The 142348-nt window shown below is 45.1% G+C and overlaps 1 protein-coding gene across 1 annotated transcript; it reads right to left on the bottom strand.

Annotated features, from left to right (window-relative positions):
- Window positions 1-55395: 55395 nt before the first annotated feature.
- Window positions 55396-139659, bottom strand: MTFP1 (mitochondrial fission process 1). Its single transcript, XM_069214638.1, has 4 exons — window positions 139458-139659; window positions 123174-123301; window positions 99304-99536; window positions 55396-56324 (listed from the first exon to the last, which is right to left on the bottom strand). Exons 1-4 carry the CDS (start codon window positions 139537-139539, stop codon window positions 56207-56209), a joined length of 561 nt encoding a protein of 186 aa, XP_069070739.1. The 5' UTR covers window positions 139540-139659; the 3' UTR covers window positions 55396-56206.
- Window positions 139660-142348: the final 2689 nt, after the last annotated feature.

Here is a 142348-nt window from a genome sequence, read left to right as displayed (position 1 = left end):
TATCAACACTTAAGGTGATACTATATATACTTTTAAAAGCTCTAAAAAGGTAGCATTGATGTCCTCCTCAGAGGTAAACCGTGCCCCTGTTCTAGGACACTCGAAAAAAGCTGAAAAATAGCAATAAAGGACAATAATACTTTTTTTGTAAATTGTTGAATGTGAAACAGTATTTCTTTTTTGTGTGATTCACATGAAACTCCACGAGAAATTGTTAATAACGATGTAAATCTTTGGTCAGTTGGATTTCTGATCCCTTAAGTTTAGTTGTGTAGCTCCATATTGATCTATAAATCTATTTTATGTTCTTGCTAACTACAGTTATATGATATCCGGTGCATGCACATACATATGGTTCTCTGAACTACTGGACTCCAAAATATGTGATCAAGAGTACCCAATGTGGTTCCGTGAGGGCCAGGTTCATGTTGCGTTGTCGGGACAACAGCACAGACTGAATCTGCATACATAAACATGATTTTTTTTTTATATGCTCAGTGGTTATCCTTAATCTTTGGCATGGATCTGATTTCTCTGGACATTCATTGGATACCACTGGTTTAGACCGAGATCTATAGGCCACGTAAATGCTCTGTAGTTTTCACTCCAGTCACAATCTTCCATCCATTCATCCGTCTACTATATATATATATATATATATTACCACTACGCTGATGCAAGTAATTGGCAGTAAAAGTGAACATGTGACTTTAAGGCCACAGTATAAAATGCGAGTCAACTTCACCACGTGGTCATCTTTGAAATGCAGAGCAATGTATCTATGATTAAGGCTGTGCTGTCAGCCGAAACGTGTCAGAATAATCTTCGTTTTGCCCATGATTTAATATGCATTAAATTGCCTCGTTGCGCTGTAGTACTGGCTGGGTGCTTTATTTCTTCCTTGTGGAGAATGTTTGAAAGATTATTTAATTAAGGTTCTCCGCCTTCATAGCGCCTAACCGCCCTATTTTTGATCTGGCTCTCAGCGGAGAAAACTTGGATGAGATAGATATATATAGATATATATATATATATATATATATATATATTTATTTACCCAGTGTACATCTGTTCGTGGCATGAGACGCTGCAGATTCACATGCTGTGCACATCCCGCCATCTAGTGTTGGGCTCGGAGTGTTACAAGTTGTTTTTCTTCGAAGAAGTCTTTTTCGAGTCACGAGATCGAGGGACTCCTCCCCTTTCAACTCCTTTGCGCATGGGCGTCGACTCCATCTTAGATTGTTTTCCCGCAGAGGGTGAGGTAGGAGTTGTGTATATAGTAATAGTGCCCATGCAATGGAGTAAATATGTATGTACATAATGTGGTTAAAAGTAATATATTTACAAATTTACAAATGTTCAAGATCAACTTAGAATGGCTACAGGCTCCCAGGGAGGTGGGAGGGCGCATTTGAATCTGCAGCGTCTCATGCCACGAACAGATGTACACTGGGTAAGTGACATTTTCCATTCGATGGTATGTGTAGCTGCAGATACACATGCTGTGCATAGACTAGTAAGCAGTTATCTCCCCAAAAGCAGTGGCTCAGCCTGTAGGAGTTGAAGTTGTTTGAAATAAAGTTCATAGTACTGCTTGTCCTACTGTGGCTTGCTGTGTTGTTAACACATCCACGCAGTAATGCTTGGTAAACGTATGAGGCGTAGACCATGTGGCTGCCTTACATATTTCTGTCATTGGTATGATTACTAGAAAGTCCATGGTAGCACCCTTCTTTCTAGTTGAGTGTGCCTTTGGTGTTATAGGCAGTTCTCTTTTTGCTTTTATATAACAGGTTTGAATACATTTAACTATCCATCTGGCAATGCCTTGTTTGGATATTGGATTCCCTGTATGAGGTTTTTGGAAAGCAATAAACAATTGTTTTGTTTTGCAAATTTGTTTTGTTCTATCAATGTAGTACATTAGGGCCCTTTTGATGTCTAATGTATGTAATGCTCTCTCAGCTACAGAGTCTGGTTCTGGAATGAACACTGGGAGTTCCACTGTTTGATTTAAGTGGAACGGTGATATGACTTTTGGTAAGAATTTAGGATTTGTTCGCAAAACTACTTTATGCTTGTGTATCTGAATAAAGGGTTCTTGTATGGTAAAGGCTTGTATTTCACTTACTCTTCTTAGAGATATGATGGCAATTAGAAATGCTGCTTTCCATGTTAAGTATTGTATCTCACATGAGTGCATGGGTTCAAAAGGTGGACCCATGAGTCGTGTTAAGACAATGTTGAGGTTCCACGAAGGAACTGGTGGTGTTCTTGGTGGGATAATTCTTTTCAGACCCTCCATAAATGCTTTTATGACTGGGATCCTGAATAATGAAGTTGAGTGCGTAATTTGCAGATAAGCCGAAATTGCAGTGAGATGTATTTTAATGGATGAAAACGCTAACTTTGATTTTTGTAAGGGTAGTAGGTAGCTTACGATGTCTCTAGCAGATGCGTGTAATGGTTGAATTTGATTATTATGGCAATAATAAACAAATCTTTTCCACTTATTTGCATAGCAATGTCTTGTGGTTGGTTTTCTAGCTTGTTTTATGACCTCCATACATTCCTGTGTAAGGTCTAGATGTCTGAATTCTAAGACTTCAGGAGCCAAATTGCTAGCTTCAGTGATGCTGGATTTGGGTGTCTGATTTGTTTTTTGTGTTGAGTTAACAGATCTGGTCTGTTTGGCAACTCGATATGAGGCACTACTGAGAGGTCTAGTAGTGTTGTGTACCAAGGTTGTCGTGCCCAAGTTGGTGCTATTAGTATGAGTTTGAGTTTGTTTTGACTCAATTTGTTTACTAGATATGGAAGGAGTGGGAGAGGGGGAAATGCGTATGCAAATATCCCTGACCAACGTATCCATAACACATTGCCCTGAGACTGAGCCTGTGGGTACCTGGATGCGAAGTATTGGCGTTTTGCGTTTTCTTTTGTTGCAAATAGGTCTATTTGCGGTGTTCCCCATCTTTGGAAGTAAGTGTTTAGTATTTGGGGGTAAATTTCCCATTCGCGGATCTGTTGGTGATTCAGAGAGAGATTGTCTGCTAACTGGTTCTGAATTCCTGGTATGAACTGCGCTATTCGGCGAATGTGGTTGTGAATCGCCCAATGCCATAGTTTCTGTGCCAAGAGGCACAACTGCGTCGAGTGTGTCCCTCCTTGTTTGTTCAGATAATACATTGTTGTCATGTTGTCTGTTTTGACAAGAATGTGTTTGTGGGTTATTATAGGTTGAAATGCTTTCAGCGCTAGAAATACTGCTAGTAGTTCTAAGTGATTTATGTGAAGCGGTCTCTGCTGATTGTCCCATTGTCCTTGGGTGCTGTGTTGGTTGAGGTGTGCTCCCCACCCTATCATGGAAGCATCCCTTGTGATTAGGTATTGAGGCACTGGGTCTTGAAAAGGCTGCCCTATGTTTAAATTTATATTGTTCCACCATTGAAGCGAGGTGTATGTTTGGCGGTCTATCAACACTAGATCTTGAAGTTGACCCTGTGCTTGTGACCATTGTGATGCTAGGCACTGTTGTAAGGGCCGCATGTGTAATCTTGCGTTTGGGACAATGGCTATGCATGATGACATCATGCCTTGTAGTTTCATCACTAATTTTACCTGTATCTTTTGTTTTGGGTGCATGGCTTGTATTACGTTTTGAAATGCCTGTACCCTTTGTGGACTTGGAGTGGCAATCCCTTTTGTTGTGTTGATTGTTGCTCCTAAGTATTGTTGTATTTGACACGGCTGTAGGTGTGACTTGTTGTAGTTGAGTGAGAAACCCAGTTTGTAAAGGGTTTCTATGACATACTTTGTGTGTTGTGAACTTCTTGCGTCTTGGTTTTGATTAACCAATCGTCTAGGTACGGGAACACATGTATTTGCTGCCTTCTGATATGAGCAGCCACTACTGCCAGGCATTTTGTAAAAACTCTTGGCGCAGTTGTTATCCCCAATGGCAACGCTTTGAACTGGTAATGTACCCCTTGGAATACAAACCTTAAGTACTTTCTGTGTGAAGGATGTATGGGAATATGCATCCTTTAGGTCTAGTGTTGTCATGTAGTCTTGTTGTTTGAGCAATGGGATCACGTCTTGCAGTGTCACCATGTGAAAGTGGTCTGATTTGATGTAGATGTTTAATGTTCTGAGATCTAATATAGGTCTTAGAGTTTTGTCTTTTTTGGGTATGAGAAAGCACAGGGAGTAAACTCCTATTCCTCTCTGATGAATTGGTACTATCTCTATTGCATCTTTTTGCACCAACGCTTGGACCTCCAGTTGTAAAAGATCCATGTGTGGTTTGGACATGTTGTGTGTTTTCGGTGGGACATTTGGAGGGAATTGTAGAAATTCTATGCAGTAACCATGCTGGATAATGGCTAGGACCCATGTGTCTGTTGGTATGTCTTCCCATTGTTTGTAGAACTTGGTTAGTCTCCCCCCGCCCCACTGGTGTTATGTGTTGGGGATTTGTGACGTTGAAGTCACTGTTTATTTTGTGGAGTTTTGGGACTCTGGAACTTCCCTCTACTCTTTGGGGAATTGTCCCCCTCTATATTGTCCCCGAAAACTTCCCCGCTGATATTGGCTCTGATAAGTGGGCCTTGTCTGTGAGGTTGAGGGTTCTGTGCTCTGTCCCCGAAACCCCCCTCTAAACTGTGTTTTCCGAAAAGAGCCTCTGTTCTGTGGGGTGTAGAGTGCGCCCATGGCTTTGGCCGTATATGTGTCCTTTTTAGGTTTTTCGATAGCAGTGTCCACCTCCGGCCCAAACAACTGCTGTCCGTTAAATGGCATATTTAGCACAGCTTGTTGTATTTCCGGCTTGAATCCTGATGTACGCAGCCATGCGTGTCTCCGTATGGTCACTGCTGTATTTACAGTCCTAGCAGCTGTGTCTGCTGCATCCATTGCTGACCGTATCTGATTGTTCGAGATACTCTGTCCTTCCTCCACCACTTGTTGTGCTCTCTTTTGGAACTCTTTGGGCAGGTGTTCAATGAAATGTTGCATTTCGTCCCAATGAGTCCTATCATATCTAGCCAGCAAGGCCTGTGAGTTGGCAATGCGCCATGAGTTGGCTGCTTGTGCCGCAACCCTTGTCCCTGCAGCGTCGAACTTGCGACTTTGTCTGGAGGTGGTGCGTCTCCTGAGGTGTGAGTTCGCCCTCTTGCGAGCTGCCACTACTACCACTGAGTCTGGTGTTAATTGCTGCGTGATGTACACAGGGTCTGTTGGTGGCGGTTTGTACTTCTTCTCCACCCTTGGAGTAATGGCCCTGCCCTTCACAGGCTCCTGAAACACTTTTTTGGAGTGTTTCAGCATTCCCGGTAGCATAGGGAGACTCTGGTACTGGCTATGTGTAGACGACAGTGTGTTAAAATAAAAGTCATACTCTATAGGTTCAGCATGCAGGGTGACATTATAAAACGCCGCTGCTCTTGACACCACCTGTGTGTAGGCAGTACTGTCCTCAGGTGGTGATGGTCTCGCTGGATAACAATCGGGACTGTTATCTGATACAGGCGCATCATAAAGATCCCATGCGTCGGGATCATCCTGACTCATCCCTGTATGAGTTGGGGACTGCATCATTGGTGGAGTGGCTACCGGTGATGGTTGTGGTGAGCGTTGTGGAGATGGTGGCGGGGTTACTTGTCTTGCCACCTTTGCCTGTGGCTGCTTGTCTTTCTCTTGGAAGGCAAGTTTTCTTTTCATTCTGATTGGAGGGAGAGTACTGATCTTCCCTGTGTCTTTTTGAATGTGGAGCCTTCTTTGAGTGTAATCTGGCTCCATTGTCTCTAGTTCTTGTCCGAATCTGTGTCCTTGCATTTGTGAGGACAGGCCCTGTTCCTCGGTGTAGGAACTTGTTTTCGGTTCCAAGGCCGGATGTTTCGGTATGGAAACCTTTTTGGCTTGTTTTTTCGGTTCCGACAACACTTTTTTGCTCTTCGGCTTACTGATCTCTCGGTGCCGACTCATTTCGGTGGCGCCCTCTCGGTGCCGAGATTGCTCTGACCCGGTGTCTCGGGGTCGAGTCTGCTCTGTGCCGGTATCTCGACCGGAGTCAGTGGACTTTGACACATGCATGCCCTTTTTCGGTGCCGATGGTCGGTCACCTATTTTTCGGGTTAAGCCATGGCCTGCTGGCGGTGGTGTCCCCTGGGCTTTAGTGGTTTTTCTGTGAGTTTTGTGTATTGACATCTTACTCACGTTTTTTGGCGTCTGTTCGGGATCGACCTCTTCCGAGTCTGAATCCTCGCTGGAGAAGGTTTCTTCTTCTTCTTCCAAGTGTTTTTGTCCTGTCTGCGCCGACGCCATTTGTAGTCTTCTTGCTCTTCGGTCTCAACGTCTTCCTCGACCGAAACGTTCGGGCCTCACAGGTATCCTCTTTGTGTTCTGGAGACAAACACAAATTACAGACCAGATGCTGATCTGTATAAGGATACTTGTTGTGACATTCGGGGCAGAAGCGGAATGTGGTCCGTTCCATTAGCCTTGAAGACGCACGTGGTCGGGCCGACCAGGCCCCGCCGGGGAATTGAAAACCCCGAAGGGCCACCGGAGCTCTTCAAAATTCGGTGTCGATCTGTTGTAACTAACCCGATACCGAGCGCAAACAATACCATTGAATTTTCCGAGATTCTAACTAACTTTCCGAACCGAAATGCGGAGCGAAAAGGAACACGTCCAAACCCGATGGCGGAAAGAAAACAATCTAAGATGAAGTCGACGCCCATGCGCAATGGAGTCAATAGGGGAGGAGTCCCTCGATCTCGTGACTTGAAAAAGACTTCTTCGAAGAAAAACAACTTGTAACACTCCAAGCACAACACTAGATGGCGGGATGTGCACAGCATGTGTATCTGCAGCTACACATGCCATCGAACATATATATATATATATATATATATATATAATACACACACACACTGAAAAAAACAAAGCTAACACGGTAGTTGTACTTGGGAAATAAATTTAAAAAAAGGTAGAAATTATAAAACCAAGGCTACGGAGACTTTATAGTTCGTCTCACATTTTAAATGTACAAAACCATAGAAAGACACCTGTTAGTTATTTATTTCAGGTAACTATAACTCTTGCCCTAACATAACTAGAACTTGCTCCCCCGCCATGGACAGTTATCTGATCAGTAATTTACTTCTGATGTTACTGTGACATTATCAAAGATGTTATCATAGATGTCATGAGTGCTGTAATTTGTGGGGTAATTAGCAGTGCATGGTGAGGGAGCGAGTTATTGTTACCTTAAGGCGTGAGTTATAGTTACTTGAAACAACTCTAAAGGTTAATTTCTATGGTTGTCTACATTTGAAATGTGGGCCTAACTGTAACACCCCTGTAACCTTTGTTTTTTAAGTTAATTTTTATGTTTTTTTAAATTCCATTTCATATCTGTAATGTCCATGTAACTTTTTTTTTTTTTTTTTTCTGTGAATGTTTATTTTTTTTACGTAAGTCATTTTCATTACTATACCTTAATCCAATCACCGCTGTGCACGGCCTGTGGCCAACCCCTATAACAACCCAACCTTGTGCTGTGCATGGCCTTTGGCCTTGTACAGCAGGGGCTGGCTACAGGGTCTGGCCTGCAGCCAGACGCTGCAGCCAATCCCCCAAACCACAGAACCCCATGCTGTCCACAGCCTTTCGTGTGTACGGTGGGAGTTGGCCATAGCTTGTCTCTCCAGGTGTGAGAAAGGTGTGACAGGGTGTATCTGGGTGTGAGAGTGGTTGCGTCCGGGTTTCAGTGGATCAGTAAGTGGGTGCATCAGTGTCTATGTGGGTCTGTGAGTGGGTGCCTGAGGGTGTCACTGGGTCTCTGAATGGGTCCGTGAGGTTCTGGGTGGATCGGTGTATAGGTGCGTGAGGGTCTGAGTGGATACGTGAAGGGGTGCGTGAGGGTATGACTAGGTCTGCAAATGACAGCATGAGGGTGTAAATGGGTTTGTAAATAGATGTCAGGGTGTGAGTGGATCTCCGAATGGGTGCCTAAGGGTCTGACTGCCTCTGCGTATTGGTGTTTGAGGGTGTGGCTGGGTCTGTGAATGAGTGCAAGACACTGAGTGGTTCTGTGAATTGGTACGTGAGTGACTGAGTGGGTTTGTAAAAATGATGTAAGGCTCTGCGAGTGGTTCTTTGAAGGGGTGCGCAAAGTCTCTGAGTGCACCTGTAAGTGAATGAACATGTATGAATGACTGTAAATATATTTTTTTTGTCGCTGATCTTTGCGAATTCGTCGCAATTATACACGTGGAGCCACGTTGAGTATCATGATGTATTCGGGAGTATCGCATAGCATGAAAAAAACATTCTAAGATGATAACTTGACCTACAAACACTACTATAACACTGCCTTGGGGTCAGAGAAACCATACCCTGACCCCTTATGTCACTTTTCAGGTCTGTTTTCGGCCCGAGACAGTGTCCCGTTATGTTAAATGGCAGCCAAAACTTTGTAGTCAGGTTGCGGCCAGCCAATCACAGAATTCTTGTTGTCGCGTGCATTCGCAAACAGATCACGATCACTGCAAAAACATCATAATGGATCTGTGGCCCCAGTTATACCAATTTGTTTTTCTTTTAATATCTCCAAAACCACTGGACAAATTTACACCAAATAAGCGAAGGAGTAATCTATGTACCGAAAGCTAGCTTTCTGCCAAATTTGGTGCATTCCGTCCAGCTGTAGTCGTGTTCAAAACTCCTGTGGGAATTAACATGGAACATGCACATTTCCCTTCCCCTTTTCTTGTCCCCCGCTTGATGGATCACCCCAAAACTTTCTGTGCACAACAAGAATCACAGGGGCACTTTTTTGGATAGTTTCAAGAAGGTTCGCCAAACGGTGCTAAAGGCATAGGCAAGTAAAAAAACACTTTTTCTATGGAAACATGGTCCTAACTATAACTATCTAGTGGTGACCGTCGCTACGTTTTGTATATATATAACATCACAAAAAGGTGTTACAAGTATGCTTTTATGAAGTAAACATCCACATCATGGGCACTAGCCACAAAGGCAAGTGCCCCTTCAATGCATGTACACGTTTTGGAGAAAAGGTCTGGCACAGGAGTGTGCAGGCACCACAGCAGTCAAGGGGTTAGTATGAAGCAAACAATTTAACTGCATCTTCCCACTGTGGAAAAAAGACACCTGATGTGTTGGGCGAACAAGAGGCCAGGACACCAGCTCAGATTAGTTGTGAAGTTAGAAGGAGTAAGTGATGTAGCCATAAAGTTGATTAGAAAAACAATAGGGTCCCAGGTGTGTCCCACTGGATCTACGTTCAGAATAATGAGTCTTTAAAATCCAGCTCATATGAATTTGTGGGATTTTTTTTTATGTGCTTACACAGATGTTCTCAGTTCCCTTTTTTTTTTTTTTTTTTTTTTTTTACTTGTTTGGTGCCACTGCGAACTGTGATGGAGCACTGATAACACTACAGATGAAACAAAGAGCTGGAAACCTCCATAACCTTGGCGGAATCCCATTCTTGTACTGAGGAGATGATCCTATGACATCTACGACATAGTTGCCAACCAGGACGGACCCCATAGCAACACAGCTGGACATGATCCTCAATACCATTGCTGGTACCAGATTGGATCTTGGGTAGTCAATGAGGTTGAACTGGGTCTCTTGTGTGAAGACCAATGTAGGCTGTCAGACAGAGTCAAGTATACTGAATCCGCCATGGAGGACCTTCAGACAAGAGACCTTAACAAGCGTGTCAATGAACTTGCTTATTAAGGAGGTCCCATTACAATAACATACGCGTCATATGCATGAAAGGCACTGGCCCCACCACTTTCTTCTAAACCTGGCTCACCGCTCATGTTGCACCCAATGGCCTCTCTGCACATTTTACTGTTGAACGAGCCCATTGGGTGTCCCCCCACCCCCAGTCTGACACCTCTCAAAGGCGACCAAAATATGGAATTTTAGAGATAAGACGTTAATGACCCCATTGCCCGTAAGAACACACAGGTTCTTCTTTTTCCAGAGTACACAATCACAGTCTATTATACGTGGGCCTCATTTATGGGCATGAAGAGAAAACTGAGAGACACTGCCTTAAATATTCCCTACTATTCCCCACAATGTTTAATGTGCTTGCAAATGAGAAATACTTCTTTTTTTTTTATAGAGCCGCTGATGCTTGGGACTGGGTTGAACAGCAGAGGCATGACTGGCCTGAAACAAAAGTTACCATCCCACACAAACATACCTTTGGAACAGACTTGGATTTTGCCGCAAACCAGCCTCTTACAGGTTTTGCTCCAGCACACCATCGCCTGCACAGGTGCAACGTAAAAGAATTTCAGCCCTAGCCACTCATCTCCGGGAGCCTGATTTGACATGCTTTACAAATGGTTCAGATGATGCCTCCTCTGATAAGGTGTTGCAGACCTTGCAAATAATCATGGTGTCAGTCATACCTCCCTCTTTTACGCCCCAGAGAGCTGAGGACATAATCAGACTGAACTTAGAGCGTTAGTCCTAAACCTGTATGCCAGAATAGGCCTGGCTTACTTTAAACCCTCCCCCCCCTTCACCTTTTTAAGACTCCCCCATCGTGGCCTCTCTGGCTCACAGTGTACTAGCCATTCTTTTTTTGTTTGGGCAGCCAGATATTTCTCTGCAGCCCTGGGTTTGGGAGTTGGGTTGCTGTGTTGTTGAGCCTCTTACTGATAATGCTTGTTGGAGGCGGCACATTCTGGTTAACTGAGGCAAGGCCTTAGCCAGGCAGAACCTACCACTCCGTTAGGGGTGGGTGATTGCACTTGCTGTATCTGTGCTCACCCTTGGGTAGCTTGGCACTTAGCAGTCTTCTTATCACAGAGGCTATGTGTAAAGCAATGACACAGCACTTACCCACTATGACCACGCTGAGCAGCACAAATGAGACTTCACACACCATGTAGGTATATAAAAGTTGTATTCAACACATACATTGTCAACACAGCATGAGTATCCTGTAAACCCTGGGTATGAATTTCTTTTAGAAATAGAGTTCACAGTATTAGGCCCAACTGTGTGAACCTCCACCAACAGTATGTACAAGTGACAAAGCAATACTTTCCCTACCCACACCCTTAAGCGGTGCCAAACATTGTCAGCACAGGAGCCATGCTTAGAGTTTATCAACTTCAATGTAACACACAAATACAGGGTGCACTCCTAGTTACCAACGTTAGCAGCAATAAGTACATACATGGTTTGAAACACTTTTACAAAGCACTGTGGCCTAGGCTGCACTAGTAAATTGTATTGCCAACCTCAGGTATTCATTGGCAGAAGAACATGACCAACAACGCCACAGACCTGCCCTCGCATACACCCATATTCACTCCTGCACATCAACTCCGCAGTGCGGTGCCATGGGTATGAGTCTGTTTTTGCACACACACTCCTATGCACTCGCTCCCCGCTCCCTAATGCTGTGCCCTGATATCCTGCTAGCAGATGCCAATGTGTCTGCAGGCACCCTGACTCCCTGCCCTCTACCCACCAACCAGCTTCAGCTATTCTGCCCCACCACAAACCAAAGATTGAGTCAACCTTCCCTGGGATACTAGGCCGCTTGTGACCATAGTCCCACTTTGCAGGGTCCCTGGGGCAAGGTGAAAGGGGGGGCAAGGAAAGATAACAGCCGATCTGGCAACAATTTGCAAGGACGTTTGGGCACACAATAGGAGGTTCACTCAGAAGTCTGCAACACACAGGGGGGGAAAAGGGGGGGCACTGGGGCAGCCCATTAGCCACCGCTGTGCCCAGCACAGCCAGACAATCCAATGTTACCAAATAGTTACCAATCTCCGCACCATCTGGGCGTGTTGACTTGAGTCACCCTCGACAATTCCGGTTGCACATTGAGTTACTAGGTCACGATGACCTGAGTCTGACGCAACCATACGATCACTCCAAAGACAATGCCCAATGTGGTACCTGCTCGGAAAGAGGCACAAGTCTGATGCGTGATGACTTGAACTGCACCAGACAATCCTGGACACTGCCACGGAGAACATAAATCCCACACCCCACTGAAATGAGGCACAATGTCCCACGCTCAGTAACTTGAGTCAGTCTAGACAGTCCAGTCACACAAGGAACTTTGTTTCCATGCCACTCACCTGAAGTGCAGGCAGAACTAGATAAGCTCCTCAACAGCCAGTTCTGGTCTCCAGGCACAATACTTGGTCCATGCTCACACCGCTGCTGCTAGGTGGAGTACAGCATACAATGTAGGCACAGAAGAGAGCACCGCTCTCCAGATGATACCAGCAGATGATGCAAGTCCCTTGCAGGAGGTCTTTGAAATTCCTGAGCCCTCCGGAGAGAACAAGGGGCAGGCTAACCTGCCCTTCGGGTTACTACAAAGCAGCAGGTATTCAGCTCCGCCCAGCCACAGTATCTGAAGGGTGCGCAGATACCTTCCTCAGACAGTTATTCTCCTGCGCACAACAGGTTTCTCTGGCTGTGTGCAACACGGGGTGCAGCAGTACCGTTCCCGCATCACCATAGATGTGTAAGGTTCTCCTTTGAACCACAAGTCTCCCCTAAATGTCATCCCTGTCTGCCTGAGGCCATGGAATGTAGATCTTTATCCTTAGTGGCGCCATGCCCTGGCTCAGAGAGGCCAAGTGTCATAAGTGTCCAATCGATCTATCCCAGGCCCCAAATGGCAGGGATCTGTCCTTCTGAATGCCCAAGTTTTACAGCTGTTGATTGGGGAATGTAGAGATGTGCTTTCCCCCCCACAACCAGTGGAATTAATCTGAATATAGAAACACAAGGCATTTTAGAACCTTCCTAGAAGTGGCATTTCTAGGGTGTTTATACCAAAACCACCTTTACTATCAGAGGGGGTTTGTCATTCTGAATCCAATGATACTAAATATCATGAGGCTGTTCCCCTGCAATCCACTATTGCAGCCAGACATAAAAAAGACTGTTTCTTCCGTGTTACCTTAAGGCAGAGCAGCTCTCATGGGCAGTGTGAACATGCATGGGTATTCCGTACTCCCTGGGTATAAGAGCCCTGGTGCACACACAAGCCTGCAAAGACAGGCTGGACACTAAGTTTAAGGCCACCACAAGGGGCAAGTGTGCTTTATACTGGCCTGCTCTATCAGGCTCCGTACCTACATTAGAAGACCTGTGTTCAAGTGTGCACACCTTGGTTAGTGATGCCTGATGTAGTATGTATATAGTAAACCACCCTCGTGCCAGTACGCACAAATAGGCTAGTACCACTTCCAGGTGGATTGAAGGATGGTCTCTGGCACTTTCACATTCTACTTACAGTGAACAAGAGCCCAGGGCCAGTAGGCTCCTTGCGAGAACCAGCAAAACCTAGAGAAAACTAAAAAGTCTTGGAGAACCACCACCTCCGCCTGTCAGGTCTAACACTACTGAACTAGGGGCCAGATGTAGCAAAGGTTTTTACCCATTCCGTGTCTATGGTAAAAAGTGTTCGTACATATGGCCCCATGTGTCTTAGGTTGGTGCAACTGGACTCTTCTAACTTCTTTCTCCTGGCCCCGGTTACCATGGACATCTGCAGAGGGCAAAGGGGGGGGGGGGTGCTTGGCCCCTCCCGATTAAGGTACAGCCTGGTGTGCAGGCTCACAGTGCAGCATAATACTATGGCTGCTGTAGTGTTACACTGCCTGTACTAGTACGGCAGTGGCCCCTGCCAAAAACAGTTGGGGATGCTTCCCTCTAAAAAAGAAATTCTGCGGGCGCCCATGCCAGTTATCCCATCTCCACCACATCACCACAAAAAGTGGGTACGTCATCACTTATGACTTGGAACAATTGTAGCAGGAGTTCTGCAAGAAAGCTTTCAGTCTACACACCTGTACCTCAAACACCGATGGGAGGGTGGAGGCACACATTGCGCCTTCGCTTCTGTAGTCTGAGGTCCTCTTCTTTGGCAAGATGAGTTTCCCCGCATAAAAGCAGTCCATGTTCTAGCACTAGAAATCTAGCTATGCTACAGGGTGTTTATCTACATCCAACATCAGTCTGCTTCAGCTACATCACTGTGGAACCAGACCCGGAGGGACAAGTATGTCTTTGTGGAATGGGTGATAGACGGGACTGCTGTGCTACTGGGCAGTGCTTACCTACCAAATACAGGCCATTTGCACTTCTCAACAAATCTCTTGGCCACCAAGCTCTCTTGTCCCACCTCCCTGGGATGAACAGAGGTTATTTTAATTTCATACTTGGTGCCACATTAGATAGCTCGGACTCTCGCCTCCCCTGCTAAATCAACAGTTCACACTGCAGCCTTCTTATCGCAATGGACTGCCCATTGGTACCTAGTGAACAGCTGCACAGCCCTACACCCTAATGCAAGGGAATACTCCTTTTATTCCCCCGCACGTGTTTGATTAGATTGCTTTTTTTTTATGTCAACCAGCCACACAACCATTAGTAATGGGTGCAGAGTACCTGGGTAAGACACTCTGTTCACAGCCCCCTGCTACTGAGGGTCACCTGGGGAGGAGGTGTGACCACGCTTCACCAGTTCCCACCTGGCTGCTTCAACCCACGACATTAGAATGTCAAGCATTCTGTGCAACCACCTGTGAAACTCTTACAAATTACATCACAGAAAACTGTAATCTTGTATTATGCGGTTGATAGATTGGGATGCACTGAAGACAGTGATGAGGGGTCATTGCATACATGTTATCATAGGAGTAAGGGGTACATTACATTGCAGGTTGGAACAACTCGAAGTCTCCTGCGTGGCCTGTAGAAGGCTGCTATGGACTATGCTTCCCCTGACGACCACCATGAAGTGCAGGAATGTCCTACTCACCTACTCAAGTCACTGTGGTGCATAGACCTTAAGGGAGATCAAGCCACGATACACTTGGAAGGAGACAAGCCAGGTCTACTGACGTGACTGCTGAGAGGAGAATGTCACTTCACCATTGACCATCATCCGTACCTGCCCTCACCCCAATGAATACTCCCAGGAAGCAATACACAGGGCATTCTGCAGACTACCAAGCACTGTACTGCCCACAACAACACAGGTCTGACTATTTCCTCCCAACTGTTACACTACCAGTGGTGACTGCAGAGGAGTGTCCTGGACATCCTTCTAATGGAGGAGGAGATCTGGTGCGTCATACGTGACTCTCTTCCATGTCAAACTCAGGGTTCAATGGTCTACCAATTGAATTCCATAAAACATAGGATCTAATGATCTTAAAAATGGCTGAATGGTACAGTTCTGTGCTTGCTTCCGAGCTCTTACCACAATCTATGTGTGAGGCTCTGTAGTTCTTGCGTCCCAAACCAGAACGGGATCCCCTCGCGGTCTCTTCCTACAGGGCTTTAGCCATATAGGACGCAACTATAAAATTCCCAGCCAAATGCCGGTGACACATTGCTGGAATACATAACTTAATTAGTGCACCCTGACCAAAATGCATCCATACCAGGTAAATCCACATCCCTCAAGCTACGTAGACTGTACAGGAAGAGGCCCTGTCACATTGGCGTTGCGCTGCCTACTTTGTACTAGACCTCCAGAAGGCTTTTGATACACTGAACTGGGAGTATATATTTGCGGTCCTCTGACAGATGGGAATGGGTGACAAGATGATGTGACTAGTCAAACACCTATTTACAGAACTGACGGCCAGAGTGAAAATTGGTTAACTGATCTCTGGTCCATTCTCAGGGGGCTGCAGCACACATCAGGGGTGTCTACTTTCAGTGCTACTATTTGTGCTGGCAATAGAGCCACTGGCACATGGCCAGCACTAGTCTTGGAGAACCTGGGGCATACCCCTTAAGGTTGGCATGCATGAGGTATTATTGTATGGAGACAATGTTCTCATTTATATCAGAAACATTTGGGACAGTGTAGATTTCATAGTTTAAATCATGAGTGGCTTGAAGGTCAGTTATTTCAAAGCCGGTCTGTTTTCCACTTCATCCTGTTTGCCCAGCATGTCACACAAGTCAGCACCCACCAAGTTTAATGGGAGGCTCTTCTGTTTCGGTACTTGGGTGTCAACATCTATCGCACTGCCTGCGATCTACTAGATGGAAATCTGATGACAAAATTCTCCTCGCTCCAACCGTAAATTGGATTTTGGTGCTCTTTTCCCATCACTGTGTAAGGCCAGGTAGCTCTCTCCAAGACAATGATCCAGAGATTACTTTATTACTTTGCTAACTTTCCACTCCCTATACCTTGCATCACATTCCATTCCATATACTGAACAGTATGCTGGGGGACCTAATGTGTAATAAGGAGAGGCACAGAGCTGCCCTGGCCAAGCTACAACTTCCTGGGGATAGCGGAGGCCTCCAAGCTCTGATATTTGAACACTACTACCTGGCAGCACAGCTGCAATGGCCAACTTGCTGGCTAGCCAGTCATAACCTGGTGGAGGTGTGCACAGAAGAGGGACAGGGGGCACATAGTGTCATATGGGAGAGGTTTCTTCCAAAATCAGCAGTACCCATGGCTCCCAACAGCTTGCTTCTTATAGTTCACAACAATTATTGACAAGCCCTGCAGTCCTCCTCGACTGTGACGCCATATGCATTGGAGGTCCCCTTGTGATCTATGTGAATCTCCAGAACAGCCAGTGGCCTAGAGGGGGGTAGAGACTTGGGAGTCCTCGAGGCTTGGTGCTCTGCTCCAGAAGAGTAACCTGATCCCATTTGACCTACTGACCATCTCAGTATTTGAAGCACAGGCATCAGTCTCTGCCAGCCAGGTGCACAATCCCAATGAAATGGAAAGCCCAGTCACTGCCAGGGGTTTCGCAGTGGCAAGACAAAGTGGTTCACTGAGACATGCTGGAGTCTACCTCCCTGTGCCAAGAGTAAATATGTGGCCTACAGAAGTGCCCCAGAGCAGCCACCTTGGATGACCCACTGCACATATTCCAAAGTGACCCTGATGATGACACCTGTCTGCGTAACTTGACACATGAGTATTTCACTTACACACCGCTCAAGGAGCAAATCCAGTTACTTGTCTTTGACCCACCTCTTATCAGTCTGACAATTGAGAGACCGCTATCCCTTGCCAAGGGGCGTTGAAACTTAAGGTCCCCAGCAGAGTACATGGAGGCCCCCTTTCCTGCTGACTCAGGAAGTCTCAGCCAGCGCACTGTGCTGAGGGGGCCCCCTAGAGCCTTATCTCCCCCCTCACCGAGGGGACCTTGCTTACGCCACTGCCCGTGCCTTAATGCACTGCCCGTGCCTTAATGCACCACCCGCTGACACTACCATGATACACGGTCTAAGCCCATAGCACAGGGCCAGGCTTACAGTTGTTGGTTTTCTTTTCTCTTTTCTTCTTTTGTACTGTTGTGAATCTTGAACTTAACCATACTTTACTCTGATTAATGATTGTGCACCTGCATGTATCGATGGCAGCATATGGCGGCGTACTATTACGTTTGCTAAAAAACACAAAAAACACAAAAAGCTGGTTTAAAAAATAGTAGAAAGCTGTGCGATGTAGGGCTGTGTCCCACAATGTTTCAGAAATCTGCTTGCCATAAGCTGCCTTAGAAAGTACCCTCACTCTATACCAGTCAACCTGCTCTTGAAGCTGTTCCACTGACAAGATATTGTTGAACTACAAGCAATTTGGAGGTTTCCTCCTTCACTTCTCTCCTGCTCCGTCACATTTTGTCTGAGAGATCTGGGCATGTTAGAAATGCTTGACACCATCCCCTGTGGTATCTGCTACTGCCTAATAATGTCCAAGCTGCTCCAGTAGCTCTGCTCGCCCAGAAATGTCGTACCACATTATTCAGTTACTGATGTCAGGCTGGAATTCTACTGCTCTGCGATAGCTAAGGAACCAGACGCTCGCTTCCGAATTTGCAGTGCCAGGCCCTCCACGACTGACAGCTTGTAGTGATTTACGCAACTCTGGTGCTTCTCTCACCAGCAGCTGGTTAGTTACCCTTGGGCCCTCGCCGGGCAAAGGAAACCTATTTCGAGGTGTCATGTAAGTTTCTTAAAGTTTATCTCAATCGGACAATTTTTGTGTACTCGGTACATTCGTTTAATTCAAGTGTGCTGATAAATCCGGGATGCCTGTACTCGTTCTTCCCCCGCACCCCTTTTGCCAAAAGGCACCTCTGTTTATTTTCATCCTTAGGAAGTGTAACACATTGAAGCCACTTTTCTGGTCAAACAAACTTTGCGGAAAGTAGACCTGCCCTTTGCAATGCCCCTCAGTGATTTAAGGATTCTTCTATTCTGATCCCAACAGTATTACAGTTTTGCAAACAATGGCACAAGGAGACAGCATTCAAATGAATTTTTTTTAAAAACTTATGTGTAAAAAAAATAAACTGGTTTCTGTAATAGTGGGCTTGTTTTAAATGTGATTTCCTTCGGAGATATTTATTGAATAGAAAGTATCTTGCAAGTTATATGGGCTGGCTTTGAGGCACTACAATTCTGGTTTCTTTGGGCGCCCCTTTAGTTTTATAATTATATTGTTTGTATTTTTTTTTTCTCTGTACAATTGTTATGGAATTGTAGCGCGTTTTGATAGGCATTGATTGGGTAATATGTCCAAGAGTTTTGTACAGTGCCTTATTCCAGAGAGTGTCACCTCTCCCTTACAAACTGGCATTCTCCTTCAGCTTTAAATAGAGGTGCCTTCTCCATGGAAGGGTGGTGTGTTTTATTACAGAATGTCATCCTAGATGGTGCAGAAGGCTATCTACGATTTGGATGTTATCAACTAATGGTCATCGTTGAATTCACTCTGTACTTTGTCTCCTGCAGATGTCTGGTTGATGGAAAATTTGGAAACTCGTCGTTCTGGCACCGGGAAAATAACTCTATAATTTTTACCATTCAGGCTTTCATGCTGAGTGAAGCCACCGAGGAGCAGGTAAAGTAGGAAATGTTCAAAAGGGGTGAAATCTGGCTCCGGTAATATCAACCTATGAAGCATTATGGAATGTGTATGGTGAATGCTGATGGAAAATGGTCTGATCTCCCTCAAGTTGAAGGTTTAGACTGTTCTCCTAGTCCATTACCAATTTACAATTTGAGAGTACAGATGAAACAAAAAGGGATAATAATGAATTCTGAATATTTAATTTGGCACTGGCCATTTATTTGCTCCATAGTAAGTGCGAAATTATGCATTGTTCAAAATTGTGGGAAACCAATGCCCCCGATCACATCAACGGAGGGACTAGTGTAGAAATCTGCAGCAGCCATTAAATCAGTACTCAATGCTTGGGTGAGCATTCTCATTGAACAGCTGATTGAGCAAGAAGTCTGTCAACTTAAGTGCGATCACAGCAACTACATAAACACTATTGAGATATCTTTGTAACTACTGTGTGAAAAGCTTTAAGCCAACTCTAAACTTAAACTGAATTCATTCATTTACACCTTCCTGTTTATTGCTTAAGACATGCATTAATTGGCACACAAGTGAAGCTTCGTGTATATGAATATGCATGGATTGATATTTTGGTTCCCTTTGTTAGTTCTCCCTCGGATACAGGCTTTAAGGAAAATAAGGATGCACTACACAAATCCCTGAAGTAATCAAATAAACAAATAAGGGAACGCTCCAATAAGACTTTCCTTCAACTACCTTCTGTGGGACAGTGTGCAATTCTATAATCTTGAAAATATATTATCATTGGAAATGTTCTACATAAAGTTGAGTGATTTTTAACAAGCATCCTGTTATGCAGATGGTGAGTATTTTACTTCTACTGGGCACTTTGGGAGTGTTGCTGCATTTTCTGTGTTTTAATATGTTCTGTTGATTATACATCTTCTTTAGAAAGGCACTCACCTTAGAGAATTCCAAAACACCAGCTACAGATCCACACATCTACTTACTTCGCAACTGGCCAACTCACTAACCACAACAGACTCGCCTCAATGATCTATGGTCGAGCGACATTGGTCAGAAAACAGAGCCAAAACAAATCAGCTGCATTTTTAATCATACACACATCTGTTGGACAGGACACCCCTGTCAACCACATTCTTTGAAAATACCACTTACAAGCCACATGGCACACATGACTTGATGTACTGGTGATGGCTGTCCTTTATGTCAGGCATGTCATTCCTACACTGTTCACCTCCTCATCCACAAGAGTTAGCATCAGTCCTCATTTGCAAGGATGCTACAGATATGGCTGTGTTTTGGGGGACCATCCTGTGATAGATGAGATCTGCATACATTTCACTTCGGTTTAAACCCAAGACTGTATACTTAATCTAACTGCTCATTTGTCTTTTGTTCAGCCAATGCATACTGAAACAGAATGAAATGTGGATCAGTGTGAAAAGAAGTGTTTCCATGCCGAAAGATTTGCCAATGATGGGTATATACATTTGTAGTTTCTGGAGCGAAACTAATGGAAACTAATTTTGTACCTCTAGAAGCTGTTATTGGTGAGGTGCTATCTGATGGGTTGATTATGTGTGGTAGATCCTTAAAGGATTTTCGAATCCTTGGTGTGTTGTATACAGCTGCTGCTTTCATTAAGACTTTTGAAAGAATGGCTCTATTCTTAGTGGGTTAGAAGACATGGATGAGCTCCACTAAAAGGACTAAATCTTAACAGCAGCAGGAGTTCTGCTATGTGGACCAAGCAAGTAAGTTTGCTATAGGTCTTTCTGAATAGTGCAGTAGTAGTTTGTGCTATGTGGTTTGTAGTTTCGTGGAGGTCTGGTAGTGGTTGTTTTAATGTATAGTAGTAGAGCTCCTTTACTACCTCAGAGAGGGCTGGAGTGTTGTGTGGTGGCAGAGTTCCCTGAACGCCTTTTGGATCTCCTTAAGAATCCATGTTATTTTTGTGATCTATTTCTTAGGTGTATATTCACTGCAGTCTTGGTGTATGGGATACGAAGAAACCAGTAGGACTCACCAGGAAGTCATGTTCTTACGACCTTTTTTCTTCCAGGTGAGAGACTTCTCATGCCATCTTTGCTATAGAGGAGTAATATTCTTCTTTCCTCTTGGGCTTCAAAAGTCTAAGTGAGTGGGTGGGATGAAAGCTGTGATCATATAGGATGCGTCCGAATGTTTCGGTATCATTTGGTAGTTGCTTTATAAAATTGGTGGGCATACGTTTGAGCACTGTCGTTTCTGACAACAGAACACGTGACTTTGTTCAAATCCTCTATGTAGATGCCTGTGTGATTAAGAATTTTATCCATGGTGCTATGAAGTATTCTCCCCGCAATATTTATAAACTTCTTGAATCAAACTGTGACTGGCTTCTGACCACCCAAGCAGCCTAAACTGGGAGACAGGATGGTAGTAGGTGGCACCGTGCCGTTGTGTAGCTTTTGTCTTTTAGTAGTCCTTCACTAACTTCTGGGGTGTGGCAGAGCATGTTTAAAGAAGGTCTGACAGCCAGTATTTGAAATGTAAAGCACATTGTTGTGCAACACAGCTTTGCCACAAGCTAAGTGAAATTCCTGCCTTAAATCAAGGCAGTGTCAGGGAGAACTACTAAAGCCTTTCAAAGAATGAACATCTGAACTGTGGGGGTCGATGTTGAGGTGGGGGAGGAGTAGCAAGATGGCCTCCTCACTTTGTTATTTGCTACACCCCTTGGACATAGTTTCTGTTCTCATCTTGGGTAAATATGAGGTTACTTTACTTTTCTGGATAGTAATGGCAAGTGTCCCAAATTTTTGATAAGTGGAGACTCTACTCTTTGGTAGGGTTGTATCCCAAAGTGCAAACTCCTGAACTGGGATTAACCACGAATCTCGAACACTGAGGCTTCCCCCAACACGCTTACCAACCCACTAATGTTGGGCAGAGAAGGTGGACCAACCAGACTACTGGTGTTGAACCCTCGTGAGTCAAAGCGTAGCCAGAAGGTGCCATTGTTTTATATTGTGGTGGCAGTTATATGACACTTAAAAAAATAAAATAAAAAAAAATCCTGACGACGACCTGAAGTATCTTATGGATGGGAGAGCCACTACTCTGTAGGATGCTTACAACACTGGAGATCTTAGTGGCATTATAAATGGTCATGCTGTTTATCAGGAACTTGTCCCTATGGTTCCTATAGACTGCAAGTCAAGCTGACGTGCAATTCATGTTACACTTTTGGGATGATGTCCATAATTAGATATATGGTCATGCACATGGATTACAAAGTTATACATTTTTTTCATGCGGATACAAAGGTTACAAATCTTCTGATATTGTTATGAACTCAGTTATATACATTTGTTATGGCAACATGTTGAAGATGTGGTCATGCAAATGAGCTACAATGTGTCATGATTATCACCCAGTTTTATGTGGCTTGTAAGCAGTCTGCTGAATACATAAACTGTGTGCCAATGGTCAGTTGGTCATGCAGATAATCATGCATGCGATCTTATCGTTCAGGCTGTCATGAACGTGGTCTTGCAAATGGTCTTGTCTGAGGACGACAAGTGGCCGTTCAAACTTTGTGCTTGCAATGGGGACAAAGATGATGGAAAACATTGAATTGCATTCCAATAATCGTATTCCTTACAAGTGAGATGGTCCGGGCAGTGCCATGGTCTTTTACTTGTTCTGTGGTCTCATTTACCTCTAGGGTCCAGTTGTGAAGAAATACATTTAATCTGGTTAATGCCACTCTATGCTAATTTGTGTTACGCTTTAGTCCCAACTCAAAGCTGCTACTTGAGGTGACCACTGAGAATGGCTTGTGCCTGCTATTGATATGCTGTATCTTCCATTCAACCAGTGAATGTAATAATTTTGTAACATCTGCAACATATGGACTGCAAGTTACAGGCCGCAGAACTGGCCTCCTAAATTAGTGAAACTTTTTTTTAAATCAAATATCTTTATTGCCATTTCTCAATAGTAAACAGCGTTTCTGTATTTTATTTTTCACAGTCTACAGCAGTACGTGCAGCGGTATAAACAGTACTATGCAACAGTAACGGCATTCAAGTACAACATTTCGTGTTACATGATAGCAGTCATTTATATGTTCTCCGTCAATCATTATCCCTCTGAACCATCACCTGAATCCAGCTACTGCAGTCTCTGAACACTCTTTCCTTTCTGTATGATCCCCACTCAAAGGCATAGATGTTCTTTCAGCTGTTTTATACGGCAGTGGAAATGCATGTACCTTCACATGGATACATAGCTACTAGGGTTGGGACTAAGTGCTAGTGTAGAAAGTGTAAAAACTGTTTGCATACATCAGGAGAAAAAGTTCCACTAGCATAGCCAACTCAAAGATAAACAATGTGAAACCGTAAACCAAGGACGGTGACTCGTAGTACATGATGGGTTAGGATTTGGGGCAAGTCAGTGATATTTCCTAGGCTATTGTGTTATAACTGAGAACCTCACTTTCGAGACAAGGCAAAGGCTAGATAGTACCAGGGGCCTGAGGGCATGATACTCGGTCGCCAACGTTGCAGGTAATGTATACCAGAGTGATCATCTCCAAACATCTCCAGAACCTCCCACTGCCTCTCACACAATATGTCCTCCCATAACGCCCTCACTTATAGGCATGCACTTTCAATCGACGCCCTTCTCACTTTCAGCTCCAAAATCTTCATCTGGCTGTATCCATGATTCCAGAATTTCTGTCCAGAGGTGTACTATAGGGTGCCTTCTAAGCCCTCTTCTATCCTCCTTCCGAAGCGCTCATTCCTCTACCCTGCCCACTTCATGACATCTTTTTCCCATTCTTCCAGAGTGGGGCACTTGGCTGCCTTCCATGCCAATTTAATGCATCTCTTTTCTAGGGCCAATGCTAAGTCTACAAATTGGAACCCACCCCTTGCATTTCTTGGGTCTAGAGAAATCCCACACACCATTGACGTCTATTTACTGAGTAACCGGGCGAGTGTGAAGTGTATTCTGCAGATAACACAACCCCCTGCAAAACACTTGCTGGGAGAACACTCCCAATTCATGTGGCAGAAGTCTGCATCCAATAGTCCACATCTCAGACAACCCTTGGTGTCCCCTCCATATATTGCCCAAAGTCTATGCGGTATAAAATAGGTCACATGAAGAAAACTAAATTGAATGTATTACACGAGACCTTCTTGGGGTATGCGATCATCTTACTCCAGTCTTTATCCAAAATCTCTCTTCCCAGGACCCCTTCTCGTTTATACCTCAATGCCGTCAAGGGTTTACGTCCCATCTTGTTCAGTGATCTATAGAACCAGGTAATCAGCCTTCTATCCAAGCCCACTGAGAGCAGTAGCTAAAGTGTAGCATGCACAGAGGGTTCCATCTGACCAGTTTCAGAGGACTGCATCACAGCCTGGTAGGTCAGAAACTGACCACCAGGCAGGCCATGTGTGTCCATAAGGTCCCCCATTGGGTTGAGTCCACCTTTCTGGAAGCAGTCACAATCTGTCACTAACCCCCGAGTCGTCCAGTCCAAGAATCTGGCTGCTATAAAACAGATCACCGTATTACCATTGGGGGGGGCACATTCAAAAGGCTTTCAGGCCTTCACTTGGTGTAAAGAAATGGCTCCCTGTTGCAGTTACCCCCCACTTTTTGCCTGACATTGATGCTGACTTGACTGAGAAGTGTGCTGGGACCCTGCTAACCAGACCCCAGCACCAGTGTTCTTTCACCTAAAATGTACCATTGTTTCCACAATTGGCACAACCCTGGCACCTAGGTAAGTCCCTTGTAACTGGTACCCCTGGTACCAAGGGCCCTGATGCCAGGGAAGGTCTCTAAGGGCTGCAGCATGTCTTATGCCACCCTAGGGACCCCTCACTCAGCACAGACACACTGCTTGCCAGCTTGTGTGTGCTGGTGGGGAGAAAATGACTAAGTCGACATGGCACTCCCCTCAGGGTGCCATGCCAACCTCCCACTGCCTGTGGCATAGGTAAGTCACCCCTCTAGTAGGCCTTACAGCCCTAAGGCAGGGTGCACTATACCACAGGTGAGGGCATATGTGCATGAGCACTATGCCCATACAGTGTCTAAGCAAAACCTTAGACATTGTAAGTGCAGGGTAGCCATAAGAGTATATGGGCTGGGAGTCTGTCAAAAACGAACTCCACAGCTCCATAATGGCTACACTGAATACTGGGAAGTTTAGTATCAAACTTCTCAGAATAATAAACCCACACTGATGCCAGTGTTGGATTTATTAAAAAATACACACAGAGGGCATCTTAGAGATACCCCCTGTATTTTACCCAATTGTTCAGTGCAGGACTGACTGGTCTGTGCCAGCCTGCTGCTGAGAGACGAGTGTCTGACCTCATGCGGTGAGAGCCTTTGTGCTCTCTGAGGACAGAAACAAAGCCTGCTCTGGGTGGAGGTGCTTCACACCTCCACCCTGCAGGAACTGTAACACCTAGCAGTGAGCTTCAAAGGCTCAAGCTTAGTGTTACAATGCCCCAGGGCACTCCAGCTAGTGGAGATGCCCGCCTCCTGGACCCAGCCCCCACTTTTGGCGGCAAGTCCAGGAGAGATAATGAGAAAAACAAGGAGGAGTCACTGGCCAGTCGGGACAGTCCCTAAGGTGTCCTGAGCTGAGGTGACTCTGACTTTTAGAAATCCTCCATCTTGTAGAAGGAGGATTCCCCCAATAGGGATAGGAATGTGACCCCCTCCCCTTGGGAGGAGGCACAAAGAGGGTGTACCCAGCCTCAGGGCTAGTAGCCATTGGCTACTAACCCCCCAGACCTAAACACGCCCTTAAATTTAGTATTTAAGGGCTCCCCTGAACCTAAGAATTTAGATTCCTGAAACTACAAGAAGAAGAAGACTGCTGAGCTGAAAAACCCCTGCAGAGGAAGAACAGAAGACACCAACTGCTTTGGCCCCAGACTTACCGGCCTGTCTCCTGCCTTCCAAAGAAACCTGCTCCAGCGACGCTTTCCAAGGGACCAGCGACCTCTGAATCCTCTGAGGACTGCCCTGCTTCAAGAAAGACAGGAAACTCCAGAGGACAGCGGCACTGCTCCAAAAGAACTGCAACTTTGTTTCAAGGAGCAGATTTAAAGACCCCTGCAACTCCCCGCAAGAAGCGTGAGACTTGCAACACTGCACCCGGCGACCCCGACTCGACTGGTGGAGAACCAACACCTCAGGGAGGACCCTCCGGCGACTCCGAGACCGTGAGTAACCAAAGTTGTCCCCCCTGAGCCCCCACAGCGACGCCTGCAGAGGGAATCCCGAGGCTCCCCCTGACCGCGACTGCCTGAACTCCACTTCCCGACGGCTGGAAAAGACCCTGCACCCGCAGCCCCCAGCACCTAAAGGAACGGAACTCCTGTGCAGGAGTGACCCCCAGGAGGCCCTCTCCCTTGCCCAGGTGGTGGCTACCCCGAGGAGCCCCCCCCCTTGCCTGCCTGCAACGCTGAAGAGATCCCTTGATCTCTCATAGGAAACCATTGAAAACCCGACGCGTGTTTGCACACTGCACCCTGCCGCCCCCGCGCTGCTGAGGGTGTACTTTTTGTGCTGACTTGTGTCCCCCCCGGTGCCCTACAAACCCCCCCTTGTCTGCCCTCCGAAGACGCGGGTACTTACCTGCTGGCAGACCGGAACCGGGGCACCCCCTTCTCTCCATTGAAGCCTATGTGTTTTGGGCACCTCTTTGACCTCTGCACCTGACCGGCCCTGAGCTGCTGGTGTGGTAACTTTGGGGTTGCTCTGAACCCCCAACGGTGGGCTACCTTGGACCCAAACCTGAGACTTGTAAGTGATTTACTTACCTGACAAAACTAACAAAAACTTACCTCCCCCAGGAACTGTGAAAATTGCACTGTGTCCACTTTTAAAACAGCTTATTGTGTTTTATGTGAAAAGTATACATGCTAATGAAATGATTCAAAGTTCCTAAAGTACTTACCTGCAATACCTTTCAAATGAGATATTACATGTAGAATTTGAACCTGTGGTTCTTAAAATAAACTAAGAAAATATATTTTTCTATAACAAAACCTATTGGCTGGATTTGTCTCTGAGTGTGTGTTCCTCATTTATTGCCTGTGTGTATGTACAACAAATGCTTAACTCTACTCCTTTGATAAGCCTACTGCTCGACCACACTACCACAAAATAGAGCATTAGTATTATCTCTTTTTGCCACTATCTTACCTCTAAGGGGAAACCTTGGACTCTGTGCATACTATTCCTTACTTTGAAATAGTGCATACAGAGCCAACTTCCTACACTTGGCATCTCCTCCAATTAGGTAGGGCTACCTTCAGCAATATAGTTGGATGCAGAATTGCCACGTTTGATCTTAATAGCCATGGCAGAAACAAACCTTGGTAAGGGAACAAGCTCATCTGACCCAGCACACTACTGTGCAAGTCTCTAAGCCTTCTGGCAATCCACTGCAGCTGTGCCCCCAAGTAATGCAATTCGAATTGTGGGACTCCAAGCCTCTCTCCTCAGGTGGATTTCTCAAAATTGCAAGCGGCACCCCATGTCTGCTCCCATCCCATATGAGCTCTCCAAGCAATGCATCCACCTGCCGAAACCACACCACTGGGATGTTAATCAGTAGGTTTGCAAAAAAAGTAAAAGCGGGGTAATACCACCATTTAAGCAGCTGCTATTTGTGCCATCAGAGACAGTTTTAATGATCACCAGAAAAGGACATTACTCTTAAAGAAGCGAAATGCTCCTCCCCCTCCCCCCCCCAAAAAAAAGTTTCCTTCATATACACGTATGATAGTGTGATAAATCTGAATGCCTAGGTACCTAAGGGATGAGGGTTCCCACTGGAGACCCATTAGCATATCTTGTGAGCGCTGGGTATCCTAAATGCAGGGAAATAGACACATCTTTGCACGGTTCAACCACAGGCCAGACACCCTCTCAAATTCCTCAATCACAGCATTTGCCCCATCCATGCCATTCGCTATATATATAACAGGAGGTCATCTGCATACAACACAATAATATGGCGGTGTCCATTCACTAATATTCCATTCTCTGCGCCTTCCCTTCGGAACAAAGCTGTCAGTGGTTCTATTGCCAGGGCAAATATTAAGGGTGATAATTGGTATCCCTGCCTCCCCCGTGAATATCATATATGGAGGAGACAGTAAATCCAGCCCTCACCCTAGCCATTGGTTCAGTGTACAGCAGTGTCCACCCATCAGGTCCAATCTTCTCCCAGGCCCTTTCTTTGCATAACCTTAGATAGGAAGTCCCAGTGTTCAGAATCAAAGAGCTTACTCAAGGTCCACTGATAAGTGTGGCCTTAGTTTGGGACTGCACATCTGAATGATTCATAACATGGAAGAGTCTACACATGTTAAGGGAGGTCCTCCTGCTCAGGGTTAACCCGTTCTGGTCTTCATGTAAGAGCGTCTGCCTGTAGGGAATAATTCTGTTTGCCAAAACCATGCTAAGTATTTTAAAGTTTATATTCAACATGAACAACGGGTGAAGCGCTGCGGCAGGTGCCCCTGAGCGTGTCATCTTAGGGAGCTGAAGTATTAGCACGTTCCTGGTAGACTCTGGTAAACTACTCTTTTCTAATGAGGTGGCATACGAGCACTCCAGTTTTGGTGTCAGTATATCTATGTAGGTCCTATAAAGTTCAGCTGGGAGCCATCAGGTCCCAGAGTTTTACCTGTGGCCATCTCCTTAATCAATTGGCCTATCCCCAGGGCAGTGACCGGACCCCCCCCCCCCCCCCCAAGGTGCCTCAGCTACCTCTTGAGGCAGAGTTTGAAGCTATACTCTATCAAGAAATGTATCCTGTAGGCGGTCAGGTAGAGCCTCAGGAAGTCCATAAAGAGCCTTGCAATAAAATCAAAATTCATCTTTAATGAGATTTGGGGTATATACATGTACCCTAGCCGTAGTGGTCATGTGTGTGATAGGAGTGCCCCTTAGTTCAGGGCAGATAAGCCAAGCAAGTAGCTGGTCAGATTCCCCCTCTTCCCCCTCTTCCTCCTAGGTCTTATCTACATAAGTCTTATAATCCAATGTTTTTTTTAGCCTGTCCAGAACCTCACCATGTGTCTTCTATGCGGCTCTCATATTTGCCGATAGACAAGGGGGGGTCAGATCTGTGCCTTCTCGAAGTGATGTATTGAAGCTTAAAGAGCTTGCAACTCCCCATGTAGTTCCTAGCGAACCCCTACAGTTTGGCTCATGCACTGCCCTCGCACTACCACCTTAAAGGCTTCCCACTCCACAATAATAGAAGAGGAGGACCCCAGATTCATCGTAAAGTAGCCCACAATGGCGGGACCTAAGGACTCCCTGTAACTATCGTCCTCTAGCGTGGCAGGTTGTAAATGCCACAGTGGTATTGCTGGTCTAGTATGTGGTGGATCAAGTGTCAGAACAAGAGGGCTGTGAACTGAGAGGGTGCGTCCCAGACATTCCAAAGACAGCACTGACTGGCATAATCCCTCAGAGCACAGCAGCCTGTCTAGTCTGGTATGCAAGTCGTGGCTATGGAATAATATGAATAGTCTTGTTCTCGACTGTTTCAGAAACTCCATATGCAATGAGGGCCCAATGATGTATCCAATCCCTAAATCCAGAGGCCAATCTATGGGTAGGAGCTCCCCACAATGGTGGAGTAGAGTAGTCCAACAGAACATAGTCTTCACAATTAAAATCTCCCCTAGCAAGAGATCCCCCTCCCCTCATCATCAAACCCACTTGAGCCGACAGAGCCTGGAGGAAGCCGAGCTGATCATGTTTTGGTGCATAAATGCTTACAAAAGTTACTTTTTCCCCCAGGAGTCTACCATTAATCCGTACATACCTTCCCTCCTTATCAATGAGATCTGGCAGGAGTTCAAATTGGACTCCTGATCTGATCCAAATCCACGCCCCCTCGCAAAGGGAGAATAAGAGATGCATAAAGTTCTCCGTCTCCTGCAACATTGGTATGTGTACACCCCTGCAATGCAGGTACTGAAACACTTTATAACGCTTTGCTGCAGACCCCAGCCCTCGGACATTCCAGGTCATACATAGTAATCTCTATGGTTTGTTAGCCATGAAGTAGCATACATTTTAGATTGCCTAGCTGTAGCTCCCAGCCCCATCCAAGGTCCCAACCTCTGAAAAGACCCCCTCAACAACCCTTTTTGTAACTCCCGAACCCCTGAGCAGAACAGCAATGGCCTTCCGCCCAAACAAATAAACTTCTTTATAGGAAACAAAGTCTTGGGTATTGTTTCACCATGCTTCCATAAAGAGCTTGGTAATGTGGGTGAGGTCTCCACAAATCAAAAACCATCACTCCAGCCTATAAATTGCTGTGTCAGCTATCCTCGAGAGTGCCCTGAACATCAGGAGTAACCCAGGCCAACCCTGAAAGCCAGTCGTACTAATCCCCAAGCTCCATGATTCTCTCCCTCCCAGTGCCACCCGCGATTCAGGAGGCCCCCGGCATCTCCCACTGCACATATATACTAACCAAATTGGAACCAGCCAAGACACAGTTCCCTGATATATCCCCCTTCCAATCGCTAAGTTCCATGAACTAGTGTGAGTTTGCAGGTAGCCAAATAAGTTAATCTACTGACTGTGGGGTCACAACAAGGAAACCATCTTCTTCAGGAGTAGATTTGTCCACTTCGTAGTCCATCGCTGATACACCTGTGTCTGATTCTGTTCTTTGTTCAGGATTTTATTGCTAGGTAAGGCCTGCCGCTGTTTTGAGTGCCACCGCCTGGTCATAGTTAGTCTGTGTTTTAGTTGGTCATTGCCAGGGATTACGATTCCAGAATTTACGAAGTCCTCTGGGAGACTTTGTTGTTCACTCATCCTGTGCCTTCTTTCCACTAAAGGAGGCCCAGTTTTGTGTGCCTCCAATCAGTCCCAGGCTGCTGGTGGTCTTCAGAAAAATTTGTCTTGCTGTCCACCAGGAGTTTCAGCTTGGAAGGAAATATTAGGAAATACTGAATACCTCCATCCCTGAGAACCTTCTTCACTTCGGCATAGGATGTCCTTTTCTCTGGGACTCCAGCTGTGTAGTCTGGGAACATGTTCACCTTTCCATTCTCAATCTGATATGGGCTCTGCTTGTGGGCACAGTTCAACAGGATATTTCTATCACAGAAGTGCAGCAATTTAGCAACTACCTTTCTCAGCTGTCTGCCAGGCCGGAGGGGCGAACGGGGACCCTATGGCCTTGTTCCAGAGTGAAAAAGGCAGTTAGTTTATTCAGGGCTATGTCTGTGTTTTTGTTCCAGTTCTCGAGGTATGCCACCATGTCCGTCCCTTCTGCTCTCTCTGGTAGACCTACTATACGGACATAATTCCGTCTGAGGCATTTGGCTTCCTCCACGCGGTATTCCAAAGTACATACTCGATCAGTCAGTACTGCAACTTGTCACATGAGGTCTGGTTGTGCTGGCCGTAGATCTTCAAGACCACATTCCGTTTCCCGTACTCTGAATATCAAAAACTGGCAGACAAAGTGCAGTAATCCCTGGCCAACAGAGACAACACTAATATCTTGTTGAAGAGCAGTCTTGGTATCTGTGACAGTGTTGATGTTGGCATACCATCTGGACCCCCTGCCAGGTCAGAGAGTACCTCCCGTATATCCAGTGTCTCTTGAGGGACCTGAGAGGGCTGCACTCGAGGATTCCCCATCACAATCGGTCAAATGTGTACCCTTGTCAGCAAGCCCAAAGAGCTCCACCTGCCAAGGTCCACCTCAAGTAATCTCTACTCAACTCCCCCCGACACACCACGCTATGTCTAAATGAGGAGTCAATCAGGCAATTCCAGCTGCACTTCCCCGCATTAGAATGCACCCGCTGCGAAGGAGGGTGTAGGGGCAACAAAGCCACTGCCTCATTTGCACTCCTGTAGTAGGGAAAGTTAATGTGGTATTAGTCAATATTGAAACACACAAGGGGCGCCAGAATCTAGTGCTGAGACGGTCTGATGTGGTTCCAGAGGCCAGTTCCCACCTCATTGAGCCAACGGTCAGAGTAGCACGGCTGACGCAGATGAGATTAGAATGAACCACTCACAGCCAGGATGTGTGCCCTGCTCTTCCACAAAGCTTCAGGGAAATTTCATAAGCCTCGCTGCCTGACCGGGCGTCCTCCACTCATTTCCACATTGTCTTTAGGCTCCCTCCTCTGACATGCACCATTGCTGGGCCGCTTACCTCCATGTCTGCGCTTCTCCGCACGTCTTTGCACTGCTTTCGGCTTGGAGGGAGACAGCTTGGAAGGACCCAAGACCATGTACCTTCTGCAACTGTGTCCTTAGTAGCACATCCGGTTCTCTGCCCCTCATTGAGGCTGTCAGGTCCACGGGGCCACAGGTCTTACTTTTGCAGTCTCCAGGCCATATTGCTGTTGGTGTTCTGGTCCTTGGGAAGCGGGTATCAAGATCTTGCCACAGCAGGGCTGCTCACTGCTATATCCGTGTCACTATCGCCACTGTCTACGTACAGGTCTCTCTGATCAGCAAATGCCGAACACAAAATATCTGCCACAGCCCAGGGCCGGTCACAGCTATTGTTGCGCCCTCGCATAATTTGTCTGCGGGTATCTGAAGCTGGTGGGTCCGATCCAGCTGCTTGTGGTCTGAGATGGCTCTCTCTGGCATCCTCCCCACCATCCTCCCCACCATCCTCCCCAGCCACAGAAGGCCGCCCGGGCCTGCAGCAGCAAACTGGCCACTGCTCTCAAGCACGTCCCACTGTGCTCTCCGGCAGTCGTCAGGAGCCAAGCTTCTCCCTCTCCTCTGAGCTAGGGTTCCACAGAAAATGGGCACCCCGGGAACTGAGGCTTTCCGGATAAATACTTGGGCCAGGGCAGAGCAACACAATCACAAGTCCGCCCTTGCTAGCTGTTTGCCCCATCCCTCCACCCCCCTAGTGAAGCCCTATAACACTGTGAGTGATACTGGAGGCCTACCGCAGACTGCCCAGGAGGCGCTGGTGGTCCCTTTACTGAAACCTGGGAGTTATGTTACGGCATATCTGCCACTCCCTTTGCTAAATGTTGATTATAAAATCCTGAACAAAATATTGGCCACTCTGTTACTTCCACTTGTGACCAAATTGATTCATCCAGATCAGGCAGGCTTAATTCCAGGATGCAATACTGCAATTAATATGAGCCGGCTACTGGCACTCCTGGATGCCAGAGATGACAGATAGAAGGCGACAGTCTTGGCCGTAGATATTGAGAATGCCTTTGACAGCCTGGAGTCGGACTACTTATACAACGTCACTGCACATATGGGGATGGGCTCTGACTTCATGAATTGGACCTGTATGCTTTATAGTAATCCCACTGCCCAAATACACACAGGGCATACCATCTCTGAAAGTTACGAAATTGGACGGGGCAGTTGGCAGGAGTGTCCCCTCTCACCCTTGCTCTTTGCTATTACAAAAGAGCCCCTGGAAGTGTTGGATGCCACAGTAGTGGGAGCCTGAATGAACCATGTAGGAGGGACCAAGCAACGAATGGCGTTAGATGCTGAGAATCTCCTACTGTTTGTTGGGGATGCAGGGAGAGTACTTCTGGGGGCCAGAGATCACTGGAGACCTTTGGCACCCCATCGGGACTGAACTGGCAAAGAACTAGACTGGACAATTTCGTACAAGGAGGAATGCAGTGCCTCCGGACCTTGCGGACGAACCTTGATGTTTCTCCTTAGAAGTGAAAATTTATCATACTCACTCAGACATATTTGATGGAAATTATGGACCAGCTATCTGAAATCCCATATTGACTTCAGAAAGACACTTCCGGTATCAGTGGCAGGCTGAATAGCCATCCTCAAGATGAGTCTTGCCCCGCTTTTTGTATCTCTTTGGGACACTCACACTCTGGATCCCCAGATCCTTTTTCTCAAAGGTCAATACTATTATAACAGCCTTCATCTGGGGCACGGGGCATAGGCGGGTGGCTCTGTCCACTCTACAATGCCCGTCTTCACAGGGGGTGGAGGGGACTGGTGTCGTGGACTTTCAATAATACTATTTAGCCGCCCAGCTACAATGGTCCACACGGTGGAAGGTCAGCAGACAGTCATCGGCTGGAAATGTGGCCCATTTTGTGACACCCTTCAAGACTTTGGTTAAAACGTTCCTCAAAATGAGCCGGGCGAATGCTGTGAACTCATGGGAGTACATGCCATTAAGAAATGCTGGGCTGATACCTGTGAAAGACATATGCTGGGGTTCCCTTCTCCCTGGATTTGCAGCCTAAAATTCTACCATTGCTCTCTCATGGGGGTAACTAGGTGGCCTTATAAGTTTGGACGGCGGCGGGTGTTAACACAACAGGAGATCTGTTCCGCGATTCAACTCTACTCCCTTTTGACCTGCCTCATTGTCACTTTCTTTTACACGGTTTGGTAGTGGCAGCTATCTGTAGACATTGGAGTTTGGGGGGCTCAGAACTCATGATCACCTTTGTCACTATGTGGTGTTCTCTGAACCCTCTAGAAACACTTTGAACCCACTGGGAAACAGATTTAGAGATTCCGATTTCAGAACAGGGTTGGGAGACCATTTTAGTGCGTATCCCCAAGGTGACCAGGAATGTACAATTCAAATTAATCAGATTTTACATCTTACATAGAGCCTACCTCTCCCCAGATAGAATTAATCAACATTTTGGTGCGACAGATGCCTACTGTCCCAGATGTAAAGTAGGTGCCAACTTTTTCCATATGCTGTGGACATGTACTCCTCTAACAACGTACTTGTTAGGAGTTACCCTAGTATTAGTATTATGAATAGATTGGGAGGTTCCCACACCACCAGCCCATTGCTTACTACACTGGTTCCCCCATACCTCCAAAACTGAAAAAAGTGACTAGTAAGTTCCAGGACTTGGCTCTGATCCTGGCCAAACGTGAGCTTACATGGCATTGGAAGGACCCTAAAGATCCGAGCCCACTAGCATGGCACAGGGAATTGGAAAGGTGGGCAAACTGCGAGAACATGTTATTAATGAGGTAGGCACAGAGGTGGATAGGAAAGATGGAAACGGCCCTAGCATGGAGACTAATCGTCGAGTCTGAAGAATCTCGGAGTTCTCTTCACAAGCGGTGTCGCCTACAGCCTCTCCTAGCCAGAAAGGCACTTGCACTAATGTATGTCGCGGAACAACATAGAAACTCACATTGCTTCTAGGATTGCTCTGTTCTGACTTGTCTACCTACATATTCTTGACAGTACCATGAATGACCTTGCTGTTACTGAGGACCTTGATACTGAAAAATGTCTTCAGTTAGCTGGAAGGAACATACTGACTCAGGGGGAGGGGAAGGTGGGTTTTAGGGGACGAGATATTGAGAATGTCTACCTGTCTGCTCTACAATAGAAGTATTATGTTATTGAATGATGTGCTCCCGTATCTTTCACTTGACAGTTTTTCTGTCAGATTACACATCCATAAAACCTGTTTACAATAAAAGTTTTTTTTTAGGGTGGGGCATGGGTTTTTGGGTGGCAAGGGATTTGTTAGGATTTTGGGTGGAAATACTTTTTTTATGCTTTAAGGTGGGTATGAGGGCTTTGGTGGCAATGTTGGTGGCAAGGAATTTTTGTGTTTAGGGTGGGTATGCGTTTTTGGGTGGGTATGGCTTTCTTTGGGTTTAGGGCGGGTATGGGTTTTGGGGTGGCAATTAATTTTTTTAGGGTCGAGTGGGTAAGGGTTTTTGGGTGGCAGGGGATTTTTTTAGGGTTTATGGTGTGTTTAGGATTTTGGGTGGCAAGGGTAATTTTAGGGTTTAGGGTAAGATTGGATTATTGGGTGGCAAGGGATTGTTTATGCTTTAGGGTGTCTGGGTTTTTGGACGTCAAGGGTAATTTTAGGATGGGTTTGAGTTTTTGGATGCAATGACAATTTTAGGGTGGGTTTGGATTTTCGGGTGGCAAGGGTAATTTTGGGGTTTAGGGTGGGTCTTGGTTTTTGGGCGGCAAGGGTCATTTTTGGGTTTAGGGAGTGTTTGGGCGGCAAAGGTCATTTTAGGCTGGGTCTTGGTTTTTGGGCGGCAAGGGTCATTTTTAGGGTTGGTTTAGGTTTTTGGGCGGCAAGGGTCATTTTTGGGTTTAGGGAGTGTTTGGGTGGCAAAGGTCATTTTAGGCTGGGTCTTGGTTTTTGGGCAGCAAGGGTCATTTTTAGGGTTGGTTTAGGTTTTTGGGCGGGAAGAGTCATTTTATGGTTTAAGGTGGGTTTTGGTTTTTGGGTGGCAAGGGCAATTTTAAGGTGGGCTTGGGTATTTGGGTGGGAAGGGATTTTTTAGGGTGAGTGGGGTTTGGATGGCAATGTATTTTGTTAGGGTGGGTATGGGGTTTTGAGTGACAAGAATTTTTTAGGGTAAGTATGGGTTTTTGAGTGGCAAGGGAATTTTATGGTGGGTATGGGGTTTTGGTGGCACAGGATTTTTTAGGGTTTAGGGTGGGTATGGGGTTTAGGTAGCAAAGAATATTTTATGGTTTAATTCGGGTATGGGTTTGTGGGTAGCAAGGGATTTTTAAGGGCTGAGGTGGGTTTAAGATTTTGGGTGGCAAGGGTAAATTTAGGGTTAAGGGTAAGATTAGATGATTGTGTGGCAAGACATTTTTAGGGTGGGTATGGGTTTGTGGGTGGCAAGGGAGTTTTTAGGGCTTATGGTGGGTATGGGTTTTTGGGTGGCAAAGGTAATTTTATGTTTGTTTTGGGTGGCAATGGTCATTTTAGCGGTTAGGTTGGGTTTAATTTTTTGGATGGCAAGAGTAATTTTAGGGTGGCTTTGGGTTTTTGGGCGGCAAGGATAATTTTATGGTGTGTTTTGGTTTTTTGATGGCATGGGTAAATTAGGGGCTTAGGGTGGGTTTGGGTTGTGAGTTTATAAGGAGATATATGTGTGTAATGTATTTTTATATATATATATATATATAAAATATTACAGGTAGGTACAAACCATATATATTTACACACATGAATAAATATGAATGTATATAAATACATTCATATTTATTCATGTGTGTAAATATATATGGTTTGTACCTACCTGTAATTTTCTTTTTTACCAAGTGTATGCCTTTACCATGAAAATGTAAGTATTTTACAGTAAAATATAAACACTTTCTACGTAAAGGTTTATACTTACCCGTAAATTACTTACATTTACTTTGAAACCTTTACCACACACATGCCTTTGCAACAAATTTCGTAGTAAAGGCATGAATCGTAAAGGCATAGTTGTTGTAAAATCCTGTGATCTGTATTTTAGCACACGCGCTTGCATACGGATTACCCGTGTTACAATTTATTTTATGTAAATCCGGACCCCCGCTGTTTACAGTGATTCAAATATAGCAGTATTGTGTACATTCCGGGCTTATAACCGGAACCCACGTTAAAATACAAGCTTTACACAATTCTATTAAATATTTTTATATAGTGCTTCAAACCACAACTTTGGTCGTCAAATTCAATGGACTGGCACAAACTAGATAGTATGCATTGCATGGGACTAATTGTATACACAACCATAGCATGAAAGGCTGACTGCCTGTCCCTTACAAAAGCCTCTCATGCACAAATAAGGCAGTTAGTTCCATCTCTATATTCACTAAGTTCTTTTGTTTCATATTCTGTTGTTTTGCAAAACTTAGTCATCTGACTTTAATGTGGTAACACAAGCAAACAAATGCGGTTTGATGTGTTGCGGGCACAAATGCTGTTTACACATTTAATCCAGACCTATTGATTTTGCCAAAGCTTATCTTTGTTATACATTGCCACTTAAACATTAATAGCCATTTTGTGGCAAGTGTTTTATAGGTTATATTTTTGCTGTTAACTGATGAGGCAAGTGATGTAGTAGAAAATGTCTGTCTGTTGCACCCGAAGCAAAGGTCGCTAACCTTTTTCTGTAATGAGAGCTACTTATTTTCAATGAAAATCCTGAGCTACTAATATTCTTAAAACTGTAATATTGACCACATCAGACGAGCTAACGTAGTGAAGGTATGTTAGATTACCAGTCTTCGTCATCTCAGTGCAAGAGGCAGGATTGGTAGCAGTGATATAAAATTGATCATGCCTCTACATGGGTACCAAGTTAATAATATTTGTAATAAATTTCTGTAACGCTGTATGATGTAGGACTCAAATATAAGCTTTAAATAGTTTGAAATTCATCCATTTTTCTTGAAACATGAGCTTATGAGTTCTGAAAAGACAGCCATTTTAATCTAAAATGCACACTTTTAAATTTTGGCATACATATATCAATTCAACACAGCACAAACGTCTAATTTAGTAATCTGGGCTGCACACAGTAGAGCTGGAAAGCTACCAGTGGCTCACAAGCTACTCGTTGGAGAAGCCTAAACTAAAGGACCTTTTCTGGCTAGGCAATTTGCATAAGTTGATGTTGGCTTTTGCTCTGTTGCAGACCTGCGCCTTGATGCCTTTTTGAAGATTTTTGGAGTGATACGGTGCTTTTTCACCGTCGTCTGCATCATCCACTTTAATTAGCTCAGTTTCACTAAACCACAAGGCTCTGAGGAATACATTTTATATGAGCAACAGATTGTATTCTATTATATTCTATTCCTCAGCATCGACAAGCAAGGCCAACAGAAATTGGAGTAAATTTATGTAAATTAAAATATTCTAATATTTCTATACAGAGCTTGCTATAACGGTTTTGCCATTACTTGGATAAATAGAATTACATTTGATTTTACCAAACTTGATGGTTCTTAATGCATTGCACTTGAAAGGATCAAAGGTTGTCATGTGGTACTCAACCCTATTGCCTAATGGCTGTGCAGACGTCTCAGTAGTGAGTGCTTAAATCACTGTTCTAACTTACTAGCTTAAATACTAGACTGAAATAAAGCACCAGGTTTGGATAGTGTCACTTGATGTGCAAGAACTGTGCTAGTGGCTACACCTTGTTCTTGCCATGGCCATGCCCTGCGGTGCCAGGTTTGTTGCCTAACTTGTTTCTCTTTCAGGCCCGGGTGGCACCTTCTGGAGGATCCATCCTTGAACTCCCTCTGTGAGTGCTGCGAGACGGCTTGTACCCGGCAGAGCCCTCCTTCAAGAGGAGATGCAGGTACTAGAAGAATTGGGAAGGTGCGAGTGCTGTAGCCAGCCTGTTGGCAGGGCAAGACTGAATCTTGTGATCTTGGGCCCAGTGCTGCAGTTTCCATGATAAACAAGGGATTAGGCTGTGATTGTGTGGATTTGTATAATGCTAGCTATCAATTGTGTCCCTTAACTCTGGAGGCTGAGGGTCTGGGGTGAGGTAAGTTGTTCCTGCCACTAGTGACAATGTTAAGAAGCATTTGTCTGTGTCTCCATGAGATGTTCAGAAAAAAGAAGTAAATATTTAACCTAAAGTATGTATAGAAAGCTCAATGTATTTTTGTTAAAAATTTATGGAATTGGACACAGTTTTAAGGAGTTTTTTTTTTTTTTTTTTCCTGTCTAACCTACATATAATTTTAGCAAAAAAATTAGAAATGCTCTGTTTGTAGAACACCGTGTACTCAGTTTGGCTAAATGACGTACACTTATACGTTTTCCTTTTTATGTTGCAAAAAAGCAGAAAATAAATGAATGCGCACGGGTTGTGTATCTATTATATTGTAGCATTTGTATAATGTTTACGACTCCTTGGTGGGGTGGTGAAGCAAGCTACACTGTGTAGTGTGTGGTTGGGTAGTGGATTTTGTTTGCGAAAATAAGAGAATTGTTTTCATGTTGCGCGTTATGACCACGAGGTGCATTTACCTAGTTGTAGAACGCAGTGCCTGGTGCTGTGATGGGCAAAGGTAAGCACGAGAGAGACTTGCTAATTATAATAAGGATTCGGCAGCTTAACCGTAGCAGAAACAGGATGTTGTTTGCCCCTACACCAACAAGAGGGGTAATCAAAGACGGCCTAATAATTGATAAAATGAGGTGCGCCGTGCAGAGATGCTTCCAAAAGCATAAAAGGATACCGAATGGTAATTAATGACGTAAGTGCGTTTACATTTATTTATTTAGAGGCAGGGATGCTGCCTACTGCTGAAAAATGGTCCCCATGAAGAAGAAAGGTATTTTAAGAGCAATGAGTGCTTGCAACCTGAGCAAAAACTCTGCCACCTTTAATAGACCCAGATTCCATGCTAGATCATAGGAAGCCAGAATTTTGGGCAAGCGTTCTCGCCCAAGCATTCTGAAGCTCTATGGCTGTCAATGGGGTAGACGAGCCCTGGTCGGATCATGATTCAGAACCCAACCAGACTGGCACCATGCACGTGCAAGCGTGAGATACAAAGAGCTTGGTAGGTTGCAGTCCTCGTGCCACAAGAGCAGATCGGCCTGCTCTGTGTTACCCTGCTATCCTCACTCCTCCATCTGAGCCCAGTACATTTCTTGGACATAGAGCCCCTTGTTTTTCTACTTTAAATAACGAAACACCCTTCTGATCTTCTAAAGTTTTCTCCCAGAACAACTTCAACTGTGATTTTTAGTAGTGAATGACATTTCGGGGTAAAAAAGCAACAGTTGTGAAAGATGTACCTTGGTGCCATGCTCCTGTCCAAGCCGAAATAATGGAAACAAGTTGGTAGTTATGACGTTTTTCAGACTTAGGCCAGCTGTTCGCTGACCTGGAGCCTTGTGGAAAAACACCTTTTAGGACTCTCCTACCAGACATCACAAGCTGTCTGCCTGAGAGAGACAGATAGTGAGCTTACATTGGTGCTTAGAGCCAGCTGATAGCTTACCACTGGTTGGTTATAGCACTCTTGCTTACTACTTATTTGATGGCTTGCCTTTTTCTCCTTTCGTTTTTCCCCTCTTATCATTTCAATTGGCTAGCTTGTATCCTTCTGCTCACATTTAGGGAACTACCTTCATCATTTTCATTTAGTACTACGTGAGTGCACATGTTTTCTAGCTATTTCCGTCTTGTACCCTTCCCCACTCTTTGTTGCTCCCCACCTATTCCAGCATGTCTGTAAAAGCAAAGTAACAGGGTTATTTGTAATTGGAGAGCAGATATTAAGGGTTGAGTTTGCTCTATCACCTGCACTACACATGCTGCATGAAAGTACAAGCTTTGGCACACACAGACATGTATGGTGCTGTTAGAAGTGCCATTTGCTGCACTCACACTGCTGCCTCTGGGGCACAAGTTGTACCTAGTAGGTCTCTTCTCCTGAAGCCCCACAAATCTGTTCCCAGAACTACTGCAGAAGATCAGTTAGCCTAATCATGTGGAAAGTATTTTAAGCCCTGGAAAGAATTTACCTTCACATTCTGACACTACCTTATTCTTTTTTAATTCTGTTGAGTTTTGTGGCTGAAATGTATTTGGAAAATAAGATTAAAAACACTGAATTCAATGTACAATTGTGAGCTATTTAATGTGTTTGCTATTCTTGTAATATTTTTAAATATTGTTTTCTTTTCAAACATTGGCAAATCCAACAGCTCGGCACCTGCGTCACATAGGCGAGACATAGTGGGTGTGTCAATGCTTGTTATATATGTTTCCACAAGTTAACTTCCTTTCTAAGCTCCTTTGCCTGGTTTCTTCCCACTCCACCTCTCCCCTGTTTATGCCCCCTTCTCCACAATTGACTCTGATTTTTATTTAAACCTAGCCAGAGTTCTTTGGTTGAAAAAAATGGTAGCCAACAGGTCTCATTTCCTGTCCTCGCAACCTTCTAATTTAACTACTCTGATTGTGGGCTCCAGTCATCAGTGTGTTACTTAAGTCTACTGCAGCTTACATCTGTCCTGGAAGAGCAGAGTCATTTCCTGCCATGTTGGTCCAAGAACTGTGGTCTTGGGCCATCCAGGCACATTGTAGGAATCAATTAGACCACCCCTTACGACTTTAAGGTGGTCACTGTATCTCGGACTAACTTCACTGATTCCTCTGCACTTGGCCACATCCTGCTGACCCATAGCACTGCGAACGTATGACCTACAGCAGATGAAAGCATGCTTAGCACACCAGACAGGCAAGATCACATTAAACCCTACCACATTAAGACTGGTTACAATGTCTCTGGCTATCCTTGTTGCATTCTAGGCAGTTGGTATGACCCTGCTGACTCTTCCCATTGCTAAGAAGGCATCCACAATATGCCTTCATCTCCGTTAGAAGAAGAAAGTACACTGAGCCTGTCAAATTAGGAAAAATTAAACTACCCCCCAACATATTAACGCTGATCACAATATCTCCGCATAGCCGAGCCGCATCCTAGGCAACTGGTTACATATTTCTAACTCTTTCCCCTGCAAATATATGACCTGCAATCTGCATTTGCCAGGAAGCTCAAACTATGGCCTACCCTATTAAGGTTGGTGGCCTCGGGCTAGCCTGGCTGATTCATGTGCACTTGGTCCTGTCCTGCTGAGTCAAAACATTTGAAGTATGGTTCAGGACTCTGTTGTACAAGCATGAACACTGCTTAGGGTGATGTATGACTACTGCCAACTAAGGATGGTGTTTGTGCGACTGGAGAGTTTAAGGCTGGACAGAGCAGGGACACTTTGTAGGTTGCCCAGCCTAGAATTCCAGAGCCCATCTACAGAACTGCTTTCTAGCTAAGTTCACGCTTTACAAAGACTACATTCATTGATTCATTAATTTATGGTTTTGTATGTTGTGACAATTCCCTAGAAATGGGTGCGTTGGAAATGAGAGCAAAGGGCAGTGCCTTAAGAACAACTTGGAAATAGTCTACAAACTGGAATAAAGTGGATTTTAGAATCTTCCAGAAGCACAAAGGGTTGTGGGTAGCTATTAGTCAATGAAGTGAATTCAAAGCCTTGGCAGTAAGTACTGGGAAACCACAGCCACCCTGGTGCACCCTAGTGGGGCAAAGAACCAATAAATAGTCAAGCTGTTAAAATCGTAAGACTCTTCAGAATATGTTGCCTGAAATGTTTCTCCATGTAATGAGCGGTAAAGCAAAGGATGGCTTAATGCAAAGGCATAAACCCTTGAAGACACATCGTTTCGTAATAGGAATCCAATGGAGGGAGACACGATGAGAGAAGATATGTGATTTTTCCCTAAATCCAAGAATACACTGCATTGCAATATTTTGAATGCATTAAAAGTGGACTGTAAGCTAAACAGGCATACTAAACTACAGCAAATTACAGGAACAACTTACCCCGAAGTTGTGACTTGCAGCAGCTAGAGGTACAATATGCATAAAAATGAGGGACTTCTAGCAGAACCTTTTAGGAGACCACAAACGATCACTTTAAGGCCCATATTTATACTTTTTTAGCGCTGCAATTGTGCCGCTTTTTGGCGCACAAACGTACAAAATACAATTGGATTTTGTAAGTTTGCGCTGCTTTTGCGTCAAAAAGCGGGGAAAAAAGTATAAATATGGGCCTAAATTCTGAGGTAAGACATGCCAGAATACTGCTTGGCAATGTTCTATTAGAAAAGAAACGAGCCACTTGAAGGCATGACTTAATATCGGTATATTTAAGCCTCTGTATTAGGATTGTGTGAAATACTGTATGAAAATCAGCCTACAGATCCAATAATATATGTGGGCAGCAGTCCCATCCAGTCTAGGGTCATACAGATGTCATTCACAGCTTAGGATTGTTTCAGTGCAACAAGATGGCTGAAAACCAGACCGATGACGGACGAGAATGTTGTTGGATTCAACGGGCTGCAGTAGTTCAGCGTTAACAATAATTCATGCCATTTTAGCAGAAACGATTATAGCAATATAGAGCAGAAATTGGATAGGGCATAGCATCAGCACTGCCTTACTTTAGTAGTAGGTTGACTATGGCCCTCTTCCAAGAGTTGGGCACAAAAGAGATTGCCTAATTCAATGAGTTGAGACAATGGAACGTGTCAGCAGTTTAACTCCTTTCACTGGACATGTGTACAAAGGGAATCCACAGGATATTGAAAGGATTCCGTATGGAATAAGGTCATCTATTGCTAAATATAAAGAGGAAAGGAAGGCAAGGAGTTGCGCGTGGGGCATCTGAGATGGGAGCCACATATGTCTGTTCATCCTGGTTATTCACGAGAAGCCACCATGTCTTAGATTTTAAAATGGAAAAACATCTGACAGGTGATTGCATAGGGATGGAGTGAGAGTGACCAATCAATTGTTGGCCTCAGCAGTTGCAAGACTGTTAAAAAGGACAAAGACTAGGGATTCTGTGGTATTTCAGTGTGATTCGCATTGGAAACGATATAGACTTTTTTTTTTTTTTTTTTTTGTTAAAAGTTTAGATTAATAATTTTGATTTTGCCTGATTAGAGTAGGATTCAAATCAAGTATGTTATACTTTCTTATAATTACATTCATATTAGTCACATGTGTGGCATGGCAATGGGTATATGTTACTATAAGCATGATTTATATTCTGATGGATGGAATATTCCCCATTGGCCTGGTGGGGGACTTTACATCCGCCAGGCCGAGAATACTCCGCCTGCCAGATTTATAAATGACCACCTAACAGGCAGTCATTTATAAAGGCACTGGCAAGAACAACTTTCACAATGGTTTCTGTCAATGCATTTCACTGTAGGACTGCGTCAGAAGGATGCAGCCCTCCAGCAAACAGTATTCTTTTTGTTTTTTCGAAAAGAAAATTCCCAAAGACAAAAAGTAATGCTGCCTTTGCCATGGGTGGCTTCTCCCATGGCGAGGGGACCATCAGAATGGTGTTAGAGTTCCATACCACCAGGTGGCTAAATGTCTGCTCATCTAAATTGGGTGGGTGGGTGGACATTTCTTCGATGGACCCTACTTCCCAGGGTGGGTGGAGGGGATTACTCACAGTGGAGACAGAGTAGCCTCTACCGTGATAAACCCTAAGGTCAACCTGCTTGTAAATGTGCACTACTATATTGGCATGGATGGAACGGTATCGCCATTGCAATGTAGTTCCCATTCTGCCAATATATAAATCTGGCCCTAAATTGCTACATCCTATGGATTTAATTATATCATGCTACGCCCATAAATGTTGCATTTGGGGTGGTGGAACGTTGTCTATTTGCAATTTAGATTATCACACGGACTTATTTTTTTTTCCTCTCTTCCCTCACTGCCCTCCTCTGCAGATCCAGATCATGCACTGGCACTTTACAGAGTGGCATTGGGACCGCTAACTGTGCAGAAGAAGCAGTCTGAATGGTGGGAAGGTAGGAGAAAGCACCTCACGTGCTCATGATCCTAGAATTCTTTATGACCGTGTTTCATTCACTGATGGGTCTTAAACACTTGATCATAGGCAGTCTCATTCACTCATGTCCCTGGAATACTTAATGATAGACCGCGTCTCATTCACTCATATCCGGGGGGGAGAGGCGGGCTGAGATGTTATCACTCAAAAAATCAATTCTCTAGTAAATAGTTTGGTGCAGGTGCTTTCAGTAGGGTATGGGTGAGGTGTCTGTCGGATTTCACCTAGAATTTTTACAAACACACTACACCACACATACTCTCTCTCCTCTCGGTTTTGAAGTTCTTATAAAAATTTTGGTTATTTTACAAAATATTTTGTTTTAAATGCCACTAACATCCCTTACTGCTGCGTCTTTCCACTTACCTTTAACCCCTCTCATGTCCTGCTTCTCAGATAATGTACTTGACCATTAGATGCCCGTGTGATTGCTGGGAAATCTGAAGCTCCTCCCCTCCTAAATCTTACTAACAAAGCTGCGCCACTGTTCATGTCCTTAAAAAAACTTAATGACGGACAGCGTCTCATTCCCTCATGTCCCTAGAATACCCAATGGCAGGCAGCGTCTCGTTCACTCGTGTCCCTTTAATACTTAATCCCACCTTTCTCCCACCATTCTCATGCAACGCAGCTACTTACGGTCTTGCTCCACGACAAATAGATTCTTTGAGGCCTCCCTCGAATAGGGAGGAAGGGAGATGGTCGGGCATCCTTGCGAACGAAGGAGACCTTACTCATCTACATGTGGATATTATTCTACCTTGCATCGTGCTTACCCTTATAACAAAAATGTTTGGAGAGACCCTTGTAGGCCGGGAGCATGAATTACTTGACAATTACTTTTCTCCGAGCTCTGAAGGCTTTCCATGCACTGTGCAGAGTGTTAATGTCTTTGTGAGTAGCATCTCTAGTCACCACTTTGTGGGCTGGACGCAAAGGGAGGGTTGATGAGGAGAAAGACTCATGGGAACTGCTTTATTTACATATTTGTTGCTCGAATTTAATTTGTTAGGTTGTGAGCGGCAAAACAACTTCTACAAACACCAGCTAAGTCAAAGCTCGTGATTTGGTGTCTGAATAAGACACGTTGCTGATCAACTGCGTTGAACCAAATGGAATGGCTAGAGAGGCAGTCTAATAACTTAGAATTCATTAATAAAAAACGGTTAGCCTGTTAGAAAGCAAAAGCACCTGAATGGGGTGTGTCCCTTCACTTGGGCTCACTCAGAATGAATGAGAAACAATCTCAGAAAGAAAGAAAGGCAATGAGAAGAGCACTTTACAAAGTGCAGGTTATCAGAAGACATGCACCTGACCTTCTAGAAGGAAGACCTTTTTACTCGTGACCATCAAGGGATGTAGGATTGCCAAGGTCCATGCTTAAGACGACCAATAGTCTTGCTCAACGTATACTTACGGAAACAACACTGACTCTGTCTGAAAATCACAAGTGCCTGCAAATTTGGTGGGCAGAAAGTTAAGATTGTTTTACTCTGCTTAGTCCATGTAAGTTACCACTGAGCATCATGGGCTTCCAACATCTGCTACCCACATAAAATCAAACCTTCACAAATTCTGTAGACTTTGGTAGCAATTGAGTACAAAATAATGACAGGGTGTGGCAGAGAGTAAATAATGCCTAATTTGTGCCAGTGGGTGTGGAGTAGCACTTTTTCCGCTGAAGTGGGACATATTTTTCATCATCATACTTTGACTATGCACAAGCGATAGATAGAAAGGGGAAGAAAAAGAGCAATACTACTGGCACATGGAGAAAGTAGGAATGAAAAAACCTGCAAGAGTAAGATGGAGATAAAAAGTGAGGGATATATAAAAAAAGGAATGACATGGAATCAAGCCAGGGCAGTTCTATGGTATGGCATACTGGTGATAGGCGTCTACAAAAAACCTTGAGCCCCTGCTCTTGTTTTAGTTTTATTTCAAAATAAGCACTGTCACATAAGCAGACAGTGTGTCTAGAAAGGAGCGAATGCCTGTTTCACTCTCTGGGTATGTGAGTAGAATGAGCACGTAAACCCACAGCTTTTTGGCCGGTTCATAGCAGTTCTTAGTGCAGAGTACAACCCATCTGGAAATAGTCTGCTTCTTCTCACCCACATAACATACAGCGAGTTGGTCATCCACCTGAAACTCTTTTGTGTGATCAAGGTAGAACGCCAATGCTCTTTTTGGGTCCAGGCGGTGGAGTCTCTCCTCTTCCTTAGAAGGATGTGGGGGTGCGTAAAAGGTAGGCAAGGTGATGGATTGGCCTACATGAAAGGATGTAACCACTTTTGGCAGAAAGGAAGCCTTAGCGCTTAGCACAAACTTCGTCAGGATAGATGGAAAAGTAGGGTGGCTTTGATGACCATGCCTGCTGCTCACTCACCCTGCAGGCAGATGTACTGGCCACAAGGAAGACTGTTTTCAAAATGAGAAGCCTGAGGACAATTATGGAGAGGCTCGAAAGGCGCGCACATCAGAAAGGGCAAAACCAAATTCAAATCCCACTGGGGCATAATGAATGGAGATGGAGGAAAGAGGACTTATTACCAGTAGGAGACTTAAAGAAGGTTGATCAGGCAATCTAAAAAATGCAGACATAGCAGACAAATAACCTTTGAGAGTGCCCATAGCAGAGCCATGCTGGGCTAGAGAAAGGCTAAACAATAGAACCTCAGAGAGAGGGGCAGAAAAGGATGGGGCGAGGGATGGAGGGTCAACAGACTTGTCTGTGCACCATGCTACAAACTGCTACCAATGACAGGTGTATACCGTTTTGGTGGAGGGACGCCTGGATGCCAAGATTATGTAACAGACTTTGGCACAGAATGTCAAAGCTGTCAACTGTTGCCATTCAATCTCCACGCAAGAAGGTGGAGAGTTGAACGGTTTGGGTGCAGAACCCTCCCCGGCTGCTGTGACAGAAGGCAACACAAAAGGATGATGGGCAGAGTGCTGAACAATGCAAACACTCAACCCCCCCCCCCCCCCCCCCCCCAGTCACAGAGCTGGGTTTAATCCATGGTTCTTTTGCTCACCATTCCACCCCAGTTTGGACCCAGCCATATGCAAATCAGTCTTGACCCTGTTCCCCATGGGAACAGTCCAGCCCGAACTGCCAGGCCAGGTTCCCCCCTGGACAGAAGGCGCAGTCCGATCAATAGACATGCACAACAGCTTGGGATATGAGACTCAGTGCCCAGTCCGGAGTCACAAGGATTATGTGGGCCCGGTTGTTCTGCACAGAGTACTCAAGAAGTAGTATGGGTGGAAAGCTGCGTAGATGAGCTGCGAACACCACCATCAACTTGGTGAACACATAAGTGGGCTGGCAAGGCCAAAGGGGAGCGTGGAGAACTAAAAGTGTTACCATGAACCGCCTGTGGGCAGGCAGGATGGGAATATGGAAATAAGCATCCTGCAAGTCCAATGCTACCATCAAGATGAAACCTGAGCCAGAGTGAGCATCTTGAACTTCTCCTTCTTGAGGAAGAAATGGAGGGATCGAAGGTCTAGGCTAGGGTGGTGGCCATTGTCCTTTTTGTGCACCAGAAAGTAGCAGCAATAGCAATCACAACCTACTTCTGTCACAGGGACCCTCTCTATGGCTCCCTTGGCCAAGAGAGATGTAACTTTCTCGTGGATAAGTGATCCCCTGTCATCCAGTTGTAGGATGGTGGCATGAATGGAGGGGTAGTTTTGTGAAGGGAAGGGAGGAGCCCCTTCGGACTACCTGTATCCCACAGCGTGTGAAAGTAACAACTCAAAAGGCATGTAGTGTTCATGGACTGCAATGCTAGGCTGCTGGAATTAAAAATCTTCTTCCCAAGTGTGTCCAACCTTTTGGATTTCCTATGTGGGGGTGCAGGAAGGGAACACACACTGGGAAGTAGAGGCGTGGATAACCAAGCTCTCAGGGCTGGGGCACTACATCAGAAAGCTTGGGTCTCCTGGAGCGGGATGATAGTAGCAGGCAGTCGTCCTATTCACAGGAGCCCCTATGCTGGCTTTGGAACCGGTACCCCATAGGACATTCATGAGGGTTTCACTAAAGGTGAGCATGGGTTCTGAGGAGGAAGCTCCAGGTTGAAGCACCTATGTCAGGAGGTCAGGACTGACGGCCACTGAAGGAAACTCAAGGTCCAAGACCTCAGCTGGTCTTCTCACCAACATGGAATAGGAAGCTCCTCCCTCCTCCGTAGTCACTGTAGGGGGAGAAAGCATCCAGTACGCTGGCCTCACTAAAGTCTGTATGCCAGTCCATAGGGTCTTGGAACTAGTATTCTAAAGATTGTAAAGGGTCAAGCTCCCCCTCCCCCTCTGTACCCCCCCCCCCCCACCCCTTTCACCGTACCCTATCCCATAAGATAGGGGATCAGGATTTGAAATAGGAGGCAAGGCTTTGCTGGCATCTAAGTGGGCGTCATACATCATCCATCCAGCCCTGTGACTGAGTCAGCAATGAGAATGGGGGTAGCGCTCGAGCGGTGTCAGACTGCCCAGAAATGAGGCACATAGTCTCAAAACTCATTGAGTTGGGCAAGGGGTGGCTCTGGTTCCCGGATACTTAGGGAAGTGTGGAGTCAGCCCAGGCACAGACTCTACAGAGCAAGGGCTAGAAAGTAGTCACTCCCTCAACTGGTGGGCTGACAGACAAGGAGAAGTCAAAGAATACTTCAACTTCTTAACCTTCTTCTCGACTGGGATCTTGACTTTTGTGGAGTAGAGCATCAGGCCACCATCAGCTTCAGGGACCGCTCCTTCGAAGCCTTCGGCTGCATGGCCCAACAATCTGAGCACGACTTTGGATCGTGGTTGTGCTCGAGGCACCTAAGACACACTAGGTGCGGATCTGTCATGGACATCGTCCGATGACAGGAACAGCAGGGTTTAAGCCCGGTCTTCCTTGATGACATCCTCAATGCACCAGGAGTTGAAAAGTCCATAAAAATCTTGGAGAAAAGAAAAGTTGAAAAAAGCCAGTAAAAATGACTTGGGAGTAGCTCTCCTCAGATCAGTGCTAGTTGGCGTGGAAAGAAAAGAACTGATGTCAGTATGCTGGGTAGCGCCTATATAGGACCCGCAACGTCCTATCCAGGGCTGACAACAGAAGCAGAGCTGATCAATACCACCTAGGGGGAAGCAAGGGTACTGCCCAGAAAATTCTCCAGATCCAGTCTGAGGCCTGGGGGAAATTCATAGGTAAGGAATCTACAACTAGAAATCTCTATCAGATAAAGCCCTATAAATAAAATGTATTTCCACAAAAAATCTTCAGAAAAAAGAACGAGATGTAAAACAGAAAATAAAACATTTCAAACATAAAACTGGCTGAAGAGCAGTATTCAGGATCTTTGAAAATAGTGAAAAAACACTGGTTGGTATTCTGGGACAGTGGAGCTACATAGAGCTTTTAAAGTGCCAGTACAAAATTCTCCCCTGTGAAAGACGTGCCTACAGGCTAATTATTACTTTTTTCCCTTTTGTTTTCTTAACAGAATTAAAATGGGAATTTAGCTGCCATTGAATTCAACTTTTTTAGAAGACAAATCGTCAAAACTGGCTTTTGTACACATGCATATTTGTTCATTGCATTATTTCAAGAAAATAAAATTTCTTAATTTAATTGGTTACTGAATTGTGCCCACAGGTGAGGTTGTTCATAAATACCAAGGATCCCATAGTGAAAATGGATTTTTATGTGTGTGAATGTACAATTGATGCTTTTGTAAAGGCATCAATGTTTTACTTGGCCCTTTTTGTGTACAGTGTGGGCTACCTAGTTAAAATTAACCAGTTTCTTCTAGGAGCCGGTGAAAACAGTGATATGGGAGGGAAGGGTAGGGGCGCACCAGAGCCCCCCACCCCCCTTCCACAGCTCCTGTGGTGAAAGCAACTCCTCAAAGGGAAACTTTGGAATCTGAGTGGGGGAGGGGGGAGGTAACGTCAGTTTTCCTGTAAGAACGATCTGAATCTGAGCACCTTATGAGCCATGATGTGAGCTTTTGAGATGATTATTATTTAATATAGTTTGGAGGGAGAATTCATCTGCCCTTGATAGATGCAGTTTACTTTGTGTCTGTCTAAAAGATCATGGTGGATGCTTAGTGTAGGATGTTTTGTTTAGCATGACATTTGTCTCTTACCCCCAAAATGAGCTGTCAGTGCTACTGACCTTTGGAAATTTCCAATGTCTGCATTTTTCTTCTTTTCTAGAACGTTGTCGGAGCCTGAAGAGGTTCTTGCTTGTGGCCACAACCTTTGTGGGAAGCTGCCTCCTTGGGGCACTCTTCACCGGTAGTCTTCTCGTTTGTGCCCTCAGCTTGGGTTCCTACTGCCGCAGGAGGAAGTTAGAAGCAGAGATTCCAGAGAGCCCGTACCCGCCTCTACCAAGACTAGAGAAAGATTTGGAGGTGCACTTCGATGAGAATGACCAAGCGACCGTGGAATAAGACTTCAAACATCACCAACCACACAAAGGCACAAATAAAGTTTCTTGTGCGGTAAAAATCATGGCTGTCTATACGGGGCTCGCATGGGTAAACTGAAGGACAAGCAAAGCGAGTTCACTTAGAAATGGGAACATGGTTGTTCCAAGCGCTAGCTTTGAGATTTGTTGCTTCTAAGTAGCGGTTCTGCTGGCGTTCAATGGATTCTGCATGCTGTGACCACAAGGTAGGGAATACTTTTAACTGACTGACCATCGTAGATGCAGTCATGTAGGAGGTATTTGGGTATGTGGAAAATAGCGTGCAATGCGTGTCTCAATACATAGTTTGACTTTTCTTCTTTTTTTTATTTTTTATAAACTTCTTCATATGAACAATTTCCTATATAGAGCTGCTTAAGATTTACAGGTAGCCTGTTTGGCACTATCCAAGAAAATCGAGGTCACTAAACTATTTTGGAATGTGAGAAACTATGTCAGGTGTGGGCTGAAATACTTTCCTGCCAGATATTTTATTCTAACATGCTATGATGAAAAATGGGCGCTCTGCTTGACTGTGCAGATATGCTGCTTCAGTTTGCAGACATGCTGCAGGTGTAACTGAGAGTTGAAAATAAGTCACAAGTCAAGGTCTTTAAAAGAGTTCTACAGTTCCAGAAAACAAAGTCTGATCGCTTGATGTTTTCCCTGAAGTTGGCAGTCTGTGCATGACACATGGCTGTTGCCAGGGGGATATCCTTTTTGGTAGACATGGAACATACAAGAACATCTGGGGCCGAATTATATATTGTGCATCAGGAGAGTACCGGACATGTATGCCAGTTTGTGCCCCAACGCCACAGCAGTTTTACAGAAGAGGCCGCAGACACTTGTGCATCCCCTTCAGTTATACTGATGGTGCTGATGCACATGTGCTGCCAACTCTATCATGAGAGGTGTTCCCTCATGTGCATGGGTGTGTGGGGCCCAATGCAAATAATGGTCTCTTTGCCTATCTCGAGCCATGTTATGGATGTGGGAGCAGAAGCAAACGTGCCCTTAGAAGACGCACTGAAAGTGCACCGCAAAAGAGTGGAACAGCTTCAGTGCGCCTCCTAAAGGCAGCCCTTTCGAGGGTTGAAAGGGGTACCTTGGCCCATTATACCCACATTCCCTTGCAGGTGGGTACAATCATTCACTGCACCCGCCTGCAAAGGGATCTCTAATCCCTCTATGAAGTGCAGGGGGGGTTGCCACCTTAACTGCAAAACTTTGAAGCAGTAGCTCCTTATCTCACATGAATGTGTTGCCCCGAGGGGAGCGCAAGTTCACTTCTGCCCTAGGGGCAGCGCATTCTCAGTAATATGTTGCACTGGCCGCTGTTTGCGCCGGGTGCACATTTTGAAATGTGCTCTATGAAGCAAACCGGGAAAGTGTGGCGTATGTATAATACAGCCCCTGATGTTCTAAAAGAAGTGCGTCCAGTCTAATTGTTGTGGAAGTCATCCTTGTTTGGCACTGCCTAGCTCCGGTTGATGATCATGGCCTGAATAGTCCACCCGAAGTCTAGACACCCAGAGTTCTAATACCACTTAGAGCTCAGCTTCCCTCCAATAGAAATACTGTTTACTGAATTGTAGGTGGGAATGCCTTATTCTTCCATGGATGGACATTTGTGTGTTCAAATGGAGTCTACTGCCCTCCCCAAGTAAAGTATAGTGCCAAAATGATGACTGACAGTGATCACCATTGTGAATATTCTCTGACCTCTGCCTGTGAATAAGGAACTTTAGTACAGTTGCAGGATTGGTAGTACATGGGACTGTCTCTTGTAGTTCACACACAAGTGAGTCTCTCTGAAAATAAGGCAAACTAGTGCAAGCCTGTGCATTACTCACACCTCTTTTCACACATTTGTATTGCATCAATTGCACCGTCGACCTCAAGAGTGTGCAAAGGCAACATAGGCTGTGGTCTGATAGTGGATGAGGAAGAGGCATGTCTGTTTTGCCAGTGGTGAATTATGTGTTTCAAGGGGATATTGTTTAAGAAACTGGAGGGAAGTTTGTCAGGAGCAAATTATGGATTTAGGCCCATATTTATACTTTGTCACGCAAAACTGCATTTGCACAGTATAGTGCCGGCTTGCACCATTCCAGGACGCCAGCTGGGTGCCAAATTTATGGAATGGCGCAAAGGGAGGGCTGGCGTAAAAAATAAATTAGCCGTGTGGGGGTGTTAGAAAAGGGGGTTTTGCAACAAAAAATGATGTTCGAGGCAAAACAAATGCCTCTAGCCAGCCTAGCGTCATTTTCTGACAGAAAACCATCCATACAACATGACTCCTGGCGTAGAAAAGACAGGAGTCATGCCCACCACCTCAACGGCCAGCACAGGGGACAAGGGTACCCTGGGCATGGCCAGTGCACCCTGTGCCATGCACAGGGCCCCAGTTTGGGCCCTGATGGCATATCAATAAAAATACTTACGATTTTTGCCTGTGATGGGGTCCCCCATCCTCTGGTGACGCTCTGGTGTCTGTGTTCCTGGGGCTTCCGGAGGGCACCTGTGGACTTATTCCATGGTGTTCAACTATGGAAATGGGGCCACAGGTCCTTTAACTCCTGGTCTGACCCAGGTGTTAAATAATAGTGCAAAGCAAGATTTGCACCATTATTTAGCTCCTCCTCCCACCCGTGTGTCATTTTAGCATCGGGGCGGGGGGTAAATATGGGGATAGCACCATTTTTTAGATGGAAACGCCTACCTTGCATCTCATTGATGCAAGGTAGGTTCACACAGCTGAAAAATGGTGCAAATGCCACTATTTTGACATTAAACATGTCTAGCGTCAAAATATGAATATGGAGTTTGTTTTGCACCAAATTTGTGTAAAAAAAAGATGCAAATTTGGCACAAATGGAGTATAAATATGCCCCTTAGTTTGCAATTGGCGAGTGTTGCTGCTGGTCTTCCTTAACGTTTTGCTGCCTTGACTGACTGACTGACAGACAGACACCTTTCTGACGTGGCTGCCTCATCCCTGTTCCCTCTCGATGGTGTTGGTGTTCCAGCCCTCTCTCATGGCCCAGCCTGCCCCTCCCTGCACATGCTGCTGAGACAGCAGCTGAAAATTAAAATGACAGTAAACTATCGTTTTATTTTTCAGCTGCTGGCTTAGATGGGGGGGAGGGGGAACGGACCTTTGCCATTGAGAAGGAGACACCCCTGGGTGGAAGTAAATTAGTTCATTATTCACTCCGGCCTCCAATAACAAAACATGTAATGCAAGATTGTACCCCGATAGTTAAATATTTGTGACCTCCGTAAACTTGCAAGATGACATACATAAGGAAAGCACCAATTGTAAATTTGAAAACAAAACTCGCCACTGCATGTGATAAAACGGTGAGCCCTCTGGTTGCACACAAACTGATAGAGTTTGGAGTTCATGTTGACATGACTGAGTGTAATTCACTGTATCAGCACTCGGACACTGGTTGGGCATGCCACCATGAGACAAGCATTGATGCCTATTAGTACACTGAGGAAACAGGTAAACTCCTTGTTGCTCAGGAAGTGATGGAACTCTACAGGCAAAAGACTAGATTCCAAGGCGTAGTGCTAGTAAGAAACTGCAGTTCACCACGGCACTGCCATTCACCATTCACGCTTCCCCACTCCCCCCTCTTTTTTTTTTTTTTTTTTTTTCCCCTCCAGAAAGCTGCAACAAAAAAGAAATTCACACACCTTCTTTATTATGGACTATGGATTGCATGACAAGTACAAGAACCTTAGAATAAGGCACCAAAAACATGGGGTGGGCTCCTGCCCACTCTTAAAACAATACTGTCCAGGGGCTGGCCTCATGCTTGTAAAGGGTGTGTCTAACTGTGTGGGGATCTGAAGAATGTGTGCCTTCATGAGTAGAAAGTCCAGCAGTGAAGAGATGTTGGGACCTTGTGCTACCACAAAGTTGATGGCCAAGGAAAGATCTGCAGAGCTTCTGTTTCCATGACTTGTCCTATGTATGCAGGGTCTACCTGTGTCTGAAGAGGTTTTGTACAGACCTTGCATTTCTGAGGCCTGTATCCAGCTGTTTTAACACTGCATGAAGAGACTTCCCACTTACTAGTGCCCACTTCAGGGGGCTGTCTGGCTAAAGCCTGCACAAGTTCCCTCTCCCGACTGTAAACTTTAGGGATGCTTTACAAAGTAGGACAGTGGGTTGCCTTCATGGATCTATCCTGAGTGGATGTTACATAGGGATAAAAACATTCCACTGGTGATGATTTCACAATCTTCGGGATGTGATTGCATCTGTCCGTCAGCCCTGAGTTAGATGCAATAATGCCAGAGTTCTGCTACCTCACGCTTTTTTCCTCAAACTGGGTATTTCAAGGGCAGGATAAATGGATCATTCTAACTACATACACCTTTGCTGCCCGCCCTGACAGAGGATGAATTTATACTTGGAAAAAGCAGTTGTTGTAAGCTGGTATTGTTTTGACCCTACTGTATAGCCCATCATTCGCCGTCTCCAAATGTTCACGTTCTCTTTGTAGCTGTGGAATCATCTGCTGGGGCTGTAGTGTGCTTCCCTGATCTTGGCACCTCCTCACTGTAGAGTTTGCGAAGGCTTGAATCCAACAAGAAATCGACAGACCTAAAAGAAAAGAGAAATTGTTACACACTCTTGCAAACTCCACTAAAGAAACTACACAAAGTGCCACCAATTTAGGAGTCGGATAAGGGAGTAAGATATCAGCTAATGTAACCCAGCAGAATTCAAGGTCTAAAAATCTGCTGATCTTTAGATGACATGATGGGCCCTCTCCCACAGCAAATTAGTGGTAGAAGTGGGATTCCTTACCAAAGTGCTCACCTATAGTCATGGAGGGACTGACTCTTGATTAGATATTTGGCAGACTTTGCATATATTACGAATTAACAGATTTGTTGGAGGAACCTAAATAGAAGAATAGTGCACATGCTTTCTACTGAAACAGCAGTTACATAAAACCACCTGAATGCAATGGAGATGAAGAAACCGGCAAAGCATGATCAAGACCAGAACAGGTATACCATCATACAGCAGCACTCCCAAAGCACGTCTGGCTAAACTCTAGCTCATGTACATTTTGGAAGGGAGGATGGAGGGTAAAAAGTTAGTCTTGGGGAGCAAACAGTGTTCACTTTTAGTTTTTTTTAAGCTCTTGTTTCATTTGCTCATGCAGCGTGGGAAGAATAATGATCTTTATTGTTTGTGTGCAAAATTGCATATACTTTCTTGCTCTGTACTGCTAAGATTAAGGGGACTTTCTACTTGTTCGCTGACAACATCTACAAGGTAAACATTCTCCTGCAGAACAGTCCTGCTAAAAGTACAGTTTTCCCATTAACATGGTTCATATGAAAGCACTCTGATCAGCTAAACGTTGATACTTGCCCTTAGATGGCATTCTGGTTGAGAGGTGCCCTATTAGATTCACAGAAATTATATAGAAAAGGATAAGCTCCCTTATTTAAGAGAGAGCGAAAGCAGACGCTGAGAACATGCTGTCTCTTGGGGAAGATCACAATGTATGCAGGCTGGAGTTTTTAAACTGATTAGCAATGAGTAATGAAAAATATCTGGGGATCATATTCAATATCACTTAGTTATCTATTGGTATGGTAATAATACTAATACATTTAATATATATCAGATTAGTACATAATGAACATTAATCATCATAAAACACCAACATACTTATGTTTAGCCTACAAGAGCTAATCTAACAGATTCTTATCACCCCTACATTCCTAAGAGAGTAGCACCAAAAAAACAGAAGTGGCGAGTTCACTTTCCTCGCAGAGACTAAGCCAAAGCACAATTTTGAGTGTTAGAAAAAGAGGGGGTTTTCAACAACAGTGAGTGTTGCTTTGCCCTGGGCCACAGTCTTTGTAAAGGCGAAGCATCATTGCAGACCACAGCCAAGGTTGTAATGCAAGTGATCTCTCCCCAACCTGTAGTAATTTAATCACCTAGGCACGGGAAAGGTGGTGACCCAAGCTAAAAGGCATTTTGGGTGAACTTCCTCTCCAGAAGTCGAGTACTCTGCTGGTGAGAAACTCGTCAGAAAAAGTATACAGAGCACTTCCTAAGAGATTCATGGTACATGTTTCCTGGACAGAAAACATATCAAGTGCAGAAAATGGTGAAATTGGGAGCAGGGTGTCACCGTGCAACCTCACCAGAGACCTTCAACCCTAAAGCTTCTTTTAATCCCACTAAATCCAGCTTCAGCTACTTCACTTATATCCAGTTTGCCATATCCTGGAAAACTGTTTTATAACTAGAAAACTGCACAGCTTTCTTTATTTGTCACTTACTGGACTTTTTCCAGGTAGGGTTCAGGCCACTGAATGGGCTTCGAGAAATTGAAGATAGGAAGGATGCGTGTACCCGTATACTTTTAGATCTAGGACATTTAATATCAGTGACCACTGTACTGATTAGCTGACTTGGGAAATAACTTCTTGACTGAATTTCTTTGTTTTTGTACTACTGAACACAAGAGCTTAAAATGCAATCGAAAACAAAATCTCCAGTTTGCAGGGACTGTTATTCAAGCTAGAATTATTTAATGTGTATGTTAGACCACTGGCCAAACCCTTCTAGGCTACCGTTTACAATGTTTTAGCATATGCTGATTGCAAGCCAACATTGTTATGTATTGACGATTCAGCCAGGTCTACTCTCAAATCATGATTGACTTTCCTCACTGGATGCAAAATATTCTTATGTCTAATCAAAATGGAGAGAGAGAGAGAGAGAGAGAGAGAGAGAGAGAGAGAGAGAGAGAGAGAGAGAGAGAGAGAGAGAGAGAGAGAGAGAGAGAGAGAGAGAGAGAGAGAGAGAGAGAGAGAGAGAGAGAGAGAGAGAGAGAGAGAGAGAGAGAGAGAGAGAGAGAGAGAGAGAGAGAGAGAGAGAGAGAGAGAGAGAGAGAGAGAGAGAGAGAGAGAGAGACTCTCTCAATGTGTGTCAATCAAACAAAATGTGGACCCTTGCCAGGTATAAAGATTTGTGTGCTCTTATGCTGGTGATCTTTACTGTACACTCATTCCCTTTTACTTTCTGTGTTTGGTGCATTTTCTAGGTCTGTAACGTTTTATGGTATTCCTGTCCATCTGCTGTGATAGGATCATTGCCAGGATTTTTATGGACTTTAAAAAAAAAAAAAAAAAGTTCCTCATGGCTGTAACCCTTTCATACCAACTCAAGGGGAATGATGGTGGTGATACCTTTTTTAACTGGCTATGATGCTCACTGTACAATGTCCTAACCTTGCTGATATGTTCACATTTTTTCTTAACAGAGCCATGAAGGTTGCAGAGCCAACAAACGTCTGGTGGCCTTACTTTTTTTTTTTTTTTTTTTGGACTAAACACTTGTCAGTGTAAATTTGAGAAGCCTAGTTGGGAGAAGGAACAATTCGAAATGTAACTGGATGAAAACTATTTCTACAATTATTTATTAAAAGATCTTTGAGGAAAAATCGAAAATGAAGGAAAGCTCAATCTGTAGACTCCCCACAACAACACTCTATTAAGATGACTCGAACAGGTAATTTCTATAATGTTTATCGTGCACCTCCTTTCTCCTCCCAATTGTCTCCTCCTGTTCCCGATTGTTACGTTCATCGCATTTCATTAACACATCCCGTGGAATGCGATTACACAGCGCGGTCATGAAACCCAACTCATAGTTCCCCCGTTTACAAAAAACAAACAACTTGCATTTTCCAATATAATATAGAACAGCGGTTCTGAACCTGTGGTCCGTGGACCCCACAGGGGTCCGCAGGCCTGGGGCCTCTGGACAGAAACATGTGCGTGCTTTTCTACTTCTTATTTAATATGTGCAGCAGTTTTAAAAGCACTCCAAAGTTCCTTGTACAACCAGCAGCTTTCGGGCAAAAATAAAAGCATCATGAGAACGCTGGTGATTAATGTACCTGCTGGAAAGAGATGGGAGTTTTGTCTAGTGGCAGGGCAGTTTTGACTCATCTAAGGTAGTGTAGGTGGTTAATATGCCTGCCGCAAAGAACGTGTATCATGCATAGAAAAGTATTTTATGTGCATAGCACTGTGGGCTACTGTCTTTGTCACAGAGATTCTTTTGTTACTGTGCAGTTCATAAGTTATAATCATCAAGAGCTGCATGGCACAAATTAGACAGTTTGTCCAACGACCCCCCCCTCCACCGTGTCTTTCATTATCCTTATGCTGCAAAAAAACAAAAAAAAAAAAACATTTTCAATGCAACGGGTCTTGCATTTGCTTGAGTTAGAGCTATTAGCGTTGTAAAGAAAAAAACGCAGCGCGATCGTGCTATGTAAAATGCAGCGTGATCGCGCTACCTGGAAAATAAACAGATAAAGTAGTCCAGACCCCAGGCTGAAAACATCGAGACTCACATGTTTTTAGTAGTTTACTGGTGCTGCGTAGGTGAGCTAAACACCGGAAAAGGCATGACGTATGCATGCTTTTCACAAATGAAAGCAAGCAGATTTTAAAAAGCAAGGCCACAAACCAATGTAAGGGACTGGCGTGACGTGCGTGGTTTGAAGCCCAAAGAGAGACTACAGAATGGACAGTGCGCTTTGCACTCGCCCATAAAAACATAAAAACATAGAAACACATTCTTATTATTATGGTCAATGCTAACCACTGTGTTATGTTCTGAATCTTGAGTTTGTGCTTCTCCAGAACAAGCACTTTTAGAAAAGGCCTACCAGTGTAGATGACATGTAAATCATACACCTTGTGGGCCCCTGTAACATGCTACGACACCCTACACTGGTACAGAAGGTGCTATAAAACAAATAAATTACATGTGATAGAGAGGCTATGGAGATATGAGAGGTCCTTGTGGTTTTACTTCCTTTCCCCACCACATATTTATGTGAAAAAGCTTTCTCAAATCTTATGTACCTAAAAAATAAATAATTTGGGAAATGTAGAGTCTGACCTGAGGAGTCCGCTTTTCTAAATAAAACCAAACCATGAAAAGTTAGTTGCTGAGATGCACTAACTTTACTATTAAGATTTTTTAATCTTTGCATATTTTTTTCAATATAAAATATTTATATCTTTAGTAATTAGAGTATTTGTTTGGTGTGTACTTCTTTGTGTATTTTTTTTGCAAATTACTGTTTTAATGTTTGAAAATTGCATTGCACAAATTGCTTGGGGGTCCCCGGCTTCCAGCAGTGGTTCAGCGGGGGTCCTTAGGAGTCAAAAGATTGGGAACCAATAATATAGAGAACAGGAATAATAAACACATTGAATAATAACATCAGCTACAATACAGGACAGAACTGCTAACACTGAAATACAAAAACAAATGCATAATATAATCAACACAAAGCATGCAGTTAGTGTGATAACGTCAATACTATTGTATAAAGTAATCTTTGAACCTGTTGAGCATTTTGATCACCCAGGATAGTCACATCGCTTCATTGTGTCTCTCCAGATTGTACTCCAACCTCATTTCATCCTTACTACTTTGGTGCCTACAAGACACTGCAATCTTGTTCTTTTTCCACCATTTACCATCCTCTAGGTTTATTGCGCTCCATTTCACACTACTGTTTTAGGTTCAGAAAATGTGTATTCTCCTTTGGGAATGATTCAAAGGCATGGTATTCTTAAATGGCCCCCTCACTTACTGTCTAATACCTGGTTTAAATAGTATTTATGTCTATTTACTTGGTGTCCGAATTCGTTTTTCTTCCACTTCCTCTATTTTTCTCTTTAAGTCAAACTTTCCTGTCCATGCCCTCTACATTTTTGTAGCAGGTACACGCCCTCATCTAAATAAATGGAGACATATCTGCATCAGCCTTCGCAGTGGTGAGGACTTCCCACAAAAGCTGATTCAGCTCCACTTTAAGATTCAAGCCGCTGGCTTTAGGCAGTTGCACATTCTCTTATAACCCTATTGAATCTTTCCACAAGACCATTGCTCCTTGGTTCATAGAGAGATGTTTTAGTGTGTTTTATACTCCTGAATCTTAAGATTTCTTTGAATTGTGTTGATGTGAACTGACAGCCATTGTCAGACAGAATCTCATCCGGAATGTCTTCTCTGGCAAAAAGAGATTCAAGAACTTTTATTACAGATGTGGAATTGGGCACTCTCACAAACTTGACTTCTGGCCAACAACTGTAAAAGTCTATGACTACAATAACATATTCAGAAATTCCTCCTGTAAACGTCATGGGACCAATGGTCTTTAGGGCACGGTAATCGTCTCTACTGGACTTGGTAAGGTCACCTGTGACTCGTCACTGACACCACAATACATACAATCTCTGACAAAATGTTCTACTTCATTATCTAACCCAGGCCACCAGAAAATTTCTCTGATCCTTCTTTTATAGCTTGTATGCCAATGTATCCTTCATGTGCTATGGTGAGCACTTTGTTAGTAGTTCCCAAAGCGATAAGAAACAAAGCAGCCCTATAAAGCAACCTGTTAATTATAGATAACTCTTCGAATACATGTTAATACTTTGTTCAAGAATCACTATCTGCACTCCAAATACCTCAGCCTTGACCAATGGCAACAGTGACGTCCTTGATTTCTTGATCTAGCTCACATGCACATCTCCATTACTGTTCTGATAATGACGTTTTAAACTACATACATATTCAGCATCATCTCAATTCATAACTTCCTTGACTTTATCTAGATTGCCAGGAAGCATGAATGACAAACATTCCGCTAACATTTTTTACTTTCCTGGCACATATTCAACACTACAAATATGATCTTGAAGTCTATGTTGCTACAAAGCAATTCTGGGGTGTTGCTCATCCACCACCCTTAGTAGTGAATTGTACCAATTGCTTATGATCAACTCTAACTGTGCACTTTGAGCCCCACATATACTGTTTAAAATTGATGATACTCCAACAGCAAGCCAGAGCTTCCCACTCTGACACAACAAGTTGCTTCCGCCCCACTCAAACGTCTGGAAGCGAATGCTACTATTTCCTCCTTACCCCTTCTACGCTGCATTAGAACTGTCCCTAATCCTTTTTGACTGGCATCAAATGGTTTAAGTAGTACTGCCTGTGCTATTTACTTCTTAATCTGATTGAATTCCTTCTCACATGCCTCATTCCAAACAAACCTGGCACCTTTTGGGGGGAAGATCCCTCATATTAAATGTCTTTGCACATTTAGGTATGAATCTTGCATAAAATTCTATCAATCCCATGAATGACCTTAACTGATCTTTGTATTCCAGGGAATTCAAGTCCTCAATAGCTTTCACTAAATTGGTATTCGGTTCAACGCCCTTCGATGATATTTTATATCCCAAATACTCAATGGTGGAAGTGTTTGTTTTGCATTCTTCAAGACTTAGTGACACCCTTGTCTCTTAGAATATTAATACCCTATTTAGCCTCTCATCATGTTATTTTTGGTTCTCTGCGTAGACTAGAACATCGTCTTGGAAAGCTATGACTCCAGTCATATTCTTGAACATACTTTTCACTGTCCTCTGAAGCACTGCGGAAGCAGAGGCCAGCCCAAAGGGCATGTGTTTGAATTGGAATAAACCTTGAGGGGTAATGAATGCAGTGCAATGTCTAGAATCAGGATGTAGGTTTCTTTGGTGATATGCTGACCTCATATCTAATAGAGTGAATATTTTCTACTCTGAGTGTAGAAAGCATTTCCGTTATATTAGGTAAGGGATATTGATCCACCCAAATCTGTTAATTTAGATCACGTAAGTCTACACACATAAGCAGGGAACCACTGGCCTTCCTGGCTAAAACAATGGGTACAACCCAATCAGAAGCGTCCACCGGCTCTATTACGGCACATCTGCACAATTTGTCTAGTTCTTCTCTCAGTTCAATTCGCAAAGCAAGTGGGACTTCCTGGACCTTATGAACCATAGGTTGTGCTTATTTATTGACTTGTATTCTGTGTGTATAGCCCTTGAATAAACCTAAGTTAATATTTTTTTCTTTAAACTTCTGGATACGCTAATTCCCATGTTTTTTTCTTCTGCTGTTGAAAATAGCAAGTTATTTTTCTTCATCACCAGCTGGTCAGGATTATTGGAATCTAGTAATATTCCTAAATTACCTGGATCGAATCATCCTAACAAACATGCATCATCCCTTGCTACATACACAGTGCCCTGAGATCTATTTTCCTTAAAGGTTAATTCTGCATCAAATTCTCCTAGTACTTCAATTGGTTTTTCACCGTAACCAAATGATCAAATAGTGGAATGTCATAACTCTCCTTATTTTTGGAATAAATCTTTCCATTGTTTCTCACTCAGAAGTGTGAAGGGGGGGAGCCAGAGTCTGCCAACACTTACCTCTTCTACTGTTTATATTTATAGAACAAATGGGTCATCTTGTTATTTGTTCTGTTATTCATCTCACAATTTCTTCCTGAATATTCACGTTAGAATCTTCTATAGTAAGTGATTTATCTCCTTCATTAGATGAAGTGATCTCCTCCTTCGGCTTGTTCGATTAGATTCTATGTATTTTGCTTGCATTTTGTTTTCCGATTGATCTGCAAACTCTCACAAAATGCCCTTTCTTCATATATTTGGCAAACATTTTCTCAGTTGCTGGGCAAACTTTTGCATTTCCTAAATGAGATGTGCTGCCAGATCTGTAATATTCTAGGCGCTTGTGTGGAGCATTCTTCTATAGCATTCTAGAGATTTTGATGGAGGCATCGCTACTGTAGGTTTCTTGTTCTTTTTGTACTTGCTTTTGACGGCCAAAACACTTTGTGAATGAGACTGTGTTTTGGAGTCACATACTGACATTTGTTACATGTATGAAATTGTACTCTCGATTCTGGTAGCTATCTCTAATGCTTTTTCTAATGTTAAGTTGGGGGCGTATAGTACTGCTTCATGCACTTTCTTTTAAAAACTGCTAGTCTTTTCTTCTAACTGGTCCCCGATCATCTCTTTTTCAAAAGTGTTATATTCACATGACACTGCAGGCATGCATAACGCACCTGGATGCTGAGTCTCCTGGCTCTTATATCCTCTTGTAAAATTTGTGTGTCTCCAAGGTAACATTTTTACACACTTTTAAACATGTGCCCAAAGATTTGATTGCTGAAGCATATTCATAGACTCATCACCTTTGTCCTCTCACATATAAGCACTACCATTTTGGGAATATGTTTTAAAATTACACGTCGTTCTGTTCCTAGAAGGTGTTTTAATATGATTATTTTTTTTGTGTGTGAATGACTCCCCATTGAGAGCATCCATGTATGCTTCGAAATGAAAATGTCACTTACCCAGTGTACATCTGTTCGTGGCATCAGTCGCTGTAGATTCGCATGTTTTGCATAGCTCGCCATCTGGTGTTGGGTCGGAGTGTTACAAGTTGTTTTTCTTCGAAGAAGTCTTTCGAGTCACGGGACTGAGTGACTCCTCCTTTTGTCTCCATTGCGCATGGTCGTCGACTCCATCTTCGATTGTTTTTCCCCGCAGAGGGTGAGGTAGGAGTTGTATTGTAGTAATAGTGGCCATGCAATGGAGTGACTAAGTATGTACCTATTTAAGGTTAAAATAATATATATACAAATAGTTGAAGGTACTTTCCGAACTGCTACAGGCTCCCGGGGAGGCGGGTGGGCACATGCGAATCTACAGCGACTGATGCCACGAACAGATGTACACTGGGTAAGTGACATTTTCAGTTCGATGGCATCTGTCGCTGTAGATACGCATGTTTTGCATAGACTAGTAAGCAGTTATCTCCCCAAAGCGGTGGCTCAGCCTGTAGGAGTGGGAGTAGTCTGAAACAATGTTCTTAATACGGCTTGACCTACTGTGGCTTGTTGTGCGGATAACACGTCTACACAGTAGTGCTTGGTGAATGTGTGAGGCGTAGACCATGTGGCTGCCTTACATATTTCTTGCATTGGGATGTTTCCTAGAAAGGCCATGGTAGCACCTTTCTTTCTGGTTGAGTGTGCCCTTGGTGTAATGGGCAGTTGTCGTTTAGCTTTAAGGTAGCAGATTTGGATGCATTTAACTATCCATCTGGCTATACCTTGTTTTGATATTGGGTTTCCTGCATGAGGTTTTTGGAATGCAATAAATAGCTGTTTAGTTTTCCTGATGCTCTTTGTTCTGTCAATGTAATACATTAATGCCCTTTCGACATCTAAAGTATGTAGTGCCCTCTCAGCTACGGAATCTGGCTGTGGGAAGAACACTGGAAGTTCCACTGTTTGATTTAGATGGAACGGTGAAATAACTTTTGGTAGAAATTTAGGATTAGTCCTTAGGACGACCTTATTTTTGTGTAGTTGTATAAAAGGTTCTTGTATTGTAAACGCCTGAATCTCGCTTACTCTTCTTAGAGAGGTAATGGCGATGAGAAATGCAACCTTCCATGTTAGGAACTGTATTTCGCAGGAGTGCATGGGTTCAAAAGGTGGACCCATAAGTCTAGTTAAGACAACATTTAGGTTCCATGAAGGAACAGGTGGTGTTCTTGGTGGAATAATTATTTTAAGGCCCTCCATGAATGCTTTAATGACTGGTATCCTATATAGGGAAGTTGAATAGGTAGGCTGCAGGTATGCAGATATTGCTGCAAGGTGTATTTTAATGGAAGAGAAAGCTAGGTTAGATTTTTGTAAGTGAAGCAAGTAACCCACTACATGTTTTGGGGTTGCGTGTAATGGTTGGATTTGATTAATATGGCAGTAGCAAACAAACCTCTTCCATTTACTGGCATAGCAGTGCCTGGTGGATGGCCTTCTGGCTTGCTTTATGACTTCCATACATTCTTGGGTAAGTTGTAAGTGTCCGAATTCTAGGATTTCAGGAGCCAGATTGCTAGATTCAGCGATGCTGGATCTGGGTGTCTGATCATTTGGTTGTGTTGTGTTAACAGATCCGGCCTGTTGGGCAGTTTGATGTGGGGTACTACTGATAGGTCTAGCAGCGTTGTGTACCAGGGTTGCCTTGCCCAAGTTGGTGCTATTAATATGAGTTTGAGTTTGTTTTGACTGAGTTTGTTTAACAGATAAGGAAGGAGAGGGAGAGGAGGAAAAGCGTAGGCAAATATCCCTGACCAGTTGATCCATAGGGCATTGCCGTGGGACTGCCTGTGTGGGTATCTGGATGCAAAGTTTTGGCATTTTGCGTTCTCTTTTGTCGCAAACAAGTCTATTTGAGGTGTTCCCCAGAGCGTGAAGTAAGTGTTCAGAATTTGGGGGTGAATTTCCCATTCGTGGACCTGTTGGTGATCTCGAGAGAGATTGTCAGCGAGTTGATTCTGAATTCCTGGGATAAATTGTGCTATTAGGCGAATTTGGTTCTGAATTGCCCAACGCCATATCTTTTGTGCCAGCAGGCTCAATTGCGTTGAGTGCGCCCCCCCCTGTTTGTTTAGATAATACATTGTTGTCATGTTGTCTGTTTTGACGAGAATGTATTTGTGAACTATTATTGGTTGAAAAGCCTTTAGTGCTTGGAAAAACTGCTAGCAGTTCTAGGTGATTTATATGCAGTTTTGTTTGATGTACGTTCCATTGTCCTTGTATGCTGTGTTGATCGAGGTGTGCTCCCCATCCTGTCATGGAAGCATCTGTTGTTATTGCGTATTGTGGCACTGGGTCTTGGAAAGGCCGCCCTTTGTTTAAATTTATATTGTTCCACCATAGAAGCGAGAGGTAAGTTTGGCGGTCTATTAACACCAGATCTGTAAGGTGACCCTGTGCTTGTGACCACTGTGATGCTAGGCACTGTTGTAAGGGCCTCATGTGCAGTCTTGCGTTTGGGACAATGGCTATGCATGAAGACATCATGCCTAGGAGTTGTAATATCATCTTTGCTTGTATTTTTTGTGTTGGATACATGCGTTGTATGATGTTGTTGAAATTTTGAATTCTTTGTGGACTTGGAGTGGCTACTCCTATTGTTGTGTTTATTATGGCTCCTAGGTATTGTTGTACCTTGCGCGGCAGAATGTTGGATTTTGCGAAGTTGACTGTGAACCCTAGTTTGTAGAGGGTTTGTATGATTTGATTTGTGTGGTGTGAGCACGTTATTAACGAATGGGTCTTGATTAGCCAGTCGTCTAGATACGGGAATACATGTATTTGCTGCCTTCTGATGTGTGCAGCGACTACTGCTAGACATTTGGTAAAGACTCTTGGTGCGGTTGTTAAACCGAAAGGCAGTACCTTGAATTGGTAGTGTATTCCTTTGAATACAAACCTTAGGTATTTCCTGTGCGATGGATGTATTGGTATATGGAAATACGCGTCTTTGAGGTCTAATGTTGTCATGTAGTCGTGTAGTTTCAGCAATGGTAACACTTCTTGTAGTGTGACCATGTGAAAGTGGTCTGATTTGATGTATGTGTTAAGTATTCTTAGGTCTAGGATTGGTCTTAGCGTTTTGTCCTTCTTTGGTATTAAGAAGTACAGTGAATAAACTCCTGTGTTTATTTGTGTGTTTGGTACTAATTCGATTGCGTTCTTTTGCAATAGTGCTTGAACTTCTATCTCCAGGAGCTCGGAATGATGTTTTGATAAATTTTGTGCTCTTGGTGGTATGTTTGGAGGGAATTGTAGAAATTCTATGCAATAACCATTTTGGATAATTGCTAGAACCCAAGTGTCTGTAGTGATTTCCTCCCATGCTTTGTAATAATGACCTATTCTTCCCCCCCACTGGTGTTGTGTGGAGGGGGTGAGTGACATGTGAGTCACTGCTTAGTTGTAGGGGTTTTGGGACTTTGAAATTTTCCCCTATTCCTAGGGAATTGCCCTCCTCTATATTGGCCCCGAAAGCCTCCCCTGTACTGTCCCTGGTAACTGGATGGTGTTGCCTGTGAGGTGCTAGCTTGTGTGGCCTGACCTCGAAACCCCCATCTAAAGGGTGTTTTGCGGAAGGTGCTGTAATTTCCTCTGCTCTGCGGGGAGTAGAGTGCGCCCATGGCTTTTAGCAGTGTCCGTGTCCTTTTTAAGTTTCTCAATTGCCGTGTCCACTTCTGGACCGAACAGTTCTTTTTCGTTGAATGGCATATTGAGAACTGCCTGCTGAATCTCTGGTTTAAACCCAGACGTTCGTAGCCATGCATGCCTTCTGATGGTCACAGATGTATTTATTGTTCTTGCAGCTGTGTCTGCTGCGTCCATGGAGGAGCGTATCTGGTTGTTTGAAATGTTCTGTCCTTCCTCAACCACTTGCTTTGCCCTCTTTTGTAGGTCTTTGGGTAGATGTTCAATGAGATGTTGCATCTCATCCCAATGGGCTCTGTCATAGCGCGCAAGAAGTGCCTGTGAGTTAGCGATGCGCCACTGGTTTGCAGCTTGTGCTGCGACTCTCTTTCCAGCTGCATCGAACTTGCGGCTTTCCTTATCTGGGGGTGGTGCATCCCCAGATGTGTGGGAGTTGGCCCTCTTCCTAGCTGCTCCTACAACGACAGAATCTGGTGGCAGCTGTGAAGTTATGAAAATAGGGTCTGTAGGAGGCGCTTTATACTTTTTTTCCACCCTTGGTGTGATTGCCCTACTTTTGACCGGCTCCTTAAAGATGTCTTTTGCGTGCCGAAGCATACCAGGGAGCATAGGCAGGCTTTGGTAGGAGCTGTGGGTGGCGGAGAGGGTGTTGAATAGAAAGTCATCCTCGACTTGTTCTGAGTGGAGGCTTACATTGTGGAATTGTGCTGCTCTAGCCACCACCTGAGAATATGCAGTACTGTCTTCTGGTGGTGATGGCTTTGTAGGGTATGCCTCCGGACTGTTATCTGACACAGGGGCGTCGTATAGGTCCCATGCGTCCTGATCCTGGTCACCTTGGCTCATGGTGGTGTGAGCCGGGGACCTCAAACCTATGCTTTCGCATTTGGGAGGTCATTGATTGCTCTTCTGTATAAGAGCCTGAAACTGGGTCGGTTGCAGGTTGCCAGCACTTTCTCGGTCCCGAGAAGGCTGCGTGCCGGTGTCTCGACCGGAGTCGGACGGTCTCGGCACTGATTGGGCCTTTTTCGGTGCCGACGGTCGGTCACCGAATTTATGGGTGGAGGCATGGCCTGGTGGCAGTGGCGTCCCCTGGGCCTTGACAATCTTCTTATGATTGGTTTTCGACGTCTTACTCACGGTTCGTGGATCGTCGAATTCCTCGGAGTCCGATTCGTGTATCGAAAAGGTTTCTTCCTCTTCCTGTACCTCGAACTCTCGGTGCGCTGTCGGCGTGGACGCCATTTGAAGTCTTCTGGCTCGACGGTCTCGGAGTGTTTTTCGGGACCGGAACGCACGACAAGCCTCGCAAGTGTCTTCACTGTGCTCAGGTGACAGGCACAGGTTACAGACCAAGTGTTGGTCTGAATAGGGGTATTTTTTGTGGCATTTGGGACAGAAACGGAACGGGGTCCGTTCCATCGGCGTTCTTCTACACGCGGTCGGGCCGAGCAGGCCCCGACGGGGGATCGAAAACTACCCCGAAGGGCTCCGGAGCTCTTCGATCTTTGATGCGGTGTTGATTCTAACTACGCCGATCCCGAACGCAACTATACTGACGAAAATCTTCCGAAATTTAGCTGTTTTTCCGTTCCGAAACTCGGAGCGACAGGAACACGTCCGAACCCGATGGCGGAAAAAAAACAATCGAAGATGGAGTCGACGACCATGCGCAATGGAGACAAAAGGAGGAGTCACTCGGTCCCATGACTCGAAAGACTTCTTCGAAGAAAAACAACTTGTAACACTCCGACCCAACACCAGATGGCGAGCTATGAAAAACATGCGTATCTACAGCGACAGATGCCATCGAACCCTTCTTTTCATTGTTCCCAATCCATTTCAGAAGCTGATGAACTGGGCTGAAAGACAGGAGGAGTTGCAATTGATTGATGCATGTTGGAGGTTGAGTATATGTCAGGAAAAGCTACCATATTGACTTAAACAATATGATGAATTTAAAAATGAATACTTCACTATAACTGTTATGAAAATGTTGTGCACTTAGTAGAAATGCGCTGGAACAACTTGTAGAATTTTAAGTTTGTGCCTTTATATTATTTTTATGCCTTGTATAGCATGCGCATCCCCGAAGATGCACAACTGTTCACAAATGTATATGTGGTATGTGTATCACTGTAGGCTGCAAGCACAGATAACACTGAACGTAGGCGATGCTGCAATTCAGACAAAATATAGTTTATGGATCAAATCTGTTTATTGGTTTTAACATATAAAAGTACAAAGCACTGTATCACAGTTGCCAACATTTCGACTACCAAGTTACTAAAGTCCCAGTCTAACACGAGGAAGGCCATCCACAGAATCACTGTTCTATCGCCAGGAGGTGCCTCCCCTTTTCATCCGCCTTCTGTCATCTAGAAGAATGAGGTGGCCAAAGCACAAAAGTCTGATGAGCTCAGACCTCCGTACATAGATAACAGAACATATAAATAACTGACAGTATAAGAACTGTGCTTCCCCCCATAATGCTGTCCCCTTCTCTCACCCCCGTGCTCCCTCCCCCTGTTGCATTGTCTCAGATCCCGCCAGGCCAGTCATCCTCTAAAAAGCTTGTCAGCCCCAAGACCCTCCGATAAGCTGGGCATGTCAGCTCAGTAAATTCTGTCAACAAAATCTGAAGAAACTGCTTCCATAACGTACCTATGTCACCCACTCTCTGCTGAGAAGCCAGGGTAAGCTTCTCCATTGCGAGAATGAACCACAGCTTCTGGAGCCAGGACACATACGTCGGTACTCTGTCTGTTCCCCATAGTGCTAGTATCGACTGCAATGCCGCATTGAGGGCCCGGGCCATCTGTCGCCCCTTCAGCGATCGAAGGGGAAAGGTGAGGGGGTTGGGTAGACCTAGCAGTACATACAATGGAAATCTAGGTCTGAAACACTTTGTCAATATCATCTAAAATGCTCGCCCAGTATCTCTTAAGCTTGGGGCAATGCCAAAGCAGATGCACAAGTGTGCCTGTATTACCACACCCCCTCCAACAAAGGCTGGACTTGGTGGAATACCATGCATGTATCCTTGCTGGGGTATAATACCAACAGGAAGCCACCTTATATGCTGTCTCTGTCCCCGCTGCATTATAGGCCGTATGATGTGTTCTGTAATATATATTGTCCCATTCCTCCTCCGAGATCTCCCTCTCCAGCTCGCTCTCCCATCTCAACTGCCCTTTAGACTTAGGCAGGCGCTCCACCCCCTTCAATAGTCTATAAAGTTCTGAAATCACTTGTCTATCATCCTTCTTCGTCAGCAGCCATTTCTCGAACTGTGTGAGAGGCCTAGCCATCAGTGCTCTGTTTGCCGGCAAAAGGGCCCAATGCTGCACCAGATAGTACATCAGCCTATCTGCCTCTGTCAAGCCATATGACTCCCGCATCTGGTCGAAGGAGACCACCCTCTGCTCATTGAAAAGGCTCCCCACCCTCTTACAGCCCCCATCGTACCAACGGCGCAGACTTTCTACTCGCAGACCAGGCCCAAAATCAGGGTTTGCGCCTATTAGAGTCATAGGGGACGGAAACTACGTAAGCCCCGACCGACCTGCCACTGCGTCTTATACATGTAACGTCGCTCCCGTAATCGGGGAGGTATACAGGCCCCGTGCCTGCGCTGGAGCCAGGGCTCCTTCCAAATGTGAGACCCCGCCACCGCCTGATCCATGAAGCACCAATTTTTCTCAGTAAGTGGACGACTCCACTCTAAAGGAAAACGCAGCTGTGTCGCCTGAAAATATCATAGAAGGCAGGGGACAGCCAATCCCCCCCTCCCAGAGTGCTACAAAACCCTTCTCGGAAGCCACGCCGGAACCCCATCCCAGATAAATGTCAACCGCAGACTGAAGGGTCGCGAGGAGTCAGAGGAAGCACCAGGAACACAAAGTATACGCGGCAACATGGTCATCTTCACCGCCGAGACCCTACCCAGCCAGGAAAGTTTGTGTTTCCCCCAGCTCCCGCTGCACCTCACGAACTAACGTCGCATACTTCAAGCTCACCGTCTTCGCAACTGAAGGCACCAGATCAACACCCAGATAAGAAAGCTGCGATGTCGACCAAAGAAAGGAGTATCGAGCCCTCAAATCCTCCTCGTGCTCTGGGGTTACAAACTGAGGACCTGGGATTTCTGCATATTCACCCGAAACCCAGAGAACTGGCTGAACTCATCAATGATCACCATTAGCGCAGGCAGTGAGATCGTGGGCTAGGGTAAGGATCACATCGTCTGCATACAGAGTAATGAGATGATGATCTCCTCCGAACTTAACGCCAGAAACCAAGGGGCTGTCGCGTAAACGCTGTGCAAAAGGCTCCATATATAGCGCGAACAAGAGAGGAGAGAGCTGGCACCCCTGTCGAGTCCCCCGTCCAATCGGGAACGGTAAAGACAACGTACCATTAACCCGGACCGCAGCCCTAGGTGAATGATAGATACATAGAATCCACGTCCTAAAGCCATGACCAAGTCCAAAGCGCTCCAACACCCGAAAAAGGTGAGGCCAATGAAACCTATCGAACGCCTTCTTCGCGTCAATAGAGAGGAGAAGCGCCTCCCTATGGGATCTGCTGGTCTTATCTATCAAATGGAGAAGCCGCTTCGTATTATCACTGCACTGTCGATGAGGTATGAAGCCCTCCTGATCCGGATCTATAAGACCCGGCATGTAGGGATTAAGGCGGTGGGCCAGTTTTCCAGTAAGTAACTTGGCGTCTATATTCAGAAGCAAGATCGGCCTGTACGAAGCACACTCCTCTGGGTCCTTCCCAGGCTTATGTATAACCACAATGGTAGCTTCTAACAAACTGGGCACATGGGCTCCAGACACCTGAAAGGAGTTGAAGAGCCGTACCAGAAGCGGTGCTAGCTCCGCGCAGAATGTCTTATAAAAGAGCGCCGTAAAGCCATCGGGACCGGGGGACTTCCCATCCTTTAGACGCGGAATCGCCGAGATAACCTCCTCCACCCTGATAGGCTGATCCAAGGATGACACTTCCCTCTCGCCAAGTGGGGTAATTGCTATCCCCTCAAAGAATGCGTCCGGGTTCGCGCCACCCTGATCGTCTGCCGCATATAACTCCCGATAGTACTCAGCGGACGCCTCTGCGATTTGATCATCTGTTCAAGCTTCTCCCCTCGAAGGGGAACAGACCGTTTTTATTGCTGACGCCAAGCGCTGTGCTCTTAAGCGATGCGCCAGGAGCTTCCCACATCTATTACTCCCAATGTAATATTTGTGCTTAATGCCGCACTATCGCTTATTCCGCCCTGTCCCAATCGAGCCGTCTCAACTGCTGCTGCGCTTTCTCCAGCTCCCGCCAAATTCTAGGCACACCGGTGGACTTATGGGAGCGCTTCAGTGCCGCCACCTTTTGCTCTAGCACCGCCCTCTGCTCTCTACTTGCTTTATTATCTCTAGCTGATAGCAACATTACCTCCCCTCGCACCACTACCTTCAAGGTCTCCCACAAAGTCTCCAAACGGGTGTTCCCATCACACGCTGTAGCGACTCCTCTGTTGCCCTGCTCTGCAACATCGCATCACTAAAGCGCCAGCTCGGACTCCCCACCTGGCCCACATCCATGGTGACCTCTACAGTGATAGGTGCATGATCTGTTAGGGCCTGTGGGTCAATTGTGGTCTCCCTAACTCGAAAGGGTGAACTCGTGGGTGGCCAGAAAGAAGTCAATACGTGCGTGTGTCTTGGTAGCTGCCGCATAAAAGGAATAGTCCCTAAGCATAGGATGCGCTCTCCTCCAAACATCCTCCAGTCCACAGTCAGCCAACCACTGTCGCCCTGCTGCAGTCAACGCTCCAGTCTGTCCAAAGTGGTGCCCAAATCGATCCAACTCATTGTCCATTACCAGGTTAAAGTCACCTCCCACTAAAATGGCGCTATCTGGTGTATTAAGCACCGGGGAAACAGCCTGTCTCAGGAAGGTGTCTTGCTGCGCATTAGGAGCATACAAGAAAGTAATGGTAGCCCCCACCCGTATTCTAAGAGCCAAAAGCCTACTTCCCCAGAGAAGGCCCTCGAGAGCAGTATCGCCACCCCAGCATGTTTCGTTGAGGTTGAGGACCAGAACTGCCAAGGGAACCACTTTGAATGCATGCAATATGTGTCCCTGTGCAATAAATGCTTCTCCTGTAACAGGCAAATGTGACTACCAGACTTCTCAAGACCCGACAGGATCGCCAGTCTCCTAGCTGGGCTATTAAGCCCACGGACATTCAAGCTTAGACACTTAATAGACATGTAACCCGGAACTAGGTTCACTCGGGGGAGGGACCCACCGGGGGAGCTGAAGCCCAGAACAGCACCAAGGCCGCTCTGAACCACAGGGCCAGTTAGACAACTTCTAAACAAGTTCCAGGGGAAGCACACGAACATACAACCATAACGCACAACAGGTGCTCACAACATATAAGTCCTCTAACACTCCTCTCCAAAGAGGCAAAGTCTCAGCAGGGGCAGCAGAACAACTCAAATTCGTCGTGCAAAGTCCAATGACTCCACCACCCAGACCCCTCTCAAGTGGTTGTTAGTCCTGAGTTGGTGCGACCCATATCAGCACAGCCGTCCCTGGCCACCCATCCCTTAAGCATTGGTCCCAGCGGCTACGCTACTCAGTGCAGATTGCCGTTCTATCGCCTGCTCCGACGTTGAAGGCCGCTGCTGTTTCCTCTTTCTCTCCTTTCGCCGCCAGCGCGGATGGTCCCCATCGGCCGCCTCCACACATGTGCCAGCATCTGGATTGTCTCCCTCCAGGCGCAGGATCCTTCTCGCTTCCGATACTGACTTCACATGACGGAGCTGATCCTCCCATCGGAAGATAAGACGGAAAGGATGACCCTGAGAATAAGACGCAGAATGCACCCGTAAATGCTCTGTGATGGGCTTAAATTCTCGCCACCTCTGCAAAGTCCGTAGTGAGAGGTCTTGAAATATTTGAAGCATATGTCCTCGAAAATGGATCTGCGGGAGGTTGCAGGCCCTCTGTAAGATGTTTTCTTTAAGCCCGTAGTTGTGGACACATGCTAGAATATCGGGCGGGCGTTCCCCGGTCCCACCAACGTGGCCCACTCAATGAACCCTGTCTAGCATAATCTCCCGGGCCTCCTCTAGGCCAAGGACCGAGCCGAACAGCGACACCACGAATTCTCCAATGTCCTCCTTCTCTGCCCCGATCGGCACTCCCCTGATGCAGATATTATGCCGTCGCAACCGGTTTTCCAAATCCTCAACTGCAATCTGAAGAAGGTCCTGCTGCTCCCGCAGGTGTATGATCTCCTGTTGCATGCCTGCCACCTCCTCGCCACGGGAGATCTCACCATCTTCTACCTGTGCCACCCGCTCGCCCAGGGACGTGACTTCCACTCGCAGCTCCTTCACCTCTTGGAAAATGTCCCTACAGAGTTCCTGCAGGTCACTCCGGAGCGAGTCAAACAAGGAGGTAAGGAAACCCTTTGTGACTGGGCTCCACCATCTCCCCTCGTACCTCAGGAGTTCTCGTCGCAGTCAACCCCTCGGCTGGCCTACCCTGCACCGAGTGAGATCTGGTCAACATTTCTCTCACCGACTGGTCTCGTTTGGGCTTGGAGGACACCATATCTCTTGACTCCTCACTGTGGCCTCGTATCAGTCTTGTCGATTGCCTCCTCGCGCTGTCCTCCGTGGGCCAGGCCGTCAGCGCCCTATCTCCTTGCGCCTCACGCTCCAACCAACAGCTCTGGCCTTCACCGCGCCCAGACTCTCTCAGGCCCCCCCCCCAAATTAGTTTGTTATTGTTAGAAATGGGGTTTTTGGTTGGCAGTTAGGTTGCCCTCTGTCCAAGCAAGAACCCTCACTCTAGTCAGGGTAAGTCACACACAATCCAAAATCAGCCTGTGCTCACCCTCCGGTAGCTTGGCACGAGCAGTCAGGCTTAACTTAGAAGGCAATGTGTAAAGCATTTGTGCAATAAATCATACAACACCATAGTATAACACCACAAAAATACACCACACAGTGTTTAGAAAAATATAGAATATTTATCTGGATAATTGTAGGTCAAAACGATCAAAGTTGCAATACGAATTTGTAAAGATATCACTGAAAAGTGATATTAAGAGTCTTTAAGTCTTTAAAAAGCAATAAAGTGTCTTTCAAGCACAGAGTACCTGGTTTCTGGTGGGAAATCTCCTCAGAGGGCCACAGGAGAAGAGATGCGTGGAAAAAGGGGTGTGTGCGTCGTTTTCCGCTCAGCACACACAGACTTGCGTCGTTCTTTTCCACGCGGGGAAGTCGGGCGTCGTTTTCCGGCGCGCAGACAGTCTCTTTTTGTGGATCGCGAGGATTACCAGATGTCCCGGGTCTGTGCGTGGATTCTCCTGCTTATTTTCCGGCTGCGCGTCGTTCTGCGGGGCTGCGCGTCGAAGTTTCGATCTCACGGTAGGCGTCGCGTCGATTTCTCCTTGGAAGTCGGGCGGCTTTGTCCTTGCGAGGTTGTGCGTCGAAGTCTCGATCGTCCCGAGGGCGTCGCGTTGATCAGCGTCGGTGTGCGGCGTTTTTCTCGCCGCGAAACAAGCTGTGCGTCGAAATTTTCGGCGCACGGAGCGTCCACGTGAAAGGAAGAAGTCTTTTTGGTCCTGAGACTTCAAGGAACAGGAGGCAAGCTCTATCCAAGCCCTTGGAGAGCACTTTCACAGCCAGACAAGAGTTCAGCAAGGCAGCAGGGCAACAGCAAGACAGCAGTCCTTTGGAGAAAGCAGACAGGTGAGTCCTTTGAGCAGCCAGGCAGTTCTTCTTGGCAGGATGTAGTTTCTGGTTCAGGTTTCTTCTCCAGCAAGTGTCTGATGAGGTAGGGCAGAGGCCCTGTTTTATACTAAGTTGTGCCTTTGAAGTGGGGGTGACTTCAAAGAGTGTCTAAGAAATGCACCAAGCCCCCTTTCAGTTCAATCCTGTCTGCCAGAGTCCCAGTAGGGGGTGTGGCAGTCCTTTGTGTGAGGGCAGGCCCTCCACCCTCCCAGCCCAGGAAGACCCATTCAAAATGCAGATGTATGCAAGTGAGGCTGAGTACCCTGTGTTTGGGGTGTGTCTGAGTGAATGCACAAGGAGCTGTCAACTAAACCTAGCCAGACGTGGATTGAAGGGCACAACAAGTTTTGGGTGCAAAGAAATGCTCACTTTCTAAAAGTGGCATTTCTAGAATAGTAATATTAAATCCGACTTCACCAGTCAGCGGGATTTTATATTACCATTCTGGCCATACTAAATATGACCTTCCTGCTCCTTTCAGATCAGCAGCTGCCACTTCAACAGTGTATGAGGGCAGCCCCAATGTTAGCCTATGAAGGGAGCAGGCCTCACAGTAGTGTAAAAACGAATTTAGGAGTTTTACACTACCAGGACATATAACTACACAGGTACATGTCCTGCCTTTTACCTACACAGCACCCTGCTCTAGGGGTTACCTAGGGCACACATTAGGGATGACTTATATGTAGAAAAAGGGGTGTGCTAGGCTTGGCAAGTACTTTTAAATGCCAAGTCGAAGTGGCAGTGAAACTGCACACACAGGCCTTGCAATGGCAGGCCTGAGACAAGGTTAAGGGGCTACTGAGGTGGGTGGCACAATCAGTGCTGCAGGCCCACTAGTAGCATTTAATCTACATGCCCTAGGCACATGTAGTGCACTCTACTAGGGACTTACAGGTAAATTAAATAGTCAATCATGGATAAACCAATCAATAGTACAATTTACACAGAGAGCATATGCACTTTAGCACTGGTTAGCAGTGGTAAAGTGCTCAGAGGTCAAAAGCCAACAACAGGTCAGAAAAAATAGGAGGAAGGAGGCAAAAAGTTTGGGGATGTCCCTGTCAAAAAGCCAGGTCCAACATGACCCCCCACCAGCCTAAAGCCAGGGGAGAACAATCACTATCCTGATGTACTTCCCTGTTTGAGGCGACAGAACAAGGACCCAGGCCCACAACAGCAGGGGCATGCTCCAGTTCTTCGCCTTCCTGACTCCCATTGGATCCCTCTGTCCATACTCTCAGGGCCCACTAAGCCCATCCATGGGGAACCTTTCTCCTTTCCTGCGGATCCCATCTGTGCAGCACCTAACCTTACTCTGCTCACAGATGTATCCCAGGAGCAGGATAGTACCCCCATGACCGACATAGTGGTGTTGCCCACTCTACCCCTGGGGTGTGACACTTGTCCCCTCCCCAGGGATAACTCTGTCCACCCGGACAGCAAGCCACAGTGATTACTGACAGCTGCCAGGGATGAGAGCCAGGCCCCAGGCCTCTCAAAGCTCTCCAACCACTGTGGCTGTGGAGAGTGGGGGGCGGTAGCCCCAGGTGCTGGGCACCCTTGAACCACTCTCCCTTCCACCAGGTCAGGGATGACAGCCTGAACCTGGTCCTCCCCTCTGGGGCTTTGTACCCTCCCTCCTGGAGCGGTACCCCCAGAGTCCAACATGGTCAGGGGGCTTACAGAAGTCGCCCTGTACCATTCCTCTACCAGTGCAGGGCTGTTAACCTGCCACTGGCCCTCCAACCTGGGGTCTGTACCTTCAGGTTGGACTAGGGCCCGGGGTGAGGCTTCCCTCCCCCTGCCCTCCCTTCTGGGGTCCAGCACCCTCCAACTAGGAGTGGCCTCCTCAGAAGACAACATGGTAGGGGCACTGTTATCAGTAGCCCCTCCCTCCAGGTCCGGGGGGACACCCTGAACCTGGTCTTCCAGCCCAGGGTCTGTACCCTCAGACTGGATCACCGCCTGGCAAACCAGGACTTCCTGGGAGGCATACCTACCCCCCACCAGGTCAGAGTTTAACCTCTGCACCTGCCCATTCAGCTCAGAGTCACCACCCTGAAGTTGAACAATTGCCTGGCACGCCGGGACTTCCTGGAGGGCACACTGACCCTCCACCAGGTCAGATTTTAACCTCTGCACCTGACCATTCAACTCAGAGTCACCACCCTGAAGTTGAACAATTGCCTGGCGCACCAGGACTTTCTGGGAGGCACACCTACCTCCCACCAGGTCAGAGTTTAACCTCTGAGCCTGGTTCCCCAACCCAGGGTCATCACCCTGAGGTTGGGCAATTGCCTGGCACGCCAGGGCTTTCTGGGGGGCACACCTACCCCCCACCAGGTCAGAGTTTAACCTCTGAACCTGGTCATCCAACCCAGAGTCAACACCCTGAGGTTGGACAATTGCCTGGCACAGCAGGGCTTCTTGGGAGGCACACCTACCTCCCACCAGGTCAGAGTTTAACCTCTGAACCTGGGTATCCAACCCAGAGTCAGCACTCTGAGGTTGAACCATTGCCTGGCACGCCAGGACTTTCGGGAGGGCACACTGACCCTCCACCAGGTCAGAGTTTAACCTCTGAACTGGGCCATTCAACTCAGTTACCACCCTGAAGTAAAACAATCGCCTGGCACGCCAGGACTTCCTGGAGGGCACACTGACCCTCCACCAGGTCAGAGTTTAACCTCTGAACCTGGTCCTCTAACCTAGGGTCACCATCCTGAGGTTGAACCATTGCCTGGCAGGCCAGGACTTTCAGGGAGGCACACCTACCTCCCACCAGGTTAGAGTTTAACCTCTGAGCCTGGTTCTCCAACCCAGGGTCACCACCCTGAGGTTGAACCATTGCCTGGTATACCAGGACTTTCTGGGGGGCACACCTACCCCCCACCAGGTCAGAGTTTGACCTCTGAACCGGGTTAGCCAACCCCGAGTCACCACCCTGAGGTTGGGCAATTGCCTGGCACCCCAGGACTTTCTGGGAGGCACACCTACCTCCCACCAGGTCAGAGTTTAACCTCTGAACCTGGCCATCCAACCCAGAGTCGACACCCTGAGGTTGGACAACTGCCTGGCACGCCAGGACTTTCTGGGGGGCACACCTACCCCCCACCAGGTCAGAGTTTGACCTCTTCACCTGGTAAGCCAACCCAGAGTCACCACCCTGAGGTTGAGCCATTGCCTGGCATTCCAGGACTTTCTGGGGGGCACATCTACCCCCCACCAGGTCAAAGTTTAACCTCTGAACCCGGTTATCCAACCCAGAGTCACCACCCTGAGGTTGAATCTTTGCCTGGCATGCCAGGACTTCCTGGGGGGCACTCTCACCCCCCACAAGGGACACGCCGTCCCCAAGGGCCACACAAGAGTCTGGTTGGCGCAGGTCTCCCGACCTCTGCCCATCCGGCAGAGTCTGGGTTTCCCCCAAACCAGAAACGGTCTCACCTGGGTCATTCCTGGGGGGCTCTGCTCTCAGAGCTGACCCCTGACTTTCAAGATCCTCCACTGGGGTCTGCCACCCCCTCTCAACCCTATGTCTGGACTTCTGCACCCCCTCACTAGGAGTGGTACTGCCAGACACCAGAACTGTTGGGATGCTGTCTACAGTCATCCCCCCAAGTTCTTCTGACACTGCGGGGCTTCCCTCAAAAGGTGGCCCTACGGTACAGGTTAGGCTCTGAGACCTACCTGGGACACTACAATCCTCTCCCACCTCACTTGGTCGGGAACCACCTAGACCACTCCCTTCAGGAGCACCCCCAAATGCCTCTTCAGACTCTCTGGTACTCACCCAAAAGTCTGCCTCCACTGTAAGTTCCCTGGGGTCAGAGAACTCACACTCCACCTGGTGTTGGCGTAGCTCTGGAAAATAAGGACCAGACATATGCTCTCCAGCAATTACATCACTCTGCCCTTCACATGTATTAACCACAGTACCCTTCACCCAACCACCTAGTAACTCAGCCTTGGAAAAGCACTCTACATCACCCTCTTGAGACTGGTGAGACAGTTTCTGTCTGTCCCTGACACTCAACCCAAACTCTTCTGGGATGTCTCTACACTCTATATCCAGGACGTCCACCAGGGGGGAACCCTTTTCTCTGTCACTCTCTGCTAGAGTCAGTAAAGTGTCCCTCCCCCCAGTAGGAATATGACTCCCTGTGCCAGTTCCCCAATTCTTCTCAGGGACCCTGTGCCTAACGGGAACTACCTCATACCCTTGAACTGCCTGGGGTGTGTCAACTCCCTTCTTCAAGTTGGGCACCACATCTCTGGGCTTGTGCCCTTCTTCAGCAGTACTAGATGCAAGATTTTTGCTGCCACCATCTGAACTGGACTCAGCCCTTCCGGCCTCCAATTTCAGCTCTTTACAGCTCAGCTCTTGAGCTGCAATCTTTTCTTCTTCCAGGGCTAAGAGACTTGCTGCCTCAGCCCTTTCAAGCTGCTCATCTAGCTCTTCAAGACACCGCTCTAGAGCCATGAGCCATTCTTTTTTCACTGGGTCTCTTTCCTCATCTGAGTCGTCCTCCTCCTCCTCTGAGGGGTACTTAGTCATTTGGTTTCTTGCTGCCTCTCTCTCTGCCCATCTGTCTTCCTCCCAGACTATGTAGGCATGTAGCATCTCTGCTTTAGTAGATCTCTTTGCTACAGGAAGGCCACATTCTCTGCAAAGCTTCCTTAGGTCAGCCTTAGTGAGGTGGTCAGTAGGCAAAAAGAATAAGTAGGTAAGCGATCCCATTCTGATAGGATCTTACCAGCAAAAACCAAAATCCAAAGTCCAAAATATCAATAGTATATCCAGGAGGACATCAGAGACCAAAAGTCAAAAAAAGATAAAAAAATCAAGTTGACCTTCAACTGTGGGTAGGTAGTGAAATACTTAGCTACTGTATGTCACTGCACAAACACAAGTCCTATCCTCACCGCTGATCACCAATGTTAGAAATGGGGTTTTTGGTTGGCAGTTAGGTTGCCCTCTGTCCAAGCAAGAACCCTCACTCTAGTCAGGGTAAGTCACACACAATCCAAAATCAGCCTGTGCTCACCCTCCGGTAGCTTGGCACGAGCAGTCAGGCTTAACTTAGAAGGCAATGTGTAAAGCATTTGTGCAATAAATCATACAACACCATAGTATAACACCACAAAAATACACCACACAGTGTTTAGAAAAATATAGAATATTTATCTGGATAATTGTAGGTCAAAACGATCAAAGTTGCAATACGAATTTGTAAAGATATCACTGAAAAGTGATATTAAGAGTCTTTAAGTCTTTAAAAAGCAATAAAGTGTCTTTCAAGCACAGAGTACCTGGTTTCTGGTGGGAAATCTCCTCAGAGGGCCACAGGAGAAGAGATGCGTGGAAAAAGGGGTGTGTGCGTCGTTTTCCGCTCAGCACACACAGACTTGCGTCGTTCTTTTCCACGCGGGGAAGTCGGGCGTCGTTTTCCGGCGCGCAGACAGTCTCTTTTTGTGGATCGCGAGGATTACCAGATGTCCCGGGTCTGTGCGTGGATTCTCCTGCTTATTTTCCGGCTGCGCGTCGTTCTGCGGGGCTGCGCGTCGAAGTTTTGATCTCACGGTAGGCGTCGCGTCGATTTCTCCTTGGAAGTCGGGCGGCGTTGTCCTTGCGAGGCCGTGCGTTGAAATTTTGGTCTCACGGCAGGCGTCGCGTCGATTTCTCCTTGGAAGTCGGGCGGCGTTGTCCTTGCGAGGCCGTGCGTCAAAGTTTCGCACTCACGGTAGGCGTCGCGTCGATTTCTCCTTGGAAGTCGGGCGGCTTTGTCCTTGCGAGGTTGTGCGTCGAAGTCTCGATCGTCCCGAGGGCGTCGCGTTGATCAGCGTCGGTGTGCGGCGTTTTTCTCGCCGCGAAACAAGCTGTGCGTCGAAATTTTCGGCGCACGGAGCGTCCACGTGAAAGGAAGAAGTCTTTTTGGTCCTGAGACTTCAAGGAACAGGAGGCAAGCTCTATCCAAGCCCTTGGAGAGCACTTTCACAGCCAGACAAGAGTTCAGCAAGGCAGCAGGGCAACAGCAAGACAGCAGTCCTTTGGAGAAAGCAGACAGGTGAGTCCTTTGAGCAGCCAGGCAGTTCTTCTTGGCAGGATGTAGTTTCTGGTTCAGGTTTCTTCTCCAGCAAGTGTCTGATGAGGTAGGGCAGAGGCCCTGTTTTATACTAAGTTGTGCCTTTGAAGTGGGGGTGACTTCAAAGAGTGTCTAAGAAATGCACCAAGCCCCCTTTCAGTTCAATCCTGTCTGCCAGAGTCCCAGTAGGGGGTGTGGCAGTCCTTTGTGTGAGGGCAGGCCCTCCACCCTCCCAGCCCAGGAAGACCCATTCAAAATGCAGATGTATGCAAGTGAGGCTGAGTACCCTGTGTTTGGGGTGTGTCTGAGTGAATGCACAAGGAGCTGTCAACTAAACCTAGCCAGACGTGGATTGAAGGGCACAACAAGTTTTGGGTGCAAAGAAATGCTCACTTTCTAAAAGTGGCATTTCTAGAATAGTAATATTAAATCCGACTTCACCAGTCAGCAGGATTTTATATTACCATTCTGGCCATACTAAATATGACCTTCCTGCTCCTTTCAGATCAGCAGCTGCCACCTCAACAGTGTATGAGGGCAGCCCCAATGTTAGCCTATGAAGGGAGCAGGCCTCACAGTAGTGTAAAAACGAATTTAGGAGTTTTACACTACCAGGACATATAACTACACAGGTACATGTCCTGCCTTTTACCTACACAGCACCCTGCTCTAGGGGTTACCTAGGGCACACATTAGGGATGACTTATATGTAGAAAAAGGGGTCTGCTAGGCTTGGCAAGTACTTTTAAATGCCAAGTCGAAGTGGCAGTGAAACTGCACACACAGGCCTTGCAATGGCAGGCCTGAGACAAGGTTAAGGGGCTACTGAGGTGGGTGGCACAATCAGTGCTGCAGGCCCACTAGTAGCATTTAATCTACATGCCCTAGGCACATGTAGTGCACTCTACTAGGGACTTACAGGTAAATTAAATAGTCAATCATGGATAAACCAATCAATAGTACAATTTACACAGAGAGCATATGCACTTTAGCACTGGTTAGCAGTGGTAAAGTGCTCAGAGGTCAAAAGCCAACAACAACAGGTCAGAAAAAAATAGGAGGAAGGAGGCAAAAAGTTTGGGGATGTCCCTGTCAAAAAGCCAGGTCCAACAGTTATGCATGACACTGTCAGTTGTACATACAGTAATTAACTCAGTGTAGTATGTCAATAGCTGTGGTGTGCGTGTCACCATCGGCTGCATGGACGATAAATAATTTTGAAATAAAAGTGCACTGGTGAAACTGAAGAACGCTCAAATATAACAATACAATGAGCGTTAATGTGCACCAACAGGAGACTGTTCCAAAATGGCCACTATGCAGCCTTATGACGTGAAGTATGGCTGATGATGGGGTGACTTCTTCCACTGCTTTTCCACAATGACCATTACCTGACTCGCCTGTTGGGGCACCAAAACTGCAGAAATGAAAGTTTGCACAGCCATCAAGTGCTGTATTTGCCACAGTACCTCAATGGCCAAAATGTCTGAAGAATTCAAAGCGTCGCAGACTTGTGGAACTTTTACGAAGTTCTGCCAGCATGATGGATGTCTGTGTAAAACACATGGGAAGTCCTGCTGTTACAGGAACGTTCATCACCAATATTAAGATCACTGTGTTAATGCACATGTATTGCTTGGAAATTATTAATGAATGTTTATGAATTCTGAATAATGAAAAATGTAGAACATGATTAACGTAGAAAAATAATGTGCAGGTTTGAAATTGTGACCTCGAGGAGTGACTACCAGATTTCGGAAATTATATTAAAAGAGCAACTAGCGTGATGAAATATTGAAAATGTATTAAAATAATGTAGTAGTATGTCATATTGAGAGATATAACTTATGTTTTGCATTATATCGTAGGGCTTAACTTAGTGAATGTCTTGGTCTAGCCTTACCAGGCCTCATGCAGAAGGTGTGTTTCTAATGTGCAATGAAAATGCTGACGAGCTGAACTAACCGTGAACTGCTCATTGTTTAATATAATTTGCTTAGCTGAAACCTTTGCATGTACCAATGGACAGGAGATGATGGAATTGGAAATGTAGCAAAAAGTGTGTAAAGTGCTCTGAGTGTACTTTCCCAGGACTCAAACAATGAAGACATTGACGGGAGAAGAAGATGAAACATTTTTGATACCTGACGAGCCGGATGATGAGAACATTGCAAGATGAACCAATCAACAACCTGTGAACTATGAAATATTAGAATCTAAGTAAATAACATATGACTAATTGGCCAAAAAGGAATCAAGGGATAGTCTGGGTGACTTTGATATAACAACTTCAGATAGATGGAGAGGGAGAAGGAGAGATGTTAGGGGAGAGTTTGCATGAGCAGACCTTTATCGAAGTTGCAGAGGTGACTTGAGATTCTGTCATTGGGCATGACTCTCTGACTGAGAGCCTGATGCAATGCTGATCGACTGATGACCTGAGGACGAAGACTGATTCTGTTGCTGACCGATACCAAGGATAGGTAGATATGACAATCTGACTGCATTGCTTTTCCTTTCTAGATATTGCGCTGTCTATATAAAATCCATAGTTAATGTTTTTCTTCAAAATTATGTCCTAAATTGTTTTCGCATGACGCCCACATGCTAATGCTGATCTGAGTTAGATAAGGGTTTCTTGTACATGACGGAACTTGCAATGACTATATTACTTTTGATTGACAGACAAATTCTGCTGAACTTATGCCACTATCCGGGTTATTAGAATGGATCTTCTTATTGATTTGTGCAAATGCTCTAGAATGTATCTTGATGCAAGCTTTGATTAGATTGTTTATGGCATCTTCAGATTGACTAATCGTGGTTTATTGTATTGAATAAAGTTTGAATTAATCTTATGACTTAGTATTGTAACAAAAGAGCAATCAAACTACTAAACGTATAAATTGAGGTGTGGTTATTCATGGCTGAAAGGTCATGGTGTGTCTATCATTTGGTATTCTTGATTAATTGTTTAATGCTTTGACTAAAGTTATTGAAGCTGCTTATTGATGTACACTTGTCACACTGTGGCTAGAATACTCCTTGCGAATCAAAAGGTTCATCAACCTATACACATAACCCTGTAAGTTTACTCATTAAGGACCGACGCGCTAACAGTTTTTGGTAGCAGCTTGATCGTTAGTTTCCTTGGAGAACTAGTTACATGGTGACAAAGTGGTTATGGTAATAATTTGTTAGGTTAGTTATTCATTATTATTGAGATTTGAATTTTGTTTTCTGAAATGGCAATTGTAGCAAGAGTGATGTTCCCTTAAACCCAGAAATGACTTTCCCAGGTCCTGGATCTGCTAGTTATGTTGGGTATGTTCTCGCCGTTTAAGTGATAGCGTGTGAGATAGGTTGCGCTTGCACAGCTTATGCAAATTGCAGGTGAATTGTGACGTATGCGAGGCAAATTAGGGAGTCTAGGTACTCCAGGTCCAGTTTAGTAGGAGTGGGCGTACTCTGCAGTATGAGAGTGGGAAGTCTCATTTCATATGTGTGTGGCGCTTTGTGCAAAAAAAAATTGTCCACGTGGTTGTTGATGTACGGACCCTGCGTGGTCTAAGACTCTGGAGTTTATTGACAAGTGTAGGAGACACTTGGTTACATGTTGTAATTTGGCTGGTTTAAGTAGGTTGATCGGGCGTTGTCAACAAGTCGGTGTGTGAGTTAAAGTGAGTAAGGAAAAATTTCGACTGAGATCTGATGAGTCCTATGTGCACCAGGACAGACCCTTTGACCAGTTGAGAGTAAAATCTGTGGATCAAATTTTTATCTGGGAGACTGAGAAAGAGGAATATCTGATTGAGCGAAAGTGCCATCAGTGAAAATCCATAAGGTTTCTGAAGTTATTGTGTTACCTTTCCTGTAGCAAACCAGCATATTTGTTTTGAGTTTTGTTTTGATTAGTGCTCGCAATATTTTGCATTAGTTATGAAAATCTGAGTTTAGGAGGACAAGCCGCAGTAAATGTGAGTGTGACGTCAGTGGAGCCACGCTGGTATGGGTTGGTTAGTGAGAAGAGTCATGAGCGGATTGGCAGCCGTCCGTGAGACAATTGGTTGAGAAAGTGGGTGAAGGGAATCCTGGGAGTAAAAGTAATTTCCTTATTTGAGTCGAATAAACACAACAGTAGCAAGATGAAGTTTTCCAAGGCATTAAGGAGTGCTCTGAAAGGAGACCTGTATATTAAGGCGACTGTAGGGGAGCCTACCCCACCGGTTTCTCTGGCTTATTTTGTGATGGAGGCGCGAGGGGTCGCGCCATGTCTTTGGTTAAAGCAATGGTGCAAATTGCCAGAGAAAGAGGGCGTTATAGCGTTTCCTGAGCATGGGACATTTGAGAATTTTGGATCAGTTGCAAATGTCACTGTATGACATGCGACCACTTCCGAGACCAGCACAGTTTGAAGCTTTAGCTGTTTGGGAGCTGATAGCGAGGCAACAGCAGGAAATAAAGTTCCAGAGAAGAATAAAAAGTGTAGAAAAGTGTTTAGTGGAAGCGAGATGTGATTGGGAACAGATGCAGAGGAGGACATTGACATTGCAGGATGTTAAGTTGTTTCCTGCTATCACAGAGGAAGATGGGGCAGAAGGGAAAGACAAGACTAGCAAAAGTGATGAGTTTGTCTAGAGGCAAAAAGAAGAGAAAAACCTACATAGTAGAGGATTTTGAGGATCTTATTACTCAGATGCTGAGGGGCCGACCTCCACCATATGCGGTGCATAGGGGGGGGGGGGGGGGGGGGGGGATCCGAGTACTAGTTCCGCTCCAACAGCCCCAGCACAGGCAGCAGGGACTGTGACTCCCATATAGGTCAATTGTGAGCAGATCTCAAATGGGATGCAAGGTGATACCATTGTAATGACTACTTTGGTGGTCCAGGCACAGTTGCATCCACCATCGATACAGAGGATTTATCCTGAAGTACCAGTTCTTGAGAAAACTTCGAACTTAGTGGTGCCCACGGAGCAAGTGGTTCTCAGACCATCATTGGTCCAGACTGAGCCGACTCTGATAATGATGCCTCAGGTACAGCCACAGGGTATGCTGAGGTTCACACCAATGGCAGGGACATATTCAGATTTGACTCCAGTCAAGCATCAGAGAATGAGAGCAACTCTCCCACAGAATGATGGTGCTAGAGCAGCTCCGGATGCAATATCGCTCCCAATTACTGTTGGTCCAGCGGTACCATTATTTGCGCAGAAGAAACCGATCACAGGAGAACAGGGTGAGATGTCTCGGAGCCTAGTGAGGAGGGGGATAAGTGAACAGGCTCAGGTAGACTCTTCCATGGGTCAGATTTCTGACAGATCAAGGTCCTTGTTGGATCTCAGCACACTTGTCACATTTCCTGATGCAGTAAATGGCCCGAGTGCAGGTCAGAGCTTGAAGTTATTGACTCCACAGACTCCAAGAAGAGTGGTGCAACAAGCACCCAACACCAAATGCAAGTAACATTACGTTACAGGGATTGACAGCACAGCAGCTGAATAAGTGGTTAGATAGTTTGAAAGCACTGCAAAATGCATCCAAGGGGAAGAGCAGATTGCTAGTGTTAGATTGATCACCAAGGTGACAGAGCTAGTTGAAGGATCAATGGGGGGTGAATAGGTTAGAATCCAACACTGAAGAAGAATTGAGATACATTTGTCCCAGAGTTACAAAAGAGGTGAGCAAGGAGCATCAGAAATCGGCAGACTTGGCAGAAAAACATGACATAGATATTGAGAAAACAAGGCACTTGAAAATGAGTTATAGACTAAATTTCAAGGCAAAGGATTTTGAGCACATGAGGTCAGCCAGTATGAAAGCACACCTTAAGGAGTTACTGCAGAGTGCACAAATTTGGAGAGCTTCAGAAAAGTGGGAAGGCAGATGGGCAAAGAAGAAGGATAAACGAAAACAAGATTCATAAGAAGGGTCTAAGTGTACAGAAGGATAAAGATCCAGTAAAGATTTTGCCCATGAGAGAAATCCCCAGGGGACAGTTTGTTCACGTTCCTTGGCATAGGAGTGACATTCTGTCATTCACAAATGATTATCCAAAATTGAGGGAGAAACGGGTCGAGTGGTATCAGCAGACAGACAGGTTTGTGAAGCTTTCAAAATGTCTCTAAGAGGATCTGAATACTCTGTTGGAAATAGTGGTTCCAGCTGATTTGTGGGTCGAGTGCAAGAGAGCAGTAGATTTGCTGATAAGTGAACCAGAAAGGGACAGGACTACAGGTGCACCATCACCTGAAGTAATTAAGCATTATTATAAGGTGACTAAGGGGGTGATTCTGACCCCGGCGGTCAGAGACCGCCAGGGTCGGCGGGAGCACCGCCGACAGGCCGGCGGTGCCCCGCAGGGCATTCTGACCGCGGCGGTTCGGCCGCGGTCAGATGCGGAAAACCGGCGGTCTCCCGCCGGTTTTCCGCTGCCCATGTGAATCCTCCATGGCGGCGGAGCGTGCTCCGCCGCCATGGGGATTCTGACACCCCCTACCGCCATCCTGTTCCTGGCGGGTCTCCCGCCAGGAACAGGATGGCAGTAGGGGGTGCCGCGAGGCCCCTGGGGGCCCCACTTTGTATTTCAGTGTCTGCTATACGCGACGGGTGCCACTGCACCCGTCGCACCTTCCCACTCCGCCGGCTCAATTCTGAGCCGGCGTCCTCGTGGGAAGGATGATTTGCCCTGGGCTGGCGGGCGGCTCTTTCGACCGCAGAGCGGTATTTTGGTGGGGGAAGTCTGGTGGGCGGCCTCTGCCGCCCGCCAGCCTTAGAATGAGCCCCTAAGTTCCTGAAGATGAGAATTTCCCCTAAAATATTGACTTGCAAAGGATTTACAGGACAGTGAAGGAGTCGATACATGCGTACTATGAGAGATTGTTAAAAGCGTTCAAGGAGTACAGTTGCAGGAAGCGACTGAGCCGAAAGACAAGTTGCACTTTGTGTTCATGTTTGTGGAAGGACTGAGACCTGAAATAGGTCAGATGATTAAGAGTAATTTGATTTGTTGGCAAGCAAAGCCGATTGATGAAGTGTTGCAGTATGCGAAATACTGTAACTTTTTCTGCTTCAATTCAATCTCATCACTAAAGGAGAAAGCAATGGTGATGCAGATTAAGGCAGCTCAAACAGGAGTACAGGGAACTTTTGTGCAGCAGATACCTCAGCAGCAGGGGATGGTTATGTTCCAGCCTCAGGTGAAAAGTAGGGGGCGTGGAATTAATATGAATCGTGGTCCAGAATTGAATACCGTGGTGGTCCCAAATGATGTACAAGGGATGAAGAAGGTGTTGCTGTGTCACATTTGCAGAGCCGTGGGACACTGGAAGCAGGAGTGTCTGTCGATGGTGCAGGAAGGTGTTGTTCAGCAGAATGATGATGTCAATACAATGCAAAATGTAACAGTGCCCAGAATGAGAGGTGTTAATCAAAATTTTTAGAATAACGTGAATCAGATGCAAAATTTTCAACCCATGCAGCTAGTGCAAGTGCCGCTGGCACACATAACACTGTTGCAACCAATGCAGCAGCAGCAGATTCCTATGGTACCTAGACAGCAAATGCAGATACCTCAAGCCCCGATGGAATAGCAACAGATAATACTTACTCCACAGGTCACGGGTCAGAGACAACATAGAAATAGTGGCACAGTGCACCAATTCACGGTACACATTGAGAATGACATAAATGGTGAATGGATGAGTGATAGTTTAGATGAGGAGCCATGTGTGCTTGCGGCTTCCTTAGAGGTTGATCAGGGAGGGCCCTACATGAAGGAAAAGGTGATGGGCCACAAGGTTTCATTCTTGGTAGACACAGGAGCTACACGCTCAACTGTAAGGAGTGCAGAAGTACAAAATTTAGCTCTTTCAGGAAGAACGGTCCAGGTGGTAGGGGTAGCAAATAAACATTTGACTAATCTGATTACAGATCCAGTACAAGTTGAGATTGGCAACTTCCAGGGACTACACAAGTTTGTGGTCTGAGATTTGAGTCCAGTATCCCTACTGGGAAGGGACTTGTTGTGTAAAACAAGGTGTTCGATTACTTGTTCAACTGATGGAATTGAAATTCAGACAAATAGTGTGATGAGGAGGACACAGCTCCCGAAACGGAGTGTGAAATTACAAATGAAGAGTATCCATTGATTGAGTTTTTCCCTATGTTCACATTGAAAGAATTGCATGCAGACTTGTAGGAGAACGTGTGGGATTTAACAGTAAAAGAGTGGGTTTGATCAAGGGAGTGGAACCGATTAAAATCACTTTGAAGTCGAATGTAGTGTTCCCGCACTTCCACAGAACAATCTGGCACAAGGTATCTTGATGAAAGTGGCACAAATAATCGGAGACTTTGCGAAGCAGGGAGTTTTAAAGAAAGGATTGAGCAGCCCATCTAATTCACCGATAGTGGGTTTAAAGAAGCCATGTGGGAAAGTACGGATTGTTCAGGACTTGAGAAAAATGAACGACATGGTGGTCAAGTGTTGTCCTGTAGTACCAAATCCAGCAGTAATAATATTTCAGATACTGTGCGATGCAGAATGGTTCACAGTGATCGACTTGTTACAAGCTTTCATTTCAGTGCCTCTTCATGAGGATAGTCAGTTTCTTTTCAGTTTCAAATTCCCAGACAGAGTCTACAGCTGGTGCAGGCTTCCTCTAGGGTACACAGAGTCTCCATCATTGTTTAACCAGATCTTGAAAAAGAACTTTGGGCCTGATTTATACTTTTTTAGTGCTGCATTTGCGTCAATTTATTTATGCAAAAGCGGCGTACACTTACAAAATATAATGGAATTTTGTAAGTTTGTGCCATTTTGCGTCAAAAAAGGATGCAAATGGGGTGCTAAAAAAGTATAAATCAGGCCCTTCGAGTCATTGGAATTACCGTATCAATTGACTCCGGTACAGTACATTGATGACTTGTTGATTGCATCCAAAACAAGGGACGAGTGTAAGTACGACTCGATTGCCCTACTGAATCATTTGGGAAAGTTTGGCCATAAGGTGTCGCCATTGAAGTTGCAGTACTGTCAGAAAATGGTGAAGTACTTGGGTCACCAAATTGCGAAAGGGTCAAGGAAAATATCAAGAGAAAGGATCACAATGATATTGCAAAGAAGTCCTCTGACTTCACAGAGGGATGTCAGGATGTTTCTGGGAATGGTAGGTTACTGTCGACAGTGGATTCCAAATTTTGCTGAAATCTCAAAGCCATTACAGAAGTTGACACACAAGGATGTTAATGATCCCATAACCTTAGATGAGGAGCAGACAAAGGCGTTCACTGAGTTGAGAGAGAGTTTGTGCAGGGCTCCAGCTTTGGGTATGCCTGATTACACAAAACCATTCACCTTGTTCTATCATGAGCGTCATGCATGTTCTTTGTCTGTCTTGACTCGGGTCCATGGAGGTGCTCATCACCGGGTACCATATTTTTAAGCTACCTTGGACCTGGTTGCAGCAGCCTTACCTGGTTGTTTGCGTGCAGTAGCCACAGTTGGTCAAAGTCTTTCACAATGTGAGGGAGTAGTGATGGGATATCCACTGACGTAATGGTACCTCACTCAATTGAGATTTTACTGACAAAGATGAAAATGCAGAACTTGACGGGTGCTCGACTGACAAGGTATGAGACGAGTATTTTAGGGGCTCCAAATGTAATACTTAGCAGATGTACAGTGTTGAACCCAGCAACTTTACTTCCAAGTGACACTGCTGAAATTTAAAAAGAGGAAGACATTGAGCATGACTGCCTTGAAGTGACTAAGTTGCACACTAAACCTAGACCTGACAATAGAGATACTCGATTGGAAGAAAATGACCAAATTGTCTTTGTTGATGGTTCTTGTCTCCGAGATGGTACCGGAACCTTAAGATCAGGACATGCTGTGTGCACAATTACAGGTACTTTAGAAGCCTCCTGGCTTCGAGGAGTATATATTTGCACAAGTAGCAGAGTTGGTAGCTCTTACTAGGGCATGCCATGTTTCTGCAAGACTTATGAACATGTAGTATCTTCTTCTGACAAGTTTTGCATTAAGAGTGATCGATACTTTGGAAGAATTGAAAACCTTACAGAGTAATGTTGACAAAGAGAAACAACTTTGGTCCAAATTAAAATGTGTTCAAAAGCAGGATGAGATATGGGTATCCGAAGAGGGTCAGATGGTCTTACCAAGTAGCTTGCTGTCACAAATGGCAAGGTACTATCATGGTCAGGCACACATTGGGAGGCATGCCATGGATCGGTTATTCAAAATTGATTGGTTCAATCCAAAGTTAAGACAAGCAGCAGAAGCAGTATGCCATCGCTGTGTAATCTGTCAGCAGTTAAATGCGGGAAAAGGGACCGTGGTGAATTTGAGTCACATTGGAAGAGCAGGAGGTTTATTCAGCAGAATGCAACTGGACTTCATAGAGATGCCTGTGTGAGGAGGTTTGAAGTATGTGTTGGTGATTGTGTGCATTTTTAGTCACTGGATTGAAGCGTACCCTACACGAAGGAATGATAGTCTCACAGTAGTAAAGCTGTTGCTTGGAGAGTTGATACCACGCTTCGGATTTCCGATCTCTTTAGAATCAGGTAGGGGAACGCACTTCAATAACAAAACGATTAAACTTTTGTGTGCAGCACTACACATTGAGCAGAAGTTGCATTGTAGCTACCGCCCTGAAGCATCAGGACTAGTGGAACAGATGAATGGTAAAATTGAGAATTGCCAGGATGTGTGCAGTAACGAATTTGAAATGGCCAGATGCATTGCCTTTGGAGTTGATGTCAATGAGAAATACACCTGACAGGAAGACAGGATTGTCTCCACACAAGATTCTTATGGGCAGAGCAATGGTGTTGCCAGCAGTTCCAGCCAATGCACTTGTAAATATTACGGATGATACGGTGTTGGACTACTGCAAGGCTCTAGTTGATGTGGTTTGCTCTTTCTCTCAGCAGGTGGAGGCCACCACGCTGCCACCAATTAACGAACCAGGACATAGTCTGAGAGCCGGCGACTGGGTCGTTGTCCGAAAACATGTTCGCAAGACGTGTTTAGTGCCACCGTTGGAGAGGGCCTTACCAGGTGATACTAACAACTACGACAGCTGTGAAGTGTGCAGGAATCCCGGACTGGATTCACGTCAGTCACACGAAGAAAGTGGCATGTCCACTGGAGAACCTAGCTCAGCAGGCGTTTTCACAGAAGCAGACGGATCCAAGAAGCAAAAATAGCCAGAAATAGACCCAGAGGGTGAAGGAACTGAGCTGGATCAAAGTCAAAACGATTCAACTCTTCCTGAGCCTGTTGCAGGTCGATCAAGAGAAAACACCATAGAAAAAGAAAAGGAAAAGAGTCCAATCCTGAAAGGAATTTTGACTGAAGGAATGAGAAAAGGAGACAAGTGGCCAGAATCGCAAATAGGGAAAAAGAAAGAATTAGTTATAAATCAGACAATAGAAGAAGAAGTAGATACAACAAGAAAAGAAGAATTGAGTGAAGGAGAACTCGGTGGTGATCGTAAGTTGAAAAGAAAGAGAATAGCAAGTTGAAGATACGCAGGTCCTGAATGGGCATATGCAAACACAAATGAATGGCAACACAAGTTTATGTCTTTCTGCTTTAATGGGGATGTTCCAAGTCAATATTTGTATGTAACCTGAAGGTGATCAAGGAACTGAATTGCTGGAAAATCTGAGAATAGCTTAGGAAAAAGACTTTTGAAAATAACCTGAAAAAGAGACATTGATAACCTGATTTGACAAATGAAAACCCAGATGTGACAAGCTGCTAATCTATTCTGACAAAGGAAAAGGGTTCCTAAGAGTGAAACTAAATTGTTGAAAAAGAATTTTTGTTTTCGATTTTTACTGCTCTTTCTAAAAGTTACTTCTCCTTTCTGATTCTTTACAGATCATGGCTGAGCTCAATAACAAGATAAAGGATGTTAAGCCTTGTAAATACATGAGCATTAGTTTGGCAATTTTGTGTGGGATTTTTTTTATGGTGGTGATTGTGGGAATGTCTGTCCTTGATATGAAAGGAGCCAACCATGCTATTGCTTCTGACACTACTACAATGACTGCTTTAGAGAGGCTTAAGCTAGATGAGAAGTATTTGCATGATTATTTCTATGCTCAAGGAGAACATTCTTCTAACGTTTTCTATCGCTTGCTGACTGAGTATGTTGAGACCATGGATGCGAAAGATTGTCTTGTGTGCACACAAATTCCTTCATCAGTCGAGGAAGGAGTTATTTACCATAGCTTACCTTTAACTTACGAGATAAGTTGTAGTCTGCTACTAACAAGGTTTTATGATCAGGAGTATATCCAATATATTTTACTCCAAACACGAGGTGGTGTTTTCGTTTGTTCCTCTTATTAGGTGTCTGAGTAGAGTAGCTATGGATCATGACATAATACTAGTTAGAGGATTCTTTGAGCCCGCACTAACGTTTGGGACTGCATATGCTCACTGAATAATCTTACATGCTTGCTTACACCTTTAGAGAAGAGCTTTTTAGGACATACTGATGATAGGAGAAAGGGATTAAAAGAGAAATTAGAAAAAGGCTTAGAGAAAATGACTTATAAGAATGATTATGCTTACACTGCAATTAAGATACAAGGGAAATTAGCTTTAGATGCATTACATGTAGGGAAACTGTATATAAAGGCCAACATCCCGCACTAACACTATTTGTGGGAACGAGAGACTGTAGGCATGTGTTTTTGTTTCAGAGTAAATGGACTTTTATGTTGAATGGTCAGGACCCTGCGTTTCCAGGTATCTATTATATTTGTGGACTTAATGCTTATTACCATCTTCTAAGAGGATGGTGCGGAACATGTTATTTTGGGATAGTATTCCCAAAGATTTATCAACTAGGTGACTTGAAAAAGTTTCCAAAATTGACTGAATAACATCATTAGAGACAGAGGAGGGAATCCTCTTCTGCAGTGGTGGGTGATATACTTGGTGCGGTGATTCCTTCACTGGGAGTCATCCTGAACTCGATCAAAATTCTAAAATTATCTACTATTGTGGATAACATGCTGACAAAATTTACAGGGGCAATACTCCTGATACATACTGAATTTGCTGCGGATAGAGCTATGACTCTTCAAAATCGCCCTGCTTTAGACATCCTTCTAGTGAAGGACGGCGGAATCTGTAAAATGATTAACTCTAGGCATTGCTGCTCATACATCCCGAAAAACAGTAAAGAGATAAGAGACTTAGGCCCATATTTATACTTTTTTTGCGCCGCATTTGTGTCATTTTTTGATGCAAAATCAGCGCAAACTTACAAAATACAATAGTATTTTGTAAGTTTGCGCCGATTTTGCATCAAAAAACAACGCAAGTGTGGCGCAAAAATAGTATAAATATGGGCTTTACTTACTAACCTGACTAACTCAAGTAGTGATTTGAAGGAATTGAAGGAACCAGGTGTTTGGGAAAACGTTGGAAAAGAATTTGCTTCAGTGGGAAATTGGCTTAATTGAATATGGAATGGGGTGCTATTAAAAATTATACAGGGAATATTGATTGTAATTGCTTGTTTATTAGGCTTATTGGGACTAGGCAAATTATGTCAAAAGATTAAACTGAAAAGGTCTAAAAATAATCGGAGGAGGGAAAAACGAAATAGGGAGAAAACGTATAGTGAAGATTTGAGGAGAAGGCAAAATGTTGAAGAGATCAAGCTGAAGTATGATAACATTTAGTCATCAGAGGAGGGATTGTTAACACAAATGTATTGATTAGAAATTATTAATGAATGTATGTATTCTGAATAATGAACATGTAGAAAATGATTAACGTAGAAAAATAATGTGCACGTTTGAAATTGTGCCCTCGGGGAGTGACGACCAGATTTCATGAATTATATTAAAAGAGCAACTAACGTGTGTGAAATATTGAAAATGTTTTAAAATAATGTAGTAGTATGTCATATTGAGAGATATAACTTATGTTTTGCATTATATCATAGGGCTTAACTTAGCGAATGTCTTGGCCTAGTCTTACCAGGCCTCATGCAGAAGCTGTGTTTTTAATGAGCAATGAAAATGCTGACTAGCTGAACTAACCGTGAACTGCTCATTGTTTAATAAAATTTGCTTGGCTGAAACCTTTGCATGAACCAACGGACAGGAGATGATGGAATTAGAAATGTAGCTCTGAGTGTACTTTCCCAGGACTCAAACAATGAAGACATTGACGGGAGAAGAAGATGCAACATTTTCGATACCCGACGAGCCGGATGATGAGAACATCACAAGATGAACCAATCAACAACCTGTGAACTATGAAATATTAGAATCTATAGATTTGATGAGTTTATTTCATTGGCTAAGTAAATAACGTATGACTAATTGACCAATTAGGAATTAGGGGATAGTCTGGGTGACTTTGATATTACAACGTGACAGAGGGAAAAGACTTCCCACAGATGGAGAAGGAGAGCTGTTAGGGGAGAGTTTGCGTGAGCAGACCTTTATCGAAATTGCAGAAGTGACTCGAGATTCTGTCACTGGGCTCGACTCTCTGACTGAGAGCCTGATGCGATGCTGATCGACTGATGACCAAGACTGATTCTGTTGCTGACCAATACCGAGGATAGGTAGATATGACAATGTGACTGTATTGCATTTTTTCCTTTCTAGATACCAACTGCGCTGTCTATATAGTATCCCTAGTGAGATGTTTTTCTTCAAAATTATGTCCTAAATAATTTTTTGCATGACCCCCTCATGGTAATGCTGATCTGAGTTAGATAAGGTTTTCTTGTACATGACGGTACTTGACATGACTATGACTTTTGATTGACAGACAAATTCTGCTGAACTAATGCCACTAACCAGGTTATTGGGACTGATCTTATTGATTTGTGCAAATGCTCCAGAATGTTTCTTGATGCAAGCTTTGATTAGATTATGTTCATGTCATCTTCAGATTGACTAATTGTGTTTTATTGAATTGAATAAAGTTTGAATTAACCTTATGACTTGGTACTGTAACAAAAGGGCAATAAAACTACTAAACGTATAAATTGAGGTGTGGTTATTCATGGCTGAAAGGTCATGGTGTGTCTATCATTTGGTATTTTTTTTTTTTTTTTTTTTTTTTAATGCTTTGACTAATGTTATCGAAGCCGCGCATTGATTACTGATGTACACTTGTCACACTGGGGCTAGGATACTCCATGCGAATCAAAAGGTTCCTCGACCTATATGCGTCACCTTGTAAGTTTACTTATTAAGGACCGACGCGCTAACAATTGCAACAGGTAATTTCTATAACTTGTATTCTGCAACAGCAGGAGAAGCAACAACATCGGCGCCAACTATGTCCACCTCCTTTCTCCTCCCAACTGTCTCTTCTCCCGTTCCCGATGGTTACGTTCATCTCATTCCATGAACGTGTGTGGAGCAGTGCATCCCGTGGAATGCAATTACACAATGTGATCATGAAACCCAACATACCCCTTGTAATTTTTTAGGACCATCTCACATCTTGCAAACATTCCTTTCCAATGAGAACCTTCAGCTTCTCCCAAACTAGCTCAAAAGTGAAAAGAGATGCTCCCATTGTGCTCCATTAAATCGGGCATGAAAAAGGATGTTGCCAGGCTGCAGGTACAGTCATCTAACTTCCACACTAACTACCCAGTGGTGTTTCTTTTTACCTGTCAATGGGGGTGATGATGAATGGTATAGCTGAAAGTCCAACTGCTGTAGTTGTCCAGCGGCGCACAGGGAGTGGCCAACGGGTGCTCTTGGCAAGGAGGTAGAGAGAAGCAGCACATATACGGTTGATGGTGAATCCTGGGATAGCCACAGAGGCAAGGGCCTGCCAGACGAAAGTGTCCACAACTGCCACAGCAACATTTACTGACCTCCTTGTGTCTTTGGTGTGACTCTGGAAAAAAAGATTAAAAAATGTGAACACAAACCACTTGAGCAGCGAAGGCACCTATGAAACAGGGTTATGCCAAAGCAGAAGTGTGTGTGAACACAAGATGTAGTGTAGGTTCATATATTCCAAGAAGTAGTGACCGGAAGAGGCCAAGGGACAAAATGATTTATCCCCAAGATTAACAACAGGGGTGCGTCCAAATGAAAATATCTAAAGGTGGATATGTCAACAATGACCCATGAGAGGAATATTGCCAATGAATAGATCTGAGTGTAGGGTGATATAACCCAGCAGTAACTGTCAGGAAGAATGTATACAAACAAAAACAAGCATTTGCAATGCAACGGGTCTCGCGTTTGTTCATGTTAGAGCTGATCGCGTTGTAAACTCCTAACCCGATTTTTCATCTATCGGCAAAAGTGCTTTTATGTACGTAACCCGAAAAAGTAAAATTAACTGTGTAACGCGCTCTACTTCTGCCAAGCGAAATCGCGCTAGGAAAATAGAGAAAGTAGTCCACGATCCGACAGAAAACAGTGAGCCTCGCATGTTTTCTGTACTTGGTCGCTGCGCTCGAGGAGGGCTAACCACCGGAAAAGGCATGACGTGTACATGCCTTCCTCTAATGAAAGCAAGCAGATTTTACTAGGCAAGCCCACGAACCAAGGAAACACACTGACGTGACGTCGACAGGGCTCCGAGCCCTTTTCTAAGAACTAAAGCGTCTCACTGCGATACGCATGCGTGAGCGCATGCAATGCAGGCTCGACCCTAAAAAGTAGTCAGAAATTTCCCAAAATTGAAAAACACGGAAGGCTGCACATAACAGACTTACAGGGATGTGTGTAATATATATTTAAAGTGCGCGTTGAAATATCACAAAAATGTCAATAAGGAAAGAATCTATACAAATAGTATGATGTAGGATGAAGTATACCAAAATGACTGAAAAAGAAGTGTGTTTCTAAATAACAATGTAAAGCCCATCCAGGTCCTGGTTTCCTAGGATACACCATAAAATACACTAAGTGAATTAAAAATTAATATGGTTCAATACTTAAGTTAATTTGTGATTCAGCAACTTTGGTTTATGCCCTCATAGTGGTGTAGATTTAGGAATTTCCAGGAGTGTTTCTGGAAACATCAACCTCGGACAATTTCCAAAACTATTTCTACTAAGGTTTTTGTGACGCCCAAAGGATGTGCATACAAATACAAGGCAACCGTCATGATGCATTTGTGTAAACACCATTTTTTGGGGGGGTTTTGATAAAGAGCTTTTATTGATTTTGTGAAAGACAAATAAAATAAAAATACAGATAACATGGCACCAAATGGTACCTTGGGACGGTCGCAATTTTGGCCCCAAATGGGCTCCACAGACAAAGGATACATGAGCTTAATAAACTTTGACTTAATAAACTTAGTAATATGCTGAACAAGAATATGCAGCATGAACTCCAATAAGTTAAAGCGGGAGAGGTAGGTAAGGTGCAGGAGGTCACACTCCTGAAGGCTCGCATCCCGAGGGGGCACCACCCAGCCGGCCCAGGCATCCCGGACAGGCTAGGTGTTCCACATAGTCTCCCATTTCCCCCACACTCTGTTGTATTTATTCGGGCACCCCCTAGCTTATTATTCAGGTTTTTCGCACTGTGCGCACCAGTCTACGCCCCGCCTCCATTTGGCCAGAGCCAGTGTCACTCCGGCTTTCCAGTCCACCATGATATCTCTCTTGGCCACTAGGCAGACCACTCCCAGAAAGATACGGTTCGCTCTTCCCAGCCCCATTCCCCCCAAGGCCCCCCAGCAAGAATGGTAAGGGAGACACTTCCACTTCCGATTGCAGGACCTCCGAGACTTCCCCCAATGATCGCCCTCCAATAAGTCATTATGACTGGTCAAGCCCAAACCATATGGAAAAAAAATCAGCGTCTGGGCATGAACATCGGGGACAGTCAGCTGTAGGCCGAAGGCCTGCCTTAAAGAGCCTTTTGGGGGTAAGGTATGCTGCGTGCAAGTGGAGGGTTTGTAGCACTCTGAATCGGGATGTCATGGTCCGGGTCCGGGGGCCATTAACGCCTCCCTCCAGTCCTCCTCCTCTATAGGGCCCACCCATCCCTCCCATTTCCGACAAAGTCCCTCGAGAGAGGGGGTGGTATTAGTGAGTAGAGAGCAGTAAATTTGAGAGACTCCCGCTTGCACCAGGTTTCCCATCAAGGCCTTCGCCTCCATGGGACTGTATTCTGGAATATTATCCCCTGGTCGGAGATGTACCAGCAGGGCGTGCCGAAGTTGTAAATATTTGTGAAATTGGGTCTTGTTTAGTGAGTAGAGTCCCTGGAGCTCCTCAAAGGACCACATGTGTGACCCCCCTGCCCCAAACGTCGCCAAGGGTGGCTATCCCAATGCTATCCCATCTCTGGAATCCTCCAGTGTCGAAACCTCTGCCAGCTGCCTCCCCTGCCATAGAGGGGTTTGTTGGGTGAGGCGGCCCCACCAGCCCGACACTTTCTGGGCCGCACGCCAACCCACCAGAAGCACCTTAGTCACGTCCGGGGCGTCCCGGGGAACCGGGCCACCATACAGCGCGCCGAAGATCCCGGGGTAGCCCATTGTTTTGAGTTCCAGTCTGTATGCAGGGTCCGTCCAGCCTCCTCCCAGCCAGTCGTTAACCACCAGCAGGTGCATTGCGAAGTGATAGAAGTAGATATTAGACATTCCCAACCCAACGTCATAACTATCTCTTTGGCAGGTAATAAGGGCTAGTTTGGGACAGGAGCTGTGCCATAAAACTGACGCGCCACCGTGTCCATCTCCCAGAACCACTTTCGGGGAACTGGGTATGGGAAGTTCTGTAATAGGTATAGGAACCTGGGAAGTATCATCATTTTGTAAAGTGCTATTCTACCAAGCAGACTGAGGGGTAGGCTCCGCCATCACTGGAGGTCGTCTTTGATTTTCCTAGCAAGTGAAGTAACATTTAGCTACCATGCTAATTCAGGCAACCGGGCTATGTGCACACCTAGGTACTTAAAACTGTTACTTCGGAACGGGATGTTTTGTTGCCAATCAACGCATTCTGTGGAGGGGTGCAGGGGGACCAGTAGAGATTGGCAAGGGTTTAGGGTCAGGCTGGAGGCCTGCGAAAAGAGGTCTAGGATTTGCCAGATTCGCAGACCACTTGTGGCTGGGTTAGAGAGGTAAATAAGGACGTCGTCCGCGTATAGTGCCACCCGATTTTCTGGGCCCGCAGGCCATGACCAGCCCTCTATCGGGGGTCCTCTCAACAATTTCGCCAAGGGTTCTATCGCGAGTGCGAAAAGCAACGGGGACAGTGTGCATCCTTGACGAGTGCTACGACGGATAGGGAACGGTTCAGAGACCACACCGTTCACTTGGATTCGAGCGGTCCGGTTGGAATAGAGTAGCCTCATGAGACCACGGAATTTAGGCCAGATGCCGTTGCTTAGCAGGAGATGCTCCAAGTAGGACCAGTCCACGGTATCGAAGGCTTTCTCTAAGTCAAGCAAGAGAAGAGCCAAAGGCGACGGGTCAGGGCCCCGCGGTGTGCCAGGGCAACATGCAGCCGTCTAATGCAATGTCTGGTGCTGCATGAGGGCATAAATCCACATTGATCTGGGTGTACCAACGAGGGGAGCACATCCCTCAATCTAGTGGCAAGTATAGTCGACAGCACCTTCATCTCAGTGTTCAGGAGAGAAATGGGTCGGTACGCTGAGCAGCTGCGCGACGGGGTTGGGTCTTGGGGATCACCACAACTGTAGCTTGGTCGATCCCAGAAGGGAAACAACCTTCCTTCTCTGCCTCGTCATACATATTAAGCTGGTGGGGGCCTCAGGATATCACCACATCTGCCGTAGAGCTCTGCCGGGAAGCCTTACGGGCCGGGCGTCTTGCCCGATGACAAGCTGGATATCGCCGCCGTGATTCGCCTGCGAGATCTTGGGAAGGACGATGTTATCCAAGAGAGGAGACTCCCTTTCAGCTAGTGGCCGGGGACGCTCCGCATATAACTGTGTATAGTAGGAGGCAAAGCTCTGTGCGATATCACTGAGTGTTCTAGCAAGTGTTCCTGACTCATCCATGATCTCGGAAATAACCCTGTCAGCTAGTGGTTGTGTGGCTAGCCAGTGTAGGAGTTTTCCGTTCTTGTCTCCCCAGCCATACACTCGGGCTGCCGACGCTCTCCAAGCGTGCTTCGCGGATTCCAGCACCAAATGCCTAATCTCCTCTCTGACCATGGTAAATTGCCTCAGATTGGAGGCTGATGCGGCGACCGTGTCCCGTCACTCAAGGCGTAACGCCCTGGCCTCTAGCTCCGCCACCCGTGAGTCACAAGCACGTTCCCGGATGCGAACAAGATGCTTGGCATATCCCCTAAGGGTAGCCTTACATGCAGCCCAGACCGTGCCCGGAGATCGCACCGACCCTAGGTTTTGTTCAAAGTATTGGGTGAGATGGTCTCTGATCTCAAGGGTATACTCGCCCTCCTGTAGGTGCCATGCGTTTAGGCGCCACATCGGACGCCGAGTCGGGTCAACGCCACCCAGCCGGATCCGCAATGGCGAGTGGTCTGAAACCCCACGGGGTAGTATCTCCGCCCCAGTGACTGCCAGGGGGCCATAGGTACACACGAGATTAAACGGCAACCCGTGGAGTGATCCGGTCACCATCATGAATCTTCCCTGTGGGTCACACCGCGTGGCAGTAACCACCATAGGTAGCGAGCGGTGGAGTAGAATAGCCACCCCTCTGGAGCCCCTTGAGAATCCCGAATGGTAAACCTTGTTGTATCCCCCTCGCACCAGCATGGGGCATTTGGTGCCAAGTAGGTGGGTCTCCTGTAGCAAGACCACTGAGGGAGCGTATCTGCGAAGGGTGCTGAACACTGCGGACCTCTTTATTTTGTCCAAAAGGCCGTTTACATTCCACTGACACTCCTGCATCAGTGAGGGCCATGCGTGCATTGTGTTAGTGTATTGAAGTGTCGGGAACCCGTCTGTGGGCCCAGGAGCAACCGTCTCAAACAAGGAAGAAAATTACAAATGAAACAAAGGAAACTTATTTTAAAAAGTTACTAAACCCCACTATAAACTTCACACCCCGCCCAACCCCTCCCCCCACCCCATACTTCTCCCCAGGAAGTATCTGTCGCACAACTACCCAACCAAAGTATCACAGCCAGATGGACTGTCACTGGAGTGGAGTGGTGGACCCCTCCATTCGGGTGGATTATATGCAATCAGTTAACAGAAGCTGAGCCCTATGTAATGAACAATAAACACAACATTAGGTAGTGTGTATAATCTCTGCTCCAGTCTGCACATGCCAGCGCCGGGCGGCACAAGTTATTTCCAACGTGTTGCGGCCCAATCCGTGAGCCCATTGTTAGCCAAGTGTATGGGACTGGCTTAGGCGATCTCCATCCAACGCCCGCGCCAGAGCACGCGCCTCTGGGGCGTCCGTGTGGTCTCCACCCGCCTGGGAGACGGCTCTTGGTTCAGTTTCTCCGTCGGTCGGGTTATTGGGGCCCCCCTGCCTCCCGCGTCGGGACCTGGTATGCCTTCGGCCTCTTCGTGCGCCCAGTCGGGGGCCGGGACCACATCCTGGAGGACCCCCCCCCCGTTAGGCCAGGAGAGCCCCTCTGGCTCCCAATGCCTTCTTCTGTAAGCCAGTCCCATGCCTCCTCAGGCGACTCAAAAAAGTATGTTGTACCGGCCATGATAACTTTTAGGTGTGCGGGAAAGAGGAGCATGTACGAGAGCTGCATCGCCCTAAGTTTTAGTTTGACTTGTTGGTATGACCGACGTCGAGTTCGGACCTCACGGGTGTAGTCAGGAAATATTAAGATTTTGCGGTTATCCGAGTGAAGGTCAGCAGAACGCCTGGCTTCTTTGAGGATATTGTCTCGGTCCCTGAAGTTGAAAAAACGTACAATCATTGGCATTTTGGGCCCGCCCGGAGGGGGCGGCGGGGCCAGGGCCCTATGCGCCCGTTCGATTGCAAACCAGGGTGAGAGAGTTTGCTCCGGCATCCAGGACTTGATCCAGCTCTCCAGGAACTCGGGAGCCGGAAAGCCAATTAAGCGCAAGTTTTTACGCCTGGAGCGGTTTTCAGCATCTTGGGCACAACAGTGTAATTCGCCGGTTCGGGTTTGCAGTTGGGCTACTTTGGTCCTGAGGTCGGCCAGGTTGCCTTCACTATGGGAGACACGGCCCTCCACTTCAGTGATTCGGCCCACCGCGTTTCTGAGATCCTGTCTAATGAGGCCCATGTCCTCTCGCACTTCCCCAATTTTAGTCTCCATGGCCAGCTGCGATGATTGGATTGCCTGAAGGATAGCGTTTACTCTGTCTGGAGCAGGGCCACCGGATGGTGCGTCTCCGTCGCTCCGGGAGGCTGCTGGCTTAGTAAATTGGTCGATCTTCTGTTGGGATGCCGACGGCTGCCTGGTCGCTCTGTCCTTTCCCATGTCTCCTCAGGGGGTCAAGCAGGGCACTTGTGTCCCGCGACTTGCGTAACTGGGTCCTGGTTACGCCGCGGATTTTTACACTCACTGATTCTCTGAGGGAACCCTTTCGGGGGAAACCCCGTGCCAACTGGACAGCCACGGGGAGAGGTCGCCAGCCAATAAGGTTGAGTGGTGGGTCAACAGTTGCCGGGACCGCCCACCAATCCATCAAGGTGGCGCCTCCAGGCGAGGCCTGAGGCAGTCTCTCAAGGTCAGGAGGCAGCCGATCCAGCCCCGCTTAATCCGTGGCAGGTCCCCCAGGTCGGTCCGGCCAGGCGCTTCCTATGGACAAAAAAAAAAAAATCTGCGGCCAAATGTTTGCTCTTTCGACAGGGTCCCTGGGGGTAGGGCTTGCTCACCCGCCGCCACCCGCAATATCCAAACACAGGCAGCCGGTCCGTCACCACCCCTCATCCACGCCACTCCGGAGCATCAGTACTCTCCTCAGCCCAGGGGACCGGTGAGTCGTCTCTCTTCGTTTCGCCGTCTAGCTAAAACAATCCTGTCGCTTCTCGATTGCAAGGGAGGACCCGGGGCCCTCCGCGGCCCACCGGTCCTAGTCCTGTGGTGCCCGAGGGGACCCAGTCCCAATCTCAAGGGCCGTGCCTGTGCAGATCAGATTAGCCAGTCGTCGCTTAGTGCTGTAGTAGGCAAGCCGGCTTGTTTCTCTCCACTTCTCCTGAGCCCAGGGCCCGACCCAAAGGGGATGCCACCTCCTCACTCTCAGGCCGAGGCCCCGGTCTGCACTGGAGACCGGGGGGCAGGCCTCCCAGGGGGCCGCCGCCGCCTATTCTCGTCCGGGACCCGGCTCCGGTCGGTAAAGGAATTTCAAGGGGCTGGACTGGGCTGCGATCGCCAGGGACCCTGTAGTCGGCCGTCTCTTCCTCCGATGCGCCGGGTCTGCGTGGAGACCCACGCCCGGCCGCGTCGACAGCTCCAGCGGGCCTCCTCAATGTTCCCCTCTGCTGGCGCACCCAACCCGGGAGTCCGCACCACGGCATGGAAAGCGCCGGGCGGCCCCGGCCTCGACCGCCATGACAGCCGCGAACACACCCCAGCGTGGCAACTCGCAGCTCACCGGGGGCACCATCAGTCAGGGAGCTCACAGGGGCAACTAGGGACTTGGAGCAGAGCCGGGGATGGCAGCTTTCTCAGGCGGATGACTAAGGTGTCCAGAGCACTCTGAGTGCGACCGCCATCTTGACGCCCGAAGCCACGCCCTAAAACAAAAATTTTTTATCATTACCAATTATTTACTCCTTCCAGTAGGAGTAAATCTGACTATTTCTACATAGGAATGGACCCTGTGGACGTTTCTGAATACCACAAACTATGCCGGAATTCCCAAATTTTCCAGCACAGCCCAAGCCTGGAATACACATTTGCCACCTTTCAGGGAAGACATACACACGTTATACTGCACCATACTAGGGTAATATCACAGAGCAGCAAGCTCATTATTTGGAATTACAAAACAGAATTTGAATTCATAATTCAAGCTTCCTATGGGTACATTGGATGTACAGCTGCAAATGGCTTTGTGACTAGGGCATATAAATTATCAGAAGATGGACACATCAGTGACCGGTGTAACCAACCAACCAGATAAGGGAATGTAAACAAACAAGTGATACAGAATGTAAGCTACTGAGCACCTTGTATCAAAAGACATTGGACTGTGTCAGATGCTTCAAAGATCCAGGTGATGATGAACGTGGATGACCACACAATGCAAAGGATGCTCCTTTAAGTTCTCCCTACCGAATTCAATGCAGTGTGCAATGAATGCAGAGATAAGTTACACACTTAGGGCTGGATTTACAAGTGACTGGCACAGCGCTGTGCCAAAATTGGGAGCACTGCGTCAGTTCTGCTCAGGTCGCTGGGGGGGTCCCTTGGGTACTCACCCCTTGGGGTCCCAGGTTCTCCCAGCTCCCCTTTATCTACTCCATATCCTTGGGTGGGGGACTTCACTTCGCATTCCACTATTTTAGTATATGGTTTGTGCCCCCTATAGGACCCTAACTATTTTTCAGGCCGGGCTACTAAGAGTCTATGATCCCTTTGAGCAAGAGACAACAAACCTTAGTTGCTGCAAGAGTTGCAAGTGCAAAGAGGTACTGTCCTGTAAGGAGAAGTAAGGGCTCACCATCTCCCAAGTTGGACAGCAGGTAGAGAGGACCAAGGGGAACCACTCAGACCCACCGCCTGTGTTGGAGATTCTTCCTAGAGCTGGATGGCAGATGATCCAAGCAGCCGGTCATCTTTGCCTTAGGTGCCTGCGGATACAGGTGAGTGACTCCTTCATTCCAAGGGAGATTCCTTCTTGCTTCTTTGGTGCAGCGGAAGTCTTGCTGACGCCAGAGGATGCACAGCTGTGGAAATGTTGCAGGTGCTGGAAGGAGCCGGAGAAACAATGTTGCAAGCAAGGCTGTCTCAGGTGCTGCAGGCTTGTTTGATTTCTGAAGAGTCCAAAACTAGTTCCAGTGGCCAGGAGCAGAAGAGGTTGTTGCAGAAGAGTCCTGCATGACAAATCTGGAGACCTACCCAATTAAATAGTCCTACCAAGGGGATTTGTCACTCTGACGTCGTGACCCTCACCCAATAGGTGGTCAACCTGCAGTCACCTGTAGTGACCAATCAGATGCTCGCAGGGGCCTCTGCACATCTTGTTTTCAAGACTCAAGTGGCCACCTGGAGGAGCTCTGGGCACCACCCCTGAGGTGGTGATGGACAGGGGAGTGGTTACTCCCCGTTCCGATGTATGCTTTCGTGCCAGAGCAGGGACTGAGGGTTCCTAGACTTGTGCAAACCAAATTATGCAAGGAACGCACCAAATGTGCCCTTCAAAGCAAGCCAGTGGAGTGAGGAGGCTACCCCTCCCCAGCCATTTAACACCTATTTCCAAGGGAGAGAGTGTTGCCTAACCTCTCCCACAGGAAATCATTTGTTCCGTCTTACCCTAACTGGGCTGGTCACGCAGCAGGAGAGCAGAAACCTTTCTGAGGGGCTGCAGCAGCATGGGCTGCCTGCAAACCCTGGAAGACTGGTAGGAGCAATACTGGGGATCCTCTGAGGAGCCCCCAGAGTGCATGGAATCATGCCATCAACACTGGCATTAGTATTGTGGTAGGATTCCAATATGTTTGACACCAAAAACGCCTAGGTTCGGAGTTACCATTATGTGGCTGGACCAGTGACCTGTGGTCAGTGCACGGGTAAAATGGCTTCCTCACACTTACAAAGTCCAGTGCATTGGAACTGGAGTTCGTAGGGACATCTCTGCTCATGCAGGGGCGCCCTCACACACAGGCACCTGCACCCTACCCTCTGGGCTAGGAGGGCCTACCATAGGGGTGACCAACAGTGACCTGGTGCAGTGACCAGCAGTGAAAGGGTAAATGCACCTTTTCACACAGGCTGCAATGGCAGTCCTGCAGACATAATTTGCATGGGCTCCCATGGTTGGCATAATATATGCTACAGCCATGGGGGGCCCCTTTTGTACCAATACTCTGGGTACCATATACTAGGGACTTACAGGGGTATACCAGTATGCCGGCCAATTGTGGGGTGTAAAGGATACCAAAGCCACCAAATTTGGAGGAGAGAGCACAATCCCTGGAGTCCTGGTTAGCAGGATCCCAGTGAAGACAGTCTAAACACACTGATCAACAGGCAAAAAGAGGGGGTAACCATGCTAAAAAGAGTGACTTTCATGCAGGCGCTGCCTCAGATTTAGGATTCTTTGTAAATCTGGTGCAGCGTCAAAAGCAATGGGTGTTGCGGTGGAACGTCCACAGCAACACCCATGGCACGCCCTTCGGCAGCAGAAAACTGCATTGGAGGGGCCCATATTTACAAGGTGGCTTTAAGACACAAAAAGTGGCTTAGCGCTGTCTTGTAAATATAGCGCAAGGCACAGCGCCACCAATATCGTCAGAAAAAGTGACGCTCCAGTGGCGCTAGGGGCTTGTAAATATACCCCTTATTACTTTTTCTCACTCATCTTCAGTGGCGGCTTCCAGCAATCAATTCCCATGCTCTCTATTGAGGGTTGGTACTGAATGCAGTGCAACACTTCTTACCACAGTCAAGAAATATGAATGCCCTGTTAGATTTTCTTTGCAAACAGGATATCACATTTAGGCCCTCATTCTAAGTGGTCTGTTATTTTGGGAGGCAATACCTTACCTCACACCTTGCAATGTATGTACTAATAATAGAGGGTGCAATATTTACTGTATGGAGCGAGACCTTCTCATTTCTAGTTCTGCACCTGGGAATAGAACATAGTACAGTAATACTGCACATTTCCCCCGTTCCAAAGTGTAAATTTGAATGATGCAGTTTTATTTGGCGACATTTCTGCTGACATTTGCAAATGCCCATTTGTGTCCTTTTCAATCCAAATAGAATGAGGACATTAGTCTATTACTGCAATGTACAGAAAAATAAGACAAAAAAGAAAAACAAAACTCTTGAGTTTTCCTTTATCCACAAATGACGCATGACCCAAACACATACTATCCGCCAGGTGTACCGAATGTGAGATTATAATGTACAACAATTATAGTTGTCATTTGAACTTTTGACTGTTAGTGTGTAAGTACGTGTATACATCCAAAAAAGGAAAAAATTAATGGCCACAAATGCTGTACAATAGTATTCTAAATACACTAGGTTCCACAGTTTTGAAAAATGTAACAATCAATACCGAATGTATACTACTCGTGTGAGAAGTATGTTTCATTTTGTGCTCTCCCACATTTCACCAGTCCAAACAAATCAGCTAATTCTATCTAATAAGTCACGTGGCACACACACAAACCCCATCGGTGGTTTGAGGGGGCACTGATTGTCTTAAGAAGCTACACGACATAGGAAGTAAACTTATAAATATGTGCTGCAGTTGATGTCCTCCAGTCCTCTCTGCTAGTAACAATCTAACAGCATGGGTTTTACACGTTTTTAATTATTTGAGAATTTCATATGGCAGATAGCAGGATTGCACATTTCACGTGACGCACATAGAGTATGTAGTTGTACATTTGGCGTCTCTTCATGTAAATGGGCATTTGGAATCACTGAAAAGCATCAGTTTCCATGTCCGGTGATAGCGGGTTACAACTTTAATTCTCGGTAAACAAGGATCTCGAGGGGAAGATTTAGCACGTGGGAAATAAGAGGGTGATGTAGATATTTACATGGGTGACCACTGGATTAGAGCTTACTATCACGCTGAGGGAACTGGTGGAGTAACTGGATTTAACTCATCAGATAAATAGGAATATATATAAACTCATTTTTTATCAGCTTCAAAAGACCATCGTAAGGTCCTCTTAAGTGAGGATTAAGTTGCGGATACCAATTTGGGTAATTTAGAACATACATTATTCGTTAATATGAAAATACTAATTTGAAGGTTTAAAATATGGTGTCATTCTCACTGCATAGTCCTGTTGAAGGGTGTATTTCCCTCGAAACACGTTGGTTATGCTTCTTTTTTTATATAAATTACATTATGGACTGTTATGAATTTATGACAAACAATGAAAAACAATAAGTGAAGGAATGGACCAATAAAATACTTGAAGGTTTATCACCTACTAAAGAAATTGTACTCTTTTAAACCTGGTTTTCTAATGCTCCCCACACCTGTGAGATGGTTGTGGCATCTCCAGACAGAAGACAAGCTGATATCAGAGACTGTGTGTGAAATGCCACTCACCAAGGCTTTAATTAAGCCATTTTTAGGGTCGTTAAAAATGAATCTGAAAATAGGAGCCAGTATGTAAATAAAAATCACTTCCATCTTTGGAGTCTCAGAATATTTCAAAACTGGCTGCACTCCTAGTTATTCAGAAACCATGTGAATATTAGCTCGGAAAATATCCAGGAAATCTCTCTCCCAGTTGCTTAGGGTACTCGGACATTCGATTATGGATAGCAGAGTAAGTGAAGAGGTATGTAGAACAGCGACAAATTTCTCTTTAATCTTAATTTCACAAGGTAGTTCTTAGGATAATAAGTGCTTGTTAAGGAGGACGAATCCGTTCCTTCAGCACTAGGCCAGATCAGATAAACCCAGTGTTTCGATGTATCAAGAAGTATATTGGTAAATGGCCAGAAGCTGCACATACATGTAGTACCACTGCCTTGGACTACGCAGAATGTCGTGTTACCAATTCTTTAAAATAATCCTAGAATGGGATCTAGCTCCACCATGAGGAGTATTTCCCTATCACGTTATGCTATATCACTCCACCTTCTAGTGTGTGCTTGCTTTGCATTGCATGAAGGACTATTTTAACATCTCGAAAGTACACTGTATCAGAACATATTAAATGTGTGTTTTTTATTTTATTTTAGGTTAGAACAACCAGTGTCATAAATTGGCTTGCCTGCATACCTGATCCTGCAGCCACAGTTAACTCCGAAACATGCGTGTCCTCTGTTAATTATGACAAGAACTGAGATCATGTTTTCTTTCTCCTCCAGACTCTGCACCTGCTTCTTGTGCACCAACCGTTCCTCTCTAAAAACTCACCTGAACTGTGGTTACAATGACCAGGTCCAATATCACTGGTACAAGTCATTAACCTTTGTGTACTAGCCTAATGCATTCTGGGTGATCTAACCTTGTTTTACTTTCATTGTACTAATTAGACTAATACACTTGAAATTAATTATTTGTATGTGGAAGGTTAAAGACTGGAGAGTGTGTCCACAATGACCTGGAGTGAGGTGGTCACCCTACTCCTCATAGCGCCTTTCCTGCACTGCTTTTAGTGGAAGTAATACACCAAATAGTATAATGCGTGGCTAGGTGACTAAATATATCTGTAATGCTCAAAAGGTTAGGAGATGTAACTGTAATCATCAAATCAGCAGCTGTTTGCTCCCAGCCTCAACATCAATCAACCGTGTCGACTGGCTGAACTACACAGACAAATTGCTGTTGGGCAAAAGAAGGGGTGAAAAACAAATTGGTGAGGAAAAAGATCAGCCCCAGATACCAAATGCCATGTTTAAACCTGCTGTGGCACTAAACAGTGAAGGGAAATAAAGTATTTTATAAGAATGTGAACAACGTAAAGAGGCCGAGTGCACACACTCAAAGTGGAGGCATCCAACGAATGAGGTAGGCAGACCAATTCCTCCTTGATGTATGCTATGGTGGGCGAAAGGAAAATGTGAAGGACAATTTAAAAAAACAATTAGTGAACAGTGCTGGCCAAAACATCTCTTTGTATGTATATTATGTATAATTTTTTAGGGAAAAAAAAAAAAAGAATCGTTTGGAGAAGAGCTAAAGCAGTGTCAAAGACCAGACCTGCAACAGGATGGAAGCAATGCTTGAATTAAACTTAGCTGCTGGCATTCACTTAGGCTGCATTAATATTCACTGTTTAAGGTCCACTATGGCAATACGGAGAGAGACCAGCCAGAATCAAACCAGCCTTGTCGCGCTCCGGTATGAATAGTCCAGCCCCAACTGCTACCAGGTCCTGTCCACTGAAGTACGCTTTTCCCCGTAAAGCTTTGAACACCCATCTTCTCAAATGAAAGAGTCTGCTTTGTTTATTTGTTTCCCGATCAGCTGACTGGAGCAGCCCAAAGGATATATTTACAGCTAATTGTGTAGGGTTGTATGCAAATATGATATAACAAGCTGGTGTAGTCATTTTGATAACTCATTTAATTAGTCTTTTGAGATTTGATGTTGATTGAGATGTTGGTATCCTACTGCAGAAGTTACTTGCCTCAACATGCTGTTTTGAGAGTAGAAATGGAGGCCAAACATGCGACTGAGCTGTACTGATGCTGGCTGGATGTTACAATGCACCTAAGACAGTGCTTCTGCTCTGATGGAAGGCCTGTAAGTTGGGTTTGCAAAGTCAGAACACTGAGCAGGGAGGACGGATATTACTGACATGTGCGTGTAGTCTACCAGACAAAAGAGTAAATAGTACCTTACTTAAAACGCTTCCCTTTTGGGAATCGCTTTCTTATCTGCGGGTAAAGTTAAAGAATCTACTTAGGAGAACAGTGATTGGTACCAATGCTGATTTTGCCTCTGGGAACATGTAGAATTTTTCCTTGTTTGAGTCCCGGTCACCGGGAGAAGGTTTTGAAATACATTCTGTCAGCTCCAGCTTACAATCCTATGAAGACGGGCGAGTACACACTCTGAGGGGCAATGGGTGTTGCTGTAGGCGTACCCGTGCAACACCCATTGCTATTGACGCCACCCCAGATTTACAAGAAATCGTAAACCTGAGGCAGCACCAAAAACTAAAGCCACCCCAGGGGTGGCGTTAGCATGGCACCATTGATGAGAAATACTTTTATTTCTCCTCGTTTTTGCTTTTTCTATGTGAGTGTTTATGTGCAGGAAGGTCTCCCTTCCTGCATATAAACAATAAAAAAGAATGGCGATTTGCGACTTGCAGCACACATAGAAGTAACCAATCGCCATTATTGATTGTTTATGTGCAGAAAGGGCCACCTTCCTGCAGATCGACAATCATCCCTGAAACACAAGCACCCTTGCACTATGGTGCAAGGGTTCCTGCGTTGGCGCTAGGCAGGTAAATTTAATGATAGGGGAAAGACAGGGGTGCGCTGTATTTTTGTAAATACAGCGCATCCCTGTGTTTCTGAAGGGACTCAGCGCGGCACTGCCAAGTTTGGCGCTGCACCACTTCCTTGTAAATATGCCCCTTAGAGCGCTAGCCTAGCAAACTCCTGCCTTCCAGCTGAGAGACCCACGTGTCCAATTTGATTGACTGGTGGATGTCTTTAAAGTGACCAGTAATCGGTGTGTGCATACAAGTTGTTGTTTTAACAGATTCTGACGGCTGTTAAAAAGGCCTACCTCAAAACGTTCTGAAAGAAATTAAACAACCTTTGAGCAACAACTCTGAGCCATTTGCCACTGACCTTCTGTTGGAGGTGTCACTGTAAAAAAAAAAATAGAGACTACCGCAAAGAAGTTTTTAAAAAAAAAACTTTTTTAGCGACTGCCTCACTCAGTTTATATAAGTGATGTATGAATCATCCCTATTGGCCCAAGGCTCCTTAATCTTCAACCCTAACAGGTTGATACCTACGCCGCACCTTTGCTAACTTTACCTATGGTGCCCCACAGCCTTCTGGGACTGCCCTCGCTTCACAAACGGCACAACAAAGCTCTCCAGCGTGGTGAGATCTTCCAGACGGACCCACGGCTGAGAACTCGCCAAATGTGGGCGCCACGTTTAGTGACTCTGCTGCCTACTATTTCTGTAGCGCCAATAGTCTCTGCAGTCAGCCCCACCTCACATTTATAAAGTCGCCTCAGTTCAGTCTGCTTAAAAGGCTGTCCGGCAATTAGGTTTTTTTATTACAAGAGATTGACTGCTCTTGTGGAGACAAAGCTTTTGCAACCATTAAAATGTTCTAAATATATAAACAGCGGTTAGGAATATATAAATACCTTTCCTCGCACAGCGGCGAGCTGTGGTTAGTACAGCAGGTGCAGTGGCACCGGAGCAGAACGTGCGAAGGGCACATTGCATCCCAAGTTATGGTTGTCTTTTACTATCTAGCTGAGGAGGGTTGGCATTTTCAAGCTTTCATTCGGGCTGGACGCATCCTTTTCACGTCACTGTGATCTCTTTTTTGCTGCCCTTTCTGGTTTTCTACCAATATTTATTCAGATTTGTGAATATTTAGTGGATTAGGTGCCAGCTTTTCCATGGTGAAATCTCGTTAAGTGTCTGTAGACTTGTTCTGCATGTGCAGTTGGGCTACAAATGGAAATTTCTTAGGGGATACAAAAGTACGGAGTTGTCAGGGTTCCAAGGTTCATGTGCAAGTGGATCATCCAGTGCATTTTTTTTTGCTTTGCATACCGGACCTGAATTTATAATCGGGCAAACAGGACTAAAAGTCCTTGAATGCAAAGCAAAACCACAGGTTGAATAATCTATTCACACCTGGACCTGGGAAACATTTACCCTCTGAATATGCACTGTGTGCCATTTCTGAAAAAAATACCTCATTGCGGGAAGCGACCTTCCCCAATGCGCTGTAACGTTACCAAGCTGCCTTACCCACTTTGACACATATTCCGGAAAGAGTAACTTGGTGCACTAAGATTTTAGCTACATGCACTGATTTTATCCACTCTGCTTGGGGTTTAATATATGTGATCTTTTAAAAAAGATTAAATACGGGCTGAGAATAAGGCTCTTCTCATGGCTCAACTATCTTTGCTGCTGAAGACATTTCTATTGAAAATCAGCGCAGGCAGCAAATGTCCCCGATTTGAACTCTGAGAGGTAGACAATTTTGCTAAGGACTGTGACAAGTGACAAAGGACGACGCATGATCAGGGAGCCTGAGGCACGAGGATTGATCTCGTGGTTGGGTATGAAGATGTGTCCTATAAACAAACTAGGATGCCTAAAAAATAAAAAAGATCAAGAATAAAAGGAAAAAAAAAAACATAAGCACAGTATTAGCCCACATGATCTGGCACTTAGGTGCACTTCTTTTTTGGTGGATGCGCACAGTAATCAAGCCCCACTTCAGCCAGGGGGCTGGCCATGTGCCCCATGCTGTGACACGCTGAAGAAAACTGTGAGCGAAGGCTGAACAGATCACAAAACCCCTCGATGGATGCAAATATGTATTTCATTTTTATTTATGAACTGTTTTGATGACATGACACTTTAAAACAGCTAAGATTGTATCTAGGCAAGACCTGGTATTTGTATCTAATTAATAGTCTGCTTCCAAATGTGAAGTCCGAGTTCCACAAATGCCGATTGTTTCAAAAATTCTCATCACACCTCTGTAGTTATCCCATCACTCAGATTAATTTCTCAAACTCTCAGTTTATGAAACGTGGCTTAAACTGCAGCTCCGTTCAATTCAATTTTTCATTCAATTATGCTACATTCACATTCTTGCTCTGATCCCTCCTACAGAATAACCCACCTATAAGGACATATTTGTTGTTCCTGTATTTGAGGTTTTAAAATGCAGTTGCTTGATAAAGCATGAATACCAGCCAGAGAATGCAAGGGAGTGTATAAAGAAGGCAAAAACAAATTCGGATATATATACACACACACACTTATAGGGGACCTGTGTGTGATCAGATCAAGGGTCAGAACTCAATTATTTCACATCATGGGGGTGACAGGCACTGCAGATGGGCATTCCAATTATTTCAGCTGTACACTCCACCAGACAAAGGAACAAAGGCTTCCTTTAGTTAAATTTCAAGGTTAAAAACACGCATTGCGAATGCCAATAGGTCTGGCTTTAAAAGAATGTTGTATGCTAATGTGAAGTATCACAAGTGAATAGCATGGGAATGAATATGTATTTGTGGAGCCAAAGAACTGCAGAATATTGTTTGTTGGAGCTTAAAAGGTCACAAGGCAATTGCACTGTCAGGCCAGACCTAAAAAACATGTAGGTTAATGACTGCCTTCCTATCTGTGCTGTTGCCAGAAAAAAACATAAGTTATCTAGTTATCTAAGATGGCATGTGTTTGCCCCTGAAAGTCCAAACTCAGACAAGCCCAACACATAAACAAAACGATCATAGCTGTGTGGAGGGCAATCACTTTTTTTGCCGAAGCACACAATTTCTCCCCGATCAAAACATGTACTTCTGGCTCCCAACATGTACGAAAGTCCTAGCTACTCTCCAGTAATGTTCATATAATAGTCTGGTGACAGCTGTGCAACCAAGCCGTACTATATCAAGGTCACGTGCTATGCTCTTCTACGACGATGTAGTAGTAGGCAGTATCTTTTCTTTCATTCTTTGCTACAATTTCCTGGTGATTCTGCCTCACGCTGCCCACCAGCCTTCAAAGGCTTGACTTCACGTTTTCATTATCTAAACCCTAAAAAAGGGAATTTATTTTCTTTCACCACGGCCCGAGAAGTTGCAAAGTTTTAACTCTGACTAACATTTTTAGTTATTCTTTAAAAAAGTGTAACCATAGCTTTTTTAAAAAAATTAAGTAGTTTAAAAAAAAAAGTGGACAGGGAACAAAATTAAAAGAGTATGTTGAAAAAATTCACTCGTATTAGGCCCAATTGTAGCCGGAGGCAAAGTTTTGAGATCCTGGAAAACTTTGCAACCTTTCTAAATTGCTAAGGTTGTGAACTTTGCAAAACTTGTCAGACGAAATTGAAATACTGCCCATCCAAGCATGCACATATTCGACCCTTCGGAAGTCCTCTTCACGTATTCATGCCATGATGAGCTGCATGATTTCTTCGAATCAGGTTTGATTGCTCGGTGACGTTTGCCCAACACAACTCCTTAGGTTTATCACATCACTCAGTTTTGACACCTTAGTAAGAAACCTATGCCTAAATACCTTCATCTTGTCAGTTGTGTCAGTGAGAGCCCCGGATAACTGGTGCATGTTCGGACAAAACAACCCTTCTCTTCCCCCCCACCCTCCAAATTAAAAAAATTTGTAACCCTTTCATGTATCCTTCTTCCAACCCAAGTAGCCACACATTTGGTAAAGCGGTGGAAGAAGTGCAACATCCACACGCATAACGCTATTTATTATCACAAATATAATCACTGATGCTGAAGTGGCTTTCAACAGTTGGAAACACTCAGCAGCTGAGCATTCAATATCATAGGCTTGAATAAAAAACCTAAGATACCAGTACAGGCCTATAGTTTGGATCACTTAAGTCAAGTCGATGTGGTTCTATGGCTAAGTTGTTAGCCTTCGAGCATTCCGTCAGGAGTTAGAAACCTGGCTGCATTTTTATGTGAATATTTGGGCCTGAAGCCTGCGGATGGCACTAACGAAGGTCGGGTGCCAAACACCAAGGTTGCTTAGTTTGGACTCCAACTCCTACCACTTTTATCCACCACTAGACACTCCCTACTCCTTTATCCCACTCTTGCATCGTTCCTTTCTTCTTCCATTTTCTGTATTTTTCTCTCTTGCTCTGGATCAAAGTCTGTTGAAGAAAAATACGTGCCAGTCCCCAAAAAGGAGTGCCAGGTAACCTCACCTGCAACAACCAGCTCAAATTAAGCACTGGTCTTAAAACAAGTATTAACAAACCAAATATGTCTGGAACTGGATACCAGCCTTTTGGCTTTGTCAATGCTTATTTTGTTTTGGCATTTTATTTTATTTTTGTTTATAAAACTTTGTTGTTAGGGCAGCTGTTGGGCCTTCACCAATATCAACAAGCACTGCGAAAGCCAAAAGATCTTGCCCTAAAAAAAAAATTAAAAAGAAAGAAATTATGCAGCCAAATAAGTTTGTAGGTGCACGCAAGTTTGATGATGTGTGCATGCATTGCGGACGTCTACAAAATGGGAGCATGTACCATTTTTTAAAATTTATCGATCCAAGATGGATCTATAAATAATAAAAAATACAAGTAGTGAGAAAGCACCTTTTCAAAGATGGAAGAATAAGCAGCAATCTGACGCCAAGTCATCCCCAAAAAATAAAGAAAGCATAAAATAAAATATTTTAAAAATAATAAAGACAATAGGGCGGGGAAAGTAGTGGGTGGGGAGAGAAAAGGCAGCGCAGGGGGGAGACCAACATGGGAGCCAGAAAATAGCACCTGAGCAAGAAACAACAGTAGTGCTGGCGATGGGAAGATTTTGGTAGGAAGAAACATGATGGAGAGAGAGAAAGCTTGCAACAAGAGGCAGACAGTAACAAGGAGCACGGGGTGAGTGGCTGCTATCTGGAGGGAGAGAATCACACTAGGGAAAGAGCTGGAAAACATACAAACTCTTAAGGAGTGCATAAGAAAAGAGAACGTTGTTCTGTAAAAATTAGAATAGGAAGGAATTTAAACCAAAGGATGGTATAGTCCATGGGAGGGAAAAAACACCAGATGGAGAAGGAAAGTCAATGAATAAGAAGCAGACAAACAAGGGCAACAATAAAGCCAACAAAAGATAATTAATGGGTAGGCAGTAATGGGTGGTAATCCCAGAACAGGTATTTTTCAACCATATAGCTTGCACTGTCTGGTAGGAAAGACCTAAAAAAAATCATTGGTTGAAAGCAAAAGTACTTATTGGTCTAAAAAAAACATACAGTCAACATGTGGGACAAAGAGGTCTTTGCCTTTTGAGGGCAAGCTGAGCAGATGCGGCTGTACTTCTGGTTAAAAATCAGAGATACAGAGCCAGAGATGGGGTCTTACGAGGATGCTGGTATCACTCCCATGGGCTGCAGTGTCGGTGGCATCTACGGCACAGATAATGGAGGTTTGCAAATGCTTTTTCTCTCCGCCACCAATTCTTCTCCCCTCAGCCAATGCTCCTCAAGGAGGTGCATCTCACCCCAGTACCATCAATCGTACTGGAGGGGCAGCTTACCAGAGTTGGCTCGCTCCTCCAGTGTGTGTAGCTGCCTGCACGATAGTCTTTTCCCCACCATGTCTATCTTTTTGCTCTTGTTATCAGGAGGGAAGCATCTCCTGTGGCATCTCCTGTGGCCCGGGTGTTCACACACAGTGTGGACCATAAGGGAATCGTGGTACTTGCTCACTTATGTAGGGTGGGTTGCAGGGAGAGGGCTTGTATTTCTTCCACTCAGTGTGCATCCTCCTTTGCCTTCACAGGCTCCTTAAAGGTGTCTGTAGTGGTTTTAAGTGTACTGTTAAGCAAAGGAAGGAACTGAAACTGTAAGTTGGGTGTTAGTGTCTCTACCAGGAAGCTGTCTTTTTCCTGGAGGGCATGCGTATCGACTTTATGATAAGTGGAAGCCGTCTGAATTACTTCGTTGTAGAAAGCAGGGTCATTCCATGGGGGTGGGAGAGAACATAGCTAGGTACAGTTCTGGACCTGTGTCGCGTGGGGGGATCAAAAGTGTAGTTGTGCCACAGGTCATCAGTAAACACTAGGTCGTAAGGTGCGTCGTAGGGGTGAACCTTCTGCCGAGTATAGAAGAGGGGAAGTGTGCATTGAAGGTAGTGGTGGTGGAGAGAGGGTAGGAGGAAGTGAAGGAGGATATGGAGATGAGGGGGAACAGGGAGAGGGTTGGTGCCCCTTTCCATGCGCATCTTGAGCTTAGGAAGTATGGGAGGCACAAAAGCAATTTCCTCCTCATAAGTGAGCTTCCTCTTCCGTGGCAAACTCACTGGTGGCTTTGGAGGTAGCCTGGTAGTGATCTTGCTTGCCTGATGACAGATGAACAGGCATTTCTGGTGAGCATGCAGCTCTTCCTGCATCCACGGGAGAATAGGTTGCTCTGACTCCTCAGAGCCAGCTGTAGAGGGTGTTTTCAGTAGATGGAGTTTTCGATGTCAAGCGTGGTTTCGGCATCAACATGAGTTTTGGTGCCCAAAGCAGGCTTTGGTGCCAGCGCCAAAGGTCATCTCATCTTCCAAGATTTATATAGAATCTGCGGGCTCGAAGGACATGCATGGTCAACAACCGGAAGAAAGGAGCCTCATCTCCAAAGGCTTGGGCTGGTGCCGAGCATGACCTGAAAGCAGTTGTGGAACAGGTGCCGTTTCTTAGATATGGGGCTCAGCACCCAATCTGTGTCTGTGAGGCACTTGTCAGACTTGGAGAAAATGGCCACCTTCAGGCTGGGAGATGAATGATTGAGTTGTGCCCCAGATGAGCTGGCTTTTTCGTCTTCTGCCTCAACACTGTGTTCCCCGAATACATTGGCAGTATTGTCCAACTCCTGCCTTTGCATTCTGTGATGGGCCCACCTCTGCTCACATTGGTACACTGTAAACTTCGGCTGAATAGCTCTATGACTTGAACCCTTGCCATTAACAAAATCCAATGTGCCAAAAACTATAGCACTGAATCCGGGCTAAGCAGACTCAGCATTCTATTTGACTACCATTAATTAATAACATTTGTAATTTACAAAGGTATTGTAAAATCAATGTCTCACTCTGGATTACAGATCTGTTTATTTGTAATGTAAAGTAAAGAAAAAGAAAAATGAACTTCTAAAGCGCACTGTTACAGAAACAATGTCCTGGCTCTGAGAACTAAGGAATGAAGGATAAGTTGTGGAGACCTTTCAGAGAACAGGAAAGCTGTTGGTACCTTGAACAAAGCAGCATATTATTGATAGCGTGCAGATAGAGAGTCAGCAAACTCCCAGTCTTGGCTGCCACGAAGCAGAAGGCTCTGCCTACCAAACGGAAGCAGCATATTCTATGCATACGCATCAGAATATCCTAAATTTCTAGAACGTTGACAAAGGTGGAATTTCTTCTGCAGGGATCTAGGGCCAAAGCGATGATACACCCTAAAAACAATGAACATTGCCTTAAAAATAAACCTCATAAAAACTTGGAGCCTATGAAGTAACCTCCAACAAATAGATGCAGAACAGCATCTGGGGTGATGTAACACCAGCTTCACTTTGAAATGTGATGCAGACTAGTGGCAGGCGAGGCCAGGATTAGAGAATTACAATAGTCCAAGTGGCTGAGCATGGTGGCTTGACCAACGTTCTAGTGTGAGCAGGAAGATAAGATACAACTTGGATTTTTTGCTTAAGATCGATAACATCAATACCTTGTTTCCTAAGAAATAAATAACAGGCTTTCCACATTAGAAATGGGTTATAAAACCCTCTGACATTCAGTGATGAGCAAATACTACAGCAGAACTCGGTAATCAAGTTGTCTTATCAAATGCAGAACAACAATGTTGGTATTTTAAAGAACGTACAATCTAAGGTTTGTTTAGAAGTAGTGGAAAACATGAATGGAAAATAAAGCATGAAGGACACAGAGTTAGGTAAACATAATGGCTTCTAGAGAAGGATATGTGGTGTATATTTAGATTCCACTCCGCCTGCTTTGGTAGGTTCACTACTAGACCATTATTCTGAGTAAAATGCTGAGGTATGATTTTTATTTCACACACTGAAGTTTTCTGCTTTAACTTAAAATCTGCTTTTGGTTTTCAGGCAACAACAGTCAAATTTGACTCGCCTCTCTTGTAGGCTATAGCCCATCTGAATTGTCTACTTGCCCTACCTTACCCCAGGATTAAGCATAGCAGTCTCTTATGAAGATTAACATTCTAGTAGTAGTTTCAGATCACTCACCACTGCTGCTTTCTTTCCTTTATCAATGGCATCAGCTGTCACGTAGGCAGTCGCCACCCCATAGCTTGCCCAGACAAGCTTCACAGGGATCAGTGCTCTGAACGCTTCACCAACTTCATTGGCATATCCTGGAAAAAAAAATCAGCAAGCAGGATAACTGAGTAACTACAAGTGGGTAAGAATAAATCAAATAAGTGATGGTAAGAGGTCTCTCTAGTCCTCAAGGAATCCCTGCACTGTCCTTGTCAGACCTGAGGACAGAGAGGAGACCAGTGTCCCCTTCAATCCAGCTCCCTGTGCTCTGCCAGGGCCACAGTCTGGCCATCAAAGTGGATGTGACTTGCCACACCAAGAGCAGCACCAGCCTTAAATGATCCTTGCTGGAACAAGTGCCACTGACAATCGCTTCCTCAGCTCCTTAAACCTGTGCCTGACATGAGAGTCAGGCCGACGAGCTTGAACCGGAGTAAGCGGCCTGGGTGTGACATGCACCCCAAATGACAAAGAGACTCTCCAACAAGCAGATGAGTTTATGGGTGCACTTTAGGCGCTAGGAGATGTTCACGTCAACAAACTCTCTGGTGTTTTCTGAGATTCATTCCTGGGTGGGGGGCAGAAAGGCTATAACCACAATACACTCACGAGACTACCTGATTTCCACACCTAACTACAAAGCAATAGCTGTTCCACAATACCCCATCAGCCATGCTATTGGTCCTTTCTTCACCTGTCTCCAGTACCACACCTAGGGCAAACATAAGAGCACATTCCACTGACCTTAATTTAATACATGTGATTGAAGTCCTACAACAGATGAAGGCTCAATGGAAAAGTGATTTTTGACCCTTGGGCCCTGACCAGGCATCCCAGCTACTAAGCACTGCACTCACACTCTGACTACCCCCAAGCTTGGTAGATTCTTTTGTAAAGGAGAAGGACTGTTCATCATACAAAAAGACTTCCATTATCCCCACTCACCGATGGAGAGTAAGTGCCAAAATAAGGGGGAAAATTAAAAGTCTTAGTGTGAAAACCCCTGATCCACCACCATTGTCAGTTCAGCAAGAGATCGCAGCTAATCTTGGACAGGTGCCTGCTCCTTCTTGCTGGACACCACAGCCTCACTGGGGCTCACATACAATCACACAACTCTCACCAGATAGGGTGATGTATACCAAGGCCTAGAGATCAAGCTCATCTGGCTCAACATTCAGTGTGCTGTAACAGCTGACCTTATCAGTGTGCCAGACGAAATAACTGCCTGTATGTTGCGTGACAAAAATGTCTCTACAACGCAGCAGAATTGAAAGCCCTGAAATGAAAGTTGGATGATAATTAACAAATTTCTAATTAATTTTGTGCAAAGCAAGTTCTTTGGACAGAATTGATTAGAAATGTGTTATTCTTTGGCATTTTCAGAGTAGCTTCAGATAGTCCTGCGTTGTTCTTGGGCTGACATCCCTTTTGGTAATCTCACCAATGAGAGGATTGTTGTAATCCAAGCAGTCGTATGTGAGTTTCTTAGATGTGACCTCCACAAACCATGGACTTCACAATCTCTTCAAAAGTAATTATCATCCAACTTTAATTTCAGGGCCTTCAATGCTGCTGCCTTGTATAGGCAACAAAGACCTTGCTTTGCCCCTTATTACCACGTCTCTCCTTCAACATCACACGAGGAAAGACAATCTAGTTACATTCCTGATGATGCAATAGCAACAAACTAGCAACTCTAGGGCAAGAATAGTAGAACAAAAGATGTTCAAAGACAAAAGCATTCATAATTTTCCAAGACGTAACACAAATGCAAAGCTTTCCCACCATTCTTCATGGCAGTGCAATGGGTCAATCTACAGGCACACAAATGGATTCCAACAATCCTGGACATCGAAGAGGACTAAGATGAAAACATGGTTCACATACCTAACTATTCTGAATGCTTTTTCGATGGCATTCACATATAAAACAATGGTTCCTTATAGGACACAGTTATACATAAACCATTGTTAATTGCTCACCCATACATAACAAATTTAATTAACAAATATATGGTGACATAAGCCTTATAACATATATTGCATGCATAATATGTCTTGATCATGCTTGGGCCCCAAGTGTTCACACAGGGCGCGAGAATTGAAAGAAACATAAATGTGGATTTATTACAGGTGTGAAATGGAAAGACAGGTATTGTGTTGTTTGTATTATTGATATTAAGACAATAAAAAGGCACTAATCCAAGAAAGATCCAATGTCCCCATGCATCAAGGCATTTCAAATAGCAATGAAATCCAGGGTCATCAACAGGACATTATATTTAAGGAGCATATGCCATACTCTGTAAAATGAAAGAGAACTAGGTCAACAATATATATGTCATTTAAAGTAAATTAATAGTTTGGCTACGTCTGAAGAGGAAGTAACTTACGGATGTTCCTTAGAGTAAATCTATGAAAGGGAGAAATTAAAACACCATAATTGTGGTGTGTTAGTTAATAGGTGCAACCAATGGACCGTCACCTAGAAACTAAACAGTACTTAGGCATTGCTGATATCTCCAAACAGGATACATATGCATGGCAATGAAAACAATTGTTTACTATGAAACCAACTGCTTTGGTCGAGAATTATAGTGATAAATATAAAACTGAATTAAATTAATAATGCCTAAAACAATTAATTCAATTACCGAGTATACAGATTGCGCAAACAGGAACTAGTTTTGTTGTTCTGATGTCAGAAGATCGCCTGAAAAGAAATGCTTGATGGTGATGAGAAAGGAGAATTATTAAATATACAATTCCTCACCACCTCGTAGAGAGCTAAACTCTGATGCATCACCGTCAGAGTTGGTATACCAAACAGACACATTCAGAAGGAAAGCGCCTGATGGGGAGCTTCCCTCATGTCCAAGACAGGGTATGGTGTGCAGTAGTGAATAGAAATATAAGTTACTGTACCACAGCAACTACAGAAGTCCAAGGGGAAGGCATCAGCTATTGATCAAGAAGTATGAGGGTTTATTCAAGAAGTAAAAAAAATGGGTGTATTATTTTGAACAGAAGAAAGACTAGCTAGTCCAGTGCATGGCCTTGCAGAAAAAATATAAGCACTTCATTAATATATTGGTCATCACAAGCAGAGATTTTATGTCAACTACATGGTGTACAGTTTCAAATCAAATCAAATCATAAATAATTTATAAAGCGCGCTACTCACCCGTGCGGGTCTCAAGGCGCTAGGGGGAAGGGGTTACTGCTGCTCGAAGAGCCAGGTCTTGAGTAGTCTCCGGAAAGCGGAGTGGTCCTGGGTGGTCCTGAGGATGGTGGGGAGGGAGTTCCATGTCTTGGCCGCCAGGTAGGAGAAGGACCTCCCACCCGCCGTGGTGCGGTGGATGCGAGGGACGGCGGCAAGAGCGAGGTTGGCGGAGCGAAGAGGACGGTTGGGAGTGTAGAAGCTGTGGCGGCGGTTGAGGAGTTCGGGTCCCTTGTTGTGGAGGGCTTTGTGTGCGTGGGTGAGGAGTCGGAAGGTGATCCTTTTGTTGACGGGAAGCCAGTGCAGGTGTCTCAGGTGGGCGGAGATGTGGCTGTTGCGGGGTATGTTGAGGATGAGGCGGGCGGAGGCGTTTTGAATTCGTTGCAGACGTTTCTGGAGTTTAGCGGTGGTTCCTGCGTATAGTGTGTTGCCGTAGTCCAGGCGGCTCGTGACGAGGGCGTGGGTCACGGTCTTTCTGGTGTCGGCGGGGATCCAGTTTGAGTCCGTTATTGCCTCAATTAATATGTGGTATAATAGAACAAGATCTTGAAATATATGACCAGACAGAGTAAATCATGCAGCTCATTTGGTATCTTGGCCTTCAGGAAATGTCAGTAACTTCCAGAGTTAATAGCAGAAAATGAAGCCAGAGATATCTGGAGGTCTACTTTTGATGCACTAATCTTATCAAAGTTGAGACTTCAGCATAAACGAATAATGGGCTTTATTTGATGTCTACAAGTTTTCTTAGTCCATCAAAGCCATAATTGTGCTTTACCAACAGTGATTCTGAGGTCACGTTAAGTGTAAACAACACTGTTACCATCCTGTGGATTTTTGCCTGGACATTAAAAAGGATTCTGACATCTTCATAAAAATATCCAACTGGAGGCAGCATCAATTTGACAAACACAGTCATTCAATTAAAATGTACAAAAGACAAGCTCTGGGCAGAAGTAGAAGGTGCAACAACTCCTAAACACATCATAGCAGCAGCCCTAAAAAATAATAAAAATATTATTAGACCTGCAGGTTGTGTGACCTGAACTATCTATCTGACCTAACTGTCATGTGCTTGACCCATAAATACACATTGAGTAATTCAAGGTAAATATTTAATTTGACCAAGTCACCCCATTCTTCAATTATCACATATGAGAGAACCTTCACAAATGTGCGTTCAGCATATTTGCTGTGCATAACCTCTTTTGTTTGAATTAACAGACTACATTTTGCTTTAGACCCCTGGCTTGCCTCTTAGTTCACAAATAGCATTGTCATCAAGGCGGGAGACAGTAATGTTTCTCAGTTCATGTTTAAAAAGTTCAATTTTAATAAACATATTACTAAAGCTTGATGTGCTAGCACACTAGTGTTTTCCGAACTACTGAAATATATTTTGAAATATTTGTACAGTTAATTTACAAACTATTCAAATGTTTTGTTCGAAAAAAATGGCATCCCACTGCCTTTAATTTTACATTTCCTGTACCCCAGCACGATTTTCAGATAGTTCACTTTCCTTTTGTTTCTCTGACTGCAAAGTTAGAGGATTTTGTAAACACCAGTCTCCAGTATAAAATAAGCAGCTTTTTGTAAAACAATTTAAACTAACATTTGACATCTGCTTTCAACAGAGCAAATGTGGTTAGATAAAAACAAGATTTAAAGGCGTCTTTATTGCTACTCACTTTCAGAACACTTGCACTTTGGACCTGTCTGGCCAGACCAACAAGTAGGTCCTGAGAATAGCTCGCCATCATAAAAATCTGGCTATCCACAGCAGGAGATTTCTAAAGGCCTGTTTAAGCAGGAAAAGGGAGTGTCTGTGGTCTGGTCTATGTGTCACTGCATCTAAATGTCTCCTAATCAAATATCCAAGGCCTTGTTTCAGACTAGGAATGCAAGCACAGCATTCTTTAGTACACTTCCAGGCACTGCTTTGCTCTGCCCCCTGGGTGAACTCATACGCAATGTGCATTATTAATATATTCTAAGGCAGTCCTAAGGTTTCAAAAAATCTTAGTGTCTTAGTCTTTGTAGACTAGTTATTGATTAAAGGACAGATCTAGGCATGTATACTGGCCTTCTGTTTTAAACTCTGCCCTTTGGTGTGTGGTTATGCAGGAACGTCTTAGGAGATCACTACATTCTTTTTCTGGGGGGCATTCTGACCACAGGAGCTCGACGTCCTTGATATCTGGGTGCTATAAAGGCCTCGGGAGAACCCTAGGACTAGTTGTAGGAGGGCTGAGGCAAACCTCAGATGCTCCCTCCAGTTGGTAACTGGCAGTCATAGAAGCCTCGGAAAAGTCAGGCCCCTGGCTGCCAGAGCGCCCAGCAGTGTCCGAGTGGCAGGAGAGCCTCAAAAGCTTCTTGCATTTGGTGTCCAAGGACAATGCCTCAGGACTTTCTGACACTTCAGCCACATAGCACTGGAATGCCAAGCAGGATTCTGTTTTATTACCCCATTTTAATGTTATTTCTCTTATTTTATTTGCAGACTTTAAGGTAGGGAGTGATCTACCACTAGAAGCAATGGAGCACTTTATTAATGTAGAAGAAGCACATCAAACATGTTAAAACTGACTAGAACTTAATGCAGCCATTCTGGAGTTTGGAAGGCTCACTCCCATAGCATCTTTGGTAAAAGGTTAATTTTAAAGCTTGATGGGCAAGTACCCTTGCTGAAGACTAGATAGACTTTAAAAACAAATTTAAGTGGGGCTAGATAGTCCTGATTAAAAATGTATGGAAGCATGTTGTGCAATTTATGCATTTTAAACAATGTATGACCAAACATACCAATGAAAGCCGAGTGGTTTTAGAAGACCTTAATTAAAAGGCCTTGATCGACCAAAGTGATTGTAATCAGTAGCCATTACTGCCAGCTCCAAGTAATAGACCTGCTGAGACCTCTGTAAGATTATACTTCACTCGGGGGATAGCTTCACTGTTATGCTTGAGCCATTAAATGGTATGTCTCATAGGGCGTAAATCTGATTTCTACAGCCAGACCATGTGTACCCATCTAACCTGAGAGATAGTTATTAAATATTTACTTCCACTTTCCCCCAAACTCCATCACTTGTGGTCTGTACGAATATGCCCTCTTGTCTCTCCCAACAGGAATATAGTACATATTCATGCAATTCATGTGTTCTGATTTTTGGGTGATTCAGGGGCCTGCAGTACACAAGCGTACCGGTTCTGCAGGAACGGTAATGCAGTCTTGCAAAACGTAAAGACGGTACACTGGAGGAGCTTGCTCTGCACCCGCTCCCACCCTGCCACTGCATTGTCGTTTGGAGCCATCTTATCAGTAGACTGCATTGCAGGCAGCACAATGCACCCAAAAAAGGCTGCAGAGCAGAACTCAATCAGCAGAATAAACCCGCAGGCGCTAGGCTATGTGAACAAGCATTTGTAATCCAATTGGTCTCGCTGTTGGCTAATTCCAATTCAAAGTTAAAGTACCAGGAATAGGAAACAATAATAAAACACTTGTTTCCACACCATATCCAATTATTTAACACACACCAATCCACATACCAAAGCATATAAAAGCCTGTGCTTATTTATAACATCCTTACAACGTTACAGGCAACTGCTCAGTAAATAAAGCGCTGGGCAATGCAAGCTGTCCTTAAATAAATAAAAAACAAAATAGCGCAAATGCAAACCTACATTACAATGTACAAATATAAAGCGCTCGAAAGTCCTTGTGTCTATTTTACACAATGTACAACGTTTAATACTAATAAGCTACACATAAAGGGGACACAAATTAGTTAATTAATAGAAGTAGTGCACTTTTAAACGCAGCTAAACATACTGAAGAAGTTATAATTAATGAAAAAAATAACGAGATTCCTGAAGAAAGTTTAATTTAATTAAGCTACACGTAAAAAGTAGACAAATTAATAAATACAATAAGTGCCTTTTTACCAATCCTAAATATACGCGTAGACAACCCAAAAGAAGTAGCTGCAGCTCCGAAGTACACAAAAGCTACAAGGCACAGCCCTCCCAGATGTCCAGGTAAAGAATGTTTGTGGTGGGTTTTGAGTTCAGAACGTATGAATTAGACTCTGTAGATGGTTTAAAGGGGGGTTGTTGGTGTGGATGGATCTGTAGACGGGTACATAATGATAATGTAGAAATATAGCACAGACGCTGTTGTAATGTAGTGGGGCGCTGTACAAAGAGTGAGGAGAACAAGTAGGAGTATAATTGACTAATGCCATCAGCAGAAGTAGATATGTAGCCAAGTAGCTCTTGATAAGGTCATAGTATAACGCAGGCTCTGTCACCTGACCAGTGGCCATGTAAATTGCTAAATGGCGGTGAAGGACTATGAGAGTAGGGAGTGTTGGATTGGAAGACCTCACCGAAGACCCGGACACGGCTAAAAGGAACTTCCACTCAGGAATGGAAGCCGTCGCCACCTGGATGAGAGAAAGCTGCCTCAAGCTCACCTCTGACAAGACTTAGCTCATCATCTTCAGAAACGCCACCTCAGCTTGGGACGCTGGTGGCCCACATCCCTCAGTGCCCCCCCCCTTGCACCGACTGAGCATGCCAGCAACTTAGGAATCATCCTCATCTCCTCCCTATCCATGACCCGCCAGGTAAACTCTGTTGCCTCCTCCTGCAGGCACAGACTCCGCAAAATTTGGAAGATCTTCAGATGGATCCCAGCAGACTGTTGCATGACAGTCACCCACGCCTTAGTCACTAGCAAGCTTGACTACGGCAACGCCCTCTACGCTGGAACCTCAACTAGGAGAATCAAAAAACTACAACTCATTCAGAACACTGCCACCAGACTCATTCTGGACCTCCCTCACTAAGAACACATCTTCCAACATCTGAGGACCCTCCACTGGCTACCGGTTGAGATGCAAATCACCTGCAAGCTTCTCACCCACAGGTACAAGGCCATACACAACGCAGGACCAGCCTATCTGAACCACCCCGTCTCCTTCCACACCGCGCAAATCCCTCCGCTCTACGCAGATGGCCCTGGCCACCATCCGGCGCATCCCCAAAACCACCACTGGAGAACGATCCTTCACCTACACTGCAGCAAAGAGCTGGAACAACCTCCCCCTGCAACTCAGACAAAGCCTGTCGCTCACCACCTTCAAGAAGAGCCTCAAGATGTGGCTCTTTGGATGAGGCCCCCCCCCCCTTGCTTCCCCGCAGCGCTGAGACCCTCACGGGTGAGTAGCCGCGCTTTACAAATACTGATTGATTGAAGGCCTGAATGGGGTTAACCGTAGGCACTGAATGGATTGAGCATGAAGGGTTCCAATAACGTATTGTTTATCTCTAAACGTACACCACTGTAATTAAGATGATCATAAGTATCCCTCCTCCACATATTCTTACTGGCAGCTTCGGGCTGACTTCCTGCTTGCACCAATGACAGAAAAAGCGGTGTGGAGGCACCATCACACCTGCTGCTGCAGCCACCTCTGCCATGCTTTCCCTCCTCCGAGCTGACTACCTAAGGTTGGTGTCCCTGCGTGATGTCATAAGTCAGAAGGAAATGCTACCAGGCAGGTACAGACCGCTGCTGTGCCTTACAGGCTGAATTCAGATCAATGAAACTATAGAGAGAAGTAAAGGGATGGGGCAGAACTGTCTCAGCTCTCCATGGCCGTATTAGAGGAAGCGTCTACCCACACAGAAACATTTCTAAATCTACAATGCACATGGACACAGAACTGTCCCATTGTTGGTCATGGTAAGATCAGATAAAAGGTCACGCCTTCATGATGGAATGCTTGTTTTTTTAAAAAAATTGAAACAAAATGTATATATTTTTGTCTGGTGTGAATTAAAAATATTGCAGTAAAGAATGAGGCTTACGAGCTTCAAAGATGGACGCTCTATTTGTCCCTGCCCAAACATTGCAGCCATATTTCAAGGCTGGTGTATTTTTAACAGTGATTTAACTCTGCTTTCCAAGTCTCAGCATTGCAAGAGAGTGAATACAGATTTCCAAAAGCCTGGAGTGAAGCGGGGGATGAGGGAGCATGGTAGCGGATGGATGCCAAACTTGCATTCCATTTTAACTGGAGCATCTCTTGTCGCCATTCTGGACCTGAAAACAAACCAAACCGACCAAAAAAACAAAAATAAACATTGCACCAACAAAAACATTCTTTAATAACAGAGTAAGCATACATGTAACAGAGGCAGTCTCCATGGAAGGAGCCCAAGCAACAAAATGAGGGACAAATACAACTGACCAGTAAAAAACACACATTTATGAGAGGCACTACAAAGATCAATTAAAAGCAACAGACAGGAAATGGGAGTGCACTTACTCCACTGAGTAGATACAGCATGTCTTGTAGAGACAGCTCATGCACTGCCTAGACAAGACCTAAAAACACGAGAGGGAAAGGGCGAGAGCAGACAGGTCCTGCAGTAATGTGACAGCCGACAGCTAATAGGTAAGCAGCTGCTCCAAGATCCACTGGTAAGAGGGTACGAAAAACCTAATTTTGAAAAAAGCCTATCCAAACAAACGCTAACCTCCCTCTGACAGAGAATGTGAGTCACAAAAAAATGATAAAGCAGATTTTTTGGAAAACCTAAAGTTGATACAAGTGATTACCTTTCTCACTTGAGCTAGCATTTTCACACTTCAAAGCATATGCCTCCTGCACCAACCTCCCAGTGGTTGTGTGCAGTTTACAGGCTGCATTAAAAAATGTATTATGTTAGGTAACTCTCACTGAGTTTCATCTGGGCATCGTGTTTCCAAGCACGGGGTTTCAGTAAACAACCATGTACTGTGACCCTAAGTAAGATGACTACCATAGATACACATCATACATTACTTTATAAACAAGCATTGGGAAAGCCTATGAGGTTTATTGGTTTTGACAATGATTTTTAGCCATGGTGTACAGGAGTGCAGCTCAGAAATTCTGCTCAGAAGTTTAACACCATGGTAGTGCTTCTAGGTTTGGTGATTTTATTTCTTTGTCCAGGCATTTTTGAGTTATAAAGCAAAAGACAACTGTCCATTGTACATGTTCCAGTGTGGTATTTATCCTTATATATTTGCAGCCTACATTCAGTCCCTCACAACAAAGATATTTGAGACCATTGTATAAAGGGCATGCAAGTGCATATGCATTGTTACCCAAATGTTTATATAAAGGTTCAAGAATATCACAGTACACTAACATCACAATCAAGACCAAGCAGAAACGTGCCCTCGTCCTGGTAGACCCCAACTCATACCTACCACACATGCATACAGACCACAGGGATTGCTGGGTTGAAAATGCAGGCATGCTTCAATGTTTATAACCATCAAACTTAGCACATCAATCCATGTGACGCTTATTTTGCCTTGGCAGGCATAACGGTTACAACACATCAAAAAATTCAGGGTCGACAAAATCCTCGCCCTGGCAGATCACAAAATTCGTGCTGGCTCACCATGTGAAATATGAATGGCAAATGGCCTTATTCCTTTGACTGAATTTGTTTCTACTATTCTCAAATCACTTTCCATGCTAGATATGAACTTTAACAAAAATTAATGATAACTGACTGCTTTGCTGATACATATTAGGAGGCCCTCAAGAAGAAAGTATTTAAAGCTCATGTATTACAAAATACCACGAAAATATAACCAGGAACAACCTCCATACTGTGTCCTCCTGACATATGGAACAACATGCAGGCAATCCCGAAGGCCATGACTGGGTTGAACTAGAATGTTAAAAACTACTGGCCATTGCCAAGCCTCCTCGCCGTAGATTAATTTCTGGACCAAACATATATACTTTAAATATATATTAACCCTTGGTCTGTCTTCCTAGTTCCAGTCCTTATCACTTGAAGAGGCCTCCTGGTCCCCAGAAACAGATATTCCTTTAAGCTTTATTTGAGAAGAAATACATTATTTTTAGTCTTTCTTCCCTCTTTAGGACCAAAACACTGTCCCTTTCCAATATCCTCAAACCTCCTCCTTTCAGTTGACAGGCCTCTTTCTGACTCCTTCAGAGACAGTGCTCATATGGTCACAAAATTCATGAAGCGTTTTTATAATGAATGTCCTTTCTTGTCAGAACATTGAGATGCTTGAGCAAGTAGGGGGTTCTGGTTATACGGTAGTCTCAGTCCTCATGTCAAGTGCTTTAGCTGGGATGGGAAGTACAATGCAAGGCTACCATGCCATAGGATGCTCAGCGACAGAAAGTAATCGCGAAGCAACTATACAAACAAGAACCACTGCTACAGCATGGTTATGGGTCTTTCTATAAGAAGCCATATAAAGGAGAAAGCCCACTGAAAAATAGCACATTCGTCATACAGATACTGCAGAATCTGAACTGAAAGATCAGTAATTCATTTCAATATCCAGAACAGCTTTGCTGACAATGATTTCAATGGCTGTTATAGCAGTTCTTAATGAGCCTCCAAAACATGGAACTATCATAGATCCTGACGTAGATGGGGTACTGGAGTCTTTACCTAGAGACAAACATGTGAAAGGGGTAAAACTGCAGAAACTCCTGCAGCACATCAGATAATTATTGAGCTCCGGGAGCGTGCACAAGACACTAAGGATCACTTTTACTCACCATACAATAGTCCTACCCTGGATAACACTCTAGTACAAAAAGTAATTAAGATTTTTTTAAAGAATGAAGGCATGTTGATATGTCAGTTTTCCCTTGATTCCTGGATTACTGCTATCTGCTGGTAAAGTTTGACGAATTTCCTCAGATGCCTAAACTCGCTTCCTTTTTATCCACTATGGCATCATCTTCATCTCATGCAGTGAAGCTTTTGCACCAGATCCGTGGGACAAAAACGTGAATTTAAAACCTTCCTATCAAGCATCTACCTTTCCAATCTGGACTGGAATTTTTGCAGTTTATGTCGCTCAGACTTATAGAAAGACTTCCAATCTCTTTTCGATTGTTTGCAAGCGAGAGCAGATCCCACAGTCATCCAGGAGAAATTAGATTTGTTGGCCCAATTCCTGTGAGACATATTTGATTTGTTATTGTCTTCTGGGGACTTCTGTTGGTGCATCAATAGCAGGAAAAGGTTTCCATTGTTGAAAATTTGGAAATTAAATGCCGACTAAAGAACTCTGATACACTGCTTATCATTAATGGGTCCCATTATTTAGCCCTCACCCTCACTGAATAATTTACTCCAGAAGACTGTGGAGGAGAAAACATTCACCAACCTTTCCGAGCTCCATCTTTTAAGAAGTCTTTTATCCAAAGGCAAAATCCAAAGGGAGTACAAGAACCTTGTTTTTCCATTCGTGGCTGGGCCCAGGGCTGGGTGGTCGTGCTTTGCTCAAAGATTACGGCTTCAAACTCAGCAACTGCAAACCCCTAAAGAATGACCAGGTGGAGGGTTGATAAAGAATTTCTATCCAAACAGGAAACAGTTGTTTCAAGATAGATGGGTGTAGTCCATTGTCCAAGATGTTTACTTTGTAGATATCAAAAGTCCTCCTCCAGAGTCTATGTTTCGAGGAACTACCATTCCTCACTCCGAAATCCAGAGACAAGCTAGCTTTACTACAAGGCGTACAGCCCCTCCTAAAAAAAGAAGCAGTTGTGCCAATCCTTTATACACAAAGACATTTAGGAGTATGTTTCACTTTATTTCTATTGATGAGGCAAAAGCATACTACAGTATCCTCACGGGTCAGCCAGGGCCTGGTAAAGAGTTTGAGGCTTGATGGCATGCCACAACAGCAGTCGTTCCTTGGGCCTGTCATCAACTGAAGCCTCTACTTCAGCACCTCTTGTTTAGTGGGCGCCTGTGGAGAAAAGTTACGGGGACATGATTCCTACAACAACATAAATCTATCATTTTCTGCAGTGGTGGTTGGTTCCAGAAAAATCTGTGAAAACCGATGCAGTTAGTGGCTTCACTACCGCTCTTACTAATGACAATCACTCTCTTTTGAGCTTGATAAAGGCTCATTTATTGTTTCTAAAAGCCCTATATTTCACAGGTAAGAGAATTTGTGTATAAAGAAACTCATTGTCTTATCATCTGAACGAAGGGGTATTGCTGCTGATAAGAGACCACTCTGTCCTTCCACGGCAGGATCTATTTGCCTCTTCTCCCACTAAAGTTGGTGTCTGGAAGTGTAGAGGATATATTTCCTAGCTCTAATACGGCCTCCAGAACTGCGGTGTGCATTTTCCCCCAGTACCATTTCTCCCAAGTGTGTTATAGAAGGTTCAAGGGGAGAGAGACAGCAACAGTAATCCTTGTAGCCTCGTTCTGGCCATGCTGACCTTGGTTTCCATCCCCTTGTCAAAAGGAAATTGAACCACATTTGTATACCTCCCTAGATTCATCTCCCCACGGGTTTCCTCCTCCCAGCACAGTCTGTTCTGCTTTCACCTCATGGTGGAGACGTTGAGAAGGTTGGGCTACTAGAGCGAGGCTGCTCTTGAGCAGTAATCATTTGTATTCAATCTTCTCGAAAACCATTCACATCAACACGTTCATTTAACCACTGAAGAAGTTTTGGAAACTGGTGTAAACAAAGGCGTAACGTAGCTAAATCTTGTGACCCCTTCAGATCCTGGAATTTTTCAGAGTGCCTTTTCTTAAAGAATTGAGTCCTTCTACCTTACTCTCAAAGTGTGTAATAATTTGTAGCTTTTGTGAGACATAGGGTAAACTATCTGACATTGTTCCATGGGCTTCCAGATTGCTTAGGAGCTTCAGTTTACAAAACAAATGCTATTTCCTAGCCCTCTACCTTCAGTTTGTAGCAGGGGTCTCCATGCTATGGCCCATGGTCCACATCTGGCCCTCGACAAGATTTTATCCATGGCTCTGGTGTTTTCCAAAGACTTGAATGCCGATGATCAAAGGGAAATATATATCCAATTCTTTTGGCAGCCTGTAGGTGGCACCAGAGCCTCTTGCATCTTCTCTACTGTAATTTTTGGACTAGCAATGTTGTGTATGACATTTCTTTGAAAAAATCGCAAATTACTTCTGCAGATAATCCACGCAGCAGAAAACTCCAATTGCAATAATTGTGTAGAAAGGTGCAGGCTGAATTTAATTTTGTTTGACATTCATTAATGGCTCACGTTTAATTTGAATTTCTTTGCTTTACTAAAGTTCTTTCTTGAAGCGTATTTTTCTTATTGTGGACTACAATATTTGACAAGTTCTCATTTCATGTAAATTTTCAGTATTTAAAATTAATTTTAAAAGAATATCCCACTTTTCTTATTTACAGTTAAGTAATTTATTTTGTCAGAGCATTTGCTAATGTTTGACATTTTTACTCATTGTATTTCATTTCTCAGTTTAGGCACAACATTGTGTTTTTTGTAATTGCCACATTTCTCTTTTGGTCTGAATCATATCACACTGATTAGAAAAAAGATCCAAGTAAACCTTATTCATTCATTCAAATTGCATTCATTTATTTATTTTAAAAAACTGTATTTTTTCAGCCCACACATATTTGTAAAATATACTACGTGGCCATCATACTGAAAAGCTTGGAGACCCCTGGATTAGAGAAGCTAATCAGTGTCTATCATTTGAGCCATTAAAAGACACCTTCGCTTCCTTGCCTTTCACAGAAGGTGGGATTCATTGTTGTGCTAACATCTGTTCGGTTAGAAGAACTGGGTGCTTTTGTGGATTCCTGTTCCTACCACTACCTACTATATCAGATGGGGTAGTACTACATCTATGTTCTGGATTTACTACAAAAGTCTCGTCACAGTTCCATATTTCATAAGCAATTGCACTACCAGTTTATCATTCTGATTCTTTCGATATGGACTTTTATCTTTGGATGTGAGAATAGCTCTCATCATATATTTAGAGAGAGCAATGTACTTCTCTTACTTAGACTCTGTTTTTATATGAGCCTGTCATAAGGAGATAAGACCAGCAACTTCAAGGAGGTGGGTGAATCATACCATTGCTCAGGTGTTCTCTCTTTTGCTGAAGACCGTTCCTAGAACCTTGCCAGGCTGTTCCTTAATGGGAGTGGCTACTTCATGGACAGAGGCAAATTGCATTCCCTTAGGAGAAATCTACAGAGTAGGTACATGGGCTAATCCTCATACATTTGTTACTTAGCAATAATCTTCACCACCCTGAGACATAGTCTTCCTCACCATACCCCTCATGCCTTCCTCTCGCCCATCAACATATTCTTCAGCACCTGACAGCTCCAGAAATCAACTGAGCGGAGGATACCGGGAAGGTATAGTGCATAGCTTTGGGTGAGTGAAGTAAGACTAAAAAACAATGCCCTGTATGTTGTAAATTAACACCCCTTGACCGCAGCACTTTTACAAACACACCAGCTGTAATCATGGAAAAGTAAAGGGTGAGAAATGGTCTCCTGATCAGCAACAGAGGACACGTGAAAGCTGTAGAATGCATGGTGCAGTGACAGAGGTTGGCAACCATATTTTCAACCAGGGACGTCACAAGTTACCAACAGAAATACCTATAAAACACGTATTTCCTCAAACTACAGAGAAGGCAATTACTTTTTCAAAAACTGGTGAACAAGAAAAAATACACTAGGCAACCAATTAAAGACTAACACCGTATAACTAGTTTTATGACAGATCATTTCAATTTGAATGTAAATGTTTCCTGCCACGTACATCTAATCTGTGTGCTAAACCGTGGGAGCCTCTGGGGGTTACTCTGCCGCTCTCGGGGAACAAGAACTCCCCCATTCTGCCCATTTGTGAAACTAAGAACTGACTTTGGCAGTGGCCTTTCACCCTTCAGAGAGTGGGGGTCATTTGCTGCCCTCTGCTGCTCTTCCAAGGGCACGAGGATACGGGTAAGTCCCTGGAGTTCCATAAAGGATGTATAAAAAGGACGCACTGTCAGGTCTCGGGAGCCTCGCCCCCAGCCCCACACTGTCAACCGCCCCCCACGCCGACCGACCCCGCCGCCGTCGTCCCCATACCTCGCCTCTAACTCCATGACCTCTAGCAGCCCCTAACTCACCCAAGTACCGCACCCACGTGTCCCTGTAGAGGTCCTTCTCGGCCGGGGGGCTGCTGTGTGAATCCTGGACATGTGGCCCCATACCGCAGGCGACTGTGCACCAGGACGCCCCTGTCCTTCAACCGTGCGCTGTGGTACAGTCCGGCGTAGACCCACAGGGGCCGGCTGAATGTCTGCATGGAAGGACGGAGTAAGGGATCGTCTACAAATTACACATTTTCTCGTGCCAAAAAATACGGTAGCCTAAATGTGTTTCCGATGTGTGAAAGAACCGAGCATGGTTAAAACGCGAGTTTGTGTTTTTTAAAGAGCACCGTTAAAGGAATTACTTTTCAGTGTTTGCACCTAGGCACATAGAAGGACCGGATTCTTATTGAGCAGCATAACTGGATGCTGGTTGCCTAACAGTGTACACGTGGTCCTGATGCTCGAACCTGCAAGTCCATGCGGTGAGAATATATTTCAGGGAACTTGCACATTCAGTCATTGGCCTCACTATATTGATAATCAACAGGGCTGCAATTTTGGTGTTAGAAGAGTTCTCGCGTGCAGCAGACACTTTGCTTCTCTCTTCTCCATTCCAGTCAGATAGTGATTCAGTTATGGCCCGAGCACAAGTCCTGAAAAAGCAGAAGTGGGTGGGCTAACCAAGTTAGGCAGTATGCAAATGACATCATGGCGCGTGACATCACAGCATGTGACATTATGACGCATGACCGCACGTAGCATCACAGAACCTCGCATTACAGAAAATGGCATCACAATCCATGACCTCAGATGAAGTTACATCACAGGAAGTGACATCAGATCTTAAGACCTCACACATATGTTTAGCAGGTTCATCATGAGTACATTTAAGTGCATTATGAGATTTAACAAATAAGATTTTGCGTTGGGGTTGTGCCAAAAAAGTGACACAATCCTGATGCAAAATATGGGGCTCAATTTATACATTTCTTTAAAAACAACTCTACTGAAAATAAATTGGCAACAAGGAGAAAGGTGGCAGTGAATCAGTTCTGCTAAATTGGTTTTAAAGTCTGCATTTTAAAATATCTTATGGGGTTAAGGCACCTGCTGCAGAGATCATTGTCCAGTAAATCTCAATGAAGAACAACAATGGTAAGATAACTCTGGAGGTTTAACACATTTGAGGGAGAGATCTGTGTTTTGTATAGTCCAATTTTCGAATCAAAAGTAGCTTAGAGGGTAATGTGTCTTCTGCTAAACACATCGTGTAACACACAGATGACAGATTTTTATTTTCTGAAGATAGGTAAGTGGGTTACTGCTTTTAACTCAAGGATGCTTTTGTTACTTGCAGTTCATAAATTGTAATCCTTCTAATATAGCACAGTGAGCTATGAAGGACATGTGGCTCCTACACCTTGTGACCTTCACTGTCTTATTTAACACATCCTGTACATTGATTTACACACATAGTGATTTATTGTCAAAGCATAATGTGTATGTGTGATGTAAAGCGCTCTGAGACCCTGCACCAGGATGAGGAGAGCTATAAAAAAATAAAACAAAATAGTGGTATTTAAATTGTTGTTTGTATAAATCCTGGGACAAACCAACACATCTGACATTCTTACAGTGCATGTATGTCTCTTATACACTGGGGCTGAATAAAATCAAAAGCATGCTTCTGTTAAGTACTTGTGAAGTAATAACATGCTGCGTGTCTTTGTTTCCCCTCTATTGCATTTGCATCTTGGTGTGGGGCTACAAATAGCTTCCATCAATGATACTCGAACAAAAGGAGGCCTGATGGCCCCTTAACTTCAGCCTTTGTTTTGTGCCCAGCTGAAATTTAAAATAACAAATAACCCGCCTGCACACTGTCTGCTTTCAATCTGAGCAGCAAGATGCTGCTTAATGTGTTTCAGTGTCCGAAAATGACACCGGGACGAGTGCTGGATATTTCATTGGGGGCCAACATCTTGGCAGGACGGACGGCCTCTTCCCTTTGAAAATAGTGGATGGACGATGTCCACCCATGTTTACCCCTGACTTGAAGAAAATCATCAAACTCCTAAAGAAAAAAAAAATTGATAAGGAATAAATCTACCCTTATCTCAAGAAAGATTACCTGACCATAAGAGGTCATCTGATGAAAGCCAATCCTCATGCATAACTAATACATCCTTCAATAGCAAATCTAGCTCAGACAGCTGGGGTACCAATAACAGCACAAGGGGTCAACTGGCCCCATGTTTTGCTTTGGCATGCCTCTCTTTCAGGGAACCCAACCAGTGCGGTATCAACCACGCCCCATGTTCCCTCAGGGCCCCCACCAGGCCTTCCCACAAACATTTAACCCCACATTTTTAGACAGAGGTTGGGACAGAGGAAGAAGAAGAGGGGGATAAAAACGACTGCAATGGCAAGAAGCAGCACCACCAGTGCAACTGAGGAGCCAAACAGGGAAGAAAAACTGAGTATTAACCTGTCAACAAGAACTCTCTCCAGTACAGAGACTAAGGTCCTGCAAAAAAGAATGGGTTTTGTAACGACACCTAAGAATGACAAATTCCGGATGAGTTGCGAACTACACAATTTCTTTCGCAAAATTCACCTGAGGGCCTTCTTTCATGACAAACCTGACCCTGAACAACTTGACTCAAACATACAGAATCCATCTAGGTTTACACCCTCTGCCAGGATGATACCTAACAAGCTACTGACTTTTCAGCAGGCAGTCCTCAAAGAGGTTGAGAAATGTTCTGATGGCCTTACCTTCCACAAAATGTCCAATCACAAATTACTGGCAGTCAAGTCACTTGTCACAATGATAACAGATAATGATAAAGCAAGCTGACAAGGTGGGGTAGCAATGATAATTATTTCCACCACGGATTACAACACAGAATATCTCTGCCAGC

Source organism: Pleurodeles waltl, chromosome 11 (genome assembly GCF_031143425.1).
Source record: "Pleurodeles waltl isolate 20211129_DDA chromosome 11, aPleWal1.hap1.20221129, whole genome shotgun sequence".
NCBI lineage: Eukaryota > Metazoa > Chordata > Amphibia > Caudata > Salamandridae > Pleurodeles > Pleurodeles waltl.
This window is presented reverse-complemented; position numbering and strand designations above follow the sequence as displayed.

Coding starts and splice junctions, on each gene's coding strand:
- MTFP1 (XM_069214638.1), bottom strand. CDS start 139,539: ATGGGGCCACATGTCCAGGATTCACACAGCAGCCCCCCGGCCGAGAAG. Junction 123,302..139,457: donor CACGTGGGTGCGGTACTTGG/GTGAGTTAGGGG, acceptor TTTTTTTTCCAG/GATATGCCAATGAAGTTGGT. Junction 99,537..123,173: donor AAGGAAAGAAAGCAGCAGTG/GTGAGTGATCTG, acceptor CTTTTTTTCCAG/AGTCACACCAAAGACACAAG.